The following is a 127,987-nucleotide window of genomic DNA, read 5'->3' as shown; positions in this document are numbered from 1 at the left end:
CTGATGGGAGTGGCATAATGCCCAGTGCCAACTGAAGCATTTCAAGCTCCAACGAGAAATAACCACGGAAACAGAACATAGGATTCAAGGATGTTCTCAAAGCAACAAACTCATTAATTTGTGGGAATCCTTGGCCCACAGCTGCTCAAAATGATGAAGGAGTGGACAAAGTGTCTTTGACAATCTAACGTCCTTCTGTTGGGAGCATGCAGAAAACTAGACAAAATAGTGAATCAAGCTTTGGGCGCATCAACCAACTCAGAACCCAGAGAACTCGATCATCCCCGACCACAAGGAATACTTAAGCGAGGCATTCATCTACAGATAGATGCTAAACACATGAAAAACACTAACTAACATATGTGATCTGGATTTGGAATAATATGTTAATTTCTGAACTGAAATCTCTCATTGCTGAACGCCACCTTCAATTTCTATGCAGGTGCATTTATCTGATAAGTTCATGTTTTGACATAAACCATAATTATATCAAAATATGGAAATAAACTATAATTATATCAATGTGAATAAAGGAGAATGATCTTTAGAATCTTTTATATTTTGTATAGCTGCAAATAAATAAACTATGAATTAGCCACACACGTGATAAGCAAGTTTTCTCTCTCCCTTCACTTCTGTTAGCAACAGCTCTGTGGCTGCCATGTGCAGAATATTTTTAAGATGTGATACTCTTCTTAGTGACTAATGTGGTAATAAAACAGCAGCTCCAAGCTCTTCACACAGCTCCAGTAAAGATACTATTTTAAAACACGAATCAGTGTGCCGTAGAACAGTTTCTCATTTAATTTGCCCAACTTCATGAATACGTGTGGTGCTCTGATGGGTGAAAGTACTACATCTGCAATGGCAGCAGGAGCACCCTATTCAATTTTCTTTTGACAATATAAAGAAAGCAGTTTAATGATCACTCGTAAATATGAATGTCATTGAAGGTCTTCTTGCATTTGAGGCAGCAGAAATTATGTAACGCCCTCCAGGCGCTGTAGCCATTGCAACGTGCTGTTGTCGAGGGCCGTGAGGTCTACCCCTCCACCAGGGGCACGGAGGACAGTACAGTCGAAAATGACATGCTGCGCTGTTTGCTGGTCTGCTCCACACACGCAGGCTACTGATGAACGCAACCCCCAACAATGCATGTTGGCGTTGAACCAGCCGACCCCTGTATGGAGCTGGTTCAGGGCGACCCACTCTTTGCGGGGCATGTCCGAGCCGGGTGGGGCTGTGGTGTTCGGTGCGACAGTGAATTGAGGAGGTTGCGATGTCTGTTCCCAACTGGTTCTCCATGCTCCTTGTATGTTGAAACCGGAGCCACAGAGGGTCGCTGCATGACGGGAGAAAGGGTGACGAGATGACAGGCGTTGAGGTCCCAGTTGCTGTGAATCCTGGGCGAGGTGGTGCAAAGGATGTTTGGCATCCGATGGGGCCTTGCACACCAGCCTATGAGTGAAGAACTCTCTGCGAAGCTTGGCGGGTGCGATACCTGCGAGCACCGGCAGGAGATCCGTCGGAGTAGGGCGTAGGCAGCCAGTGATGATCCGCATGGTGTCGTTGAGGGTGGCGTCTAGCTTGCTGGTATGAGCGCTGCGGCACCATGCTGGGGCGGCGTACTCAGCGGTGCTGTACACGAGTGCAAGAGCACTGGTTCGAAGAGTAGATGTCCTGGCGCCCCATGACGATCCGGCCAAGCAACGCAGGAGGTTGTTCCGTGCTGAGACTTTAGCACAGAGAGCTTCAAAGTCTTGCTTGTAGGTCAGCTGCCGATCTAGTTTGAAGGTATCATATCATATATCATATATATACAGCTGGAAACAGGCCTTTTCGGCCCTCCAAGTCCGTGCCGCCCAGCGATCCCCGTACATTAACACTATCCTACACCCACTAGGGACAATTTTTACATTTACCCAGCCAATTAACCTACATACCTGTACGTCTTTGGAGTGTGGGAGGAAACCGAAGATCTCGGAGAAAACCCACGCAGGTCACGGGGAGAACGTACAAACTCCTTACAGTGCAGCACCCGTAGTCAGGATCGAACCTAAGTCTCCGGCGCTGCATTCGCTGTAAAGCAGCAACTCTACCGCTGCGCTACCGTGCCGCGTGGTGAACAAACGATTACGGCACAGTGGCACAGCTGGCGGAATTCGTGTTTCACAGTGCCAGAGACCTGTGTTCGATCCTTGACCTCGGGTGCTGTCTGTGTGGAATTTGCACATTCTCCCTGACTGCATGGGTTTTCTCAGGGGTGTCAATTTTCCTCCCACATCCCAAATAAGTACAGGTCTTTAGGTCAATTGGCCCCTGTAAAAGAAAAACCAAGTGTGTTGGGAGTGGATGAGAAAATTGAATAACATAGAACTCGTGCAAATGGGTGATGGATAGTCAGAGTGGACTTGATGGGCCAAAGGTCTGTTTCCCTGTGGTATCTCTAAAACACATGCAGCATCTTGAGGAGTCATCCATCTCCTCCATTCACCGTCATTCTGCTTCGCCTAGTGTTCTCAATAACATCATTTCTCACAACTATTAAACTTTATGCAGCATCCAGCCTTCAATTGCTATGTGCTTCACCACTTCCCCATTTCGGCTGCCATTAGTGACAAACCCTAATCTTGGTTTGCAATCATGCAAGATGGTGGATCTGGGTCCTATTCACCCTTACCAACATGCACTAAATCCATCAAATAAATACACAAAGTTCATCTATAGGACAATTTTATTGCTTGATTTAGGACAAGGAAACCCATAATGCAAAGAGGGGGGAGCAACGTAGTTGTGCCCCCTTATCTCCAGCATGCGTTCTATTTTTGGTCAATTTAATATATGCAGAGGAGGAGATCCTGGAGATAAGGGGGCACAACTACATTGCTCTCTGCTAGAGATGCAAAGGCAGGAGCTTACATAATCTACTGCATACTTACACAATACAATCAGTATGTGGATTAGTGATACAAAAGCAATAATTACAAGACGTGAGAGAAGTATAAAACATATGCGAGCAAAGCTGGCAAGGAGCATTGCAGTCCTGGGAAGAACAAGGCACATTCTGAATCATAAAGCCCTGTACATTGTTTATTGTTCACTTGTATTGCCATATCTAAATTACTGTGTGGAGGTATGGGGTAACACTTACAAAAGCACCCGACATCCACTATGCATAGTGCAAAAAAGGGCCATAAGGATAGTTAATAATGTAGGATTTCGCGAACACACCAACTCTCTGTTTTTAAAGTCAAACTAGACCGAGTGGACCCGTTGGGCCCAAACCTCTCCTGCATTGGTCCAGCACCCTCTCCTCCCCCACACCCCCCCCTCCCCCTCCCCCCACCCACACCCCCCTCCCCCTCCCCACCCCCTCACCTACTCCCCCTCTCCATCCCCCCTCAACCTCCCTTATCCCCCGCTCCTCCCCTACCCCCCAGCCACTCATCCACTCCATCCCCCCTCTACCCCCCTTATCCCCCTCTCCTCTCATCTCCCCCCCCTCCCTCAACCACTCAACCACTCCATCCCCCCCACATGGCCAGAAGTGAGCTGTGGCTCGCTATGGGTCGCTGTCGTTTGCACCATCGCAAAGTCAAAATATCGTAGGTCGAAACATCGTAAATGGAAGCATTGTACGTCGAGGAGCATCTGTATTAGATGGACAGGCCCCAACTGCGCTCGCGCGGACTGACTTCGAAAACGCAGCTCGGCGGTGACGGCCATCTTGTGTGACCCTCTGCTGCTGCCCCTCACCACGGGAGGAAGGTCAGGTGCTGGGCACGCCGGGACAGGTGCCGGTCCTCCTTGCGGGAGGGGGGAGTGCATTTATTAAAGTTTATTCAGCAGCAATGGCAGCTGGATGGCTCAGCTGCCCCCCTCCCTCATTGGCTCCCACTCCCGTCATTCTGGCGGGTCCCACCCACAGCGGCCATCGTGCCCCCCCACCTCATTGGCTCACTCGGGCGGTCCCATTGTGACATCGAACGCTGAAGACGGCCAGGGTAAGTTGAAAAGTTCATTTTTAAACTGTAAAATGTCAATTTGAACGAAACGCAGGTTAACGACGGGAGATATACTATTCGGCTTTGTATTTTGCTTCAAATAAACGTCTAACAAACGGCCACGTCATGAAGATCTCTGTTGTTATTTGAGGCAAGAACCACCGCTCAAATGGTAAGCTTTGTGGCTTTATAAGAAAGCATAAAGCTGGCTGCTACACAAATAGCAACCGAGATCAGGATCAAACCCGCGTCTCTGGCGCTGTGAGGCAGCAGCTCTACCAGCTGTGACACTGTGTTCTAAACACCACAGTCAGGGAAACATCTTCCCAGCATCTATCCTGTCAAACATAGTAATCATTTTGTTTGATTAAATGAGATCTTCTAATCTCTGGAAATTTTCAGCTCAGTACACTAATCTCTCTTCATAGACAATCCTCAGGTTCCCTGCAAAATCAATATGAGGAACCTTCAATGCATGTTCTCTATGGCAAGTATATCTTCCCTTAAGTCGAGAAATCAGACGTTATCTCACATTGTCCCATGTGTTGTCTCACCCAGGCGCCATATACTGTAAAATCCAGTTGTTAATTGTTTGGAAATTCTGATAGTTTGGTATCAGGCTTGTTCATGAGTCAGGAGTTTGAGCTGGAGATCTGGGGTGTAAGCAGTGTGTATGCCCAAAGCTGGTGGTCCAGAGTGCAGAGCTAGGTCCGGATTATGCGCTGGAAGTGCGGCCAGAGACAGGATACAAAGTGCTTGTATGTCAAAGTCAAAACAAAGTAAAACATACAATCTGAAGCACACAAACTAGAATTCAGTGGATTATATTTTTTGCTCCCTTTGAACATAGGATGCACAGGAAAATTTATTATACAACAGTGAAATATGTACAAAAAATGAAATAAGAGTGTGTTGGGGTATTAACAGGAGGAACATCCTATTTTCCAAAAATGAGTCTGCAAAAGGGTACCTTCCTGAAATGGTGCCTGTCTGTTCCCTCCACAGATGCTGTTCTGACCTGCTGAGTTCCTCCAGCACTTTGTGCTTTGCCCAAAAAGTCTGCTAGTTTTGTATCACCAAAGTCCTGGGAAAGTCACATTGCGAGAGTTTTACAGTAACTCCAGTATGGCGCCTTCACCCTTGCACTCAAAGATTCCTGCAATAAAGGCTAACATACCATCTGCCTTCCTAATTGCTTGCTTTAACTGTAAATTAACTTCCAGTTATTCACTTACAATTACACCCAGGTTCCTGAACACCAGCAGCTTTCATAAATAAAACAGAAAATACAAGCAGGCCTGGTAACATCCGAAGAAAGAGAAACACGGTCAACGTATGATGAAGCATCTTTGACCTGAGAAATAGGCACTATATGTATTTTTGCAGATGTTACCAGTCCTGCTGAATGCTTCCAGCAATTTCTGGTTTTATTACATTTCGGGTTTCCAGCATCGACAATTAAAAAAAATGTAATTAACAACTTTCAATATCCTACCATTCCATGAATATTGTGCAAGGTCGTCCTCTCCAGGTTCTGCTCAGAGACCCAGATGTTGAATCCTGGCAGCCATTATTAAGAAGGAGAATGTTGGAGGTGCGTCAGCAATGCAAAATATATTGACAGACTTGGGATGCATGCACTTGCTGCAACTGCAGAGAGCAGGAAAGGTGTTTTATTTGGTCACTAATGGGTTGGTAGCAGAGACACTTGCACAAATGTCTCTCATGGAAAGACCAATCGCATCGCTGGAGCTTCATGCTTGGTTCTCAATTGAGTCCCAACTGGCCAAAAAACAAAGTAATGCAAACTTTGGGGCTGGGGTGATATTTGTCATTAATTCCATTCTCCAGTCATGCACTCCATTGATATCTTATTCCTGGAATGAAGAAGAATAATGGATAGTACAATGCTACAGTACTACATTAGTGCAAATAGCCAGTCAGAGAGCAAATGTAACTGTCCACTCATTCTGCCAGTTGTCTTGAATGTTCTCTCCATGTAAAGTATGTATATACATATGTATATTAGACATGCATGGATAAATAAGTATTCAAATAAGCACAACATAGAAAATCCACATTAGGTGGTACACTGACCTTAATTAAGTAATGGTGTGGAAAACCAGCACCCACATATGAAATTAATGATCCAATGCAAGGGGTAGAATGAGAATAAACTTATTTTGGAACACACACAAAATTCATTGCACGTTGAGGGTGCTGTGGGTTGAATTTGTATGTGAGATAGGGAACATATTGATATTCATTCATCTAAAATCCTATTTTCTGAGTAAATACATTTGTCAGCAGTAATGTGGAAAACAGGGCAAAGGCAAGAGAGCACAGAGGATTGGGTGGTGAATTATTTCTGCATCTGAGTAGAAGGCTGGTGCAGGTGAAGATTGGAGTTGAATCCAAGCAAATGTGAGGTCTTGCACTTTGATAGGTCGAATGTAAGGGAAACGTATATAGTTAATGGCAAAACCTTAATAGCATTAATGTACTGAGGGAACTTGAGGCCCAAGTCCGAGCTCCCTGAAAGTGGCAACATACGTTGATTAAGTGGTAAAGAAGGCAAATGCTTTGCCTGCCTTCATTGGTTGAGTCAATGAGTATCAGAGTCAGGAAGTCATGATGTAACTTTATAGGAATTTGATCAGGCTGCATTTGGAGCATTGCATGCAGTTCTGATTACCCCATTACAGGAATAATGTGAAAGCTTTCGAGAGAGTATAGAAAAGGTTTAGTAGAATGCTGCATTAAATAGAGGGTAGTAACCAGGCAGGTGAGATTAGTTTATCTTGGTTACATGTTCAACACAGATATTGTGGTGTACATTTCTATGTTTGATGTTTTATAAGACCATAGCATCAGAGGTTGATATACACATGTCAAAATACACGTAACGCTTGTCTGATGTAGACACAAGGACACAAGGAACTGCAGATGCTGGTTTACAAAAAAGGGCACAAAGTACTGGAGTAACAGCAGGTTAGGCAGCAGGTGGAGATGGATAAGCAACATTTTGGCTTGGAATCTTTCTTCAGACATTGTTATAGGGTGGGGAGGGGGAGGGGGGTAGCTGTAAGAGAGGTGGGGTTGGGACAAAGCTAAGCAAGTGACAGGTGGATCAGGTGAGATGTGTTTGATTTGCAGATGGCAGACAAGGGCCAGAGTCTTGCAGAAGAAAAAAGGCTGTGAAATATTGAGAGAAGAGCAAAATATGAGGAAGGGATGTGGGTGAAAGGGGGCAGGGGGAAGGGGAAAGGGGCAAAATAATGGGAGAAATGGTGCACATCCAGATGGCAAACTGGGAAGAGAGGGGGAAAGAGGGAGCGAATATTGTTGGTTAGTTACCTAAGTTGCCAGAGTGAGGTCACACACAAACTAGAGGAACACCACCCTATATTTCATTTGGGTAGCTTACAACCCAACGGTATGAACATCGAATTCTCCAATATTAGATAACTAACCAACAGCACCCATCCCCATTTTTTCCCTCCCTCTCTTACCGATGGCCCACCTGGATGTGCCACTTCTCTCCTTATCTCACAGCCTTTTGTCTTTTCACCTCTAGCATTTGTCCACCAACCTGCCAATCAAACATCCTCACCTGCATCATCCACCTATCACTCGCCTGGCTTTGACCCGCCCCCACCTCTCTTCCAGCTTTCTCCCCCCTAATATAATCAGTTTGAAGAAGGGTCCCGAACCAAGATGCTGGCTAGCCATGGCTTCCAGAGATGCTGCCCACTGAGTTGCTCTAACATTTTGCGTATATGCTTGTCTGATATCAATTGCACAAACACTGAAGCAGGGCTCAGCTAGAGACCTGCTTCAATGTTAGTTGAAGAGCCTGACATTACCCTCACTGCTGGGAAATCTCAGAATTCTATTTTGCTCTTTATATGTCTTCTATAATCTTTCTTGCACACCTTTACCAGCTGCTGATGTCCCTAGGTCCAGCCCCTGATCATCAACCCAACCTTCACCATTTTCTCTCTCTAAAGCACCATAATTAGCTGGACTCTTCTGAATACTCCTTTCCAGAAGTGATTCTGCTCTCTGAAACCTTCACCCACCTCCCAAATTCTCAATCTACTCTCCAACAACAGTCATCACTGCCGTCTGCCCCACTGGATTTCAGTGCACAGTAAATCGTCAGAACCTGGTAGTTATTCAGCAGCTCAAGGAAGAATTATCGTGCGACAAATTGAAGGCATGGGCTACAGTTTGAGGCATCCCTGGAATAGAGCAAATTTAAAATGCATTAAGTAGCAAATGGATGTTTATTTTTGCCATATGCCATTTGATTTGTAACAATAAAAAAAAGTCCCTTTTTGCATTTTATGAAGCTCTGCAATTCTTTCTGATATTTTATTCTCGTTTTTGCCATTACTGTCATATTTGAAATTGAGAGCCAACATTAATATCAAATATTGTTAAACACAATTAGAACTCGGGTCAATTACTTTATAAGCACAATATAGGGATGGTTAATGCTACTCATTGCTTCATCTTTATATTACTACATTTATATGAACAAATCATATTCACACATTCAAACATGAAAACACTTATACTGCCTAACTTCCATTTTCCTCTGACAATGATTATAGAGAACTCTCAAGCAAAATGAGTCAATGGACAAAAATAACATAAATAACATAAATAACTGTTATTACACATTGTTGATGTTAGTTTAGAGGAAGACAGTTTTGTCTTTATTTTTCTTCCTCTTATTTCATGTCATTAAAATGTCTGCAACTACTTATTTGGGTTGTCCCGAGATTTTATGAACAATCTGTAAAGCTACATTTATCTCATGATGCATTAGTTCATGCAACAGTTTAAGTGATGCCGATTGCCAATGAAGCAAAATGGCAAGATGAATTCCCAAAAAAGAAATGATCAAAATGAACTAATCTGGATAAGAGAGCAATAAATCAAAACGATCCTCCTTTTGACAAGGTGCATGATAAGAAAAATTACACAATATGAGAATTCATGAAGTACAGCATTACATATCAGCATGCCTAAAATATTGGTTGAAGGACTGAATACAGTTTAAGAATAAATGGTCGTTTTACTGGTATGTTGCCATAGAGATCAGCACCAGGCTCAGATATCACATTTTATATTATTGACTTTGGGGAAAGAACAGAGGCCTAGAAATTCAATCATGTGTTTCTGTTTATTTCAGAGTAATGTGATTGGATATTGATTTTACCTGAAGTGAAATAATATTACTCTGTTAATTTATTGGGCATCCTTGTACATGTAACATGATTCCTGTGCTCAGACCTTCCAGGTTTTGACCCACTTCTGGACTGTTTTGATCTTCCATTTCTCCTGGACCTTTTTGATGCTCTGAGGTTTGTCCGATCCTCTGTCCTCAACCCTCTCATTCCCTTTTGCTATGACCAGTCTCCTCCATTTGTTTTCCATAATGGCCTCCTCAACTGTCTTACTCTGTGACTCCTGGCAATTCAAGAGAATCTGGAGTGTTTAAATTGTCATATGTACCAACAATGTAGCAATTAAATTCTTACTTGCAGCAGCATAATAGGCCCTTAAACAAAATACACATAGATTATAATAAACAAACAATCAATAAATTAAAAACCCCAATATTAGTTCAAAAAACTCAAAATCCTTAGTGCAACCAAAGACAGTCCATAGTTCATAATTGAAGTTAGTGTTGTGTAGTTTTCAAGAGCTTGATGCTTGCTAGGAAGAAACTGTTCTTGAACCTGATGGCCATGATTTTCAGACTCCGATACCTTCTTCCCAAAGGTTAGAACAAGTTTGCAGATGACACGAAGCTGGGGGGCAGTGTTAGCTGTGAGGAGGATGCTAGGAGGCTGCAAGGTGACTTGGATAGGTTAGGTGAGTGGGCAAATGCATGGCAGATGCAGTATAATGTGGATAAATGTGAGGTTATCCACTTTGGTGGCAAGAACAGGAAAGCAGACTATTATCTGAATGGTGGCCGATTAGGAAAAAGGGAGATGCAACGAGACCTGGGTGTCGTGGTACACCAGTCATTGAAAGTAGGCATGCAGGTGCAGCAGGCAGTGAAGAAAGCGAATGGTATGTTGGCATTCATAGCGAGGGGATTTGAGTATAGGAGCAGGGAGGTTCTGCTGCAGTTGTACAGGGCATTGGTGAGACCACACCTGGAGTATTGCGTATAGTTTTGGTCTCCTAATCTGAGGAAAGACATTCTTGCCATAGAGGGAGTACAAAGAAGGTTCACCAGATTGATTCCTGGGATGGCAGGACTTTCATATGAAGAAAGACTGGATAGACTCGGCTTGTACTCGCTGGAATTTAGAAGATTGAGGGGGGATCTTATAGAAACTTACAACATTCTTAAGGGGTTGGACAGGCTAGATGCGGGAAGATAGTTCCCGATGTTGGGGAAGTCCAGAACCAGGGGTCACAGCTTAAGGATAAGGGGGAAGTCTTTTAGGACCGAGATGAGAAAGTTTTTTTTCACACAGAGTGGTGAATCTGTGGAATTCTCTGCCACAGAAGGTAGTTGAGGCCAGTTCATTGGCTATATTTAAGAGGGAGTTAGATGTGGCCCTTGTGGCTAAAGGGATCAGGGGGTATGGAGAGAAGGCAGGTACAGGATACTGAGTTGGATGATCAGCCATGATCATATTGAATGGCGGTGCAGGCTCGAAGGGCTGAATGGCCTCCTCCTGCACCTATTTTCTATGTTTCTATGTTTCTATGAGAGTGTGGCGAGGGTGGTATGGGTCTTTGACGATATTGGCAGCCATTTTGAGGCAGTGCCTCCAATAAATCCCTTTGATGGAGGGGAGTTTAGTGCCTGTAATGGCTGGCCAGTGTCTACTACTCTTGGTAATCTCCTTAATACCTGGGCATTCGAGTTGCAAAAACAAGCTGTGATGTAACCAGTCAATATACTCTCTACTGTACACTTGTAAAAGTTCAGGATAGTAGTCATCAACATACCAAATCTCCTCAATCTTCTAAGGAAGTAGAGGTGTTGATGGGCTTTCTTAATGATTCCACCAAAGTGCTGGGTCCAGGATACTTCTAAAGACATCCAATGAAGGCCACATTTCCCACCTTCAGTCCACTAACCGGATTTCTGATTCCTGGTGTCTCCATGAACATCCATCTCCTATTCCTAACGTGGACACAAAAGTGCTGGAGTAACTCAGTGGGTCAGTCAGCATCTATGGAGGGAAATGGATCCTTTCTACTCAAGAAAGGGTCTTGACCAAAAATGATGACTGTCCATTTCCCTCCACGGTTTCTGCTTGGCCTACCAAATTCCTCTAGCTGTTAGTTTTTTTACTCCATACTCCAGCCTTGGCAGAGTTTTGTGCCTCCACTCTGCCGATGATACAATGGGTAAGTGGTTGCAAATAAGTAAATGAGTGCAGTGATTGAACTAATAAATTCACTGAAGGATGTGAAAGTGGCATTTAAGATACTTTTGGATAGGCATGTGGATATGCAAGGAATGGAGGGATATGGATCATGTGCAAGCTGATAAGAGATGGTCTTGGCATTATGTTTGACACAGACATTGTGGGCCGAAGAGCCTGTTCCTGTGCTGTGATAATCTATTTGAATAATGTTCTATGAACGACTAGTAAATGTTGGTCTACAGGTAATTTTGATCTACTGGTAAATGTGTGCAAGTGGAATTGCCAATTGTTCCTTACGGAATGGGAAGTTGGCCATCATGAATAAAATCAGTAAGGGATGCCCTATTTTACAAAGGATTACCATCTAACCTGTAATGTCCTGGATCAGGAAAGACACAGTCCCCTGAATTTTCCAGTCAGTGGAGAGAATAGAAGGCAACCCACTGATGAAATACAAACATTTACATTTACCTTGCAGTGATTTCTGGTGTCCAGAGCAGGATTCCAACATAACAAGCCATCAGCACTGCTCACGACAACTTTAAGCACTGGTTAAGCCAGTCCCCCAATCTGTCCAGCTATCAAAGATTGACATTTACCTCCTGTGTGCTACAGAGAGAGATAAAGGCTAGGATGGGAAAATGGAGGGGTGGGGAGTGGAGGAGGGTAGTTGAAAATACTGAGGATGAGCGGATAGTTGAAAGGAGGGATGGAAAGGAGTGATGGAGCCAGTCAAGGAAGTACGGAGGGACAGGAGCAGATGGCAAGGAGGAGGGCAGGGAACCAAACAAAGGTTGGACATGGGTACATGTTAAATAATTCCAGGATTGTATATGTCCTGGGGTCACACAAAAAACACAGTAGACCAGGAATTGGTGGTCAGCAGTGAAAGTAACAAGGAAAGCACCACACACTGGTGTGACTTTAGAAGAGAAGGCCATGGATCCACAAACCTTTATTCATTGATCGGTGGTGGAGAGAGTCAACAACTTCAGGATTCTGGGCATGCACATCTCTGAAGATCAGTCTGGGCCCAGCACATTGATGCAATCATAAAGAAAACGCATCAACGCCTCTATTCCTTAGAAGATTAAGGAGATTCTGTATGTTGATGAATACTATTTTGAACTTCTACAAGTGTACTCTCTGGAACTTTCACAGTTATAAGGTAGAAAGCATATCGACTGACCCAAAGTGCCAGAGTAACTCAGCGAGGTCAGGCAGCATGTCTGAACAATATTGGTAAGTGATGTTGCAAGTCGGGACCTTTCTTCATACTCTGAAGAAGGGTCCCAACCCGAAATATGACCATTCCACATTCTCCAGAGATGCTGCCTGACCTACTGAGTTATTCCAGCACTTTGTATCTTTTTTTTGTAAACCTGCACCTGCAGTTCCTTGTGTGAGCATATTGACTAGTTGCATCATGACCTGGTTTGGCTACTCGAATGTCCAGGAACAAAGAAGATTACAAAATGTGGTAGACACTGCTCAGTCCATCAAAAGTACTGACCTCCCTAACATCGAAGGGATTGAAAGGAGGCACTGCCTCGAAAAGGCAACCAGCATCATCAAGGATCCTCATGACCCTGGCCATGTTCATTTCAATCCTGCCATCGGGAAGAAGATATCAGAGTCTGAAGACTGACCTTCACGTCTAGGAACAGCTTCCTCCCAACAACCATGAGGCTCTTGAACAGTACAAACACTAACTTCGAACAATAAACTGTCTTGGTTCCACTCGGGATTTGGGGCTTTTGTTTTGCACTAATATTAGGATGTTTTTAAATTATTGTACTTTATTTTGTTTATTACGTTATCTATGAGATCTGTGTTTACAGACCTGTTATGCTGCTGCAAGTAAGAATTTCATTGTTCTGTTTTCGGTACATATGACAATGAAACATTTTTGACTTTTGATTCTTGAAAACCCTCTGAGTTAAAAAAATTAAACATATGGGTATATCAATCAATTAGGAATGGCTTCCGTACAGGATTGTTGGGGGTATATGAATAAGGATGGCTCTCTGAGATTGTCCAAAGTTTTGACATGATCGTATTTTGTACTTTCCAACTAATTTCTGGGTGGAGCTTAAAATTTCTGCTCAATTTCTGTTCAGCTCTAACCACAGCATTATCACGCAATTAACCTAAAAATGGGCGTGTACTACATTGTGGTGTAATAGAAAAGCACAACCTAATGTGGTGCTTGCATCCTACATACACATACAGGTGCTCTCCGGCTTACAATGCTTCGGCTTGCAATATTTCGACTTTGCGATGGTGCAAACGGCAGCGACTCGTAGCGAGCCGCGGCCTGCTTCCGGCCACGTGATCACATATATTCAATGCATTTCGACTTACGATATTTTCGGTTTCCGATAGGGTTCTCGGAACGGAACCCCATCGTCAGCTGAGGGGCACCTGTACCGTCATACATTTGCGCAGTCATTAAAGATTTTGTCTGTTGACCGCCGGTCTTAAGTGATTTGACCTGAGCTGTGTATTTGCCTGTGACAAAGTATTTATCTTGCTAAAATCACTGCTGTTCCATGACTCTTCAACAGGACTTAAATTGATATTAACACCAAGAACAGATTCATCATCAGAAATCATCTCAGCATCTTCAGGATTGCGTCTTGCTATGATCATCTAGTCAAAATGGATATTTCTGACTCACTCAGTGGTTTGGTGAGTCTATTTGCCTTGAGTCATTGTCTTTTCCCTTAGTGCTCACCACACTAAGTTAGGAAACATGTTCAGGCTGGCCCAGCTTTGCAGAGGTTATTTGTATACATGCCTCAACAGTATGGACCTACTGACTATCTGAGTAATCTATATTAATGTGACTAGGAAATCCTACGGAATATTGACAAATCTATACCAGACAGATGCAGAACCTTGCAGTGTGAGATTTTCTGGGTACTTGGCTATTACTAATTAGTATCACCAAAATGCCATTGCCACAACAGGTTTTCGATATAATTTGCTGTTGCTGCCATTTTCTTGAATGCATGTGCCCACAGCACATTCTTAGCATTTTATTCTACATCAAGAATATTATTGGGGACCCATGAAACTGCACATGCCAGAATCTTAAGCAAAAACAAAATGCTAGAGAAACTCAGCGGGTCAAGCAACATCTGTGGATGAAAAGAGCAGATCTCCACAGATGCAGCCTGACCCGCTAAATTCCTCCTGCCCTTTATTTATCGCTCAGGGATAGTACTGGTCTTGAAAAACTTCATTATCCGCACCACATAAGATTTGAACAATTTGATTGCCTTGGTCTCCACCCTGACTTGCCTTTAAATCCTATTTGTGATAAACATGTCTTTAATTTGTCAAAATCTTTGTTTTGATAATGCTGGTATCCTTGGGGATGGAATGTTAGTGTTCATTAGCACACCCCATGCAGTATAAGGTCCAGCCATTATGTATTACATCTGGGGCCAAGAAGTCCTAATTCTGATAGGTCCAGTGCGGCGGGTTGGCGCAGCGGTAGAGCTGCCACTTGCAGCCCTGGTGCCACTTGCAGCCCCGGAGACCTGGATTTGATCCTGACTATGGGTGCTGTCTGTACGGAGTTTGTACGTTCTCCCTGTGACCTGCGTGGGTTTTCTCCGAATCTTCGGTTTCCTCCCATACTCCAAAAACGTACAGATTTGTAGGCTAATTGGCTTGCTATAAATGTAACTTGTCCCTAGTGTGTGTAGGATAGTGTTAATGTGTGGGATCGCTGGTCGGTGTGGACTCAGTGGGCTGCAGGGCCTGTTTCTGTGCTGTATCTCTAACCTAAAACAACTAAACAGTGTGTCCCACCATGTTGCTGACTCAATCAGCCTTCCTTGCTTTAATTTTTATTTTGAAATCAGCTGGTGCAGTTTTTAGAGTACCTTTCTGTGCTAAAGTGATGCTGCAGTCCATAGCTTTGCTCTATCTCTGAGTTTATCCATTGGTGCCAGTACAATCGTACTCACTGAGCCTTTATCCTGGAGACTCAGCATTAGGATCTTTAACCTCACAGCCACAGTCTTTTTTGTGATTGGTGACATCCTTGTTCTCAACAGTAAGGTATTTTGGGTGGATTTTGGACTATGCTGGGACTGCTCGCAAAAGAAAATAGCATTCACAAGACACTAAGAGGTTTTCAAGAAAGTATTTTCCAAAGAAAATTCAAGTTTTGGAAACTCTCTATCATTGGCAAGGTGCCCATGAATTACCAAGAGTCAATTGGTAATAACCCCAACTGCCCATGAATTACCAAGAGTCAATAAGAATATATACTGTATGTAATCTTTGATATGAACAATAACTGTGTCTTTAAATCTTTGTCAATCCTTTGTTGGTGGTGCCATGTGACTAATTTTTCACTGTGATGGGCAACAGTGATGTTTACAGAAAGCTCCAAAGGTTAGTCTACAAAGAACCCTTGAACAAAGTCCGGCTGCCAATCATGAATCATGAAACATGAATTGGTGTAAAGTAATACAGCAATTTGTCATGTTACCTAAAGTAAATATTTGATTGCCTGTTTATGAGTTAACAATGGCACCAATTGTTACCAGAGTACCGCCTTCTATTGCTCTTATTTTTGGTCTTGAATTGGCGGATTCTATAATGTAGACACATTACATTTTAGGTGTCTTGTACGCTGCTTTACTTTGGACTTTACTTTTAGACTTTAGAGACGCTGTGCAAAAACAGGCCCTTCGGCCCACCAAGTCCGCGCCGACCAGTGATCACCCCGTAGACTAACACTATTCTACACACTAGGCACAATTTACAATTTTATTGAAGCCAATTAACCTACAAACCAGTATGTCTTTGGAGTGTGGGAGGAAACCGGAGTACCTGGAGAAAACCCACATGGTCACAGGGAGAACGTACAAACTCCGTACAGAGAGCACCCATAGTCAGGATCGAACTCGAGTCTCTGGTGCTGTAAGGCAATAACTCTACCACTGTGTTACCATGCCGCCCTGTGCTGCTATCTTACATCATCCATATGCATTGCACTAAGCTGAAGGGAAAGTGACTTTCTAAGGAAAATAGTCTGAAAATTCTGTGAATCGTAAGAAAGGCTGTGACAGGATTATCTTGTCATCTGATGCTCAATACCCATGAACATCTGACCTTAAAACTACTTTAAGTTTAGGGATGATTCAGTAGCTACAAAGGTGATTACCGCAAGAATATCTACCCACTGGCTCCTTTTCAGCAACAGAAAGCAATATGTCAAATCTTGCAACTTGCAATGCAGAACTGCATTGTACAGATAGCTTTATACTGTCTAACCTAGGAATTTTATTATTGATAACAAAGAAATCAGTCAGAGTATTCAGTATAGAGGTTGGGAGGTCATGTTGCAGTTGTATAAGACGTTAGTGAGACCGCATTTAAAATATTGTGTTCAGTTCTGGGCACCATGTTATAGGAAAGATATTGTCAAGCTTGAAAGGATTCAGAAAAGATTGACAAGGATGTTGCCAGGTGAGCTATAGGGAGTGGTTGAGTAGGCTTGGTCTCTATTCCATGGAGTGCAGGCGGATGAGGGGAGATCTTATCACTTAGGCCCCATGGGTGATGCATCCTAGTTGGCTGCTTACTCCACACCTCGCTCGGCTAGAGCAGCGTCGCTTGTGGCTGAAGAGACCAATGCGGGAGTGACAGTCTTTGCCGCAAAGGTCACATTTGTGTGTGGTCTCTGATTTGTTGAAGATCTTATAGAGGTATACAAAACCATGAGAGGAATAGATCGGGTAGATGCACAGAGTCTTTTGCCCAGAGTACGGGAATCGAGGACCAGAGGTCACAGGTTCAAGGTAAAAGGGAAAAGATTTAATAGGAATCCGAGGGGTACCTTTTTCACATTAAGGGTGGTGGGTGTATGGAACAAGCTGCCGGAAGCGGTAGTTGAGGCAGGGACTCTCCCATCGTTTAAGAAACAGTTAGACAGGTACATGGATAGGACAGGTTTGGAGGGATACGGACCGAGCACAGACAAGTGGGACTAGCTGGGACATTGTTGGCAGTGTGAGCGAGTTGGGCTGAAGGGCCCTTCCACCCTGTTTCCACCCTGTATCACTCTATGAGTCTATGACTCTATAACCAACAATGCAGCGTAGATTTTTTAGAGGTTTGGAATGGTGCAGCAGAAAGGAGAGAACTAATTTTTTCTGTGTCAAGAAAAAAATCTCCCCGAGAACTTTGGCTAAACTAATTCTTTGGTATGGAAGCTTAATAAGATCATAAGGATTAGGAGTATAATTAGGCCAAATGGCCCATCAAGTTTACTCTGCCAGTCAATCATGGCTGATCTATCTTTCCCTCCTAAGCCCATTCTCCTGCCTTCCCTGTTCTAATTAAGAATCTGTACTAATCAAGAATCTTAACCAAATAGGCCTTGCTTTCCCTCTCTCTCCATCCCTTCCCCTTCCCAGTTCTCCCACCAGTCGTACTGTCTCCGACTACATTCTATCTCTGTCCCGCTCACTCCCCTAACATCAGTCTGAAGGTCTTGACCTGAAACATCACCCATTCCTTCTCTCCAGAGATGCTGCCTGTCCTGTTGAGTTACTCCAGCATTTTGTGTCTACCGATTTAAACCAGCATCTGCTGTTCTTTCCTACATCAAGAATCTATCTATCTCTGCCTTAAAAATATCCACTGACATGGCCTCCACAGCCTTGTGTTGCAAAGAATTCCATAGATTCACCACCCTCTGACTGGAGAAATTTCTCCTTCCTAAAAGAACATCCTTTAATTCTGAGGCTATGACCTCTAGTCCTGGACTCTCCCACTCGTGGAAACATCCTCTCCACATCCACTCTATCCAAGCCTAACAATGCAATAATGCAAAATGATGAACATTTGAGGACACTGGACCTGGGGTCATTGGAGTTTAGAAGGATGAGGGGGGACCTCATTGAAACCTATTGAACAGTGAAAGGCCTGGATAGAGTGAATGTGGAGAGATGTTTCCACTAGTGGGAGAGTCTAGGGCCAGAGGCAATAGCCTCAGAATTAAAGGGCATACCTTTAGAAAGGAGATGAGGAGGAATGTCTTTAGTCAGAGAGTGGTGAATCTGTGGAATTCATTGCCACAGACGGCAGTGGTGGCAGAGTCAATGGATATTTTTAAGGTGGATTTTGACAGATTCTTGATTAATAAGTGTGTCAAGATTTATGGGGTGAAGGCAGGAGAATGGGGTTGAAGGCAGGAAGGCTGGAGAATGGGGTTGAGATAGAACAGCCATAAGTGAATGGCAGAGTAGACTTGATGGGCCAAATGGCCTAAATCTGCTCCTAGAACTTATGAACTGTAATGTGGCGGCACGGTAGCGCAGCGGTAGAGTTGCTGCTTTACAGCGAATGCAGCGCCGGAGACTCAGGTTTGATCCTGACTACGGGTGCTGCACTGTAAGGAGTTTGTACGTTCTCCCCGTGACCTGCGTGGGTTTTCTCCGAGATCTTCGGTTTCCTCCCACACTCCAAAGACGTACAGGTATGTTGGTTAATTGGCTGGGTAAATGTAAAAATTGTCCCTAGTGGATGTAGGATAGTGTTAATGTGCGGGGATCGCTGGGCGGCGCGGACTTGGCGGGCCGAAAAAGGCCTGTTTCCGCGCTGTATATATATGATATGATGATGATGATTTAAACAAGTGGTTTACGTGGTAAAATAATCAAACTGCCAGATCTTGATCTTCAGCACTAGGACTGGGAATGGGGTTCATGGGAATGGGAAATTGTCCAGTCCCAATTTCAACCATAGAAAACAGTATCCTCCTCCTCTCCGACCCCAACCCCCAGGTTTGTTAAAGACAATTAGGGTTTTTGCCAATGTCTTCATTCTCGCATCAAATCTGACAAACAGAAATGCATTGCTCATGATTGCCACATTCTAACTCTCATGATTGTTAAAATACATACCAGTTAACTCAGCTATTGGAAAAATATGCTCAATATTTTAATGGCATTGTGGAATTTATGGTATCTACCATTTTATTTTCATTGCAATGACAATAATTTGCACATATATAACACTTGACTTGCTTTTGCTGTTCATCGACAACAGCCCAACAGTTAATACGATCAATCCCTCCAAACATGTTTCCAAGCTGGGCGGCGCAGTCGCACAGCGGTCGAGTTGCTGCCTTACAACTTCAGAGACCTGGGTTCGATCCTGACTATGGGTGATGTCTGTATAAAGTTTATACATTCTCCCTGTGACTGCATGGGTTTTTACCAGGTGCTCCGGTTTCCTCCCACACTCCAAAGATGTATAGGTTTGTAGGTTTTCGGCTTCAGTAAAAATTGTAAATTGTCCCTAGTGTGTAGGATAGTGCTAGTGTATGGGGTAATCGCTGTCGGTGCGGACCCGGTGAGCAGAAGGGCCTGTTTCGATGCTGTATCACTAAACTAAACTAAACTAAAGCTCAGGGAACTGGGTCTTTGAGCACCCCTTTGCAACTAGATCCTCGGCTTCCTCACCAACAGACCACAATCAGTACAAATTGATAACACTTCCTCCTCAATCACCATCAGCGCAGGGGCACCTCAAGGTTGTGAGTTCAGTCCCCTCCTCTACTCAATCTATATCCATGACAGTGTAGCCAGACGCAGCTCCACCTCTATCTTTAAATTTGCTGGTGACAACACTGTTGTTGGACGAATTACAGGTAACGATGAGTCACGGTATAGGAGGGAGATTGATTGGTTGATTGAATGGTTCCAGAACAACAACCTTGCTCCCAACATCAGTAACTGATTGCTGACTTTAGAAGAGGAAGGCCAAAGATCCACAATCATGTCTTCTTCGATGGATTGGTGTTGGAATCAGTAATTTCAAGTTCCTGGGCGTGCACATCTCTGAAGAACTGTCCTACACATTGATGCAATCATAAAAAAAGCTTGTCCATGTCTCTACTTCCTTAAAAGATTAAAGTAGCTGGTATGTTCACAATTGCGCTCCTGAACTTCTACAAGTGTACAGTAGAGAGCATATTGACTGATTACAGCCTGATTCAGCAACTCGAACACCGATAAATAAAGGATATTATAAAAAATGGTGGACACGGCCTCGTCCATCACAAGTACTGACCTCCCCACCATTGAAGGAATCTAAAGGAGGTGCTGCCTCAAAAAAGCTGCCAGCATCATCAAGGACCCACACCTCCATAGCCATGCTCTCATTTTACTCCTGCCATCAGGAAGAAGGTTTCGGAGTCTGAACACCATGACCTCCAGCTTCAGGAACAGCTTCTTCCAAACAACTATCCAGGTATTGAACACCCCAAACACTAACTAAACTTCAACCTACCAACAGTCTTGGTTGCTCCATGGACTTTGGGCTTTTGTTTTGTTTTTCATTAATGTAGATTTTAAAAATATATTGAACTTTTTTGTTTGTTTTGTTATGTTACCTCAACCGAAGTTATTGTTTGTTTATACTTTATTCTTAATTGTTAACTGTATGTTTGTGTTGTCATTTGCGAGCAGAGCACCAAGGCACATTCCTTGTATATGCACATACTTGGCTAATAAACTTATTCATATTCATATTCAAAAAGACACTCGGAGCTTGGCATTAGCGAGCCAATTGCTGAGGTGAAAGGCAGTGACAGTTGTCTTAGATGGGTTGGGACGAAGTCGCCAGAAGGTGAAGTACTCCTCCATCCCCTTCAAGTATTGGGTTAGCACTCTGCTGATATCCTCAAGGGCCGCTCCCTGGTAGGCAAGGGCAAGGTCATCTGCATATGCAAACTTCCTGGACAAGGTAGTTGGCATGTCACTCACATGGATGTTGAAGAGTTGGGGAGCTAGGACTGAGCCCTGGGGGAGGCCATCATTCAGGGTCCTGACAGAGCTGGTCTAGTCCCCAAGCGAGACCCTAAATCTACGGTTGCTGAGGATGGATGAGAGGGCATGCATGGTGGTTTGGCATTTCAAGATTCTGGAAGTTTTCAGCAACAGACTATGTCTCCACATGATTATGACCTACATGATTTCTGTGTTCTTGAGGAATCTTGCTCCAATGACATCTTCATTGCTACTGTGAGGATTGGGGATATCACTGTCACAAATGTATAATGTTAAGATGGAGTAATGGGACAACCTTCGGTCTGTATCATGGTATTTCGAAATTCACATCAAGTGCAAGTAAGCCAGAGTGTTAGCGGCCATTCATTCTTCTCTCTTCTGCTTTTATAGTATTAATGCAGTGGCTAATCTTTAAGATCAAATCTTTAATCCAACAACATGTAAAATGAGCAGAATAATTCTTAGTGACATTTCCATGCAATTGGCTAGATTTTTGTAAATCCCTAATGACTCAGTAATACCCCACTGAAGAGAAATCTGCCACACCTATCTGAATTGTTTACATATGACTTCAGGTCCACTTTACATTGCTTACTCTGAATGCCCTCAAGGCAAATAGGAATGGGTAATAAGGAATGGGCATACCAGTGTCACATCAAAGAACAAATACGTAAAAGAAATATCATTAGGTGGTGGGTGAAGATTGGAGGTTATATTCCATAATATTAGATTCTAGTCTGTAGCGAATGGGGTATACTGTGCTATACTTACCCTTCCCTAACCTCATCAATTACATAATAACTTTCTTACATCAAATCCTCTTTGCAGTACTGCAGTATATACTACAATATACTGCATTATATTGTTTTTCTTTTCAAATGTAATCTCTAAATTGCTGTCTGCATTCTGAAATGTCAAACAAAGGATAAACAAATCTCCCCCAATATGCGTAGCAATTTGCATAACTCAATCCTAATGTCACAACCATGGATCATGTACCAAAGGATTGGAGAATTTCAGATTGTGAGCTGCAGGGGTAGCTCCTTGGTAAAGCACTGAGAGAGCATGGATAAGAGAAGGGTAGAGCAAATACTGAAAGACTGCTGGTCAACTGCTGAGAACTGAGATTTGGACCTCGGAGAATCTTTTTCCTCTGCAACACTATTTAATGAAAGTTATTTGATTGTTTTCCAAACAGCCTGCTCATTTCAAGGATGACCTCCTCATCAAGCAGCAATCTAATATGTGATGCATAATGGCAATAGAGTCCTCTGTAATGAAATCTTCCCAGGCTCAGGTAATGCATGTAGAATTACTATCCATAGCAAATTGCTAATTAGAGTCATTTCAACCATTTGTACATCATACTTTATGAGAAAATAGGGAATATAGATGGCGAAGAGTGGTTGTGGGTCAAGTGCTTTCCCCAAATTTAAGACTAATATCTTTGTGCTGTTTTTGTATCTACTCTCTTCCTTTACATTGTCACTAATATTTATTAATTTAAATATAAAACATTACATACAGTAATGTATGTACTTACAGAACAGACTATTGTCCAAATTTCCCTCTTCTCTTTGTAGTTCTAAAAGCAGGGCCTGTCTGTAGCATCACTAATGGATGGTTTGTAAGATGTTTATTTACATTTGTGACAAGGCTCTTGTGCACTCTGTGCAAAAAGATCACACCGCTGCCAGGAAACCAGGTCAAGACAATGTTGTGTTGCACAGGTTCAGGCAGAAAGAAAGCAAGTTCCAAAACCTATGATTTCTAGATTGCACGCACATAATTTCAAAACTATATGTTGTTAGAAAAGTAAATTCATTACATAATAAAAAGACTATAATATTTCAGATTTGTGGAACTAAGCATTCTGGTGTAACAACTTTTTAATGTTTACATGTAAGCACTATTTGATATAAAGTTCCTTTGGCTGCAACATTTCTTTGAATTATAAGACCTTGGTTTCTGGCCACTGTGGAAGACACAAGGTGCTGGAGTAACTCAAAGGGCCAGGCAGCATCTCAGGAGAATATGGATAGGTGACATTTTGAGTTGGGGCCCTTCTTCAGATTCTACAAGGACTGAAGAAGGGTCCTCACTTGAAGTGTTACCTGTTATGTTCTCCTGAAATGCTGCCTGACCAGCTGAGTAACTGCAGCACATTGTAAACCAACATCTGCAGTTCTTTTTCTGGCCAGTGTACATGATTCTGAATAAAATAAATAAATGAGGAGGATTGACAATAAGCAGAAAAGATGGGCTCTAACTTACCTCGTACCTGCTGTACCAGGAAAACATTGTGCTTTAGAATATTAACTTCCAGCTTTATTTTTAAGGTGCAAACTTTTCAACTGTTTGATTTTTTTTTCCTTTTTCTCATGGTCCAGCTTCTTTCCACAATATCTCCAGTGGAAAGAAAAGATATTATTCAAACAAATCTTGTAATACAAACAATTTCTCTAATTATTATAGTACTCATATGAACATGAGGGTCATTACAATTAGCATTAATATGTTTTGTTGGTGCCATTTTGTATGCATACAGATCTCTTAAGATAATGTTTACACTTCATGAAAGCACATTTTGCATCAAGGACATTTTTATATCACATCATATGTATGGTATCATTTTTTTTGTCAGTTCCCCCAAAGTCTTGTTGAATCTTGTTAATCATAGAATGGGGCAGCAGGTGATTAAAATGTTGGCTATGTATATCTCACTGGATTTCAAAGCTATTTACTCATTTTGCCATATTAACTCATCTGTTAATAGTCATAAGATCATAAGTGATAGGAGCAGAATTAGACCATTCGGCCCATCAAGTCGACTCAGCCATTCAGTCATGGCTGATCTATCTCTCCCTCATAACCCCATTCTCATCCCTTCTCTCCATAACCTCTGACACCTCTCACAAGAATGATGCCCATCACAATCAGTGCTTTATTAATGTTTACAAGCAATCTTTAGAAAAGATCATTGGAGTCTCAACATCACTCAAATCAAAATTAAGTCGGTCAAATCAGTGATGAACAGTGGTTGGCCTGCTGAGGAAAAGTATCATGGCCAGAAGGTGCGGAAGGGAACAGATATGTTTAGTTTTCTAGTGAACCGTAAAGTTCTCATGATATTCCAGAGCCCATATAAAAAAAATCCAATGGATATCCCCTCATTGAGGCTCCCATTTCCTTAATTGCAAATACAACAACCTACATGCCATTTATTTTAGTGCCAGCATCGGTCCACCTTTGGATCTTTGGTGGTCATTTAGTAACAAGCAATATCCCATGTCTGCTTGCTAGCTCCTTGACATTTCCAAAATTCGAGCAAGACTCCATTCTGAAAAATAGTAATCAAGAGTCAAGAGTCAAGAGTGTTTTATTGTTATGTGTCCCAGATAGAACAATTAAATTCTTACTTGATGCGGCACAATAGAATATGTAAACATAGTACACTGTAAACAATAGGATAAACGAGAGAAAAAAAATCAGTGGATATATATACACATACCCACAAGTACACACACACACACACACACACACACACACACACACACACACACACACACACACACACACACACACACACACACACACACACACACACACACACACACACACACACACACACACACACACACACACACACACATATATATATATATATACACACATACTCAAAAAAGAAACAGTAGTATTGCAATAATAATAATAATAATAATAATAATAATAATTATAATAATTATAATAATAATAATAATAATAAGGTGTTCCTGAACCTGGACGTAAGACATTTCTGGCTCCAGCACCTTCTTCCCGATGGCAGGGGTGAAATGAATGTGTGGCCAAGATGGTGTCGGTTTCTGATGATGATGGCTGCTTTTTTGAGGCAGCAACTCCGATAAATCCCTTCGATGGTGGGGAGATCAGAGCCGATGATGGACTGGGCAGTGTTCACAACTTTTTGCAGTCTTTTCCGCTCCCTGGTGTTCAAGTTGCCGAACCAGGCTGTGATGCAACCAGTCAATGTGCTCTCTACTGTAACCTGTAGAAGTTCATGAGAATCCTCTCTGACATACCGAATCTCTGTAATCTTCTCAGGATGTGCTATATTTATAATTGCATCAGTGTGCTGGGTCCAGGAAAGATCTTTGGAAATATGCACGCCCAGGAATTTGAAGTTTTTGGCTCTCTCCACCATCATCCTATTGATATAAACAGGATTATGGGTCCTCATCTTTCCTCTTCTAAAGTCCACAATCGGTTCATTGGGTGTACTGATATTGAGAGCCACGTTGTTGTGCTGGCACCAATTGGTCAATCGATCGATCTCACTTCTATACACTGACTCATTACAATCTATAATTCGTCCAACAACGGTAGTGTCTTCGGTGAACTTGAAGATGGAGTTCGCACTGTGTCCGGCTACACAGTCATGAGTATAGAGTGAGTAGAGCAGGGGGCTGAGCACGCAGCCTTGAGGTGCTCCCGTACTGATAGTTAATGAGGAAGACATATTTCTGCCAATTTGAACAGACTGTGGTCTGTGGTTGAGGAAGTCGAGGATCCAATTTCAGAGGGATGCGCAGAGACCCAGTTCCGTGAGCTTGGTAACAAGCTTGAAGAGGATGATGCCTTTTGGCTGCATTTCTCACTCACCATCCTCATCTTTGGACACCCTGTGCGTAGGGGAGAGGGTAGGGCCAAAGATGTCCTGGTTGGGTTGCTCCTGGGCCTGGCCAAGCAGGCCATCCACGACTCACGGCGCCAGGCGGAGGAGGGCTCTGCTCGAGCCAGCTGCCTACCCCTTTTCCGTGGTTGCATCCGTGCCCGGGTGGTGTTGGAGAGGGACTACGCGCTGTCCACGGGCACCCTGGAGGATTTCCGGGACCGCTGGGCATCACGGGGGATTGGATGTATCCTGGATGGGGATTGTAATATAATTGTATAATAGTTTCATTTGGTATATTTGTTTGTATAGTATTCTGGTGGTGGGTTCTGTTTTGTCTCATTGTATTGTAAATATTGTTATTAAATAATTGAGTACAATTTTTGATAATAATTTTTTTTTAAAGAGGATGATGGTATTGAACGCCGGTCGTCAAGAAACAATGAGACTCATGCTATGCATTTTGTCATTCACACTGATGTAGCAGCTGGTTGCTTCTTTTCATTTCTCTCATGTTTCCTTTGTTGTCACTATGCACATGTGTGTGTGTTTGTTTTACCTTCTATTCAAGGCTGTCCATCAGGGACCAACCCTCATCAACCCAATAGCTGTCTAATACATCTGTGCCATACCAAGATAGTCCAATTTAAATTCTCACTTCTGACTTGTAACCTTTTTTGCTCTTTACATGGCTTCACAATTCTCATTCTCATCAGTATGTTTATATGTGGATAAACATACTAACCCTAACCCTAATTCAGCTGAGAAACATGAAAAGAATAAGTAGAGGGCAGGATGTGGTAAAAATGACACAATAAACATTTCAGTCCAGGGAGTGGTAGAAATAATGACTCAGATCTGTTTCTGAATGTTGTATTAGGAACAACTTCAGAAATCTAAAGGGCTTTGATGATGAAAATGGTTAGGATTTGCTTAACATCATGGACACAGATTTCCTAAACATGTAGTCATTGTTATAGTTATACAGCACTGAAACAGGCCCTTCAGCCCACCTGCCCATGCTAACCAAGATGACCCATCCACACTAGTTCCACCTGTCAGCATTGGCCCACATCTCTCTAAACCTTTCCTATCCTTGTACCTGTCCAAATGTTTTTTTAAATGTAGTCATAGTACCTACCTTAACTACCTCCTCAGGCAGCTCATTCCATATACCCACTATCCTCTGTGTCAAAAAAAGTTGCCCCTCAGGTTCCTATTAAATGTTTTCCCTCTCACCTTAATTCTAAATTCTCTGGTTCTTGATTCCCTTACTCTGGGTAAAATACTCTGTGCATTCATCCTATCCATGCACCTCATGATCTTATACACCTCTAGAAGATCACCCCTCGGCCTACTGCGCTCCGATGAATAAAGTCGTAGCCTGTCCAATTTCTCCCAGAAGCTCAGTCCCCCAAGTTCTGGCAACATCATGTAAATCTCCTCTGTATGCTTTCCAGCCTAATGACATCCTTTATATAGCATGGTGACCAAAACTGAACACAATACTCCAAATATGGCCTCGCCAACATTTTGTACAACTGTAACATAACATCCCAGCTTCTCTACTCAATATTCTGACTGATGAAGGCCAGCCTTCTTGACCACCCCATGATGCCACTTCCAAGGAATTATAAGAAGATAACTGCAGATGCTGGTACAAATCGAAGGTTTTTATTCACAAAATGCTGGAGTAACTCAGCAGGTCAGGCAGCATCTCGGGAGAGAAGGAATGGGTAATGTTTCGGGTCGAGACCCTTCCTCAGACTGATGTCAGGGGGGCGGGACAAAGGAAGGATATAGGTGGAGACAGGAAGATGGAGGGAGATCTGGGAAGGAGGAGGGGACGGGAGGGACAGAGGAACTATCTAAAGTTGGAGAAGTCGATGTTCATACCACTGGGCTGCAAACTGCCCAGGCGAAATATGAGGTGCTGTTCCTCCAATTTCCGGTGGGCCTCACTATGGCACTGGAGGAGGCCCATGACAGAAAGGTCAGACTGGGAATGGGAGGGGGAGTTGAAGTGCTCGGCCACCGGGAGATCAGTTTGATTAATGCGGACTGAGCGCAGGTGTTCAGCGAAGCGATCGCCGAGCCTGCGCTTGGTTTCGCCGATGTAAATAAGTTGACATCTCGAGCAGCGGATGCAATAGATGAGGTTGGAGGAGGTGCAGGTGAATCTTTGTCTCACCTGGAAAGACTGTTTGGGTCCTTGGATGGAGTTAAGGGGGGAGGTAAAGGGACAGGTGTTGCATCTCGTGCGGTTGCAGGGGAAAGTGCCCGGGGTTGGGGTGGTTTGGGTAGGAAGGGACGAGTGGACCAGGGAGTTACGGAGGGAACGGTCTCTGCGGAACGCAGAGAGGGGAGGGGATGGGAAGATATGACCAGTGGTGGGGTCCCGTTGTAGGTGACGGAAATGTTGGTGGATGATTCGTTGGATCCGCTAGCTGGTGGGGTGGAAGGTGAGAACGAGGGGGATTCTGTCCTTGTTGCGAGTGTGGGGAGTGGGAGCAAGAGCGGAGCTGCGGGATGTAGAAGAGACCCTAGTGAGAGCCTCATCTATAATGGAGGAGGGGAAGCCCCGTTTCCTGAAGAACTAGGACATCTCTGAAGCCCTAGTGTGAAACATCTCATCCCGGGCGCAGATGCGGCATAGACGGAGGAATTGGGAATAGGGGATAGACTTTTTGCAGGGGACCGGGTGGGAAGAAGTGTAGTCCAGATAGCTGTGCGAGTCAGTGGGTTTATAGTAAATGTCCATCACTAGTTTGTCTCCTGTGAAGGAATTATGTACCTGCACTGCTAGATCCTTCCGCTGTACAACACTCCCCTGGGCCCTGCCATTCACTGTGATGGTCCTGCCCTTATTTGACTTTCCAAAATCCAATACCTCCCACCTATGTGCATTAAACTATTCCTTAGTTGAATTGCCCAACTGATCAAGATCATACTGTAACTTTTAATAACCATCTTCGCTATCTGCGATGCCACCGACTTTATTGAGCAAAGGTTAGGTAAACAAATAATTAGGCAGCATCCCCGGAGAGAATATGACGGGTGGCATTTTGGGTCGAAACCCATCTTCAGATAGAAAGTAGAGGGGAGCCCTCCGCTCCACTTTTAGTCCGAAGAAGGGTTCTGACCCGAAACGTCACCCATCCTTTTTCTCCAGAGATGCTGCCTGACCCGCTGAGTTACTCCAGCACTTTGTGTCCATCTTTGGTATAAACCAGTTAATTTGGTTAATTTGAAGAACTGGAAAAGATAAACGGGGAAAAAGTGTAACTATTAATATGGAAGAGTTTTTCAAAAATATTTTAATATGTCTTGACATGCAAATGTGGTAATGTTAACCAAAATTGAGGGAATTAAAAATATTCTGCAGCTATGTGGTCAGGAAATGTATGAAAGGAGAAGAGATGGAGTCAATTAGAGACCAAAGAGGCCATTTACATGTGAAAGCAGAGGGTGTGTCTGAGGTGCTGATTAAATAGTTTACAACAATCATCACCAAGGAAGCAGGTGTTTTAGGGGTTGCAACAAACTAAGTTGTGGTTGTGATTTGAATGGAAATGACAGATGTACAAGATTGTCCAGATGCATTTAAGCCATTTGATCCAGATGGGCTTCATCATTGTTTGCTGAGGAAAGCGAGGGAATAAAGGATGTGGATACAAGGAAATCCAGATGCTGTTTTACAAAAAAAGACACAAAATGTTGGAGTAACTCAGCGGGAATGACTGAAGTCTTCTTGATGTGGCGATTGGTGTTAGTATTAGTTTATTATTGTCACATGAAATGAGATCCAGTGAAAAACTTTGTTCTGCGGTGTAAATCATGCTCTAAGTGAGTACATTAGGTAGTGCAGAGGAAAAAACAAAAAAATGCAAAATATAGTTTTACAGTTTAGAGAAAATGCAAATGAAAAAGGGTAAGAGCCACAACAAGGTAGATTGGGAGATTTGTACTTTAAAAGGGCATTGGTTGAGATGACATATAATAGGACTGCTATAAAGGTTTAAGAATAAAAGAGATTTCAGAGAATGGATTAGAAATTGGTTGAGTAATACGAATGTTGAAAAGTAGAGTTTTTTGAACAGGAGAGAAGTGTGCAATGGAGTTCCCCACTGGTTGGTGCTATGACAACTATTTTTATTAATATATTTAAATGATTTGAACTTGGGTGTACAGGGCCCAATTTCTGAATTTTGACACTAAACCTGGAAGTATAATGAACTGTCAGGGAGACAGCTAAGAAATTATAGGCAGCCTGGTGGATAGGTGGCAGATGAAATGTAAAATTGAGGTATGTTGTGTTATATATTAGTAGGAAGACTGAGCAAAGGGCACAATTCTAAAAGAGGTGCAAGAACAGAGCTCAGGAAATATGCGCGCATAGTACATTGATAGTGGTGGGGCAAGTTGAGGCAGTATTTAAAAAGATAGACTTAAAAAGAAAGACTTTTTAAGTAAGAGATGCTGCCTGTCCCGCTGAGTTACTCCAGCATTTTGTGTCTATCTTCAGTGTAAATAAGCATCTGCAGTTCCTTCCTACACAGTGCTTAAAAAGATGCAAGATTATGAATTTTGTAAATGAAAGAATAGAATGCAAAGCCAAAATTAATCACAACGATTGTCTGTAAATCACCGGTTTGGCTTCAAATGGGGTATTATGTCTAGTTCTGAATGTCACTTTTTAGGAACAATGCAAAGGTTTTAGAGAGATTCACCAAAATGATTCCAGGATGATGAGCATTAGTACGAAGGACTAATGAATTAGGACTGGAGAAGCTGAGATTGTTCTTTGGAGACTGTGAGAGGATCTTCTAATTAAAAGAGGTGAAGGATAGCGGCAAAGAAAATAAATAGAAACTGCACAGGGGTCAAACATGATGGACATAGAATAAAGGTGGTTGGCAAAAGAAAAGCAAGTGATGTGAGGAAAGTTGTTTTAACACACCGAATAGTTGGAGTTTGGAATGCAATATCAAGAATAATATTCTGAATCTAATTCAACTACAAAAGAAAACTGGATAAATATCTGAAAGAAAAGTATCAGGAAGACCTGGAAAGGATCGATTGCTCTTGCATTAAGCTAGTGTGGATTTGCTGGACTGAATGGCCTGGTTTCTTACTGGAACTATTCAATGAATTTCCATTTCAAACAACTAATGCGGCAAATTATTGGTAAGGATGTCAGAAATTGATTAGGCCAATCTCTATGTGATGAAATAGCAACCAAGAGGTGTGTCCTGGTATGGCTTCTCCTCTCCCTTTGACATTTTGTCCAGCTAAACCATGAAACCTATAAATGAACTTAATTCCAATGTGGCATTTGGGGGAGACTTTAAGACAAAAGGCAATTGATCTTAGACTAATGACAGCCATCTTCCATTCCTTACATCCATTGTGCATTCCTCGACTGGGCTTTTTGCTCAGTTTATTACAAACTTACAGTGATTGGATGCTGCTCTATCTTCTGCTTCATCGGCACGTCGGGATGTCCTAAATATTTAAAAGGATGAGAGGGGAACTTATAGAACCGTATAAAATTTTAAAAGGACTGGACAAGCTAGATGCAGGAAAAATGTTTCCAATGTTGGGGGAGTCCAGAACCAGGGGCCATGGTCTAAGAATAAAGGGGAGGCCATTTAAAACTGAGATGAGAAAAAACTTTTTCACTCGGAGAGTTGTGAATTTGTGGAATTCTCTGCCACAGAAGGCAGTGGAGGGCAATTCACTGGATGAATTTAAAAGAGAGTTAGATAGAGATCTAGGGGCTAGCGGAATCAAGGGAATCAAGGGATATGGGGAGAAGGCAGGCACAGGTTACTGATTGTGGATGATCAGCCATGATCACAATGAATGGCGGTGCTGGCTCAAAGGGCCAAATGGCCTCCTCCTGCATCTATTTTCTATGTTTCTATAACCCATCCTGAAACTTTTGAATGGGGCTTGTTACGGGCCAAATAAATGGACATAAGCACTGCCCACTTCAATGAAAAAATGATTTTTAGGCAACAATTCTGCAGGCTGCTCACAATCTACATACTGGTTGAAAACGTTAACCATTCCAGTCCTTACATAACACTGACATCAAGATTGGCATTGGGATTGGGAAAAGGCAATACATTTATATTTTCATAATTTTCGATATCTTGAAAATTGTTGGCAACTACTACTTGTAAGCAGTAGATGGCAGTAGTGGATTGCAAGATTGAAGAAATATTTCCATATGTCGGAACACAATAGAGTCAACAACAGTTTGCAATACTAAATTAGAGCATTACCATTTTCATCCTTTAAAATGGGGGATTTTAAAAGCTCAAATAGTGTGTTGCTTTTTAAAAAGCTTTGATCATAAATTTCCAGGTATGATTTTTTGGAATCCAGTGAATATTTGGTGTCAGTAAATGAATTGATCATAGTCACGGGAGCAAGAAATACAATGCAATGCACAGAGGACAACAGAATCACTACTTCAGCATCCACTTATTGTAGGGGAGGGCTACCTAAATACAAAGCAGATTCTTGGGAAAATGATTCACGACTAGCAACCCAACAAAAGCTGCACATAGAAATCATCTACTGACAGTCTGGAACAAAACAATCTGAGTTGTGTTCAACCCCCTCCTCCCTGTACCACAAGTAATGACCTATTTAGCTATTCAAGGACAAAGGGAAAGTGGGGGATGGAAACAGCATCGCCTCATGGTTGAGTAAAACTGAACACAAAACGTTAATGATGACCACCATTAAAAGAATAACTTCTACCAAAAGTCCTGTGGGAAGGGCTGGGGATAAATTGCCACTCGGAGAATAAATTGTCCTGATAAAACATCAACTAGTCTACTGCTTCTCCACTGCAAAAGGCACTTTAGACACATCATTAAATATTTTCAAGATGGAGGTAGATGAAATTCTTACAGACAAAGAGGTCACTTTAACCATAGGTGAAGTCTGGAAGACTGGAGGCTATTATAGTGTTGTGCTATTATTTAAGAGGGGCAGCCAGGGCAAGCCAGGGAACTACAGGCCAGTGAGCCTGACATCAGTGTGGGTAAGTTACTGGAGAGGATTCTGAGAGGCAGAAGCTACCAGGATTTGATAGACAAGGATTGATTAGGGATAGTTCAGTTTAGTTTAGTTTATTGTCACGTGTACCGAGGTACAATGAAAACCTTTTGTTATAGTCAGCAAGGTTTTGTGCATGAGAAATGGTATTTCACAAATCTGTAAGAGTTGACCAAGGGGATTGATGAGGGCATCTTGGATTTAAGCAAAGCCTTTGGTAAGGTCCCACATGGTAGGCTAATCTGGAAGTTAGATCACATGGTATCCAGGATGAGCGAACCAATTGGATACATGATTGGTTTGATGGTAGGAAACAGAGGGTGATGATGGAAGGTTGTTTTTTGAACTGGAAGCCTGTGATTTTGTGATGTGCCCCAGAGCCTAGTGTGGGTCATTTTTATAAATAATTTGGATGAAAATGTACATGGTTATAAAGTTTGCAGATTACACTACAATAGATGGTATGATAGACACTAAAGAAGGTTATCGAGAATTACAGCAGAATCTTGATCAGCTAGGTAAATCGCCTGAGGAATGGGAAATGGTGTTCAGATGTGTTGCATTTTGGAAAGACAAACCAGGGTGGGACTTTCACAATGAACAATAGACACTATGAGTGTTTTAGAACTGAGGGACATTGGATTACGTGCATAATTCTTTGAAAGTGGTGATACAGGCAGACACGCTGGTGAAAAAAGTGATTGGCACATTAGTCATGGCATTGTGTATAGGAGTTGAGATATTATGGTACAGGACGCTGGTGTGGTCACATTTAACTGAATCCTCTACTTCCCCATCAACAGACTACAGTCTGGTCGAATTGGCAAAAACACTTCTTCCTCAATAACAATCAGTACCGGTTTACCTCAAGGCTGTGTGCTCAGCCCCCTGCTCCACTCACTCTATTCTCATGACTGTGTAGCTGGACATCCATCTTCAAGTTCGTCGACGACACCACTGTTGTTGGACGATGGTGATGGTGATGGTGTACACAATCATGAGGGGCATAGATAAGGTGAATGCACACAGTCATTTTCTCAGGGAAGGGAAATCAAAAACAAGAGGGCATAGGTTTAAGGTGAGTGGAGAAAGATTTAAAAGGAACCTCAGGGGCAACCTTTTACAGAGAGGGTGATGGGTATATGGTACGAGCTGCCAGAGGAAGTGGTTGAGGCAGGTACAATAACAACATATAAAAGATATTTTAGTATATGGATAGATAAGGTTTAGCGGGACAAGGGCCAAATACAGGCAAATGGGATTAGTTCTGATTGGCATCTTGGCCAGCATGGATGAGTTGGGTTGAAGGGCCTGTTTCTGTGCTGTATAACTCAATGATTGTCAGAGATATGGGGATAAAACAGGAATACTCGGATGATCAGCCATAATCATATTCAATGAGCTCAAATGTTCAATAAATATTCCAATTTACTTTATTTCTACGCTCCTACATCTTGTGTACAAACCCTTCGCAGGACAGTTGTATATTGAAAGGCTTGCATTAATTACAGCATCTTTCATGACTATGCACGATCTCTGAGCACTTTACTGCTAAGGGCGGCATGGTGGCGCAGCGGTAGAGTTGCTGCCTTACAGCGAATGCAGCGCCGGAGACTCAGGTTCGATCCTGACTACGGATGCTGTACTGTATGGAGTTTGTACGTTCTCCCCGTGACCTGCGTGGGTTTCCTCCCACACTCCAAAGATGTACAGGTTTGTAGGTTAATTGGCTGGGCAAATGTAAAAATTGTCCCTAGTGGGTGTAGGATAGTGTTAATGGGCGGCGCGGACCCGGTGGGCCGAAGGGCCTGTTTCTGCGCTGTATCTCTAAATCTAAATCTAAAAAAAATCTAATAAAGTAATTTTTGAAGAGTATTCATTGTGATATTGCAAAAAACATAGATGCTAGCTTTGGATGTTGGCAACTCACAGGAATGGAAAGGTACATCGATAAAAATTATTATCCAACGATAAGGAGATGCCAGTCAATACACTGATATCACAAAGTAGGGACATGGGTATGCCATTTAAGGCCTATTCCACAATGCTTGGTGAGGTTTCTTTCTGATTTGTGACCAAACTCCACAGACTGTGCTTTTCGACATATCCTTTAAATTTTTGTTTAAAAAATGTTTGCCTACTTTTCATTTAAAGTTAACAAGAAACAGATTTCTTATAACCTTTTAAAAACTCATTTCATGTAGTTGCACACTAAGCATGGACAAGTCTGTCTTCTAATACCTGAATGTTTTGGCAAAAAGCATCAAGAATGTGCTTGATTAAGGGTTAACTGAGATAGTAACCGTGGATATGTAAATTTTATTTGGTCTTTGGGCCCATGCAAGTTTTTTGACGTATGCACTAATAGTTAATACTTTCTAATCCAGGCAACAAAACGGTGATCCCCATTAACAGCTTCTCTAAAATCTCTAAAATTCCTGTAATATGGTGACCAGAACTGCACACAATACTCCAAATGTGCTAAAACCAAAATTGTATACATCTACATGACTTCCTGACATTTGTACTCAATGCCCAAAACCAATGAAGGCAAGTATGCCTTCCACCTTCTTCACCACCATATGCCACTTTCAGAGAGCTATGAATTTGCACCACACGATCCCTCTATACATCAATGTTCCTCAGGCGCCTGTCATTTACTCTACACTTCCCCTTTAGATTTGACCTCTCCAAAAGTGAAATTCTGCACACTTCTCCGAATTAAACTCTGTTTGCCAATTCTCTGCCCATATCTCCTTTTAATCTTTATCCTAATGTATCCTTTAACAACTTTCTTCACTATCTACAACACAACCATTTTTTGTGTTGTCTTCAAAATTACTAGTCAGCCCATCTATATTTTCATCCAAATCATTTAAAAATATCACAAACAACAGAGGTCCTTCCCAGTACAGATTCTTGCAGAACACCACTGATCACAGACCTTCAGTTAGAGAAGAAACCGTCCACCACTATCTTCTGTCTGCTATGCCGAGCCAAATTTGAATCCAATCTATCAAGTCACCATGGTTTCCATGTGACTTATCCTCTGGATCCTCGGGACCTTGTCAAATGCTTTTCTAAAGATCATCTAAATAACATCCACTGCATCACTCTCATCGATCACCTTCATCACCTGCTCAATCATATTCATTAGACATGACCTGCCCCACACAAAGCCATATTGATTGTCCCAAATAAATCCATGTTTTCTCTAAAAGTGAATAGATTCTATTCCGAAGAATCCTCCCAAATTGCCTCTCTACTGCTGACGTAAGTCTTGCCAGCCTATAATTTGCTGAATTATGCCTATTGTTCTTCTTAAACAACATTGGCTACTCTCTAAACTACTGGGATCTCACCTGTGGATATAGAGGATATAAAGATCTATGTCAAGCCCCCAACCATCTCCTTTCTTGGCTCTCGAATAACCTGGCATGGATGGTATCAGGCCCCAGGGATTTATTCACCTCAATGTTCTTCAATACATCCAACACTTCCACCTCGTGATTTCAACATGCCCTAGAATATTACTATACCCACACTGATCTCATGATCCACCATTTCCTTCTCCTTGGTGATGTTTTTTTAATATATGTATGTTATTTGTATGTGGGAGTGAAGTTATATTCATTGCCTGTTGCCTTGAGGGAATTATGAGTCAACCACCCTAAGCATCAGCATCTATCTAGGCAACATTAATTTGCAGTGCAAGGTGACAGTGCAGGACTCTGACAGATATTTGTGATCCAGACTAATTCTTAGAGCTTTCAAGGTTCATCTTTGGTTTGTTTATTCTGTCTTATTTTATGTCTTAATATGATTTATGATCATGGTCTTTGATGTACTAATCAAGTACCATTGCTATTATGGAAGATTAATTTATATATTTTGGATATTTTGAGATTACATAAATTTATAGACATTTAAATGATAATGTACCTCGGGATATGAGAAAGACTATGGTATGCAGAAATTTAATATTCTTTTTTAAATTAATCTTCAATATATATGACATTTATATACTATTGCATCATTAACAGTGACTTGTTTGCAGAAATGTTATGAAACGGTAATATTTTATTATACAATTTTAGGTGCAATCTTAGTTTTAATAAAATTGGAGAATGTTGCACATAATCCTGGAATGTTCAGTTAAGACCAGTATAAAGGTTTCAATATTTGTTTAGCGTTACCTATTGATACTGTGCCATCACTAACACAAATAATTAGAGAAAGAGGTATACACCACACTGCAGTAATCGTTATCACAATAAAGATCATTTCTATATTGCTCTGGGTTTTATAACTTGCTATTGTTAATGAAGTTATAATGGAGATTTGGACAATTGATTTTGAAACATTAGTTTGAATCTCACAACAAATGCAGAATTAAAATTATCAAATGAACCTGGATTTTTTTTAAAAAGGGGGTATCTGCATTAATGACCATAAAAGTAAAGGATTGTCCCAAATACTATTCTGGTTCATTAATATAATTCAGGAAAGAATATCTAGGATAGCTACTGTCTTTACCCATTCTGGGTTATATTTTACTCCAGACTTAACTGCTCAATGGAATTATCTTGTGGGGGGGAGGGGGGAGGGGGTAGGGGGGAAGGGGAGGGGGAGGGGGTGGGGGAGAAGGGGAGGGGGGCGCGTGGGGGTGGGAGGAGAGAGGGAGTGGGGGCAGGGGAGTTGGGGTGGGGTAGGCGTTAGAGGGTGTGAGGGTGGTAGGGTAGGGGAGGGAGGGGGTGTGGGGGGCGTTGGGGTGAGAGGGGAGGGGGGGAGTGGGGGAGGGGAGGATGCAGGAGAGGCTTTGGGTCCACGGTTCGCTCTGGCAGAGATTTATTTAAAAAAAATTTTTAACAATTTATTTTAAAGAAAAAACGCGATTTTCCCATGTCACAATGAAAACCCTACGAGGAATGGGCCCAACGGGTCCACTTGGTCTAGTACTCAATAAATAGTGCCTCGGTCAGGAACATCCACATACTGTGGCAGCTCTGATACTCAGAATTCAGGAAGAATGATTTGCAGCAATCAATATCCTTTGGTAAAAATATTTTTAACAGCAATATTAGATTTTTTAAAACAGATTTTTAAATTGCATGTCACATTTCAATTGTTATTGCACTGCAAAAGTATATAATTGGCTGTGTCTTGTGTTAGTTTGGTTGGTCTTGAGATTACTTGTGTGGCATGGATGCAAATATTGCCTTATGGGAGTCATCTGGGCTCCAATGGCTGGAATGGCAACGAGGGTGTCAAAGATGGAGATTAAGAAATAATTAAGAAAATCAACAACCCCAGAACTGTCTTCTTTTTAGTGTGCTTTTCAATAATTTACTTCTGTTGTCTAATTGCATTGACTCCAGTTTCTTTTCCAGAACTGATTGGAGGTTATTTGTTTACTTATTCAACATTTTCATCTGGTATTTTGAAATGACTTTACTTATTTTAATATTATGTGCTTCTAAATGCATTTAAGAGAACCTATCAAACCTGGGGACAGCATGCGACAGCGCCCGCAATAAGCAACGATACCTGGCGATAAGCCAGCTGTTGCCGAGAAATTTCAAACCAGATGATTTCTCAGCGACGCGCCGAGATCCACTACGATTTTTGGAAGACTCCTCACGATCATGTCCGCGAGACCCTGGCGAACTGTTGGCGACAGCCTAGTCGCTGGCAGTCACCTTAAAATTGCCTAAGTGGGACAGGCCCTTTAAACTTTGGAATTGATTATATTAAATGTGACAACTCAATTTTTTGACTCAAATTGAATTTTTTAAATACCAGGGCAGATTTTTACTTTTGGCCTCAATTATTTCCCAAAATGTTGAAAAGATCTCATCCTTTCTCTCATATCTATTATAGAATATTGCAAATCTTCTTTTTATTACGTGTCTTTTACTTGAGGCAGGAAATGGATCACGGTTATTGCAGTATTATGAGGCAGAACAAAGTCCTACTCCCTTTGCTCTCTGGCTAAAATTTAACACAGGTTCCGCCCAGGGGGAGAGAGGTATAATGTGCAGTGTCTACATAGTTTTGCTGATTTACTCGTGTGAAATGACCACTTGCTTGAATAATGAGATTATCTACTAATTTAGCTTTACATCCCAAATAATGGATTATTATAGAGATGTAACGAATGGTCTATATGGCATATTATTTTATTCTTTTAGATTCTGTCCCATTGGAGCAGCTTCCTCCCTCCTCAATCCTGATGCCAATGTCCCACACATTCAAACACACTTCTCCCACACCATTTTGAACAGGGACTGCTCAAAGTATTTGAGCCTTTTTCAGCAGGAACTGGCTAGTCTTTATGTTGCTGAGTTCTTGTGTTATTTTCTCATGGCGCAAATTTGACATCAAAGCAATTATTGCAAACAGAAAGCGATTGTAAAGGGGTTGTTGTGCTTGCCTGTTAAAGGAGGCTTCCTTTTTGCATTTCAATTGTTGCAGGATCTTGCTGGGCCCACAATGTTAAACAAACAATGTTAAACAAATTACGTAGGATTGCTGAAGTGCTATCTCAAAGAAGTGACAGTGGATCCATGGACAGGGAAGGGTACTGTCATCTTTAATGAAGGGGCAGTCTGTACTTTCATGCCTATCATATGATCAGTGCCCTTGCTCTTATCTGTCTGGCAGTCAGCCTAAACTGCTCTGTCCTTGGCAATATGGTGGCATCTGCAGCCAGACCTTCTAAGCTGGCGAGAGCTGTTCGAGGTCATCCAAGACAATCTATTTTCTCCATCAGCAGACTTCAACCAGTCATGCTGGAACCACTGGTGCAGCATTCCTCTGATTTGGCATTGCAATGATGAGGGAGTAGCTAATCAGTGACCGAGTGAGGAGCTCAGAGAATCAGATTCTCCAAGAGAGCAGTGATGATGGGATGTAGTGGATGTGTTATTTAAATTGAGGGATGAAGTATGAGAGGAATCAGCTATTTATTCTGAATATGGATCTAGCCCAATTATTCTGGAAGACAAACAATATTATTGAGGTCCTGAAGGAGGACACAGATATGTGCTTATTTGGTGCACATATAAGCACCAAAAGTGCTTTGGTGCTCCGCTTGCAAGTGCCAACACAAACATACAGTAAACAATTAAGAATAAAGCATAAAACATTAAAACATTAAGAATACATCATTATGGTTTAAACGTGAGTGAAATAAACCAGAGCAAAACGAGACTACAGACCAGACTTTTGATTATTGAGTACAGCTATTACCCGCGGAAAAAAAGCTGTTTTTATGTCTGGCTGTGGCTGCTTTGGCAATCCGGAGTCGCCTTCCAGAGGGAAGTGCTTCAAAGAGTTTGTGGCCAGGGTGAGAGGGGTCAGAGATGATCTTACCCGCTCGCTTCCTGGCCCTTGCAGTGTACAGTTCGTCAATGGGGGGGGGGGAAGGTTGCAGCCAACAACCTTTTCAGCTGAGCGAATGATTCGTTGCAGCCTCTGGATGTCGTGCTTGGTGGCTGAGCCAAGCCAGACCAGAGAAGATGAGGATGGACTCTACGATGGCTGTATAGAATTGGACCATCATTGCCTGTGGCAGATTGTGTTTCCTCAGCTGCACCCATTTAAGGTCCTTGGAGATGATGGTTCCAAGGAACTTAAATGACTCCACAGATGTGACTGTGGTGTTGTTGATGGTGAGTGGAGGGAGGGGAGGGTGAGCTCTCCTAAAGTTTACAATCAGTTTACAAATGGAATATGATGTGCTGTTCTTCCAATTTTCATGTAGCTTCACTCTGGCAAAAGAGGAGGCTGAGGACAGAAAGGTCAGTATGGGAATGAGAAAAGGAGTTAAAATGGTTAGCAGTTAGTGAGATACAATGGACCTTGGTGGACTGAGTGCAAGTGTTCGGCAATACTTGCCAAGTCTTTGCTTGGTTTCCCCGATGTAAAAGAGGCCACATTGGGAACACCGGATGCAAGAGCAGAACTACGGGACACAGAGAGACGCAGGTGATGACTTCTCTGATGTTCTCGAATGGGAAGCCTCATCATGGGAGCAGATGCAATGGAGATAGAGAAATTGGGAATTGGGGTATAGCATCTTTACAAGAGGCAGGGTGGGAGGAGGTATAATCCAGATAATCATGGGAATTAATGGGTTTATAGTAAATGTCAGTTGATAGTCTGTCCCCTGTGATGGAGAAAGAGACCAAGAAAGGGGAGAGAGGTGCCAGAAATTCACACCTCATATTCAGCTTGGGCAGCTTACAACCCAACGGCATGAATTCTCCAATTTTAGATAACTACCATTTGACAAATTGAAAATAGAATCATGGTTATGTAGTTTAGTTTTAAAATATTGCTTTACAATGTATCTTAACAGCATCAAATAATTTGGTTAATGAGAAAGGCAAGAGAGGAGATTTCAGGTGCCTTGACAAAGATCTTTGCACCTTCTTGTGCCACAGGCAAGGTCCTGGAGGACAGGGGAATAGCTAATGCTGTCCCTCTGTTTCAGAAAAAAAGAATCCATGGATTATAGGCAAGTGTGCCTCGTGTCAGTGGTAGGGAAGCTATCAAAGAGAATTGTTCTGAATAGGATTTGCTCCCATTTGGAAGAAAATTGGTAAATTAGGGACAGTCAGCATGGCCTTATATCTGCAGGTCATGGCTTTTTAATTTGATGGAGTTTTTTGAGAAGGTGACGAAGGTGATCAGTGATAGTAGGGTGGTGAATGTTTTGTACATGGATCCTAGTAAGGCATTTGATAGCCCCCCATGGCACAAGTTGATATAGAAGATTAAAATCCATGGGATTAACAGTAACTTGGTGGTGTGGATTCATAATTGGCTCACTAGCAGAGGACAGAGGGTTGGGCAGAAGGACAAAATTCAGGCTGGAGGTCTGTGAAAATTTGAGTTCCACATGGATCTGTGCTGGGTCCTCTACTGCTTGTGATATATGTATATATATAATCACAAGCAGTAGAGGACCCAGCACAGATGTGGGTGCCGACTGTGAGAAAGACTGTCAAAAAATACAGCAAGATATAGATCAGCTACAGGAATTGGCGGCACAATAGCCGATGGAATTTAATCCAAGCATGTATGAGGTGGTGCACTTTGGAAGGTTGAATGTAAGAGGAAAGTATACAATTAATGGCAAGACCCCAAAACAGCATTGATGTACAGAGGGATCTTGGGGTTTAATTCCATAACTCCCTGAAAGTGGCAACACAAGAAGTGATAAAGAAGGCATATAGTATGCTTGCCTCCATTGGTCAAGGCATTGAGTATAAGTGTCAACAAGTCATGATACAGGTTTTGGAATATTGCTTGCAGTTCTGGTCACCCCATTACAGGAATGATATGGAGGCTTTGGAAAGGGTACAGAGGAGCTCTCCCAGATCGATGCCTGGATTTGGAAGGTGAGGTTGGACAGATTTGGATTGTTTTCAGATTTGGATTGTTTTCTCTGGAATGCCGGTGCTTGCGGCGAGATGTGATAAAAATATATAAAATTATGGGGGGCATGGATAGGGTAAACATTTATAATCTTTTCCCTTGGATCTCAAAATCAAATTCTGGACTATAACTTAAAGGTGAGAGGGACAACATTTAAAGGAGATATGTGGGCCATGTTTTTTACACTGGTAATGAGTGTCTGAAACCTACTGCTGGGGGTGGTGGTGCAGGTAGATACAATAGTGGCATTTAAGAGACTGTTTGATAGGTATATGGATATGCAGGGAATGAAGGGATGTCATTATATGCAGGCAGGTAAGAGTTGGAGCATCTTGTTCAGCACAGACATTGTGGGCCAAAGGGCCTGTTTCCAGTGCTGTACTAGTCTGGGTTCATGACATCTTCCCTTAGAATCAATGCTGAAATTGTATCATGCTTGTCTGATCTAGAAATAGAAATGCGGATTAATATCACAATATGGCGAGTCCGAAACTTGTTAGTTGTAGACGAAGTTTATTGCAGCCGCAATACACGAATACAGAGTTAAACAACAAGGTACAGGACAACCAATACAAACTTACTGTCTTCCTTGAAGACTTCGCCGAACTCACTAAATCGGGCGCCAAACGCGCACATGACATCGCTGGCCAATCAGCGATGTCGCTCCCTGGACCAATCCCCATGGTCGCGTTCCCACGTGACCTCGCTGGCCAATCCGAGGGTTCGACGACCTGGACCATTCTCTATGGTCGCTACATGACCCCCCCCCAGAACCCGAGGTGCGGAACCTAGCAGGGAGCCGGATTTCGCGACCATAACGAGTACGGAGAGGGACAGCCTGAACCACAGGAGCCGGGGGTTCCGGACTTGGCGGAACAGCCGGAACGGGAGGTCCTGGAGGAACTACCGGAACGGGGGGTCCTGGAGGAGCTGCCGGAACGGGGGGTCCTGGAGGAGCTGCCGGAACGGGGGGTCCTGGAGGAACTGTCGGAACGGGGGGTCCTGGACTGAGCGGAACTAACGGAGGTCGGCCTCTCCTAGGGGTTTGACCGACCAGGACTGGTTGATCCGGATCCAAATGGGCAGGTTTTAGCCGGGACACCGAGACGAGCTCACTCTTGCCGCCCATGTCTAAGGTGAAAGTAGCCGTTCCTTTACGTAAAACCCGGAACAGCCCTTGATAGACCCTCTGCAACGGGGCGCGATGGGCATCTTTACGCAGAAAAACAAACTCACAGTCCTTCAGGGAAGACGGTTCATGTACCATGGGACACCCATGACGTGAAGTCGGCACTGGAGCCAGGGAGCCCACCCGTTCCCGGAGAGATGCTAACGCTGATGGGACTGTAGGGAGCAGGGCTGAAGGGTCCGCAAACAGATCTCCGGGTACTCGAAGTGTCGAGCCATATACTAGCTCTGCGGACGACGCACCGAGATCTGGCTTAGGAGCAGTCCGGATGCCCAAAAGAACCCAAGGGAGTTGGTCTACCCAGTCCGGGCCTTCAAGCCTTGCACTGAGGGACGCCTTAAGTTGGCGGTGGAACCTTTCTACGAGTCCATTTGCCTGGGGGTGATATGCAGTTGTGGGTTGTAACTTGGACCCGTACAGTTCCGCCAGTGCGGCCCAGAGGGACGAAGTGAACTGTGGCCCTCTGTCAGTTGTAATAACTGCCGGGACCCCGAAACGAGCTACCCAATGAAGGGCCAAAGTCCTAGCACAAGACGCTGACGAGATATCAAACAATGGGAAAGCCTCTGGCCACCGGCTGAACCGATCCACCACCGTGAGGAGGTGGGTGTAGCCCCGGGAGGAAGGCAAAGGCCCGACCAAATCCACGTGGATGTGGAAAAAACGAAAAGCCGGGACCTCGAAATTCTGTACGGGGGGCTGGACGTGGCGCTGGACTTTAGCGGTCTGACAGGGCACGCAGGAACATGCCCACCCCGCTACCTGTTTCCGCAGGCCATGCCAGACAAACCTCGCTGCTACCAAGGCAGAGGTGGAGCGGATGGACGGGTGCGCCAGCCCATGAATGGCATCGAAAACCCGGCGCTGAAGGGAGGGCGGTACTACCGGCCTGGGACGAGGAAGAGAAACATCGCACCAGACTTTCGTGCCCTCCGACCCACAAGCTACCTGGGCCAACTTCAATCCCGAAGTGGTGGACTGGTAAGCCGAAACGGTATCCGCTAGGAGCTGTGCCTCCGCGAGCTCCTGGGGATCCACTTCGCAGTCCATCGCCGAAATAGGGGGAAAAGCAGGTCTAGACAGGGCGTCAGCAACGGCATTAAGCTTACCCGCGATATGACGGACATCTGTGGTAAATTCGGAGATAGCAGTCAGGTGCCGCTGCTGGCGGGCCGACCATGGGTCAGACAATTTCAAAAAAGCAAATGTTAATGGCTTGTGGTCCGTAAATGCCACGAATGGGCGGCCCTCGAGGAAATACCTGAAATGACGGACAGCTAAATAGAGAGCTAGAAGCTCTCGGTCAAATGCGCTATATTTCAGCTCGGCCGAATTTAGTTGCCGGCTGAAAAACGCTAAAGGCTGCCAACGGCCACCGACCTGCTGCTCCAGAACCCCACCCACCGCCACGTCAGAGGCGTCAACCGTCAGGGCCGTGGGGGCGGAGGGGCTCGGATGGACCAACATGGTGGCGTCTGCCAAGGCTGCCTTAGCTGCCGTAAAAGCCGACTCTGCGGTCGGGGACCACAACAACTCTACCGGATTCCCTGCAAGGCATTGGAAAAGCGGGCGCAGGACTCGCGCCGCTGCCGGAACGAATCTATGGTAGAAATTAACCATGCCTATGAACTCCTGCAGCCCTTTTACTGTGGTGGGCCTGGGAAAAGCCCGGATAGCTTCCACCTTCTCGGGCAAAGGGGCGGCGCCGGCAGGAGTAATTCTGTGCCCTAGAAAATCGAGGGCAGGCAGGCCGAATTGACATTTGGAGGGTTGGATAATGAGCCCGTGGTCTTGGAGCCGCTGGAACACGGTCCGCAAATGGGCCTGGTGTTCCTGCACTGAGGGGCTGGCTACCAGGATGTCGTCTAAATAAATAAACAAAAAGGGTAAACCCCGGCCCACGCGGTCCATCAGTCGCTGGAAAGCCTGTGCCGCGTTCTTTAAACCGAAAGGCATACGCAACCATTCAAACAACCCGAACGGAGTAATAGTTGCAGTTTTTTGTATGTCCTCCGGTCGCACCGGAATCTGATGGTATCCTCGCACCAAATCGATTTTGGAAAACACCACCGCTCCTTCCAGCCCGGATGAAAAGTCCTGTAGGTGCGGTATGGGGTAGCGATCAGCCGTGGTGACAGCATTGAGACGCCGATAATCGCCACATGGCCTCCACCCCCCAGATGCCTTGGAGACCATGTGTAACGGCGAGGCCCACGGGCTGTCAGACTGACGGACAATTCCCATTTCCTCCATCTTCCTGAACTCCGCTCTTGCCACCACCAGTTTGTCTGGCGGTAGTCTCCTGGCCCGAGCGAAAACGGGAGGGCCTTCGGTGCGGATGTGATGGACCACACCGTGCTTAGCCGAAGGTGCGTCAAAACGTTGGACGAGCAGCTCTGGGAACTCTGCCAGAATCGCAGCATACGAGTCGGGGGCCGCGACGACCGCCTGGACAGTAGGGCTGGGCGAGGAGGCGATTGTCGGAGCGACGTGCTCATCTTCGGCGGAGGGTCGGAGGTCGTTACCGCGGACATCAGGAACCAGTGAAAAAGCCCAGAGAAAATCTGCGCCCATGATCGCTTGTTTGACGTCGGCTATGATGAATGGCCATTCGTACGTGCGGAGGCCTAACACAAGGGACATCTTCCGTGTACCGAAAGTGCGAATTGGGCTGCCATTAACCGCGATGAGGGTGGGACCTGTCTTACCCGATCTGGTTTCGAGGTCGGTCGGCGGCACTATGCTGACGATGGCTCCCGTGTCTACCAAAAATTCTGTGTCCGTGAATCGATCATGGACATAGAGGCGCCGGTTCTGGCCAATCGTAACTGCCCCTATGTACGATCGGCCGAGGCATTTCCTGCGAAGGTACAAGGCAAACGACAGTTGCGGGATTCGTTACCCCATCGTAGGTGATAATAGCACCAGCCGCGCTTGTGCGGATCTTTTTGGCGGGCTTTCGGAGAATTGGCGGGAGACGTGGCGCCATCTTGCCGTCGCTGTGGCGTGGTCACCGATGTCGAGACTTTGTTGATCGAACCACTTGCCTTGTTTTTTGCCGCTATGAGCACGTCCGCTTTCGCTGCATATGCTTCGGGGTCCTTAAAAGAACAATCCGTAAGCAGCAGTCGGACATCCTCGGGAAGTTTCTCGCGGAATGCCTGTTCAAACATCGGGCAATCCGTATGCTCACCGGCTAGCATCATCATTTCGGCCATGAGGACGGAAGGCAGTTGGTCTCCAAGATCCGGTAGGTGCAGAAGTTTTGCCGCACCACCATGCTTATTCAACCCGAAGGTTCGCAGTAATACCTTCTTCATGGCCTCGTACTTGTCTTCCGCAGGTGAATTTACGATGAACCGCATCACGCGCTTGGTTGTGTCCGGCGATAGAGCGCTGACGAGGTAGAAGTACTTCGTGGATTCGTCCGACACCTTCTTTATATGGAATTGAGCCTCGGCGTGGATAAACCAAGCTTGCGGTGCGTACGTCCAAAATAACGGAAGATGAACGCCTGCCGCGCTTGACTCCGGTGTGCCCTGCTCGGTCATCGTCAACGAGGCGTCGGGTTCCTGCTCAGTCGGTGATCGTCCAGATCACGTCGGGGTCACCAATATGGCGAGTCCGAAACTTGTTAGTTGTAGACGAAGTTTATTGCAGCCGCAATACACGAATACAGAGTTAAACAACAAGGTACAGGACAACCAATACAAACTTACTGTCTTCCTTGAAGACTTCGCCGAACTCACTAAATCGGGCGCCAAACGCGCACATGACATCGCTGGCCAATCAGCGATGTCGCTCCCTGGACCAATCCCCATGGTCGCGTTCCCACGTGACCTCGCTGGCCAATCCGAGGGTTCGACGACCTGGACCATTCTCTATGGTCGCTACAACAACATGTTCCAGCCACTTTTAAAAGAGGTAATGATTTACTTTCGTTGCAGAGACTTGCATCTTAAATTGGAGGCTGGCACGGGCCAGAAGATACTAGTCAGAATTACATAAGCAACTTCTGTTGCAAGCTGAATTAATTTCTCCAGTAATTGCATCTTTGCTTTGGAGAATCACTGGTAGTCTTGTTGGCCATATCCCTCAAGCAGGAGAGAAAGGCTGTAGGTTACATAGACATGCCAAATACTTGCTCACAGATCGTAGCCCCAAGAGTCTGAAGGGAGATGTGGTCCCAGTCATAGGTCTCCAAAAAGCAATATGTTGGGAGTCTAAGTTTTGCATAGTCAATGGTGAGAAAGGGCAGCATGGTGGCGTAGCGGTAGAGTTGCTGCCTTAGAGCGAATGCAGCGCCGGAGACTCGGGTTCGATCCTAAATACGGGCGCCGTCTGTACGGAGTTTGTACGTTCTCCCCGTGAGCTGCGTGGGTTTTCTCCGAGATCTTTGGTTTCCTCCCACATTCCAAAGACGTACAGGTATGTAGGTTAATTGGCTGGGCAAATGTAAAAATTGTCCCTAGTGTGTGTAGGATAGTGTTAGTGTGCGGAGATCGCTGGGCGGCGCGGACCCGGTGGGCCGAAGGGCCTGTTTCTGCTCTGTATCTCTAAATCTAAACAAAAATCTGTAGCCTCCTGCAGGCAGGGCTATGACCACAAACCTGTTTTCAGAAGTGAGGATTCATATCTAAATCATTACATACATTATCTGATCCCCACCACACATTAGCGCTTGCAACTTGTTTTAGCATTGGAAACATCATCTCTTTGAATGGAAACCAGTTGGCAGATGGAATTTCCAATATTGTAAGATTCTTGAAGGCATGCAAAAGGCTCTGTAATATTCAGTGATGCGTTGCATTGTCTGCGTGAAGCTCATCATGAATCACAAGGGTTAACACTCACTGTTTACTTATCAGATCAGTGACAATGAGCTGGACTTTCTCATGGTCATTGCCATGTTTCTATGCAACTTACAAGTCCTTTATTCTCAACCTGTCGATGGCATCATATTTCAACCACCACATAATCTCACATGAACTACATGCAATGCTGTGGTCAAGTGGTAAAGACCAAAATGCTAGAGTAACTCAGCAGGTCAGGCAGCATTTCTGGAGAAAAGGAATAGGTGACGTTTCAGGTCGAGACTCTTCTTCAGACTGGGGTCAAGTACACTGCAAGAGCAAAAAAAAGGCAGCTGAACAACGTTTGCTGATGAATGAACTCTTTTTTGAAAACTAGGGCAATCATTAGTTATGGCCTGGGGAAATGATATAGAAGAGGAATTGAGGCCTGGAACAGGTCAACTGTGATTATACACTCCTATCTTCTTGGGTATTGTTGTATGAGTTAAATAAATTCAAGCATGTGCAAATGACTAGAATTAGAGGAGTATACATATATAAATTTACAGAAGATAGACACAAAAAGCTGGAGTAACTCAGCAGGGCAGGCAGCACAACTGGACAGAAGGAAAAGGGTGATGTTTTGGGTCGAGACCCTTCTGCAGACTGAAAGTCACAGTAAAGGGGAAATGAGAGATACAGAAGATGATGTAGCGAGGTAAAGAACAATGAATGAAAGATATGCAAAAAAGTGACGGCCATTATTAGCTGTTTGCAGGGTGAAAATGAGAAGCTGGTGCGACTTGGGTGGGTGAGGGATAGAGAGAGAGGGAATGCTGGGGTTACATGAAGTTAGAGAAATCAATATTCATATCACTGGGCTATAAGCTGCCCAAGCGAAATATGAGATGCTATTCCTCCAATTTGTGTTTAGCCTCACTTCTTCTTCTTCTTGCGTTTGAGGCAGCAGAAATTATGTAACGTCCTCCAGGCACTGTAGCCTCACTCTGACAATGGAAGAGACCTAGGACAGAAAGGTCAGCGTGGGAATGGGAAGGAGAATTCAAGTATTTAGCAACCGGGAGATCAGGTGGGTTTAGGTGGACTGAGCGAAGGTGTTCAGCGAAACGATGGCCCAGTCTACATTTGATCTCGCCGATGTATTTGAGTCCACATCTTGAACTATGGATATAGTAGATGAGGCTGGAGGAGGTGCAAGTGAACTTCTGCCTAACCTGAAAGGACTGTCGGGATCCCTGGACAGAGTCGAGGGAGGAGGTAATTTGCAGAGCCTATAATGAGGGAGAATAAAGAATAAAATAATTAACTTTGGAACGACTAAGGACATTAATAGAAGTAGTTGGACTGAGTTAAGCATGGTTATTTTGTGTAGTGAAAAAGCCTGTCCTAGATTTGGTACAGATACGAGGTTGAAGGTTCAACTTGCAATCAAATGTGACACCAAGGTTGTGAATAGTTGAGTGTAATTCCAGACAGTTCATCAGTTGTAGGAGCAGAATTTGCTCACTTGGCCTATCAAGTCAACTCCGACAGTTACCAATTGATGAGTCGGAAACAGAGTTTGTGTTGGTGAGCAAAATAAATGGGGAAAAAAAAATGTAGGTAAAAATGAAATATAACAGGAATTATTGAAAACATCCAGTGGGACAGGCAATATCTGTAGAGAAAAAACTGAGTTAATGTTTCAGGCCTATGATGATTCACCAATTCTGTTTTCAAATCAAAAGCAATGCCTTCATCTTTTCCAATCTCCCTACTTCATCTAAACCTGGTTGTTAAACAAAGGTTTAACAGGGGATGGATATCAAAAGAAATGTCGGTGAGATAAAGCTGGATGTCCTCAGTACACCATGTTTTTGGATGAAGTCCAAGTAATTTGGATTGGGAAAGGGAGGTTGAAAATGAAGTAGAGTTTGCAATGATGAAAGGGTTAAGTATTTACTTTTGGAGAGAGGTGTTGATGGCGGATTTCAATGAGAGAGGATCTCTACATGAGAAGGGAGGGCCATTAATAATACCAGGTGACGTGATGGCCAGACGTGAAATTGGGTAGTCAGCAGTTTATTGGGAATAGGTTGATGGAGAACAATACAGGTCTCATAGATAAGGTTAGTTACTGAAGAACAACGGGTGATAGGGGAGAGTGGAGAAAGCAGTAGGACTCACTGGTCATTAGATATTTGGCCTGTTGGCTTGTGTTCATAAAGGGGACAGACAGGCAATAGATCAGTTTGTCATAGATTGAATGATGAAGGCGTCCATGAGTTCCCCACGTGTGTCATAGGAGGTGAGGGTCATTGAGATTGACGAAAAAGTGCTGAAGGAAGCTATTTTTTTTGCCTCAATAACAATTTGATGGAAACATTATAATTTGTCTGATTCTCTGTGACTGCCAGAGGGGTTTGGCCGAAAGCACAGCTGATGTTCCTCGTTTTATGAGTTGCTAATGGCAGGATCCAATAATGGCCAACAATATACACGGCACAGTAGAATTGCGTCAGGGTACTCTGGTTTCCTCTGAAGTGCAGAGTGTATCTATTTCGACCTTTTGAGGTTTTGCTCATCAGAACTGCAGACCATAAGCACAATTGCACAAGTAACATGATACATATTCCGCAGTCTGCGGTTGGCAAGTGGGAGGAGTTGCTTGAATTTCAAGGTGTCTACCACACAGATGCTGGGAGCACCTTTTAGCTCTTGCTGTTGGAAGTGAGAATAAACTTGTAGAAATACTGTACAGGACTATATATTTCGGGTTGGTAATGCGGTTGTCAAACTTCCTGCCGTTAGTTTTTGCAACTATTCACTGAACGTCTTGCACGACGGAGGAAGTCTTCGGAAGGTAAGGCAGAGGTGAAGGCTTTAAGTATCGTTCTAACATTGTAGCGTTTTTCTCTAATCTCAAAAGGTTAACTAACAAACATATTGCGTTACTCAACTAACTGGAGTTGCTAACATTAAAAAAGTTTTAGTTCGGGGGGAAATTATACTTGAGAGAATGGTGCTAAATTTTGGTTGTATCGCTGCAAACATCTAAGTCTGAAGGTTATTGACATTGAGCTGCAAACGGAGTTTTTTTATGATTGCAATCTGGAGATGTCAATTAAATGGAGTCCATTCTAATGAGCTACAGCGATTCAACGCATTCAAAAAATCAGAACGCAGGCAGAAAATCGTGTATATTAATATCAGGACGAACGTTGTCCAGGCATGCTTCAAGCTTCAACCCTTCGGAAGAATTAACGCACCTGACAGGTTTTAGTGTTTGCATAGTGACTTCTACTTAGAGTTAATCATGTCAAATGTTAGGGTGGGAAGTTTTATGTGACGGCAATTCTCTGCGGTTGTAGTTTCAAAATATAAGCGCGCGTTTCACATTAAAGTGCACTCCAGTTAAACATTTCTAGACTTGTATCAATATAGATTGAATGGAAATTGGAAGCATTACATTTCACTTTTCCAAGGTGACAGATAATCTGTGGCACTGCTTGTTTTAACATCTCGTCTGATTGCAAATTCCGATAGCCGGTGAGTGGTTTATTTGTGTATATCTTTTTCTGTTGGAAATAAAACCTGTAAAAGCGAATAATGTTTCAGCTAGGAATCGTCGGCGAGGTGCAGCTTCCTGCCCGCGCGGGGATCGGTGCTTGTGAAGGAGGCGCGCGAGCTCGGGTCTCCTCGCAGCTGGAGCCACTCAGATCCGGGCAACGTTCCAAATGGCTGACAGCACTTTCATCGAGGAAGCTGACCCTGACAGGAGTAAGGATGGGCTGGACTGGGGATACGAACAAGGTGAGCTATTTGGAAACTTTTTTATAAAATGCTGCAAAGGAAGCAAGGCAGTTGACATACAAGAAATAGTGTGGCAATTGCATTGTAGATAAACATGGACATATTTGAGGGTTCGTTTCTTTGGCATAGGGTTTATTGGAAATTTTGCCTATTTGCCTCTAGATGTATTAGTTTATTTAACTTTACGTTTATTAAATGCATTCAATAAATCGCATTGAAGAAGATTGGGTTATCTCCTTAATTCTTAGCGCTGTCTAAAACTGTCAACGAGGCACAATGTGATAACAAGTATATTATTCAATTATGAGTTTTATGGCAAATTTCCCTTGAGTTCCACCTGGAAAATTTGCGTTCAATTGAATATTGGAATGAATTTATATTTGGGATGTTCTATGTATAAAAATAGTGTGTTCTATTTTAGGTGTAGAATGGGGATTGTTGTTCCCTGCAGCTAATGGAGAATATCAATCTCCAATAAATCTGAACTCCAGAGAGGCAAAGTATGACCCTTCGCTATTGGAAGCACGTTTATCACCAAATTATGTGGTTTGTCGGGATTCCGAAGTAATTAATGATGGTCATGCCGTTAAGATACTGCTGAAATCCAAATCGGGTATGTAAAGTGAATGCGCAGGTATTTTAAATTGTACGTTAGGTGATGAAGTGTTTACTTTTTGCATTAACCCATTTCTAATAGTTTATTCTGTGAGCAGTTATTTGTAGAGTCCAATGGCACCCATGTGGGTTGAGTAGATGTGCATAATCTGCAGAAGTGGCTTTCAGCAGAAGACTAGTTAGCTTTACATTGCTTTATTTACTACATTGCCACAAGTGAATTACTGTTTGTGGATCTTTTTTTCCAAATCCACAAAATAGGATTTTTGCTCAGAGATAAATATTGGCATGTTTCAGAGATGGTGATCAATGTAGATTTTGGAACTGGCTTATACCTAAATTGCTGTCAATGGACAAGATCTAAACTTTATCGTAAAGATGTCCTGTTGTAAGTGTCCTTGATGCAATACCTATAAGTCATTCAATTTTTTTGTTGCCAAATACCCGATTCCTGAACTCATTTGACAATACAATGAGTTTTCATAACTTTTAAACTTTTATAGCTTTTGCTATGTGTTGTGTGGCTTTCCAATATCTATTCAGCTCTGTAGAACTAAGTGTAAGAAGAAAAACAAGAACTCTATTGGGAAAATACCATTTATGTATTGCATTCCACATTCCTTTCAGAAAATTTGAAAGCGGTTGTCAAACATATTTGATTGCTGAAGCAAAATAATTATTCATAATACTGCCAGACTAGAGTTAATGATTAGTTGCCATATTACAGCAATCTGTGCCCAGCATGATCCCACCACCAATAGTGTGGTAATAACTGGATGTTGTGAATTATGGATGGGATAGTAGGAATAATTTCCTGGCTCCTCATATCATATCATATCATATATATACAGCCGGAAACAGGCCTTTTCGGCCCTCCAAGTCCGTGCCGCCCAGCGATTCCCGTACATTAACACTATCCTACACCCCACTAGGGCCAATTTTTACGAAATGGTGCCATGGAATAGTTTGCAACCAAACAGAGATGCTTGACAGTGTTGGTTTGTTGATAAACAGTACTTCTTATTATGAGCAAGGTTTTAATGGTATTTATTTTATCAGTGAGGTACTTTCGATCTTTGTGTTGATGCCTCATGGACTCAAAATCTTCTGACTCTGGTCAGCGTGTTGTCATTGGCCTGTCATTGATAAATAATTATGCATCATCACTATTACTTTTTTCAAAAAAATGAACGGAATGGGATTTAGACACAAAATGCTGGAGTAACTCAACGGGACAGACAGCATCTCTGGAGAGAAGGAATGGGTGGCGTTTCAGGTCACAGAAGAGAAAAGTGCAAGAGCTACAATGAGGTAGGTTGGGAGATCATGTCTGAAGAAGGGTCTCGACCCGAAACACCACCCATTCCTTCTCTCCAGAGATGCTGCCTGAGTTAGTCCAGCACTTTGTGTCTACCTTTGATTTAAACCAGCATCTGCAGTTCTTTCGTACACTTGGAATAGGATGATGTGCAGCTGTTGTTAAATTCCAGGCCAAAAATATGCTGAAAGATAAAGAATGAAAAATGAACCATGTACACATTCAGTGGAATCTACGTATATTAAAATGCATATAGATATCAGATACAAATTTTCAGGATATTTACATACACTGCTTTGCTTCAAACCAAAATCAAAAGTGAGTTTTCCTATTTTTTGCCATAACTGAAGATAACATGGAAAATCCTAAAGATTGGGTTCTTCAATTGATGTTGATGGTGAGAGGCTATATTTTCTATTCTATATGATTTCCCTTTTGTATTTATTAGTTAAGTTTCTGAACTTTCCGTTCATTATGTTCTTTAACTGTTGAGTACTTGACTTAAGAAACTATTCGTGCATCACACCTTTGTATTGGATTGTATTGGTTTATTATTGTCATGTGTACCACAATTTGGTGAAAACCTCCTGTTCAACCGTACTATCGATACAATTAAGTACAATAAGTAGCGCAAAGAGAAAAATAACCAGAGTTCACAGAAGAGAAAAGTGCAAGGGCTACAATGAGGTAGGTTGGGAGATCAGCTACATCCTTGGCTTATGAGAGGTCTCTTTGGTAGTCTAATAACAACAGGGGAGAAACTGTCCTGAACTGGGTGGTATGTGCTTTCAAGCTTTTTTAAACTTCTGCCTGAAGGGAGTGGGGAAATGAGAGAAAGATTGGTTTGCGAGTAGTCCTTGATTATGTTGGCTGCATTCCCAAGGAAGTATGAAGTATAGATGAAGTTGATGGATGGGAGGTTGGCTGTGGGCTGCATACACAATTCTTCATATTTTCTTGTGGTTTTGGCAAAGAAATTGCCAAACCAAGCTGAGGCATCCCGCTTGGATGTTTTCTGCATTGCATTTGTAGAAATTGGTATTTAATTGGAAGCATGCCACATATCCTTAGCCTTCTGGAGAAGTAGAGGGGTTGGTGTGTTTTCTTGGAAATGTCACCTATTTCTTCTCTCTAGAGATGCTGCTTGTCCTGCTGAGTTACTCTAGCATTTTGTGTCTGTCTATCTTCAATATGATTGAACCAGGACAAATTATTGATGATATTAGCACCTCAGAACAGGAAGCTCTTGACCATTTGCACATTGGTATTAATGATGCTGACAGTAATGTGTATGCTGTCCATTTCCTGAAATCGGTGACTAGCTCCTTTAACATGCTGATATTGAAGGACATACTGTTACATCAGGATACTCTTCCGACATCAGGAATGGAGATGTGTATGTATTTGTACCCTTTGAAGTTTGGGTTTCAACAAAATTACAGACCATAAGCACACTTGCACAAGTAAATGATGCATATTCCACAGTCTGAGCAGTTAGACTTGAAATTCTTACACATGCATTTTGGATGTGCTCTCCAAAGAGGAGTTTGGTGATGCTGGGGATATAGTTCAGAGAAACCAATGTATGCAGTTAGAATTGGATGGAGCACACATCTAAAGTAGATTATAAATTGGAAATTTAGGAGCAACCCTCTTTCTCAATTGTGAGAAGGAGGCTGGTCACCAGGTATATGGTGCTCTAGCTATTGCTGTCGATAAAACGGGTGTGCTTTGCATTCAACTCTTGTGTTTCAACAGTCACCTGATGTGAATTCAATTTCACCCTGTAGTCCAAAATAGATCATATTTGCAGCAATATGATGCATACATTTCCATGGAGAAGAAAAATGTACCCAACATAGCCCTCATGGTAATGAACCAAAATGCTACCTATCCATGTTCTCCAGCTTAGTTACTCCAGCACTTTGTACCCTCTTGGTAATATTCACATTTGTGCATTGCTACATCCAAGCTATATGTTGATCCTGGGTTTATAAACACCAAACCTTGGTCTACTGAGGTGCTCCTTGTCCTCTGTTGTGAAGAATGGACTGGCCATGATGCCATGAAACATTCCATTCATTTAGACCGTCCTACATGTTCTGAGACTTACAGTAATGTTCATGCAGGAGAACATTTGACCAGAAAAATTACACTGTAGTTTGCAAGAATGTTCTTGCAGCCCTGTGGGAAGAGAGATGGTGGGTCCTGTCAGATGATTCTCTGACCAGTGAAAGTAATTTAGCACCAGACTGTGAAATAAGCACCATTAGATCATTTAGCCAGTGGTGGGTAGCACTCTCCATTAGATCATTTGTGTCTATGCCAAGGCTTAATCTTGCTGGATGCTGTCCTCAGTGTTATTGCCTTGTGGACGAAACCATTATCTGCCTAGAAGATCATCAGTGGTGAAGGATGCAATTTGGTCTTCCTATAACTTGCTGGGCAACCAGTACGTGTAGCTGCTTATGACTAAATGCTGCCTACTGGCATATTCCAAGGTGTAGGACTGCATGCTGTAGGACCCTCTGAAGTTTGTTGCAGCCATCAAATGGGCTTTATCGAGTCTTCCTGCCACTGGACAATGAGGTGCTGGACCCTGTTTCAATAATTCTTAGTCTGTTGTTAAGCGAATGAAGAAATTGTGTGTAAATGGCATTGGTAATTATTATAAGTAAACAAATTGATATACTAAGTACTGCGAATGATGGAGGAATGTCCTGCATTGTATAATTGCGCATAGGTTTTGGTTACTACTTTAAACACGGTCTTGAATAGAATATGTGAGATTGATCCCAGGGATGATTGGATTAACATATGAGGGGCGTTGGAAGGCTCTGGGCTGATACTTGCTGGAGTTCAGAGGATGAGGGGGGGGGGATCTCATTGAAACCTACCAGGTAATGAAAGACCAAGATAGAGTGGACATCAAAAGGATGTTTCCCGAAATGGGGGAGACTAGAACCAGAGGGTACAGCCTCAGAATAAAAGGATGTACCTTTCAGAATGGAGGTGAGGAGGAATTTCTTTAGCCAGAGGGTGGTGAATCTCTGGAATTCATTGCTCAGGTAGCTTTGGAGCCCACGACATTGATTGATCGGTTCTTGATTAGTAAGGCCGTTATGGTGAGAAGGCAGGCAAATGGGGTTGAGTGGGAAGAAGATTAGCTACGATTGAATGGTGGACTGACTCGATGGGCTGAAAGACCTAATTCAGTTCCTATGTCTTGTGGTCTTATGCATGACTTAATGTAGCCCAATTTTTGTAAATAGTGTTGCTCATATTAAATGACAAATGCAGTATGTATGGCAATTTTCCGTATTGTATGCAAGTGCTAAATTATTTTTCTGATCCAAGGTTCTGACACCTGCACATACCATTGCATCTTCAACAGTTTCTTGGGTCTTGATTACACTGAAGGCTTTGAGGAATAATTGCCTTTGTCTATCCACTATAACATGTCCTGGCTGGTTCCCATGTAGAATGATACAGTTAATACCATTTTGTGAGGATAGTTCCTCATCAACCCTGATTCAATCTTGTTAAGTTGCCTAATCAGTTCATAAATGATAGGAGCAGAATTAGGCCATTTGGCCCATCAAATCTACTGCGTCATTCAATCATGGCTAATCAATCTCTCTCTCTCAATCCTATTATCTTGCCTTCTCCCCATAACCCCTGACACCCGTACTAATCAAAAATCTATCTATCTCCACCGTAAAAATATCCATTGACTTGGTCTCTGCAGCCTGCTGTGGCAATGAATTCCACAGATTCATTATCCTCTGACTAAAGAAATTCTTCCTCATCTCTTTCTAAAGGAACGTCCTTTTATTCTGAGACTATGACCTCTGATCCTAGACTCCCACTAGTGGAAACATCCACTCTATCAAAGCCTTTCACTATTTGGTAAGTTTCAATGAGGTCTCCCCTCATCCTTCTAAACTCCAGCGAGTAGCGGCCCAGAGCCATCAAATGCTCATCACGTGTTAACCCACTCATTCCTGGGATCGTTCTCGTAAACCTCTGAACCCTCACCACAGCCAGTGCATCCTTCCTCGGATCTGGGATCCATAATTGCTCACAATGCTCCAAATATGGTCTGACCAGCGTCTTAAAAAGCTTCAGCATTATATCCTTGTTTTTGTATTCTAGTCCTCTCTAAATAAATGCTGGCATAGCATTTGCCTTCCTTACTACCGACTTGCAAACTAGCATTTTGGGAATCCAGCACCAGTGCTCCCAAGTCCCTTTGCACCTCCGAATTCTGAATTCTCTCCCCATTTACAAAATAGTTTACGCATTTATTCCTACTACCAAAATGCAAGACTCCACACTTCGCTATTTTGCATTCCATCTGCCACTTCTCTGCCCACTATCAACTGCAAACCTGGCCACAAAATCTTCAATCCCCTCATCCAAATCATTGATGTACAACGTGAAGAGTAGCAGCCCCAGCACCAATCCCTGCGGAACTCTCCTAGTCACCAGCAGCCAACCAGAAAAAGCCCCCTATTATTGCCACTCTTTGCCTTCTGCCATCCAGCCAAACTGCTATCCATGTTAGTATCTTCCCTTTGATACCATGAGCTCTCATCTTTAGCAGCCTCATCTCATCAAAGGCTTTCTGAAAATCTAGGTGAACAACATCCACTGATTCCCTTTTATCTGTCCTATTTATTTCCTCAAATAATTTTGTCAGGCAAGATCTCCCCTTCAGAAAACCAAAGGTTGAAGAGTGATCAATGTAACTTGGAAGGCCAAAATGACAGTTACTTGTGCATAGCAAGGCCTTAAAACTACATTGAGATAACAGATCAGTTACACTTTATGCTATTGCTCATTAAGGGCTAACTATTAGCTGGGAATCTAATTCTCCCATTCTCTTTAAAAACAAAAGTAATGTTTTTTTTATATCCACTTTGGCAACACAGTGTAGGAAAAAAACTGTGGATGCTGGTATAAATTGAAAGTAGGCACAAAGTCCTGGAGTAACTTAGCGGGTCAGGCAGTATCTCGGGAGAGAAGGAATGGGTGATGTTTCGGATCGAGACCCTTCTTCTGACAGATGTCAGGGGAGGGGGCGGGACAAAGATCGAATGTAATCGGAGACAGGAAGACTACTGGGAGAATTGGGAAGGGGGAGGTGATAGAGAGAGGAAGCAGGGACTATCGGAAGTTAGAGAAGTCAATGTTCATATCGCTGGGGTGTAAACTACCCAAGTGAAATATGAGGTGCTGTTCCTCCAATTTGCGCTGGGCCTCACTCTGACAATGGAGGAGGCTTGGTCTAGCTGATGTAGAGAAGTTGACTCCTGGAACCAGTGAATGTAGTTGGAGGAGGTGCAGGTGAACCTCTGCCTCACCTGTAAAGACTGTTTGGGTCCTTGGATGGAGTCGAGGGGGGAGGTAAAGGGACAGGTGTTGAATCTCCTGCGGTTGCAGAGGAAAGTATCTGGGGAGGGGGTTTGGGTGGGAAGGGACGAGTTGATCAGGGAGTTTTGGAGGGAACGATCTCTGTGGAAAGCAGAAAGGGGTGGAGAAGGGAAGATGTGGCCAGTAGTGGGATCCCGTTGGAGGGGGTGAACATGCTGGAGGATTATATGTTGTATGTATAAGAAAATAACTGCAGATGCTGGTACAAATCGATTTATTCACAAAGTGCTGGAGTAACGGCTGATGGGGTGGAAGGTGAGGTCAAGGGGGACTCTGTCCTTGTTACAAATGAGGGGGAGCAAGAGCGGAGCTGCAGAATATTGAGGAGACAGGGTGGGAAGAAGTGTAGTCAAGATCTTTACAGGAAACAGGGAACTTCTTCCCACCCTGTTTCCTGTAAAGACTATTCCCTACTCCCAATTCTTCCGTCTACGCCACATCTGCGCCCAGGATGAGGTGTTCCATACCAGGGCATCGGAGATGTCCTCATTCTTTAGGAAACGGGGGTTCCCCTCTTCCATTATACATGAGGCTCTCACTAGGGTCTCCTCGATATTCCGCAGCTCTGCTCTTGCTCCCCCTCCCCCCATTCGTAACAAGGACAGAGTCCCCCTTGTCCTCACCTTCCACCCCATCAGCCGTCGCATACAACATATAATCCTCTAACATTTTTGCCACTTCCAATGGGATCCCACTACTGGCCATATCTTCCCATCTCCACCCCTTTCTGCTTTCCGCAGAGACCGTTCCCTCCGAAACTCCCTGGTCAACTCGTCCCTTCCCACCCAAACCACCCCCTCCCCAGGTAATTTCCCCTGCAACCGCAGGAGATGCAAAACCTGTCCCTTTACCTCCCCCCTCGACTCCATCCAAGGACCCAAACAATCTTTTCAGGTGAGGCAGAGGTTCACCTGTACCTCCTCTAACTTCATCTACTGTATCAGCTGTTCCACGTGTCGACTTTTCTACATCGGCAAGACCAATGCAGGCTCGGCGATAGATTCGCTGAACACCTCCGCTCAGTCCGTCTTAACCTACTTGATCTCCCGGTGGCTCAGCACTTCAACTCCCCCTCCAATTCCCAATCTGACCTTTCTGTCCTGGGCCTCCTCCATTGTCAGAGTGAGGCCCAGCGCAAATTGGAGGAACAGCATCTCGTATTTCGCTTGGGTAGTTTACATCCCAGCAGTATAAACACTGACTTCTTTAACTTCAGATAGTCCCTGCTTTCCCTCTCTATCCCCTCCCCCTTCCCAGTTCTCCTGTCTCCGACTACATTCTCTCTTTGTCCTGGCCCCTCCCCTGACATCAGTCTGAAGAAGGGTCTCGATCCGAAACGGCATCCATTCCTTCTCTCCCGAGATGCTGCCTGACCCGCTAAGTTACTCCAGCACTTTGTGTCTACCTTTGGCAACACAGTGTCTCGCTTTAGAAAGAAGATATTCTGACAATGTAGTGCCCCTGAAGGAGGATCATGTAATTTAGTTCCTGGAGAGCTTCTCCCATTGCTTGCAATTAGTTGATGATTAATTGTGGCAAAGGCAGATAAGAAATCATTTTGGTATGCTCAAGTGGAACAAAAATAATTCACCTAGTTTATGATCCAGATTGAGTTATCCCACAAGAATTCTTTTTTTATGGCATGTCAAAAGGAGGAACTACATCTATTCAAGTAGGACATGTCAACACAAGATAATTTGTTTTATAGAATTTTGTATACTTAATGAGGAAAGTAATGTATAATTTGCAGATTTTTAAATCTGTAATAAATTACATGGTCTACTTTTGTCATATTTGAATTTTAAAGCACTCAATTAAAACACTATTTTTAACTCTAATGCTGATGAATACAGGGAATTAACTTTTCTGTGTAATGATAGATCCAGAGCTTTGTTTCTAGGTCATTTTATGACCTAAAAAAAGCAATTTAGTCTCTGTTATTCCGAGTAGCATTTCATGTATTCAGTTCAAATTACTAAGCAAAAACCATATAAACATATTTTACTCATAAAAAGCTTGTATAAATAAAAAAACGCAATAAACTGTTATATCTGTGCCAAAGTAAATTATACAGAAATTGTTGTTGCCCAAAAATGACATGTTAAAATGGTGTTGCCTTGAGTCCGGCACCTGTTTTATGCAAGGCTCTTGATGAAGAAATTGGAACTGCACACAAAGTTCAAGGATAGGTCTTGCATACTCTGTGCATTCTTTAAGGCCTACTTAAGGCATTTCTTTCTGGTAGTTATACAATTCCATAAGTCGTGGAAGAAATTAGATGGGTCCTTGCACTGAGGACAGGGATTAACACAGGTTACGAGTGGAGTAGAGATTGATTTGAGGTGTAGGAAGAAATGGGGTGGCGGTGGCTGTTTAGATAGTAAGTGGGGAATAAAAACTGGAGTTAGGCTTGCTTGTTGAATGTACTTGAGGCTGGGACAGGAATTGACCAAAGCGAAATGGAATTCAGGAGAAGAGGAGGTTAGGAGATGCGAACAGTGAGGTGAAGGAAGAAGGTGGAGTTTGTGGATAGAATGAATTGGAAGAAAACCACCTAATAGAGAATTAGGAATTGGAAAACAGAGATGCTTCTATGGAAATGTGCTGTATAAGGTTGTGATCCCTCCTTTAATGCAACCTTCCAAAGAGGGCTTGCAGACCAACAGAGACCTTATAAACGTGTAAACATTTCAATAAATGACATCAAAATATGCCTTACTGTGGGTGTGTGATTTGCGCACACATTTGGAACAAATTCCTGGTGTAATGGTCACTCATTTAGCACCTGGAATTTGGATAGAGTTGCATTGTGTAACAAACAAATGGTGTGCCCCATAATAGAACTTGTAGGCCAATGTGTCCAGATGACTTAATTACTACTTTATTTTAATTTATAGTTATTTAAAAATCGCTTTTCAATTACAGTTTTGACTGGCGGTCCATTGCTTGAAAACCATGAATATGAATTACATGAAGTTCGATTTCACTGGGGTAAAGAGAACCAGCGTGGCTCTGAACATACTGTTAATTTTAAAGCATTTCCCATGGAGGTAGGTGCGAGACCAAAGCATATATTCTTGAATTGTTTGTGCCATAAAATCTGAGTTTACTACTTTGGATTTTTTTTTTCCCCAAACATACAAAACATTGCTTCTTTTTGAAAAGGAATGTGTTGCAGTACAAGTAATTCTGTTATAATGTCTGTTTCCATACTACAAATTGGATATAATACACTTGATGAATTAGAGAGCATAATTTGTTTTATATGTGCCAAATTGATTTTAATTCAATTTCGATTAGGAACTACAGAACCAGTTAAAAGTTACTCTAGGAATTGACAAGTAGAAAATAATGTTCTCTTGGGGGAGGGGAAGTCCAGAGGGAAGAATAAAATTCTGTAACCTCCCCACCTTAAACTGACACATTGTCTCTTAAGAACATATTCTGTCGGTTTCACTGTAGATGGTAATTTAAGTTGATAAGCAATTGCTTCTATTCTTCTATTGATACTTACGCAATTATACTCTATTAAAAAATGTAACATACAGCTTTGAGTATTTTTAGCTTGCAGTAACAAAAGGGTGCTGTCCTTGCCAAATGGTTCAAAAGGATACTCTGACTAACACCACCTTTCGTAGAATGTGATGCATTTTTCAGTTGGTGGTGAGGAATTGAATGGTGGATCCTATATACCTTTGCAATATGTTGTTACTTTTCTTGGCTGTTTTTCCCTTTCACTACTACCCTAAATCCAATAATTTTGTATATTTATAGTGTTTTTTGATTTGTTTATTCTTCTACACTCTTTTTGTGAGCTCTCACTTTCTTTTGATTAGATTGACCAGGCTGATGATGTTTAAAGAGGAAAGAAAACAGGAGGTTTCCAAAGAGGAATGGTGTTCTTGCCTTCAGTTTCATAATTTGAAAGCCTGAACATTTTGAACATATTTCCTTTTTGAATGGAAAAAACATTTTTATTTTGTCATTGACATTCATGATTTAGTTTGCTATCTGTTCTTCATATCGCTGCCTTTGATTTCTCACCTATTTATTATGGTAATAACTTTTCAGTAATGGCCATGTGTGGTCTTCGTTGAAAAGGTCACTCTCATTCCAATTTTAATACTATTAATTAGGTTTCCTTTTAAATACGGCTACCTGTGCATAAGATCACTTTTTAAATTGGGAATATTGCAATAAACCTTTTTAAATAAGGTTAATGAGTATCTCGGCTGGAATATCTCACTCTGAAAGCAAGGTCACTTTGATTTTGTTTTCTCATTAAAATAAATAATATATTCCTCTCCATTGGAAGGAGGAGGATGGTCGTACTATTTCAGGACTTCTGTAATCAGTGATTTGGATTTCAACACAGATTTTATTCCAAGCAAGCTAATGCCCGAAGTTGTGAAAAATCTTGAGTGATCTTTTTTTCATATTATTTGGCCTGTGCTCTATGGTGGTGGCATATTAGATGCTAACAAATGAAGGGAATGTGACATGAAAAGGAAGGCTTTTCTGAGCAAGTATTAAAAGAAGAAGAGGCTTATCCTCCTTTCACAAGAGAATCAAGTATTTGATTCCCATGTAAAAAAGAAATTGCCCCACCTCCTTTATTGCACTTTTGCAGCACAACACCTGTTTAGGACAACTCCGTAACTGCAGCATTAAAAAACGCTGCTGTGATTTTACAACACATTCATTTTGTGATTGTAGAATAATCGCTAAAGCAATTAATGATGCATTATCATAACTTTTGCAAAAAGCCAGCATGCTAGATTTTTAGAACAGAACTGAAGATTACAAATATCATCTTGAGAGCTGGAATTTATGGCATAGAGTACTGCAGCAAAGAAGTAATATTAAATTTGAGTCTATTGGACTATATGGTGCACTTTGTTCAAAATTCTTGTAGAAAGTATACGGTTGTGGAGAGTTAAAGGATAAATCCAATCACCTGAGCATGTGAATGTGTATTAGGATTATAAATTGAGACCTTTGACAATGGAAACCTTTTTATTCGAGCAGGGAATACTAAAATAAATTTAATGCATTTAAAGTAATGAATGGATTTGAAAGGATAAATCCAGAGGGCCTTACTTATTTCTTTGTGCTGGCAAGTGAGTTAATAAAGGTTATCAATTTAAATTTGTCACCCAAGAAAAAGAAAAATTTAGACTTGCGCAATACAGAAAATTGTTGTGAAATACTTTGCCAAGAGCTGTAGTTCAAGCAAAAATCATTCTAACTTTTAACACGAGTAGATAAATAATGTGTAGAGTAAGAGCTGATAAAAACTAAATTTGAAACAGGTTGACGATATGTTTTTTTACTTTATTATTACATGAAAGGCCAATTGACCCATCAGGATCTATGCCTGTTCCCACAGTGCCATTTCCCCGTTATTTTCCTGTAACCTTTTCTCTCACATGTTCATCCACTCGTACCTGATTATGGTGCCATACACTCGATAATTTACAGCATAGTAAGCATTTGACCTTCCACTATGTGGGATGTTTGAGGAAGCTCCAGGAATACCCAGAGGAAATATGTACAGTCACAGATATAACATGCAATCTCCACACAGACAACAACGTAAGTCAGGATTGAAACCAGGTTGTTTGAGCTGTGAGGCAAGAGAGATAACACTTGAACCATTGTGATGCCAAATACATTTAGCATTTAGGAGAGAATTCAAGAGATTCATTACCTCTGGAGGGATGGAATCTTTAACTGACCAACCTTTTACTTTGCAGCCATATTCCTTTGTTTGGGAATCTCCCACTCTTGGCATCTAACCTGTAAAGTGCCATGAGAATCTTGTATGTTTGAATACGGTCACCTCTTCCTAACTCCCAAATAATGCAGGCATCTTTATTGGCCACTAGTCTTTAGGCAAATAATCGAAGCTGGGGATAATTAATGGAAATGTGAGGAAAATATCATAAAATTAGTGTGAATGGCTGCCAATTTGGTGGACCAAGAGTCTGTTTCCTTGCTACTTGATACTATGAGTCTAAAATACTGAGGTACATTAGAGGTTTATCGAAACCAAGAATAAAAATATGGAAGGACTAGGCAAAGTAATTAATTATCTTTAGTACTAGTTAAAGTGATGGCAGTTAAAGAGTGGACCAATGAAATGTATATTTACTTGAATCTTAAAGACCATTAATAAGGAAAATCTTGCATTGTGACCTCTGGTATGCCAGATATTCACCATGAAAAGTCAAAATTTTCAGGAGATTCAAATGGATTCTGTACAAACAAATTTCCAAAGGTGGTGTTTATTCCAAAATGGTGAAATAAATCTCTGATGTATTTTGACATTGGAAAGATTGCAAATTTTAAGCCTACATTCAAAAGTCAGATTAAAAAAGAAACTGTAATACTCGGCTCTTTTATAGTTCATATAGCCAAGAAGAATATTTTTGTGGAGTAAATTTGAGAATTAATTGTACAACGACTGAGTTAGTGGTTGACAAATTGAATTGAGAAGGGGATGATCTGAACTCGCTTCAATTTTTTAAGTTGTGTAGGAAAATAACTGCAGATGCTGGTACAAATCGAAGGTATCACAAAATGCTGGAGTATATCAGCAGGTCAGGCAGCATCTCTGGAGAGAAGGAACAGGTGACTGAAGAAGTGTCTCGACCCGAAACGTCATCCGTTCCTTCTCTCCAGAGATGCTGCCTGACCCGTTGAGTTACTCCAGCATTTTGTGATACCTTCAATTTTTTAAGTAGTATTCAAAATAGATCATGATAAGACTCCTTGCTTATGATTCATAAAATTGATATGCTTTCATTAAGATGAACCAAAGCAACTCTTTTTATCAATGAGGGCAAGCTTGAATTTTTTCCAACTTAAAAGTTTAAGGTTATCTCGCACTCAAGCAATCAATGCTTGGACCACAAATGGAAGGAAGGCTTTTGATGCTGTGTTCTAGCAGCAAATGTGACACACAGGATGGTCAAGATTAACTTTGTTTTGTTCTGCACTGATTGTTTTATTTTGAGCCAAATTCAAGAATAAAAGACTATTCTTTGTTTCCTAAAAGCCAATAGAAAGTACCATTGAATACTCCATAACATTATGTTTGGGCTTTCCAGATTTAAATATATGGCGCTTTAAAAAAAAAAAAGTTTGTTTTACTGATGTATACAACATTTATGTTTTCAGCTCCATCTTATCCATTGGAATTCTACCTTGTTCAATAACATTGAAGAAGCTTTGGGGAAGAAAAATGGGATAGCAATCATTGCTTTATTTGTTCAGGTAAATACAATCTTCAAATTCTTCACAGGATGTGGTTGTTTCTCACAGGTTAAGATATTTGATGCCCATTTCTAATTGTTCCTGAGAAAGTGCCAGTTAACTATTTTATTGAACATTGTAGTTCTTTCGTTGACATAATGATCATTTAACATGACAAAATGGGACTAGCTGAAATAGATATCTTGGTCAACATTGTCGAGTTGAATCAAAGGGCCTGTTTCCGTGCTGCATGACTCTGACTCTGACTCCATCTGATAATCAGCTTCAACTAGAAAACATGGAAGTCTGAGGAGTAATTAAAAAAAAACACTTAACTACCGAGGCTTTTGTGTCATCCTAAATCTGTCTATAAAAGTTCCCTAAAGATTGTGTTCTAAATTTGTGAAGTTCCCAGAATAGTGTTCTCAGACCTCCCAACCCTTCCGAATTTGGCGGAAAGTATCCGCTTTCTTATTTCATTTCCGCCATTCCGATTTCATCTCACATTTTCCTGCAAAATACATGCCTCGCCGCTCGCCCTGCCTCTCGCCCCGCCCCGCCGCTCGCCTCATGCCGCTGGCCTCGCTTTGCCGCTGGCCCGGCTTCGCCTCGCCGCTGGCCCCGACTCGCCTTGCCACTGGCCTCGCCTCACCTCGCCTTACCTCGCCGCTGGCCTCGCCTCGCCGCTGGCCCCGACTCGCCTCGCCGCTGGCCCCGACTCGCCTCGCCGATGGCCTCGCCTCGCCTCGCCTCGCCTCACTTCGCCGCCAGTCTCGCCTCGCCGATGGCCTCGCCGATGGCCTCGCCTCACCTCACCTCGCCGCTGGTCTCGCCTCGCCGCTGGCCTTGCCTCGCCGCTGGCCTTGCCGCTGGCCTCGCCTTGCCATTCGCCTCACCGCTGGCCCCGCCGCTGAGCTCGCCTCTCCACTGGCCTCGCCTCGCGCAGCGAGGCCCGTTTATGTTGAGAGGGGATGGGGTACAAGGTAGGGGAGAGGGGAGTGTGGGTCGGGGGGGTGGAGGAAGGGAGTGGGGAGTGGGGAGTGGGGGTGGGGGGGGGAGGGGTTGGGGGAGGATGGGAGGGGGAGGGGTTTGGGGGAGGGGGAGTGGAGGTGGGGGAACAGGAGGGGAGGAGGATGGGGGGGAGTGGAGGTGGGGGGAAAGGTGGGGAGGGCAGGAGTGAGGGGGAAGGGGAGGCGGGATTGGGGGGAGGGCGGGAGTCGGGGGGAAGGGGGGAGGGGAGTAGGGGGGGAGTCGGCAGTGAGGGTAGAGTTGGAGTGTGGGGGTGGGGGGGTAGAGAGGGAGTGGGGGATGGGCGTGGTGGGGATGGGCGTGGTGGCGAGGGTAGTGGGGTGGGGAGTGGGGGGTGGAGGGACATGGACGGTTGTGATTTGCTGTTGAAGACCACTGGAGAAAGTATGTCTTCAATGAAATTAGGTTTGTGCAGTTTTAAATGGAACTCTTTCTTCATAACTTAGTCATACATTTTGTGTAAGGAAAAAGCAAAATAGGGAAAACAAAACAAAACAATTTTTTCTTTGTGTTGTAAAAATTATTTCTGTTCAATAACCTTTCTATAAATAGCAGAATATACTCATGATAGGCCTGACATTGTACATGTAATCCAAAAACTACAGACTGTTGGAAATAATAGTCGTTTTTCACACATGAATGTAGCGCAACGTGCATGCGCATTTGGTGTACATGCTTTATTTGCTGAAAATTCGCATATTATGAAGTTTGATGTAAAATTCTGAATTTTGGACATCAAAATTCTGAATTTGTAAAATCAAATGTTGGGAGGTCTCTGTTCTTGAGATTCCCTGTGCCTGTTTCAGGGAAGGGCAGTGCTCAAAGAAAGCTTGTCAGATTAGTGAAAAAGCATGATCACAGTTGGCAGATGTACATTCAAATGTGCAATGCAGAATTTCCATGATTACAGCTAGGTTCTCTTGGCAAGAGGATGTTAGGAGGTAAGGAATAACATAGTCTAGTTTTCAAATCCCCACACTTGGCAGAAGTCTGCAATGGTAGCAGATTCTTGTGCTCGCTTGATTTGCTCTAGTGTGCTGAAAGGAAAGTGGTTTGTATTCTCGGTTTGAATATGGAGCTTGAATGACTTCCCTTAATGCAGCAGTGAGCAGGTATGGAGGAGATCAGCGGCAACCGCCTGGAATTAACCCAAGAACAAGAAGCTGAGAATGACCGTGACCTTGACCTTCAAATGCAAAGCAGTCCTGGCACGAGACTATTTGAGGTTACAGGAGGTCTCGTTTCAATGAGGATTCTTTGAGGCCAAACCTGTTCAGACGTTGCTCCTCCGGGACGTTTAACTGTCATCAATGATCCACGCAAACCTTAGATGGATAAGGTCTTGGATGATGTGCCCTTGTCTGTCCCCTCCCTTAAGGACCTTGTGGCTCTTTGTGATGTCTTTGCCTCCATTGCCATCCAGCAACAGAAATGTTAATTGCAGGCAGATCACAAATGATTAGTAATGTAGAAGAATTATTGGTGAAGCAAGGAAGATTCTTAGTTTAATTTATTATCACCTGTACTGAGGTACAGTGAAACATTTTTTTTGTTGTGTGCTAACCAGTCAGTGGGAAGACTACACATGATTACAATGAAGCTGTTCACATTGTACACATACTGGATAAAGGGAATATTGTTCAGTGCAAGGTAAATTTCGATTAATGATAGTGTGAGGATCTCCATTGAGGCTCTTAAGGATCAGGGTATTGAGTAAGTAGTAAGGCTGAAAGATCCTGTAGAATATCATGCAAAGAATGTGGGTTGAGATCAGGGGAAATTATGTTAACTAACATTTTTTTTTGTAAGAACAGTAGTTGTGGAAAATTTCAATGTCCCTGAGTGATTCACCTGAATGAATGGGGCTCCAGCTCCTGACTGACTGCACTGGGAAACTGGAGATATAATGAAGTGGTCATGCCTAAGGTACAGGCAGAAAGCAAATGGGTGACCACTTGGAAATGGGAATAGGCAGAAAGTGCAGTAATCCCTAATGGCCTTTTCCCTCAATTGAGTACTGTTATATACTGTTTGTGGTGGGGAATGATAGTTCAGAGGAGAGCAGCAGCAGTCAGGTCTATGGCACTAGATCTGGCTCTGAGGCACAGTGGGTTAGAGAGGGTAATGTCAGACAGGCTTTAGTGAGAGAAGAGTTTATAGTTTGGGGGGGCGGGGGGAATAGACAAGAGATTCTAAGGCTGCAAACAGAATTCCAAGATGCTGTTTTGCCTCCCTGGTGCCAGTGTATATGATGTCTTGGAGCAACTGCAGCACATTATCAAGAGGGAGAGTGAGCAGCCAGAAGTAGTTGTGCACATTGGCACTCACAGCAAAGATGGGAAAAGGGATGACATCCATCAGAGTGAATATAGTGATCTCGGGATTACTCCTGGTGTCATGGGTGCAATGAAGGTAGGAATGGGAAGATCGGACAGGTGAATATGGGGCGGAGAAGTTGGTGCAGGGGGAAGTAATCCAGATTTTTGCACTATTGAGGTCTCTTCTGGGACATAGGTGACTTGTACAAGAGGGACAGGTTGTACCTGAACTGGAGAGGGCCAATATCCTGGCAGGAACATTTACTCGCGTTACTCGGGAGGGTTTAAACTACATTAGCAGGTAGACGGGATCCAATACAGTGGAGAAGCTTGACATGAATGCCATCAAGTTCAGTTGACAGGATCGGCAGAAGCATGGCAGGGAGTGAGCAATGATGATTGGATTAAATTGCATTTATTTGAATGCTGGAGGCCTGATGGATAAAGTGGATCAACTCAGATCATAGATGGGTACATGCAAGTGGGATGATATAGCCATTGTGGAAATCTGGCTCAGGGAGGGGTAGGACTGGCAGCTTCGTATTCCATGATACAGGTGTTGCAGGTGAGATAAAGGTGGGGTAAAAGAGGAGATGGGAGTTGTTTTATTGATTAAGAAGAACATTACGATACTGAGAGTTCAAGATTTGCACGTTCCTGTGGGACGAGAATCCAAAGAGATTTTATAATTGTATTATGGGGAAAAGGATAATTAGAGGAAGAATGGGGCATCTCCGGTTGATTTCTATGTGTGAAGCCACATGAGATGAGCAAGATCCTCGATGAATATTTCTCCTCTGTTTTTAACATGGAGTAACATATGATGAACAGTGAATTTGGGACAGTTAATGGAGATGTCTTGGATAGTCCAGATTGCAGTCAAGAAGATGCTGGGTATCCTAAGAAGGATGAAGGTAGATAAATCTCCTGAGTTTGATCAGATATACCCAAGGGCATTTTGGAAGCTGGAGGATAAATTGCAGTTACATGAATCATCGTTAGACATAGGCGAGGTGCCGGAAGACTGGCAGGTGAATAATGAAGTGTCTCTATTTAAAAAAATACGGCCAAGAAAAACCTGGCGACTGTAGACCATTGAGTCAAGCATCAGTGTTAGGAAAGTTACTGGAATGGAATCATGCGCATGACACTGATACTAATGTTATATGTAACGTGTTAGATACGTCAAAGCTGAGTAAAAACATATTTTTAGGATAAGGCTTTTGCTGTTAATTTGGAGAGTGCTCACGGCTAAGCTTTCTGATATAGAAAAGAATCATACCATCTACTATTTCATTACATTGTGACACATCTTGCTGTACCTGTTCTTCAAAGTTGAAGTGCAAATTTATCCTTAGTCACATGGCTAAATGAAAAGTCTACAGAGATTGCCATTTAGCTCAAAGGCATTTAGAATTCGGTCAGAATCCTAGTAAATCATGGTCATGTATATCTGTGGTGGCTTGGGTATCAAAAAATCCTAATGCAGAAGTCTGCATCTTCCTGCTACCTCCCTCATTTCCCCCTTAATTCCTCACCACGTTGTAGGAACAGATTTATACAATGAGTTTAGTTTAGTTTTGAGATATAATGCGAAAAAAGGCCCTTCGCCCCACCTATTCTGTGCCGACCAGCAATCCCCGTACACTAACACTAACACTACGGACAACTTACAATCATAGAATCATAGAGTCATAGAGCCATACAGTGTGGAAACAGGCCCTTTGGCCCAACAATGTCCCAGCAACACTAGTCCCACCTGCCTGCGCTTGGTCCATATCCCTCCAAACCTGTCCTATTCATGTACCTGTCTAACTGTTTCTTAACCGTTGGGATAGTTCCAACCTCAACTACCTCTTCTGGCAGCTTGTTCCATACACACCCTTTGTGAGAAAAAGTTACCCCTCCGATTCCTATTAAATCTTTTCCCATTCACCTTGAACCTATGTCCTCTGGTCCTCGGTTACCCTGCTCTGGGCATGAGATTCTGTGCATCTACCCGATCTATTCCTTTCATGATTTTATACACCTCTATAAGAACACCCCTCATCCCCTGCGCTCCAAGGAATAGAGTCCGAGCCTACACAACCTCTCCCTATAGCTCAGACCTTCTAGTCCTGGCAACATCCTCGTAAATCTTCTCTGAACCCTTTCAAGCATGACAATATATTTCCTATAACATGGTGCCCAGAACTGAACACAATAATCTAAATGCGGTCTCACCAATGTCTTATACAAAGGCAACATGACCTCCCAACTTCTATGTAGGAAAATAACTGCAGATGCTGGTACAAATCGAAGGTATCACAAAATGCTGGAGTAACTCAGCAGGTCAGGCAGCATCTAGGAGAGAAGGAATGGGTGACGTTTCGGGTCGAGACCCTTCTTCAGACTGATGTCGGGGGGGGCAGGACAAAGAAAGGATATAGGTGGAGACAGGAAGACAGTGGGAGAACTGGGAAGGGGGAGGGGAAGAGAGGAATAGAGGAACTATCTAAAGTTAGAGAAGTCAATGTTCATACCGCTGGGCTGTAAGCTGCCCAAGCGAAATATGAGGTGCTGTTCCTCCAATTTCCGGTGGGCCTCACTATGACACTGGAGGAGGCCCATGACAGAAAGGGCAGACTGGGAGTGGGAGGGGGAGTTAAAGTGCTCAGCCACCGGGATATCAGGTTGATTAAGGCTGACTGAGCGAAGGTGTTGAGCGAAACGATCGCCGAGCCTGCGTTTGGTCTCGCCGATGTAGAGAAATTGACAACTGGAACTTCTATACTTAATTCTCTGACTGATGAAGGCCAATGTGCCAAAAGCCTTTTTAACCACCTTATCTACCTGCGGAAGGTGGAATCAAGGAACTATGCACCTGCACTCCTAGATCACTCCTAGATCACTCCTAGATCACTCTGCTCTACAACATTCCCCAGAGGCCTACATTCACTGTGTAGGTCCTGCACTTGTTAGACGTACCAAAATGTAACACCTCACATTTCTCTGTATTAAATTCCATCAACAATTCCTCAGCCCACCTGGCCAATCGATCAAGATCCTGCTGCAATTTTTCACAATGCAAAACCACCCACTTTTGTATCATCAGCAAACTTGCTAATCTTGCCCTGTATGTTCTCATCTAAGTAATTGATGTAGATGACAAACAATAACGGGCCCAGCATCGAACCGTGACGCACACCACTAGTCACAGACCTCCAGTCCGAGAAGCAACCTTCCACTATCACCCTCTGCTTCCTTCCATGAAGCCAATTTGTTATCCATTCAGCTATCTCTCCTTGGATCCCATGCAATCTAACCTTCCAGAGCAGCCTACCATGCGGAACCTTGTCGAATGGCTTACTAAAATCCATGTACACAACATCTACAGCTCTGCCCTCATCGACATTTTTGGTTACGTCTTCAAAAAATTCAATCAGATTTGTGAGACATGACATCCCACGTACAAAACCATGTTGACTATCCACAATCAGCCCTTGCCTGTCCAAATGCCTGTATAACCTATCCCTCGGAATACTCTCTAGTAACTTTCCAACTACAGATGTTAAGCTACAAACCTGTATGTCTTTGGAGTGTGGGAGCCAACCAGAGGACCCACATAGTCACGGGGAGAACCTACAAATACCGTACAGACGGCACCTGTGGTCAGGATCGAACCCGGGTCTCTGGTGCTGTAAGGCAACACCTCTACTACCATGCCGTCCATCATACATACATTAGCTTAAGAAAAATGAAGAGCCTTTCAACTGTCTGTGGTCACTTGTGTATATAGAAACATAGAAAATAGGTGCAGGAGTTGGCTATTCGGCCCTTCGAGCCATGATCATGGCTAATCTTCCAAACTCAGTACCCCGTTCCTGCATTTTCCCCATATCCCTTGATTCCATTAGCCCTAAGAGCTAAATCTAACTCTCTCTTGAAAACATCCAGTGAATTAGCCTCTGTGGCGGAGAATTCCACAGATTCCCAACTCTCTGGGTGAAAAAGTTTGTCCTCATGTCAGCCCTAAATGGCCTACCCCTTATTCTTAAACCGTGACCCCTGGTTCTGGACTCCCCCAACATAGGGAACATTTTTCTTGCATCTAGCCTGTCTAATCCCTTAACAGTTTTATATGTTTCTATAAGATCCCCTGTCATCCTTCTAAATTCCAGTGAATACAAGCCCAGTTAACCCATTCTTTCATCATATGACAGTCCCGCCATCCCGGTAATTAACCTGGTGAACCTACTCCCTCAACAGCAAGAATGTCCTTCCTCAGATTAGGAGTAAATTTTTCTTCAGTCTCAAGGTATGATGTAGTCATTTTAATTTTCAAATAAAAATCTGCATGGCAGCTTAAAATGTATTTTATTTCTATTCAGTGACTTAGTGGCACTCGGTACTAATATATGATGACTTACTGTAAATAGAGTAAAGGATGAGATTCAGTGTCATGATGTGTAATATATAAATATTATTCATGCATGTAATACCTGAATGTAGGGCTGTCCACTTGATGTTGAATGTTTTTAATTCTCTCTTATTTTCACACTTTAATGGTTATTGTTCATAAATGAATATTTTTGTTTGACACAGATAGGAAAGGAGCACTTGGGCCTAAAGGCAGTCACAGAAATCCTTCAGGAAATTCAATACAAGGTAAGCTATAAATCATTTTTCTCGAGAAGGAACAAAAATATCCGATGGATGACTCGACATCCTTATAAGTAAGATAAAGGAAACTAGCAAAGGCAGCTCAGTTTTACATGCATATGATGGGGACAAGGTAAGCCGGATAAAATTGGGTAAACAAAAAAAAAACATAAAGCAAGTTAACACAATAAAAATGTAGCTTGTACTATTTGGGTCACGTAGCCTTCTGCTGCCTAGAGAAAAAGCACATCTCATTGGCACTGCTTTGACGACAGTAGCTTCACTTCCTCTAATGGACATAATTGCAAACTCGCTTGTTCAGTGATTTGTTCTTGCACGAATCACTAGGCATGATGAAGCAGTGACAGGGGCTCAGCCACATGGGGAACTGATAAGATTGTTGTTTCCCATGCAGCATTACAGTTGGACAATCTAATTTCCACTAAAATGACGGAAGACATGCCAGAAAGGAAATGAATCTGTTGCACATACATACTATGATGCTTTCCTTTTCCCATGGATATCCTCAGTGCTTTGCAATGAAATATACATTTATGAGGTCTAATCACCTTTCTAATGGAAAAGATGTGGCATTCAATTTGTGCACAGTTATCTCCAAAAACTGAGAAATGGGTGTGCATCCATGTGGGGCATGGGGTAAGGAGGGGAGAGTGGATGTTTATTGGTTAGTTATCTAAAATTGGAGAATTTAATTTAATGTACAGCCATCTGCCAAATATATACTCCCTCATCTGTATCCACCTATCACTTGCCAGACTTTTCCCTGCCCCAAAAACTCTTCAAGCATTCTCTTCCCCACTGCCCCCATTAAAATCAGTCTGAAGAAGGGTCCGACCCAAAACATTGATCATCTATTTCTGCATAGATGCTACCTGACCCGCTGAGTTACGCCAGAACGTTGTTTATCTTTGTGATGGAGCTTAACTGGTTATCAAATGTTATTTTTCTTTTTTGTGACCAAGATACTAAAAATCAAGCTAGTTTCTTCCCTGCAAGTTCACCACTGGGAGATCACACATACGCTTTCTGTTGAGCACAAAATCTACCCATTAATGCCCATCACATCTAGGCAATTAAAAGTTTATTTTTTATTTGCCTTTGTTCTGTTTTTTTAAATGTAAGGTGGATGTACCTCAGTAACTGAGATTTTATTAAGGCTGTAAAGAGGGCGAATGGGCTTTGTTGAATTGGGTGTTCCTATCTGTATCAGGAGTGTAAGTGAAATGCATATCAAGCAAATAGGTGAACATCTTGTTAATGAGGGACTGGCCAGTTACTGTTCTTGGCAACAATGTTATTCAGAATATCTCCTTGGTCTTAGCTGTAGGTGGTCTTCACTTAGATGCCAGTATCATGCATGTGGTTTTTAATGATGTTCCCAAGCTCTGGAAAGTTGAACTATAAGATATCCTAATGTTAGCCAGGCACGTTAGCATAGCTTCAAAAAGAATTTGTCCCTTCATTATTTTTCTTCCTCAGTGTGTGTGCTTTACTGCATCTCATACTGACCAGTTCTGTCCTGGACTTTCTTCATTGCTAGAGTGAGGATATACGCAAGCTGGAGGAACAGCACCATGTATTCCGCTTGGGTAGCTTACAACCCAACGGTATGAACATTGAATTCTCCAATTTTACGTAACCTCTAATTCTCCCCAGACCTTGATACTTTCCTCCCTCTGGCTTCACAATCCACAACTCTTCACCTTCTGTTCTTATCTCTGGCCTTTGTTCCAACCATCTACTTATCAATAAACCTCCTTAACTATGTTGATCCATTGCCTGCCACATTTTATCCTGCCTCTCCCCTTTTCCAGGTTTCTTCCCCCCCCCCTCCCCATCCACACACAATCAGACTGAAGAAGGGTCTCAACCCGAAACGTCACCTATCCAGAGATGCTGCCTGACCTGCTTAGTTAGTCTTGCACTTTGTGTCCTTTTGTGCATTAACCAGCAATCAGCAGTTTTTTTTGTTTCTACGTGAGGAATAAGTGATCTCTATCCCAGATGAAACTAACATCTTTCGGAGAGGAAGAGGTGAAAATTGTTTTTTGGAGAGGGGGGAGGGGAGTGCATTCATTATGAGAATTATTCGGTCATATTAAAACAAATTTTATGGATTAATTTTTTAAACGCTGTTCAGTGAGGGAATGTGTATGAAATTATATGGATTTGCTTCCAAATGTTAGTTGTGAATTGGAAACTATTGTTTAAATGTTTGTGTTAGCTTGAAACAAGGTTAAAATTGATACAAAACCATCAGCGAGGAAATCATTATTTTTCACTGAGAGTTTTTGGTTAACTTAAATGGAATTGAATTTCAAAAGTGGATAGGTATATTGAACCCTTGCCTCATCACGCCTTCAGCACTAGCAACTGTGGATGAATTTCTGGAAATATATCTTCATTTGACTACTGTGTGAATTTTTTTCATGCGAGTGTATAATTTTTATTTGTGGCCATAAATAATTTTTTATTATTATTTAGGGAAAATTGAAAACCATGCCATGCTTTAATCCTAATACATTACTTCCTGGTAAGTTTATCTTTATAATATTTAAAATATAATTAAAAGTAATAAAGAATCAGGTGGAACAATTTGTGCAAAGAATGTCTTCAATTTCTCTCGTTTTGTCAATCCTTTAGATCCACTCCTTCGGGATTACTGGGTGTATGAAGGCTCTCTGACTATCCCTCCGTGCAGTGAAAACGTAGCTTGGATACTATTCCGATACCCTTTAACCATCTCTCAGCTGCAGGTATTCAATGAAGCACAAAATCTGCCTTTCTGGAGCATTATCTTTTAAGTAAAGGTTACAGTCTTGGAAGTCTACCACCTGCACAGATTCAAAGCAAAGGTCAAAGATGAGTGTAGTTGACTCAAATCACATTTTTTCTAAGCTGGTCAACTGCAGTTATGTGACCATTTAGATCAATCAAAAAATAAATGCCACATTGTGTGTTTTCTACTTTAGCTAGTGAATGTCATTGTTTGAAGTTGTGTAATGAGACATTGTCTATATCCTAAATTTTAGCCACAAATTAGAAATATGGCTCTTTAAATTTTACCCATCTATGGTTGAATTAAACAATCAAATTATCTTGACACATGCATGCAGCTCATCCTAATCATTTTAGGATTAGAGAGAATTTGTATGAATTAACACCTTTACAACTTAAATGTTTTTCTGATGCTGTATGGACAATGAAACATTGTGTAGTTACTTTAAGGATATAGGAATTAAGTGAAACAACTCTTGTGCAAAACAAGGCCCTATAACATCTGTGACACAGTGACCCGCTAACATGTTACTGATGTTAGTTTGCAACGCCATTGATATTGAGCAATGGGATATTTCTAGCTCGCCTGACTATTGCAGATTTAAAAAAAAACTAAACTCATAGAGCTAAATAGCAAGGAAGTGGCCCTGCAGCCCAGTGACCATGCCAACCAAGTTGCCTGGCCAAGCTAGTGCCATTTGCCTGTGACTAGCCCATATCCCTCTAAACTTTTTCTGTCCATGTACCTGTCCAAGTGTCTTTTTTTAATGTTGTAATTGTACCCACCTCTACCACTTCCTCTGGCAGCTCGTTCCATATGGACACCACCCTCTGTTTTAAACAAAGTTGTCCCGTGTTAAATCATTCCCCTCTCAGTATAAACCTATGCCTTCTTATTTTAGATTTCCCTATCTTTAGGAAAAGGCTGTGATTATTCACCTTGTCTAAGTCCCTCATGATTTTTAAGATCATCCCTAAACCTTTTAAGATCACCTCTTAGCCTCCTACACTTCAAGGATAAAGTTCCTGGCTTATCCAGCCTTTCTTTATAACTCACTCCTTCTCTTCCGGTAATATCCTTGAATGTTTTTGCAGCCTTTCTAGTTTATATCCTTCCTATAGCAGGGCAACCAGAACTGCAGAAGTACTCTAAATGTTAACTTTTACCAGCATCTTGTATCACGAGGTACCAATACTGTACTCAATGCCCTGATTGAGGAAGGTAAGCATGCTAAATGATATCTTCAATAACCTATCCACTTGTGTTGTCCTTTCATGGATCAATGTACGTGCACCACTTTCTGTTCTGCAACAATCCCTGTGACGCTACCATTTACCATGCTAATCTGCCCTGGTTTGTCTTACCAAAATGTAACACCTTGCATTGATCTGAATTAAACCACATGAGTCATACTTCAACCCATTGACCTACTTGATCAAGATCTGCATAAATAACCTTCTTCACTGTTCAATGTATCACCAATTTTGGGTGTCATCTTGAAACTTACAATCCATGCCACCCACATTCTCAAATAACTAATTAATATAAATGAAAAGCAGTGTCCTGGTACTCCCAATGGCACACCACTCGTTACTGAAAAAGAACCCTCTACTTTCACCACCCTGTGTCCTACCTTTAATTCTGTATCCAAGTGGCTAGCTCACCCTGAATCATTTGGAAGATCTAACCTTCCAAACTAGCTGACCATGAAGTTACTTGTCAAAGACCTTGCTAAAGTTCATATGGACAACGTCAACCACACCACCCACATCAATCTTCTTGTCAGCACTTCAAAAAAACTAAGATTGGTGAGACATAATTCCCACGCATAAAGCCATGCTGACTATCTTTAATCAGTCCTTGCCTTTACAAATGCATATGGATCCTGATTGTCAAAATCCACTCCGATAATTTGCTTACCACTGATGCAAGGTTTCCATTTTGATGGCTTTCATTAAAAACCTTGACAATAATGAACTCTGAAATCCAACAGAATAAAAAAAACAAATAGTGAATAGTTCCATCCAACCTTGTCAATGTCAATGAATTTGACATTGAGCCCATAATATTTCATTGGTGAAGGTTCTTATCATAGAAAAATTTAAAATGAATTTTACTCATCCTTTCATACAATTTCTGTTTAGCAGATCAGTGTTTCAACTCCATACCAACAAAAACAAAATGTATTCAGGTCAATTTTAGCTCAAAGCATAATTTATTTTCATGAGAAATGCATTGATTAGTTACTCTGCTGGCAAGAGGTCTTTAACACATTGAGGTAGATTGCTCTGGCCTGTGGCTCAGAAGTGTGTAATGAGCTAGATGCAGGCACGTCTGACTCCTTGCTCCACTCCATGAGTCGCTGTGTTGCAGGCTGGGTAGATTTCTTATCTGGTTCCTCTCCTTACACCAGTTCTAGTTGGTGAATTCAATCATTCATTCATTAAAGGTAAGTTTTGTGCTTTTTCTTAATCATTGTATTTAAAAATAAATAAGTTGCTTAATGTTTGCATATAGTATTTTAATTTTAATCAGTTACTCAGAATTAGAGGACATTCTTTTAGGAAGTTGATGGTGAGAAATTTCTTTAGTCAGGGTGGTGAATCTGTGGAATTCTTTGCCACAGAAGGCTGTGGAGGCCAAGTCTGTGGATATTTTCAAGGCGGAGATAGATTCTTGATTAGTACAGGTGTCAAAGGTTATGGGGAGAAGGCAGGAGAATGGGGTTAGGAGGGAGAGATAGATCAGCCATGATTGAGTGGTGTAGACTTGATGGGCCGAATGGCCTAATTCTACTCCTATCACTAATGACATGACTTAAATCAATTTCAACTGTTTTAAATGTCTTTGATAACTGACATCAGAAACCAGGCCATTGACAGCACAAGCTGTCAGAGCGATAGTGGGAACAGGATCTTGAAATGCTTTGTGTAGGAAGGAACTACAGATGCTGGTTTTAACCGAAGATAGACACAAAATGTTAGAGTAACTCCACGGGACAGGCAGCATCTCTGGGGAGAAGGAATGGGCGACATTTTGGGTCGAGACCCTTCTTCAGACTGGTCAGGGGAGAGGGAAACAATCTCTCGTTTGGGTATGGGGAGAACGGGGTACTGATTGAGAATGATCAGCCATGATCACATTGAATGGTGGTGCTGGCTCGAAGGGCCGAATGGCCTACTCCTGTACCTATTGTCTATTGTCTATTGTCTATTGACTATTCTAAAGAAGGGTCTTGACCCTAAGTGCCACTCATTCCTTCTCTGCAGAGATGCTGCCTGTCCCGCTGAGTTACTCCAGCATTTTGTGTCTATCTTAATGCTTTGCTTGCAGGACAGATGCAGAATTGAGGCCTTGGTCATTGGCTATAGTCATAACATTATTGTGCATTTGGAAGGATAGCATTGGGTTGGTCAATGTGAGTGGGGGTTACCTCAAACTATCCATCCTTTATCAAGCAAGCAAACCTTTCCTTTTTTGGAAAGGTATTATGGCAGTAACCCAGATATATTACCTATCGTGCTATTCCCATTCTAAGCACTTTTTTTAAAAACAATAGTTTAGATAAAGCAAAAATAAATGCAGGTAATAAATTCCATATTTTTATGAAAATTGAAAATGTGGATCTTGTATTGTGATCTGAAAATTGCTTGGTGCTCTGGCTGCTGATCCAGTGTAATTTAATATAGACAACTGTTATCTTAATGTATTGTCAGTAAAACATTGTGCAGTAAGATACTGCCTCCAAACGACACGGGAATGAACCATTGGATGCCAATAAGGAATTCTTGAAAATTTTTAACGGTGAACAAAAATGTTTAAAGCATTTGCTATAATTTAGACATTCTAAATTCCCAGAATGTTATAATGGAACACTTCTTACTGTCGGGCAATGTGACTTTCATTGTTATTTGAAAAAAAAGGCTAATTTTATTATTGTACACTCATACATTTTTTTTAAATGACCTATCTGATTGATAATCCTGTCTCTTTATTTTTAAAGAAGGAATTCATGGGGCAGAGTAACACAGTGGCTGCATAATAGGACTTGTATGCAGAGGCCTGAACTGATGTTGCCAGCAACCAAGTTCAAATCCCACCATTTACATTCAGTTAATAACTAACCTGGAAAGTAAAGATAATAGTGAAACTACAGGATTATCTTAACAACCCAACTGGTTCAATAATGCCCTTCACAGAAGGAAGTGTGTTCTCGCTGCAGTCGGCCCTACACATGTTAGCCGATGCATACAATTTAGTTGCCTGTTAATTGCCCTTTGAAATGAATTAACAAGGCAATCACATCAGTGGTACTAAGGTATTCACAACAAATGTTTCCTGACCTTGTCTGCCACCTTCCATCCCAACATTATTGCAGCCATGGAATTGCAGCCTTCACTATTTGCATAAAACACCTCTTGCTTCATGCTGGACAAGAGGAACTGCAAATGCTGGTTTACCAAAAGAGTTGCAAAGTGCTGGAGCAACTCATCGGGTCAGGTAGCACTGGAGAACATGGATAATCAATGTTTTCAGTCATAAGTGATAGGAGGAGAATTAGGCCATTCGGCCCATCAAGTCTACACTGCCATTCAATCATGCCTGATCTCTCTCCCTCCTAACCCCATTCTCCTGCCTTCTCCCCATAACCACTGACACCTGTACTAATCAAGAATCCATCTATCTCTGCCTTAAAAAATCCACTGACTTGGCCTGCACAGCCTTCTGTGGGAAAGAAGTCCACAGATTCACCACCCACTGATTAAAGAAATGTCTCCTCATTTCCTTCCGAAAAGAACGTCCTTTAATTCTGAGGCTATGACCTCCAGTCCTAGACTCTCCACATCCACTCGATATGGAAGCATCCTCTCCACATCCACTCTATCCAAGCCTTTCACTATTCTGTATGTTTCAATGAGGTCCCCCCTCATTCTTCTAAACTCCAGCGAGTACAGGCTCAGTGCTGACAAACTACCATCATATGTTAACCTACTCATTCTTGGGATCATTCTTGTAAACCACCTCTGGACCCTCTCCAGAGCCAGCACATCCTTCCTCAGATATGGTGCCCAAAATTGCTCACAATATTCCAAATATGGCTTTACCAGTGCCTTAAAGAGCCTCACCATTACATCGCTGCTTTTGTACACAAGCCTTCTTGAAATAAATACTAGCATTGAGTTTGCTTTCTTTAATACTGATTCGACTTGCAGATTAACTGTTTGGGAATCCTGTACCAGCACTCCCTAGTCCCTTTGCACCTCCGATTTCTGGATTCTCTCCCCATTTAGAAAATAGCCTATATCTTTATTCCTACTGCCAAAATGCATGACTCCACACTTTTCTACACTATATTCCATCTGCCACTTCTCTGCCCACTCTCCCAACCAGTCTAAGTCCATCTGCAGAGTCCCTGCTTTCTCTACACTACTTACCCCTCCACCTATTTTCGTGTCATCCACAAACTTGGCCATAACACCTTCAATCCCCTCGTCCAAATCATTAATATACTGTACATCGTGGAGTAACCGCCCCTTGCAGAACTCCACTAGTCACTGGCAGCCCATCAGAAAAAGCCCCCTTTATAGCCACTCTATGTGTTCTGCCATCCAGCTAACCTGCTATCCATGCTGGTATCTGCCCTTTGATACTGTGGGCTGTCATCTTCCTTAGCAGCCTAACTTGTGTCACCTTATCAAAGGCTTTCTGAAAATCTAAGTAAACAAAATCTACTGATCTATGGTCAGGACCCTTCTTCAAACTGACTGGAGTGGGAGGGAGAAGGTTTGAAGAGAGGTGGGGGTGGGTGATAGGTGGAAGCAGGTGAGGGATGTGGGGGGGCTGATTAACATATGGTTAATGGTGCAAGCCTTTTTTCTCCTACTGTGTTAGCCACTTTAGATGATGAGCATCAAAATCCAATATCAGAACCAGCAGATGGCATTACTCATGATTATAAGGTCTGAGGACCAATGTCTCTTGGGATCTTCAGTGGTTTAAAAGTATGTGGGCTAATTGCACAAGAGTTCTGTTCCTATTTCCAGTTCTGAACAATTTCTTGTCTGATATTATAGGTAGATAATTATTAATTGAACAGTTGCTTTTTACTAGACATATTGTGCAAAGGGCTTACTTTAATTTTTTTGCCAACTTAAGGAATTTTCCAGAATTCCTTTTTGCTATAATTTGTTGGAATTTTACCTGCCATCAATTAATTTGTATTATACTTTGTTCATGTGATTCTATAATTTAAAAAAAAAATGAAATGCTGAAAATATTCAGGCAGCATCTGAAGGGAGAGAATCAGAAGTAGCATTTCAGGCCAGTGCACTCTTGTCAGACCTCGATACAAATTTACGAATCACTAGAAGTTGCGCATTGGAAAGTGAAGCCATAAATGTGCTGCAAGGGTAGATAATGACCAAGTTAACACTGGTTAAATTTTCACAACCTGAACAACTTGAAGTTGCTATCCAAAGGCACAAGATATGCAAGTTGTGGCCACAGTAATCATTGGCACACAAGATCAGAATATCAGATGTAAAGATATTAATAGCATAACATATTTATTATATGTTTTTTTAGTTTCTTTGCTTCCAATTTCATTCTTTCCAGATAGAAGAGTTTAGAAGGGTACGTTCTCACACAAAGGGAGCAGAACTACATGAAGGATGTGATGGGATTTTAGGAGACAACTTTAGACCAACTCAGCCACTCAGTGACCGAATCATCAGAGCTGCATTCCAATAAAGAATCAGCAATAATATACATAACTGGCTTCAGGTAACCCTCAAACATTTCTGCTTCAAACATGTTATTAATGTTACTCAAAAGAATTTGCTGGAGTCTAGTTGCTACAGGTTTATTTAAGTTTTTGTAGACCTTTAGCTCTGCTGGACAAGTTTGCCACATACAGATATGATTGCCCTTAAATTAGAGATTAGTACACTTCTACTTTTATAATCTATGGTTCTTTTCTGAAACATTGTGAATAAATCGACATTAAAGAAAATCTCAACATCTCTAAACATTGGAGCAAAATTCCTCACAGATTTTCACAGTAAATGTGTTTCCATTTCTTTAAGTTACATGAACATTTTATACAGAACAGGTAAATAGTATACTGTGCTCAATTTTTTCCTTGACTAATGCAGTCCAATGCGATGTTATCCAATTTTAGATGGGTTATTATTATCACTTTTTTTGTATCAAACAAATTGAAGAAAAACTCCAATTATTCCAGTTTTCCATTGGGCATGTTTGTTTTTTAGATTTTTAAAAAAACAGTCTGTTAGTTAATAACATAATTTGATCGACATTCAACTGTAATCATTTTGAGTTTATAATGAAAAGTCCAAGATGTGAAGTACAAGTGACTTAAGGATTTTCAAACTGTGTTTATACAGTTACACATTGAGTTTGTGTGTTTTGTCTTGAAATTGATCTTTGCATTGCAGCCATTCCATTTGAACCAACTTCATGTGCTTGAAATGCTGTATAATGCTGAGGAAATTTAAACTATCTTTAGTTTTATCATTGGGGTTTGAGATGGGCTGGTAGGTCATAAGGTCATGTGATAGGTGTAGAATTAGGCCATTCGGCCCATCATGTCTACTCCACCATTCAGTCATGGCTGATCTATCTCCTTCCTAACCTTATTCTCCTGCCTTCTCCCCATAACCTCTGACTCCTGTATTAATCAAGAATTTATATATATCTGCCTTAAAAAGAGAAAATTAGAAAATAGGTGCAGGAGTAGGCCATTTGGCCCTTCGAGCTGGCACCGCCATTCAATATAATCATGGCTGATCATCCAAAATCAATACCCCAATACCCCAATAGCGACAACTTTAGTCTTCCCTATAAAGCCACAAAGCTTACCGTTTGACGAAGGAAATGGAGCGATATTTCTTTCACGCAGATAACAACAGAAAGATCTTCACGACGTCTCAGTATTGTTAATCATTTATTGTAGCAATAACACAAAGATCATCAATCTGTTTATTAATCTGGTAAGATCTTATTATCTTACTCTCGTTCCTTCGCGACCTGTTACTGCTAAGACCCTATATCTCAGCAGGCTTCCATCGTATGGCTACTAACCCTGTGTTCAGTAGACTCTGCGTTGTCACACTGAAGCATTACGTCAGTGCTGGGCAAATTATACACATAATCTGACCCCGCCCATGGCAACCTCCCAGTCCATATATGTAAACTGGGATAAATTTATCCCAGGACAATCCCCTGGTGTACAAAAATATTACAGCAGGTTACAAAGTAATATGATAATATGCTAAAATAACTAATAAACATAAAATGGTTTCTATACACCAGCCCCTAATTGTTCTAAGTGTATAACGCAACAATTACTAATAAACATTAAAAGGAGCCATAAAAAATGCATTACATAATCAAAAGGCATGCACTATATATTGACATCTAATCTACTATAGTGATTCTTCAATCTTCATGGTCAACAGTCTTTGCTGTACTCGGGTATCAGCTTCCAGGAGCAGACATATCCTCGTTATCGGTCTTTCCAAGAAGTTGCTCATAGTCCGAAGTTGAACACAGAACCTTGTGCACCTGGTACAGTCTCCCATATTCTGCTCATTAGACAGAATCTTCTTCAATCTTCTCTTCCAGCATATGAAGCGGTCTGCTGTCGGTCCTCTTGATGCTTCACCTGCAGGAGTTTCCTTTGTACTAACATATCTCCATTGTGATACATCAGTAGCATCCCTTACGAAGGAGATTCTGTTTGCTACAAATATTTGAAAGTGTTTGGTTTCGTTGTTAATGTACGAGCACCGTTGTGCTATCGGCCCAGAAAATGGATTTGTCCAGTTGAAGCTGTAATTCTTTTCGCAGCATTGTGTCAATTCTGGATTTTCCCATTATGAAGTTGTGATTGTATTGCTTGACCAGAGGCTCCTCTTGGCTTGCAATACTTATTCGATTGGCAGCAGGGCAGCTATTTCCATCCCTGCTGTCGTGATCTCTTCTCAGTTCACCATCCAGGGTAGTTCCATTTGTAACAAAGATTTCTGGATAGTCATCTTCAGTTTTGCTATGATGAATTAATTTAGTTTTCCACCATCGACAAAATACAGTTTTCAGTCGTAGTTTTCTTATAAAACTTCCGAAAACCAGCTTTTCTATAAAGCCTGATGCTGTACCGGCTTTTGAAGCTTTCCTCTCTCCGAAGTCAGATTTACGCAGAAGATTACTCTTATCTTCTCTCACCGCGGATAGCTCTTGATCTATTCACTCTGGCTGAGGAAGGTTTATGCAAGAAATCACTTTAGGTCAAAGATAAGATCTTACACTTGTAGCGGCAACTTTAGTCTTCCCTATAAAGCCCCAAAGCTTACCGTTTGACGAAGGAAAGGGAGCGATATTTCTTCCACGCAGATAACAACAGAAAGATCTTCACGACGTCTGAGTATCATTAATCGTTTATTGAAGCAATAATACAAAGATTGGCATATCCACTGTCATCCATCTGTTTGTTAATCTGGTAAGATATTATCTTACCCTCGTTCCTTCGCGACCTGTTACTGCTAAGGCCCTATATCTCAGCAGGCTTCTATCGTATGGCTACTAAACCCTGTGTTCAGTAGACTCCTCGTTGTCACACTGAAGCATTATGTCAGTGCTGGGCAAATTATACTCATAATCTGACCCCGCCCATGGCACCTCCCAGTCCATATACGTAAACTCCAACATTCATCTCAGGACAATCCCCTGGTGTACAAAAGTATTACAGCAGGATACAAAGTAACATGATAATATGCTAAAATAACTAATAAACACAAAATGTTATAAAAAACACAAATACAACCCCATTCCTGCTTTCTCCCCATATCCCTTGAAATATCCACAGACTTGGCCTCCACAACCTTCTGTGGCAAAGAATTCCACAGATTCACCACCCTCTGACTAAAGAAATGTCTCCTCCTCCTTCCTAAAAGAATGTCCTTTAATTATGAGGCTGTGACCTCTAGCCCTAGACTCTGCGACTAGTGGAAACATCCTCTCCACATCCACTCTATCCAAGCCTTTCACTATTCTGTAGGTTTTAATGTGGTCCCCCCTCATTCTTCTAAGCTCTAGCGAGTACAGGCCCAGTGCCGTCAAATGCTCATCATAGGTTAACCCACTCATTCCTGGGATCATTCTTGTAAACCTCCTCTGGACCCTCTTCAGAGCCAGCACATCCTTCCTCAGGTATGGTGCCCAAAATCGCTCACAATATTCCAAATGTGGCCTTACCAGCGCCATTTCGAGCCTCAGCATTACATCCCTGCTTTTGTATACAAGCCCTCTTGAAATAAATACTAGCATAAAGTTTGCTTTCTTTTCTGCCGATTCGACTTGCAGATTAACTTTTTGGGCATCCTGAACCAGCACTCCCAAGTCCCTTTGCACCTCCCCATTTAGAAAATAGTCTAGGCCTTTATTCCTACTGTCAAAATGCATGACTCCACACTTTGCTACACTATATTCCACCTGCTGATGGAATGAACATTAGCAGGATGAATTTCCAAGTCTAGTTGATGTGTGATTGGCGAAAATATGGTGAAAGTATTCTTGTACATTTAGCAGTTTGTGATTGTATATTTGAAGATACTCTAATGCATTTCTTTGTGTCCTGTACTTGTAATGCTTTTTAAACATTCTAAATCTTATCTATTTTTTAATGTTCTGCAAGGAGCAGTAAAATATAAAGCTGAATAGTGCATTCGTTTTAAATTAGTTTTATTGCTCTTGGCAAGCTGATTGAAGCATTAATGAGTGAACATTGTAACATTTACAAATAGGAACACAAATCTAGGGATGGAAATACTCTTGGCTGACTTTTTCAATGGGTGGATTAAATGGATTTCTTTCATGTTGGCTTGTTCTGATTTGAGTTGATTTGCTTCATGTGGGAATGAACTGGCTTCTGCAGAGATGCCTGCCTTATTGAGGTTGGTGGGTGGAATGGGGTTACAATTTTGTATTTGACTGCATCAAATCACAATCCATTGAATCCAGCTTCTGGCCCTGTCAACCCATTTAAAAATAGCCTCTGGGTTCCTGTAAAAACCCTGATGTAGGTCACCAGGATTTAGGTTTGCATATTGGCCTCTTGCCTGAAATAAGAAGGAACCTCAGTTATTCATCTTAATAATAATAATGTATTCCTTTATTCGTCCCACACTGGGGATTAAAAAAAAATGTTTAAAAATTTTTATTTAAATTTTAACAAAACAAATACATGTATGAACTCATAGTACGCGATGGTACCTACATTATAAATTCGATTATACATTTAAATTCGATTATACCTGTATTGTTCTGTATTATCTCCCCACCCACAACCCCCCTCCCCCCACCCCCCCCAGTTAGAAAAAGAGGAAAAAGGAGAAGAAAAAGATAAAGAAATAAAAAAATTTAAAAAGGAAAGAAAGAAAGAAAGAAGAAAGAAGGGAACCTGGAGACAAGAAGGAAACACTTCCGGCTAATTTCTTATTAAATTCTTTTTAGGGGTATCAAAACAATCCTGAAATTAAATATTTCCAATTCTTAATCCTAGTTTTAAAGTGAATGGGTTCCAAAGTTTCAAAAAGAAATCATATTTATCTCTCAGATTATAAGTAGCTTTTTCTAATGGGATACAACTACGCATTTCTGCATACCATCTTGCAATTCTTATTTCATTGTGATCTTTCCAAGTGACCGCCACACATTTTTTTGCTATTGCTATTGCTATTTTGAGAAATCTTTCCTGATATTTATCTAAAATTAATCTTGGTAATATTCCTTTAGTATCTCCCAATAAAAACAACCTTGAATCCAATGGTATGCTCTTATTCATCAATTGTTCCAAAAAGTTGTTTAGGTCTTTCCAAAAAGGAGTTACCTTAGGACATGCCCATGCCACACTGGGGAAATTTACACCACTCTAGCACAGCAAGCTCGCCTCGATTCTTGTGATTCTACCCAAGTTTCTTTTTATTTCCATGTTGTGTGGGCTTAGGAGCTATTTTATGTAACATCCCTAAAATATCTTGGATCCTTTTTTGTCCTTTCTCCTTCAGTCTATTTTCTTTCATGGCTGTAGCCTCTGATCTTGGCAGTATTTTAGACTGACCAAAAACTGTAAAGCTGTGAGTCCAGAGCTCTACGCCTATATCCTCAATTTGCTGCTCCTTATGTTTTTGTATTATCAATAAAAAATAATTGCTTAAATCTGTTTTCCAACTCCTGAATTCCTTTGACTTTAGGAGTATAAAAATATACTGTAATACTGTTGTTGTAACTTGGCATTTTTATATGCTGCCAATGAACACTGCATCTTTGCTTATTTGTAGTTTGAAAGTTCCTGGACATTATGCATCTGCACTGTATGACTTGGGTGCAAAACAGACCTTCTGTTCGAAGCTTTGTCATGGAAAAATATTATCAGGCAGGTAGAGAAAAAGATTCAAAAATCTGTTCAAAGCCTCCCTGGGGAAAAGAAAATGCACTGACCTTTGGAAATCCTTGGCCCTTCGACTTTGAACTCTCAAAATGATCAAGGAACATTTGCGGTGTTCTGAACATAAGAATTTGTGCATTTTTTATTTTTGCAGCTACTAAACCCTAACCCTTGCGATTGTTTAAAAAAACAAACTTCTGCAACTGATTATGTCAAATTTAAATTGCAAGGAGATGTCGTCATCAATCAGGTTTCTAACCTTAGGCACTAGGCTGTGGGACCGATGCCTGAGTTTTGACAACAGCTTGTTATTGTTTTGTATGATTTATGCCTTCATCCTTAAGGAGTTGTTACTCCTCTTCTTTTGGATTTTCAGGTCATTATTATCAAACCATTCTTGGCGTTTTGTAGTAGAGAAGCCAAGTGTCTGTAAATAGGCCTTCGTTAAGGTGATCTTCAAGATGATGATAATCTTGTAGGATGGAAATACACTCTTCAGTCCAACTTGTTCATGCTGGCCAAGATGTCTGAATGAGTCCCACTTGCTTGCTTTTGGCTGATATCCCTCTAAATCATTTCTATCCATGTACCTGTCCAAATGTCTTTGAAACATTGTAATTGTACCCGCCTCTCCTACTTTCTCTAGCAGCTTGTTTCATATACTCGTCAACCTCTGTTGGGAAAAAATGCCCCTCCGGTTTCTGATAAATCTTTTGCCTCTCACCTTAAACCTATGCATTGTTTTAGACACTCCCACCCTGAGAAAAAGACTTATCTACACCACTTTATACTTTTATGGGACTCTCAAAGATCACCCCTCAATCTTCTATGCTACAGAGAAAACTGTCTCAGCCTGTCCAGTCTTTCGTCAAAACCAGAGCACTCCAGACCTGGTAACATCCCCTTGTGAAACTTTTCTGCAACCGTTTTCTGCTTATCTGAAGCTGCTTTTGTAGGGATTTGTCTGATCGTCTGAAAAGAGCTATCTTTACCGGGTTCTTGACAATTGCCTTTTTTAGCAGCAATTTTTCAGTTGCTAACATTATTTTGGGGCCAGTCTGAAGGAAATAATAGTAGCTGAGAAGGTAGTTTGGCAGGGGGATGTTGGCATTTGTCAAGGTGCAGGTGATCCTTGTGATTGCCTGCCTGGATGAGTCTTTTTGCTGTAATGTCTTGCATTTGTCTCTTTGATAAGTGCATGCCAACACCACTTCCAAAGGTTTGCATATTTGCTGATATTAGTATCCAGGAGGATTAGTTTGTCTCCCTGTGGGATGCTTGCTAGGTTTTCTTCAGTTCTAAATAGAAATCTTCCTTGCTTTATTAACGGCTCCCAACATTGGAGTTTTTGGACTGATGACTGTAGGATACTGATTCAATTTGAGTGAGCCGATGATTCATGAAATGTTAGATTATCCCAGAGGGGGAGATGCAAAACTAACTATTGTGCATCGCAAATGAAATCTGTACTATTCTTTTGGTTTGCTGTTCGAGATATACTCACTGTCTTGTTCTTTTGGAATAACCAAATACCGCCCATCATATCGCACACAGAATGATGTTCAGAGATCACTGCTGAGCTTGTCCACAATAGTCCAGATGTTCCAGATTCTAAACATGATATTGAGGAGTAAAAATTGCCTGTGCAGAATTTCCTTTGTTGTGGGATGGCTATTAAGCGGGCTTAACAGAGTGAAATATTGATCCAATGGCAAGCGGTCAGATCAACTAAAAACCAGGTTCTGCAACATCTTGTACACTGCTACTGCTTGAGCCCCTTTCATTCAGCCCCAATCCTTCCCACCCTGAATTCTGCTCGCCTTACCACTTGCATCTTTCCTGTTCTTCCCATTGCTTTTCTTTTGAGACATTTTTTTTCCTTTTGATTTCTCTTTTAATTGTCTGTTCCACCTACATCGGGTTCAAAAGTTCAAGTTGGTGAGCAGCATAAAACATATAGTAATTAAAAAATATATATTGCCGAATGGAATTAGAAAAATGTAATTTGTGACCAAATAATTTTATCAGAAAAGAAGTGAAATAAAAATTTAAGCATAACTTGCATTAAAAAAACTGCCAAAGTAATTGGTCTAAGGCAGGGGGTTCCCAACCTTTTTCATCCCGTTTACCCCTTTGCAACTTTTCAAAAGTAAATTTACCCCCATCCTGTTTTGTTCAGTAATTTGAGTTTACACTTCTACCATGATAAAGCAACCGACAAAGGGGAAATTTTAAAATACTGTTTTAAAAATTATTATTTTAAGTTCAAATAACAATAATAATAGCACATAACAATGTTATCTCACTTATTTATGAACAACTACTGATGAACAGATACCGGTATACCAGAACCAAACACAGTTAGTCAATATGTACAAATCCAGAATCAACAAATTTATCCCCTGGGTAGGTGAAATTTACCTCCTGGGGGTAAATTTACCCCAGGTTGAGAACCCTTGACCTAAAAAAAATGCAGTCAGAGCTTGGAGGTTAGAGCTCCATCTAGTGTTGGAACAATTGAAAAGCAAGCACAACAGCACAATTTCTTAAGCAGTTCCTTCGGATTACGGATGATTTGCTTCCACTCCAGTTTTTGCGGGTTGTGAGATGACCTTTTTAGTTGGACGTGGCTCGGTGCACCTCATAATGCAGTACTATAAAGTTCTTGGCAGCAGATCCAGCTCCAAAATTAATGTAAAAGTGTGAACTTGACAATTGCCCAATTATTTCGCACTTGAGAAAAAAAATTAGATCCAACACATTCAGGATAAAAGGGGGTGTGATGATCAATAATTGTTAGCTCTACTCTCTTGCGGCCATAAACATTTAACTTTTTTGTTACTGCTTCATTTCTTTCCCGGGGTTTATTTGGCTTTCCGCAACCAATTTTAAATTTGTTTCCTCGTTGTGCTTCATCTGATCTTTGTCAAGAAGCCCCAATCTTTCCTTGTCCCAGTGATGCATGCCTGCCACCCTGTTTGAAGAAATAACTTGTTATCATGTTATGTCCTGCTGTGTCGCTATGTTGGGGAAGCAATACTGGCTTTCGTTGGGTCCCAGTGATGTTATTTATGTCTAGATAGCCTATTTGCTGAAATAACCTTTTTCCTCATGCTGCTCGATTCCAACAGTTCTGGCAGATCTGCTGAACGTGTAGACAATAGCCATATGGATGTAATCGTGATATGCCGCTTGTTCTTGCTCCTGTGTGGTATACTAGGGTCTGTCTTGCTAGGATCCTTCTCCATCGCTGTACTCAGCAACAGGATCACTGCTTCTAGATGACTGGTGTATGGAAAATAGAGGGGAAACAAATCATGTTCTAAAGTAAAACTATTTTGGAGGCTGGTGATTAACCGTGCAAAAGTCAGGAGTCATGGAATTAAGTTTGAAAGGCAATTGTAATGCTTTAAATTTTGATGAAAGGGTGTTTGATTTATTTTTCTTTAAATTTGTACCTCCTGCTCATAGCACCCCCACATTTATCTGATAAATGTAATGTGACCAATGTAATGATCAACATATATAAACATATATTTTAAGTAGCTTAACGGAACGTATGCTTTGAAGTCGATGTACAAACAACCCTGTTTTTTTTGCATTTTAACTTTGTACATTGGAGTTTATGGTCACATCTGTATTTGATTTCTGTTGACAGCTATGGAGTTAATAGTTTTTTAAAAATTAACAGAATTGATCAGTAAAGGTGTCATGGGTTATGGGGAGAAGGCAGGAGAATGGGGTTGAAAGGGAAAGATAGATCAGCCATGATTGAATAGCGGAGTAGACTTGATGGGCCAAATGGCTTAATTCTGCTCCTGGAACTTACAGTATGAACTGGTGAACAAAAGTTTTTGGAACATTGACAACAAAGCTTGTTAGAACTATTTGCTTGCACCATGCTCAAATTTTGAAGTAAAATAAAACATTTGATGCAAAAGCTTGGCATTGAATCTTTTGTGGTTAATTGTTCGCAAGTGGGTGAGGCACAGTTTGCCATAAGAATGCATTGCCCCAAAATCCACACTTTGGAACCTTTCCTGAGTTCACAGTATGCTGCAGGAAATGAAGTTTCGTGGCAGCACCACTAAAACAAAGGAAAGTGAAGGTTCCATGCAAGACATTAATCTACACATTAAATTTATATTAGTGTGCTGACAATACTGTAATAGTGTCCTTAGAAGCTCTCGTTTCAAATAATAATTGGTCACTGGAGAAAATAACTTGCTATCATTCCAGGAAATCTTGCATTCATTTATATTGCTTCATCTTTTACGGGCAAAGTCAAGTACGACCATCTAAAATACGCAACGGTGCAAAGAATTGATGATCACGATTTTAGTGGAAAAATGTAATGTTTATTTTTAATAGGTTAATAGTTGCACTAATGTCACGGGAAATTGCTGTTGGGTTAATTCGTCTTTGATTATGATAGCCAAGACTTTACAAAGTTTGCTACAACATAATGATCACAGAAAATGAAGAATATCAATTTGGTACCATGTTAATATGGATGGTTCGGTTTAAATTTACAACATCAAAATAAAATTGAAGACAGGGTGGTAATCCTGAAATGGGGGCCACATGCAAGCCACAGCCACTTTTTTTTATTGAAGAACAAATGTAAGTCATCTAAATAACCTTCATGACATTTGATTTCCAAAGTGTAAGATGAAGCAAGAACTCACCAAAACACTTCAATTTAGAAATACATCTTGTATTCCTGACTGAAGTGATAAGCAAGAATCGAGAGTGTTTAATTGTCATATGTACTGGCAACAGACAATAAAATCCATGTTTGTTGCTTGGCCCATTGGCACAAATATACAATCAATAAAACAATAAATTAATAATAATCAGTAATACGAGGTAATCATAATTGTACAAAACCAAAGCCTGTAGTGCAACCAAAGGTAAAGACCAGAGATCATAGTTGTCCAGGTAACGGATAATCTGCAGAGTTAAGAGCCTGGCAGTTGTTGGGAAGATGTTCTTGAACCTGATATTCATGGTTTTTGGCTCTTGTACCACCTTCCTGATTGTACTGGCGAGATGAGAGCATGGCTAGTATGGTGTGGGTCTTCAAAGACATTGGCTGCCTTTTTGGGGCAGCCTGTAGAGGGGAGGTCGGTACTCGTGATGAACCGCACAATGTCTACCTCTCTGCAGGTTTCTTCATTCTTGCGTGTTTGTTACTAAACCAGACCGTGATGCAACCAGTCAGTTTACTTTCTACCGTACACCTGAAGACGTTTGAGAGAGTATTCAGTGATGTACTAATCTTGTAAGGAAATAGAGGTGTTAAGCTTTTTTTATTGCTGGGCCCAGGAACGATCTTCAGAGAATGCATGGCCAGAATCTTGAGGTTGTTAACTCTCTCCACCACCATTCCATCCTGGCCATGAAGATGGGTTTATGGATCACTGGCTCTCCTTTCCTGAAGTCCACAATCAGTACCTTGATCTTGCCAAGATTGAGAGCAAGAATGCCATGGAATCAGATTATCAATCTCCCTGCAGTACTCTGACTCATTGTTACCCTTTCTTCATCCAACAATGGCCATATCATCAGCAAATTTTAATATGGCGTTATATACAATTCTTAATGTAAGTGCTTCAATTTCAATTCTGGCTACAGAATCATGAGATTAAAGAGAGCAGAGTAGGATACTGAACGCACAACCTTGAGGTCCTCCTGTGTTGATGGTTATTAAACAAGAAGTGTTGAGGCCCGTTCATGCTGATTGTGATTCCTCTGATAGAGAAGTCGAAGATCCAATTACATAGGGATGAGCTGATACCCAGTTTTGAGTTTGACAAGTTTTGAGGAAATAATGGTGTTGATTGCCGAGCTCTAGTTGGTGAACAACAGCCTGACGTATGTGTTCTTATGTCCTAATGAACCAATGGAGAATCAGCGACATCACATCCCCTGTTGATCAATTGTGGCAGTAGCCCAATTGTAGTGGGAATACAAATATTTCATAAAGTATTGTTGGGATAAGTAGCTATGATTTTGCTTTGTTAATTTAATTAATATAATAACATTTGGGCAACACGGTGGCGCAATGGTAGAGTTGATGTCTTACAGCGCCAGAGATCCAGGTTCGATCCTGACCACAAGTGCTTGCCTGTATGGAGTTTGTACTTTCTCCCGGTGGGTTTTTACCAGGATCTCCAGTTTCCTCCCACATTCCAAAGACATACTGGTTTGTAGGTTAATTGGCTTGGTATAATTGTAATATTGTCCCTAGTGTATAGGATAGTGTTAGTGTGTGGGGATCACTGGTCGGCTTGGACTCTTTGGGCCGAAGGACCTGTTTCCACACTGTATTTCTAAACAAAATGAAACTAATTCTTAATGTAAGTGCTTCATTTCAATTATCTAAAGACACATCATCTAGATATCAGCACCTCTTTGAGGCACCAATATCTGCTGATTCATTCATCAGAGATGACATAGACAGAGAAGGTGGAATAGTAGCTTCCTGTATTGAAACAAAGCTTCAAGCAACGGGTTCAAAACAGATGAAATATTAACTTGATAAGGCATGACTTGCTATGTTTTGACCTACTCTTCAGAGGCAGCTCATTTATTTAGTTCAAAGCATTTTTTTCTTGCAGTTGTAATTGCATACTCTGCATGCTAGGAAATGTTTTGTCCATCTGATGAATTTAAATAAATTAATCCAGCAAATTTCCATTTTCTTTAACACAAGATGTTAAGAGGCACTTTCCATTCTAAGTGGCACACCATATTACTATCATATTGCGATCATATTATTAGATATATGTGACTATCATATTGCTATTATATAGTCTGCTAATGTCCTGGTTGTTTTTCTTCTGGGGTGTGAGCACAAAAGTAGGACGACAGCATTTTTAAGGTGAAAGCTCACCCTGATATTTATAAGGCAATGAATGGACAGATAAGGTAATATCAGTAGCACCATTGCCCACATTTTGAACAGAATTATATAATCATCCAATTGATTTCAATTTTGGTGGCTGCACATCTTGCACAGACCAGAAAGGTGCTGCAATAATGTTCTGATTTGCCATGCAGGGTCCAGTCTGGTCTCAAGTGGCTTGGAAAATAGGATTAGTAATTTCTCATGAGCAACTTGAACATTGGTTGGATGTTTAAAGGAGAAGAAAATACTCCAGTGATTTGTTTCCACATTGAAAGAAGACCTAATTTTTCATATTATCCAGATTACTTGCAAGATTTGATTTCACTTTCTCACCTTGCCAATGCAGAGTCATGTTATTGTTGGGGGGAGTGGGGGAAGCAAATAAGATTTTAAATCTGTATATCTGTACAAATGACTTTGTGTGGAAGCATTTTGTATGTGCTTTTAACCATCAATGGCATGTATGCACAGAAATATTTTAATTGTTTGCAAGATATTTTGCTTGATAAATTGTCTCAAACTTTGTCTCATAAAAGCAGTCCTTGCTTAAAAGCAGAATTGTGCCAAGTAACCTTAGCACCAACTGGTTTCTGTACACAAGGACATCAGATTTGTCTAAATGTACAGTTGAGTGTAGCGTCCTTTTCCTGTGATTTTATGAGGAAACGGTATCCGTGTTATAATTTGCAAATTGTAATTAAGAAAGAAAATTGACCCTTGCATTCCCTTCTCCTTGCTTGGCACATTGGCCTTTTTTGCCCCCAAATCCCAGAAAAAAATATTCCCAATTTAATTTTCATATACTTGGTGTAGGAGCCATTTGTGTTTGTACGAGCTGTCTTAGCATAATATATTATTTTGTATCTTGCTGTATTATTTTTGGATACTTGGGGGCTGACGTGAAATGAATACATATATGGGCATAATGGACATATATGGGCATAACGTACTGGGAGGAGCCAGAATTAGGTGTATATTTGGGAATGCAGAGATAGGAGGGGTCAGACACGGAGAAGCTATGGTGAGATACAGTTCTTACCAGATCTATGGCGGGAGAAATGCAAATCTGCTTGTATCACTGCTTCAATAAATGACTAATTAAACTGAAACAGTGAAGATCTTTCTGTTGTCGATTTGCATCAAGATCGATCACTCCAGCCTCCGTGAAATGGTGGTAAGCGGAGAGGACTTTATTGTAAGGACAGAAGTTGCTACTACATAATGTATGAACTTCCTCAGGCAGAGTGAATAAAGTAAGAACTATCCTCTGAGTGAAGATAAAAGTAGGACCTGTCTCTAAAGAGCCGTTTAAAGTAATAATTGGCTCTATTAATGGTACTGGAGCTTGTGAAGCGACTGGACGGAACAAGGATTGTTTTATTTCAAAAACCTTGAACTGAATTCCACAGACTGGACAGAGTCATTACCTGCGCTAATCTGACTAATGGAGATTGAAAACTTCGTAAACCTTCGCACAGGAATTGTAAGTACAGCATTAAGCCTTATTGGAAAGCTGTATTTCAGAAGTTGTATTGAAATGCTGCTGCTGAAAACTTTGGAATGCTGAGAACAAAGAAGTGACCTCGAGCATCGCAAGATATCAGTTTGTTTTAAATTCTAGTGAAGATACGAATTTACGTCAACACGTCTTAAAGGGACAGTGACGTACAAGTATGTCTGTGGTTAGATCTGATGTTCAGCCGCAACATCAGAATGGATTCTGTAAAGGAAAATGTTTTTTCTTCATTTCGTTGACCTTCAAAGTTCTCATGTCTTGAAATGGGTTGCCATCCTAAAAAGCCAGCATGAGATTGAAGAAGAATAAGAAACATTGAAACAGTTGTTACTGCTTGAAGATAAACTTGAAAAGCAAGATCAGTGGACGCACTGAACAGTGGATGCTTTCAATGAGTTTATACAAGATACTAATGCGTGGTTATTCAAGGTTGGTCATCAAACTATACACGCCATTGCTGAGAGCGCTTCAAATGTCTCAAACTCTAAATTGAGCCTCAATCCCGTTCTTCATCATGTGCATCTTCAACGCTCTCTACTCGGATAAAAGCTAACGCAGATCTGGCCGTTCTAAAAGAACAGGTTGCCTTCATGAAAGACAGGCATGAGATAGAAGGACAAGAAGATGAAATGGAGGAAGAACAGAAGAGAAGACAATTGGAAATGGAGTAAGAATGGAAGAGAAAGAAGGAACAGCTGAGAAGACGGAAGGAACAATTGGAACTAGATGCTGAAATGGCAGCAACCAAGACAAGACAAGACTCAATGTACTTGATGCTGTGAAATCAAGAAACAGCTCGATAGTATCTGATGGGAATATCCAGGAAGCTAAGCCAGTTGCAACTGCCAAAGGCCCTACCTTTGCTAAGGCAAGAGAAAAGCCCCAAACAGCCAGAAACAGTTTTGCAATGACTGCAAAACTTGCAGAAGCACAGGTGCAAGAAAACCATCCTAAAATACTTCACATCAAACAAAAGGACAAAGAAAAGAAACCAGAACATACAGAACAGAAAGAAAAGCCAATTGCGAGTGATGCTGTTCTCCCATCTCAAATGTGTGGGCATATTGGGGCCGTTGATGAAACATGCATCTCCTCCATTGTACCAGTACAAGCAAAGAGCAAGGGGAGTACAGTGTTGCAAACATACGCATTTTTGGATCAAGGAAGTTCATCTACCTTCAGTACAGAAAGCTTGATGAGAAAGATAAACATTCCCAGACAAGAAGACCTGAAACAATGGCCTTACTTGAATGATATCAAGATTCCTGAAATAAACTCTGGCATTGACCTACACATCGGGACAAATGCTTCAAACGTATTGGAACCTTGGGAGCTGGTCAACAGCTAAGAGGATGGACCATACGCTATGAAAACCCTAATGGGAAGGGCCATCTATGGTTCCCTGAGAAGAGACCACGACAGCAGGGATGGAAATGGCTGCCCTGCTACAGCTGTCAATCGAATATTCATTGCAAACCTAGAGGAGCTTCTGGTCAAGCAATACAATCACGACTTCAGTGAAAGAACCAGCAAGGAAACTGAATAAATGTCCAGAGAAGAGGTAAAGTTCTTGGACGTTATTAATCACTTAGCAAGGATGACAGATGGACACTATTGTTTAGACTTACCTTTCAAGCAAGAAAACGCCAGCGTGCCAAATAACCGTTGCATTGCAGAGCAGCGCATCCAGAGCTTGAAACGCAGGTTTGGCAAGAATGAGAAGTTTTATGATGAATATACATCCTTCCTCACAGAAATAATTGACAATGGTTATGCTGAAAGGGTACCAGTGGACCTGCTGAATCGAAGTGATGGAGAACTCTGGTACATTCCTCACCACGGGGTGTATAATTCATAGAAAGGAGCTTTAAGGGTGGTCTTTGACTGTAGTGCAGTCTTCAAAGGAACATCACTTAACTGCCAACTGCTGCAGGATCCAAACCTAATCAACTAATTCATTGGAATTCTCATCAGATTAAGACAAGAACCGGTTGCTTTGATGGCTGATATCAAAGCAATTTTTCATCAGGTCAAGGTATCAGAAAAGCATATTGACTATCTACGATTTCTGTGGTGGCCCGATGGTGATGTGCGGCAAGATCTTGTTGAATACCGGATGAAGGTACATCTTTTTGGAGCCATGTCGTCACCAAGTTTGTGTAAACTTTGCATTAAGAAAAACTGCTGAGGATAACAAAGCTCGCTCTCCTAAAGAGGTGACAAACACGGTAAAGAACACCTTCTACGTGGATGATTGTTTAAAATCCATGCCTTTGGAACAGGAAGCAGTTCAGATGGTAAAAGACCTGACTACCATCTGCCAAATGGGAGGATTCATGCTGTCAAAATGGATCAGCAACAGCCGTGCTGTATTGGCATCCATTCCTCAAGAAAACAGAACTAAAGAGATCAAGGAGTTGGTCTTGGGCAAGGATAATCTGCCAATGGAGAGAGCACTGGGATTGCGCTGGTGCGTTGAAACTGATGTGTTCAAGTTCAGAATTGCTGTACAGGAATGACCGTACACTAGATGTGGCATTTTGTCTTTAGTCGGCTCTATGTACGATCCTTTAGGATTTCTAGCACCATTTACTCTGCCAGCCAAGCTGATTATGCAGGAGCTCTGCAAGGAGAAACTTGGATGGGATGAAAACATACCCAAAATCTTCTCTCAGCGATGGACAGGATGGCTAGCAGATCTCAACAAGATTGTGGAGTTTAAAGTGGACCAGTGCATGAAGCCTACAAGCTTTGGTCAAATCAGATATGCACAGCTGCACCACTTTTCAGACGCCAGCGAAATGGCTACAGTACTGTTTCATATCCAAGACTGGAAAACGATAGCAAAGAAGTGCACATTACATTCATAATGGGAAAGTCCAGAGTGGCACTTTTAAAACAAATGACGATTCTCAGAATGGAGCTTACAGCTGCAGTCCTAGCTGTCAGAGTTGACACAATGCTGTGAAAAGAATTACAACTTCAACTGGACAGATCCATCTTCTGGACCGATAGCACAACGGTGCTTAAGTACATCAACAACGAGAACAAATGATTTCAAACATTTGTAGCAAACAGAATCTCTTTTGTAAGGGATGCTACTGATGTATGACAATGGAGGAAAATCCTGCAGATGACCGCAGACCGCAGACTAACAGCAGACCGCTTCTTAAGCTGGAAGAGAAGATTGAAGAAGATCTGTGCTAATGGGCAGAATATTGGAAACCATACCAGATGCACAAGGTCTTGTGTGCACAGTTCGCCTTCAGACTAAGAGCAACTTGGAAAGATCGATAATGAAGATATGAATGCTCCTAGAAGCTGATACCTGAGTACAGCATAGACTTGTGGCTTTAAAGATCGAAGAATCTTAAAGTAGATTAGATGCCACCATATAGAGCATGCTTTATTTTGATTTTGTGTGAAGTTTTTTACGGCTCCTTTTAATGTTTATTAGTAATTGTTTCGTTATATACGTGGAACAATTGGGGGCCAGTGTGTAGAAGCCATTTGTGTTTGTAATATCTGTCTTAGCATATTATATTATTTTGTATCTTTCTGTATTATTTTTGGACACTTGGGGGTTGTCGTGAGATGAATACATATATGGGCATAACGTACCGCGAGGAGCCAGAATTAGGAGTATATTTGGGAATGCAGAGATAGGAGGGGTCAGATGTGGAGAAGCTATGACGTGATACAGATCTTACCAGATCTATGATGGGAGAAATACAAATCTGTTTGTATCACTACTTCAATAAGCGACTAATTAAACTGAACTACCTTCATACAGTGAATAAATACCTTCGATTTGTACCAGCATCTGCAGTTATTTTCTTATACTAATTAAACTGAAACGTCGTGAAGATCTCTCTGTTATCGATTTGCGTCAAGATCGATCACTCCAGCCTCCGTGAAATGGTGGTAAGCAGAGAGGACTTTATTGTAAGGACTGAAGTTGCCACTACACTTGGGATGTTTCAAAGTTGTTTGAAGCTGATGAACTACTTCTCAACTGAATAGATTGCAACACTGGGAACCCAACATATCATAACCACATCGAAGTACAAGGTGAATGTGTGGAGAAACAGATGTTTTGGGAAGATCAACAGAGCTGTTTTTGAAAAGGTGCAGAATCAGAGGCAAGGGTTATGGTATTTGATTTTTTTTCTTCTTCGTGTTCTTGTGTCCTAATTTAATCAAAACTCGCATTATATATTTGAGCCAATTCAAGAGTTTGATAGATTTGCCCCGAAAAAGCCATCGCCTTTGTCCAAATTTGCATGTCCAACATCAATGCAATATTTCTTTGTATTTTAAACTTCAGATTTTTGTTAGATTGAGTTGATCTGGTATAGGCAAGATAAATAACAGCGTAAACTATTTTAGGCCCTTAATTGTTCTTGTGTCCTGAAGGCCAGAAAGTAATTTTGGATTTTTTGTGTTCAGAATAAAATAGTATGGCTACCTCACTATTTGCATTGCATGCAAACCTGATGGGAACATGTGATGCACAAACACTGAACTCTTAAAGAGATATGTATGTAGTGCACTGTTTCAAACCCAGTTGAATAGCACATGGATAAAAAATATTGAATAATTTGTAAGACAATAATTCTACAGTGGCAGACTCTGCTGATATATTGGAACTGTTTTCTTGTTATTCCATCTGTCTGATCAGTTAAATGAACAGGGTGAACTCTCCACTGAGGAATTTCTCAAGCATGAATGTGCCATTCTCTTTTAACAGGGTGAAGACAATGAGCCCACAGTATCCCACTATATGAGAAATGGATCTTTCTGAAGCTGCTGCTCCTTCAAAATACAAAGCATGTTTTGTGTTGCCTTCTATAATTAATGCAGTCTTGAAAAGCAGCTGTGGCAGTTGGTTTGTTCTCATAGTCCTGTTAAATATTCCGAAATAAAGAGCTGATGCGCCAGAACAAGAGCTCATTTTAGGTGCCCCAAGCTTCATATAATTGTTTTTGTAGTCTGTTTATGCATTTGGCTTTTGTAAATCGTTGTTCGTAAATGTGCAAAATTTCTATCATGTATTTAATATCATTTAATAGTGATGTGCTTTTCTGAAATTCCTTATGAGCTTGACATATGGGTACTTGCTAGCTCTTTGCTGCTTGGGAAAGTAAGACCTCACAATTTAGTAGTGCCAAAAGATAAGTTTGCTCCTAGACAATGCCAATGTGATTTAAGGGTTATCTGCATGACTGAATATAATTGCGTAGAATGCAAGAAAAAAGAACTTGCCAATCCTTTAAAATGACCAATGATTTCAATAGCCATTTGATTTTACTCTGGTTAGTACTAAACATGCTATTTTCACATTTTCCAACAACCTGTACTTTAAAGTTAATGCAAATTCTACACGGAGGGGAGAGAGATATTCTGTAGGGAATTTTCTCCAATCAAAACACTTTTTTTGTAATGAATGTGATTTTGATTCTGTTATGAGATACTAATATAATTTTGAACAAAATGGTTTGAAAAGTCTGCATATTGAAACACTCCTGAATAATTCCTTAATTCATGATTTTTTTAATTAATCCGTTTGTGTGCGTGGTGAAGGAGTTTGTTTCTTGAAGGTGAACTTGAAGGTGTTTGTTTCGAACTATATGTTCAAAACTCTGGAGGGGGTAACATTTTGTTTAAAAATGCAGTATTCTGTAATTTATAATTTAAATGCTTGGGCTCAACTGAATAAACTTTAAGAACACAATATATTCATTGCTCCCTGTACAATCATTTTAAGGCAATTTCATTGAATGCATTGGGAGATATGACAAATGCAAAAAAACAAATTTGAAGTAAAGGACAACAAAATTAAAGCCAAATTGCAAATTTGTCATTGCAATTATTCAAGCACAACTCCAAAATTTAATGTAAAAGCTGTTGTTCCTATTAAAGTTCTTTGTAATGTGAATCAAATCTACATATTTTTTCATATTTATTCTCTTTTATTCCATTGGGATGTGCAAGATATAAATTAGCATGTGTATGTGGTGAATTGCTTTAAAACTATACCAAATTAATTGAATGTCCTGTCCAATTTATCTATGTCAGTTGAACTGGGTGGAAAGTCTTTAATTACTTCCACATAATGAACTGGAAACTCTTGTTTAGCTAGTTTTTAATATTTTGTATATACAGTATTAGAAAAGATTCTATTCTAGTTTCGTGAGAGAGCTTCAAGTTTTGTTTCCGGTCAAAGTATTTTAACTAGCAGTGATATAAGCTGAATTTTTCTGCCAGCTTTTAAATGGTGGAGAAGAGCATGATGCAGTGGAATGAAACAATAATAATATGTCTTTAGCTGATCACATCAACATTAGTTAGTGTTAAATTTATAATGGGTTGGTTGGGGGGTCAGATATACACATTCATGAGCTAATCTGACAGAATTTTATTAATCGGTTGGATTGCAATGCTTATGGCTGCTGGTCTTCAGAAAGCTCAAGGCTTGTTGCCATGCATGAGTCAACGTGTTCCTGACTTCGGCACCTTAATAATTGGAGATATTTAAAAACAGTCAAAATATATACAAGTAATGAGAATTGAAATACAAAAATCTACTTTAAATTATCTCTGTGTAGAAATTAATTAAGAACATTAAGATTAAGTCAATTTAGTGCAACGTAGAAGACTGGAAGGAATGGGATGCTGCCACATCTGACATTCTGCTCTGCTGCTGGACTCTGATGAAGATCCCAAAGGTGTTGAGCTGAAAGATCAGATATATTTTGTATCTGGTTCACAACATTATAGCTTCTGGTGCTACCTATTTATTGAATGGGATTGTCAACCTGGATTGACAATGGTGTTTATTTTGATCTTAATGCTATTTTAATCTTAAAGTAATATATTACATTTTCATTTTCATATTTAATGTTTATTTCTGTGGTTTTTAAATCTTATAGAGGCAGGTCGGTGGCACAGCTGATAGAGCCACTGCCTCGCAGAGCCAGAGACCCTGGTTCAATCCTGACCTTGGGTGCTATCTGTGCGTAGTTCGCACATTGTCTCTGTGAACGCGTGGGTTTCCACCAGATGCTCCGGTTTCCTCCCACATCCCAAAGATGTGGTTTTGTAGTTTATATGCCTTGTATGGTTGTAGGCCTTCAAGTTAAGATGGGACAAGCAATTTGATGCACTCATCAGAGAGATTAAGGAATAGAATGGAGGATTATGTCTGAATGCTTTGAATGTATTTGTATGTCTATTGGGGGGGGGGGGGGGGTTGTTGCAATTGGCATATTGTTCATAGACTCTTAATGAGCATTCAGTGTTTATCTGTATCACATGTCTGTCAATTCAAATTCGAGGCATCAGTGTTTGAAGCCTTGAAAATCGTTTCTTTCTTTCCACATTAGTAACTGTGTTTGGGGTAGCATAAATAATGTGAAATCTAATTCTCTGATCAATGTACAGCAGTAACATTCTCAGGAATATATGAACAATTTTGAATCTGGTCACCTTTCTTTGAGTTCAGGAAATTTAAACCAAAATACACTGATAAATCCTTTTGGAATATCTCATGAATAGTGCATGATTTCCAAAACTGCTATGTCAAACTGTTTAATCAGACAGGGTTTGTATGTACTTGTTTTAATTTGCAATGGAAATCAATAGTGCTTAAGACTTTTTGCATTTGTATTAATTTTCATTGCTGATTATTATCATGTTCTTTGCTGGCTGGATGACTCGTTTCTTTTTGAACGTGTAAAACTGTCAGAAGTAGCTGGGATATCAAGATTTATGCAGGATTCAGTATTATTTACAACAATACAATATTTAATTCCCAGGTGCAGTTTCTGGACAATAGCCAATATAAGTTCGTATGATGCAGCAAATAATATTCATGCAACATCAATACCAGCTGCTCATGGTTATTAAGTATAGGCATAGACCTCTCCATGATGTTCTCTCGAGTTGTTCTTGGTTCTTCGATTTCTTCTCAGAATCATAGGTTTTGGTTCTGGATATTCTTCAATGAGTGACTCCTCTTTTGACCTATTTAAAATCTTGCCTTTAACTATCAAGTTCTTGTCAGAATTGGTGCTATAGGAAAATAAAATGCTTGAAGCCACTTATGACAGAAGATTTATTTAATATCACTTCCATAAACCATCTGGCTATTATGCAAGATACACAGTGGATACATAGAAAATAGATGCAGGAGTCGGCCATTCGGCCCTTCGAGCCAACACTGCCATTCAATATGATCGTGGCTGATCATCCAAAATCAGTACCCTGTTCCTGCTTTTCCCCATATCCCCATTATGACGAGCTCCCAAACTAATTTCAACAGCTATCTCAGTCTTGTTCTTTCTGTTATAACATGGTGGTCCTTATTCCTGCCCTCACTCCTGCTCTCACACATAAGCTCATCATTCCTAGGTTGAGATCTTGGAAATTCCTTTGCGCATTGCCAGAACATTTACTGTTCAAGGGCATCTGCTCTGTTGGAAGTTTTATGATCCTTAAGAGCAATGGAAGATGAATAACAATAAATATTTTCTAGGAATCGCCTACATCTTAAGAGAGAAACAAGGAACTATAAATGTTAGGTTACAAAAAAGGCGCGAAGTGCTGGAGTAACTCAGCAGCTCTGGAGAACATGAGAGTAATAGATTTGTGTCCAGGTTTCTGCTCTCCCCCACACCCTCCCTTGCTTGCTTTCTTTCTGCCTTCACAATTAACGCTTCTATCCTTATCTCACTTTTGTCTTTTCATCTCTGGCCTTTGTCCAACCATCTGCCTGTCACCAGCCCCCCCCCCCCCCCCCCCCGCGCTCACCTGTAACGACCTATTACTTACCTAGCGTTGTTCCCCCCCCTCCCTCACTTCCAGCTTTCTTTCCCCCCACCCCATCACAATCCATCTGAAGAAAGATCCTGACCTGAAATGTTACTATCCATATTCTCCAGAGATGCTGCCTGACTGTGTGCTGTGCTGTGTCACTCCAGCACTTTGTGTCTTTTTTTCCTCTTGCATCTTAATGTTTTTTCAAACAAAAGTCTGGTTAAATGTATTCTGCAGCCTATTGTTCAACTATTGCCCTTGTACTTTGTTTATCTCGGAAATTGCATTGAAATTAATTGATCTGATTCACCTTGGACACCATGTTCCAGGAAAGATGTTGTCAAGATTGAAAGGGTTATCTAAAACAGTTTGCACATAATCTGGGCACCTGTGGAATTTCTGCTTATTCATAGAAAATGAATGATGGTTCTGCAAGGATTTGTCAGCCAATAAAAGGCACATAAACTGAAATAGGGCATTACTAAGCTAAATGGGTTATGTCATGTTGGTAATTGCATGGTGACCATACTAATTTGAGAGATTTGAACTCATGTCCAGATCAAAAGTCTAGACCTATGACTGCTAGCCCAACATCTTTGCAGCTGTCCCTTTTATTGTTTCATTTTGTTATAATGAAAACTTAAGCCAAATGTTTATTTGCCTGTTTAGGTGAATTTAGAGATGATTTAATAGGAAAATAACTGCAGATGCTGGTACAAATCGAAGATATCACAAAATGCTGGAGTAACTCAGCAGGTCAGGCAGCATCTTGAAGAGAAGGAATGGGTGACGTTTCAGGTCGAGACCCTTCTTCAGACAGGTCTCGACCTGAAACGTCACCCAATCCTTCTCTCCAAGATGCTGCCTGACCTGCTGAGTTACTTCAGCATTTTGTGATATTTAGGGATGATTTAAAGTACATTGACCAATATGTATTTCTTTGGTTTTGCTGATCTAGCAGTGCATCTTATTTCTATCTGAGATCTTGATGCATTCCACTATATGATTGACCTCCCCTGTTTATCACACCCTCATACTATGAAGCACCCAAAACACTAAAGCTGGCATCAAATTCCTTTTTCTGAGAAGGATCTATTAATCCATCTGTAAAACCTGTAAAATAGTTCAATCCAATTTTTGATCAGAACCTAAAGCGAAGGAGCCAGAATGGGGTTGTGTCTCTGTCTGATGGCTCTGCCAAGATTAGGATATTGTACTGAAATTTACAGAAATGTTCACATTTCTGTCACAGCAGGATTCTGCACTACCTTGCCATACCAACACACTACATCTTCATTTCCTGGCGAATGACAGCTGTTAGGCTTGGCATTTGGCCAAGGGAGTTACCTAAAACATTGTAATTATGGGGTTAGTCAATAGCCCACTTGTGGTTCAGCTTCTAAACTGCTCTAGCTGAGCAGTTGGTTAAACATCCAGAAGTGCTTTTCTAATTTTGTTGCTTAAATTAAACATGGATGTAGTTGTATGTACTGTGGCTTTTTAAACTATTGAAAATCATTGACTTAATAGTAAAATAGCCACTTTTCCTTAAATTTAAAGATTCAAATTCAGTGCGATTATGTTCAAATGTGAATGATATCATTGTTTTTTTAAAGGGGTCTACAGGCCTAGAAGAGGGAAATAAGTTAAACTCTTGACAGGATAATACGAAAGATTAGTTTTGGTTTGAAGTGACAACTATAGATTATGCAGAAGTTGAGTATTTACTTGCAATTCAACTTGAGCAGGTATTTATTTAACTTATGATAAATCTGTAAAATGAGCCATGATGTTTTTTCTAATATTATTAGCTATGTCTAAATTTAACAGCCTGTACAAAGGTCGCAGAGGAATATTTTTACACTTTGACCTGTTACTTTGTTTATGCTAAGACTTTGCAATGGAGTTGACTGTGGTTGTGGAAATCTTCACCTTGCTGCCTACTCAGAACATTAAAAAGCAACATTGGGAAGCATAAAGTTGTGTTGCTACTATGTTCAGTCTAAGGAGTAAAATATGGTGTTAATTCCAGTTGGCTGGCTGCACTTCACACAATGTGTACCTGTTTCAAGCAGGTGTATGTGGTACAACTCAAGTCTCAGAGAAATATTTAAAAAAGCCGACTCAGCAATAATTATTTTTTTTGTTTTGTTGCAACCTCATGCAGCAACACTTGGCCTAATTTAAAGATTTTTTTATTTTTGTTGTTTCAAATATGTAATAATGCCCTTTTTGTTTCTTTGGTTGAATGCAATACAACGTTTTCATCTCAGCTTGTTGGCCTATTATGCGAACACACTTTTCCTGAGATTTAGTCTGAGCATTTCATTAAATACCTAAAATTCACTCAGCATCTGACGGTAAGATAGTTGGGGAAAACTTTGTAAATACTTAGTATAGAAATGAAACTAAATAAGTTATGCATACAACCTCCTTGATCTGCAGACACTTGTTTTTAGCATTAAATTCTTACTTAATCAGTTGTCGGTACTGGCAAATTAAACTAGAATAATTAGTTTTAGCTGTGAAGTGACCGATTAGAGTAAGAACTGTGAGAAATCACTTTCTGAAAAAAATGCTAAATAGTAGTAATTAAGTGAGATGTATGTCACACATCATTATGAAATCATTCTAAAATTAGCCTGGAGTCTTAAATCTCATTTATACAGCAAATTAAATCAGTATATGGATCAATTGAATTTGAATTAATTAACTCTATTCCATTTCTCTCTACATTTATAAACCTCAAAGTCAAGCTAGTTGGATGGAAGCCATGAAATTTCTGCTCTGCCAAACATATGTAATAAAAACTACATTTCTTCATAATGAGTATTAATAAAAAATGTACAGGGAACTAATGGAGATTTCTGAGACAGCATTTTAAGAGATGTGTAAGTTGAATGATGGATATGAAAGACAAGGACATTCTATAAATATCACATGTATTTAATTGAGATCACTGACGAATAGATTGCGTATATTAACTGTTGCTTCCATTATGGAATACCATTTTTTTAAAAATCCTCTTGAGCCATGAGAATATATAATACTGTTGCTAATACATTTTAAATGGCAGATTTCAATTTATAATCCAGTATAGGTCAACTTGTCTCCAACCAAATGAAGTGAAGGGCACTCGAGCAAGAAAACATTTTCAGCCAGCATTTTGCCCTCGTGTTCATTTTCAGCCTTTCTCCATTCTGTAAACACAGATTTGTGTGGGTGTACAAAAGTGCCAGAAGCTGCAGAGAAGGGAGGATGGGGAAATGTTCGCAATTGTGTTTTAATGTTTTATTTAGGTTAATTTTCTTTTTAAAGAGGTATTTACAAGTGCTGAAAAATTAACTGCATGGTGTGACAGCACCACCAACTGGCGATTTAAAATTAGTTCGAGGCAACTCTGTAATTTTCTTGGTTTCCTTCTATCTGTATTGTACATGTATTTAATTCTCAAATGTCACTGGTAGAAAATTTAATAACAAAAATCAGAGCCTTGGATATCCATTACAAGAAAAGGACTGTCAACCAAAATGAGATTCCTAATCACTTGGAATGATGATTAATTTCCTAAAAGTTCAGACAATTTTCATGATTTAAGTAAGAATTAACACTGCTATGAAATTAATTTCTAGTAGGGTATGCCAAAAGACGGATGTAAACTATTAAAATACCAAATATGAAAATCAAATTTAAATGAGAGATTGAAACTTGGGAAATAATTTGCTTTCAGCCTCAACAGAGGCAAGAGAATGATGACAATCATGTCGCTGTATAGCATGGAAACAGGCCCTTTGGCCCAACTTGTCTATTCAGATCAAGGTATTCTGGGCAAGTCCTATTTTGCCAGCATTTGGCCCATATTCCTCTGTCCACATATCTGTTCAAATGCATGTTTATAAGTTGTAATTGTATCCATTTGTATAGCTTTCTCTGGCAGCTCTTCCGCTCTTGGCGGCACGGTAGCGCAGCGGGCGGCACGGTAGCGCAGCGGTAGAGTTGCTGCTTTACAGCGAATGCAGCGCCGGAGACTCAGGTTCGATCCTGACTACGGGTACTGCACTGTAAGGAGTTTGTACGTTCTCCCCGTGACCTGCGTGGGTTTTCTCCGAGATCTTCGGTTTCCTCCCACACTCCAAAGACGTACAGGTATGTAGGTTAATTGGCTGGGTAAATGTAAAAATTGTCCCTAGTGGGTGTAGGATAGTGTTAATGTACGGGGATCACTGGGCGGCACGGACTTGGTGGGCCGAAAAGGCCTGTTTCCGGCTGTATATATATGATATGATATGATATGATATAAGGACCACCTTCTGAGTCAAAAGATTGCTCCTGAGGTCCTCTTAAGTCTCTCTCCTCACACCTTATGCCTGTGTTCTTTAATTATAGAATCCTCTACACTAGGAAAAAGACTATGCACACCCTTCATGATTCTGTATACTTCTATGAGGTCCCAAGCCTCAGCCTCCTGAGGTCCAAAATAAGTCAGTCTATCCAGCCTCTCTGTATAACTAAAGCTTCCAAGTCCTGGTAACATCCTTGTGAATACAGCGCCTTCCATAATGTTTGGGACAAAGGCCCATCATTTATTTATTTGCCTCTGTACTCCACAATTTGAGATTTGTAATATAAAAAAATCACATGTGGTTAAAGTGCACATTGTCAGATTTTAATAAAGGCCATTTATACACATTTTGGTTTCACCATGTAGAAATTACAGCAGTAATTGTAGAGTCATATTGAATACTTTATTTATACTAGAATCACAGACACAATTTATTTTGTTAACTGCGTGGTTTTGGCTTTACATAGTCTAAGGTATAGATCTTCTATTTAGTTCCATTTATAATTATGTATACCTGACGTTAGCGATTAAATCTGCAGAATTCAATTAATCGTACTCAAATGAAGACTTAATCTCAAAAAGCTTTTAATTGGATGAGGAATGTAACTGACTAACGATTAGAATAATTGACAATGGGTGGTATTAGTCAGGTGACCTCACTGATATGATACATATTTACTCAGAACAATGTAAAACTCAAATCTGTCAAATACTAGCCACGATGGTTAATAAAAATGAGTAGAAGCAAATGTTGGTTTCTTTACCATCTGGCAAATATATGGTCTACCAGGGCGGGGCGGGGGGGGGGGGGGGGGGGGATGCAAGGGCTACATGAAATTAGAGAAGTCAACATTCATACCGCTGGGTTGTAAACTGAACAAGCAAAATATTTCTCCAATTTGCATCTGGCCTCACTCTGACAGTGGGGAAGGCCCAGGACAGAAAGGTCAGTATGGGAATGGGAAGGGGAGTTAAAATGTTTGGCAACCAGGAGATTGCATGGGCCAAGAGTCCAGGTGTTCAGCGAAGCCCGTGTTTGGTCTCGCTGATAGATAGGAGTCACCCCGAGAATAACGGATACAGTAGAAGTCGTTGGAGGAGGTGCAGGTGAACCTCTGTCTCACCTAAAAGGTCTATCGGGACCCTGGATGGAGTTGAAGGAGGAGGTATAAGGACAGGTGTAGCATCTGCAGTTGCAGGGGTAAGTTCCTGGGGTTCACATTGCACACCCTCCCTCGCCCTCCCCCACCCTTGTTGTCCTACTAGTTCCACTGTTCGCATCCTTGTATCACTTTGTTATTACCTCTTCCCCAGCCAACAATGGGCCATTGAGGGCTCCACTCTTCTTGGTTACCCTTTGCCAGCCCTGCTTTGTTCTGGCCTTTTATTACCTCCACATACCTCCTCTCTACTTTCAGTCTGAAGAAGTGTCCCAAACTGAAACGTTACCCACCTAGAGATGCTACCAGCACCGCTGAGTTACTCCGGCACTAAGCACCAAGCTATGCTTAGCGCTGGATTTGCATGCAGCTCATGGAGGGGACGCACTAGATAGGTCTTCCATTACCCTGAAGTCATTGGCCACCTGCATTGTTCAACCTCCTTTGCTGTTGCACAGGCCTGGATGCTGTCTTCCATTGGGAGGACATTGGCATCATGTTCCTCTAGTTAGATTGGTTATGACTAAATAACAAACAAATGAGGGCAGCACAGTGGCACAGCTGGCATAGCTGCTGCGTCACAGCTCCAGTTACCCGAGTTTGATCCTGACCTCAAGTGCTATCAAGATGAAGTTTGAACGTTCTTCCTGTGACTGTGTGGGTTTCCTCTGGGTGTTCCGCTTTCCTCCCACATCCCAAAGGCGTGCAAAGGTTAATTGGCCTCTGTAAATTGCCCCTAGTATGTTGGGTGTGGATGAGAAAGTGGAATAATATAGAACTAGTATGAATGGGTAATCGATTATCAGCATGGACTCATGGGCTGAAGAGCCTGTTTCCATGCTGCAACTCATAACGTAACAGGTCTAAAGAAAGAATGAACACAAAGCACAATTCCAGAAAAAAAACTATTCTTGAATGCGCATTCAAGAAGATTTTTTAATAATATGTCATAACAATGTTTGATGTTGCCATAGCCTCTAAAAAAGGCTCCATAGCTTATAAAGTATATTGCCAAAACAAATGCCTTAAAACGTTTCAAACCTTTGTTGTACTGTATCTTGCAGTGCTGTGTTTAGCTCTGTACCTCATAAAAGCAGTTGGCCTTGGGGGGGGATATGATGCAAATTCACCAGAATGATGGCAGAAAGAATGGGTTAAATTATGAGTTGCACAAGTCATATATTCCCTTGAAAATAGATGATTGCAGAAAATAAGAAATATTTTGTAATATTTATGTAATGAAGCTATTAGATCTGGAGCAGCAAGGCATGATTATAAAATTTTAGATCAAAACATTTTTCAAGTGAAGCCAGGAATGGTAGAAAAAAATGATGATCTCTTCCAAAAGGGAGAATTTGAGCCTTTGAGAATGGGTTTGATAAATTATTATCAGGTAATTCGGGATATAAATCAGTGCTGTTGAGGTAGAGATTGTAATAGCGCCACCTTTGGTTGGAGGATTGTAAATGATTGAATAAACCACAGTACAGCTGTGCAGTCATGTTCTGGTCAGCAGTGAGTTAACTTGTTATTCTGTGTCTGAACTCAAGATATCACAAATTGGCGGCGAGAGTGGGATCGTCGATTCCCCAGCTTTACTTGTTTGTGTAGATAAGGAATTCTACAGAGGCACGGAGAAGGTTGTATAACTTTTGGTGTCAAGGAAAGCTGGAAATCGGGTCACAAAGTTGAATTCTGTGAGACTGTTTAAAAACAAAAATCTAAAATGGCGGTGCCCAGTGGATATATTGGAAGATTCAGTGAATTCCAGCAAGGCCGGGAAACGTTCAGTGCGTACATTGAATGTTTAGAGTTGTTTTTTGTTGCAAATAACATCACTGAAGTAGAAGCTTCTGATGCAGAATCAAGACGGTTGAATGAAGCAACTCAAATTAGGAAAAGAACAATTTTTCTCACTGAAATGGGTCCCGATGTTTATGATACAGTAAAGAATTTATTAGCTCCAGCCAAACCAAAGGACACGCCTTTGAAGGATATTCTGAAGAAGTTAACAGAACATTATGACCCTAAGCCCTTAGAAATAGCTGAAAGCTATCGTTTTGGAATGAGATGCCAACTTCCAGAGGAGGATATTAGTAATTTTATCATGACACTCAAGAGGTTATCAATTCGTTGTAATTTTGGAAATTTCCAAGACCGGGCGCTAAGAGACCGTTTCGTGTGTGGACTGAGAAGTGAGCGGATCCGAAGTAAGCTGATGACGGTGTATGACCTGACTTTTGAAACAGCTTGTAAAACTGCTTTGTCAATGGATATGGCAGAAAGGGTTCTAGTGAAGTCAGGACAACTTCTACACAACCAGCGGAAGAGTTGAACAAGCTGCAGTCCAGCAAACTAAAGACGGATAAGTCGACAAAGACATCAGAGAATCGTTATCCATGGAAGGGTAGCAAGACGACGGCAAAGTCATGCTATCGCTGTTTGGGCTCACATCTAGCACAGTCTTGTCCGTTCTTCAAGGCAGAGTGTTACTCGTGTCACAAGATGGGACACCTAGCGAAGGCTTGTCGAAAGGCTAAGCAGAAAAAAGGTTCAACAACAAGTAAGCTGCATTCTGTGGATCAACTGCAGGTAGAGGAAGAGCCTCTCGAGATATACACCATCTGCAGCAATGAGCTAGTAAACCGGAAGACAAAGAATGTGTTTGTGCAAATCCAGTTGAATGGAGCTCATGTTAGCATGGAAGTCGACACAGGAGCATCGTTGAGCGTGATTCCAGAATTTGTGTATCGGGAGAAGCTGAGTCAAATTCCTTTGGAAGCGAAGCGAATTGGGCTACGTGGTTACTCTGGAGAGAAGATTCCAGTGTTAGGATGCGTACATTTACTAGTTAGGTATAAGGAGCAACAGATGGAGTTGCCCCTCGTAGTTGTAAAGGGAGATAAACCTCCGTTGCTAGGTCGGAATTGGCTGCAGATCTTGAAGCTCAACTGGAACGAGATATTCCTCATTTGTGAAGAATTCAAGTGTCCGGAGAACGTAATCAAGCAACATCCGAAGGTGTTTAGCGACCAGGGAGAGCCAATCAAGGGGTACAAGGCGAAAGTACGTGTGAAGCAGGATGCAACACCAGTGCATTGCAAACCACGGGTTGTGCCGTATGCTCTTAAGGACAAGGTTGAGAAAGAACTGAAAAGACGAAGCAGAGAACATTATCAGTAAGGTAGAAAGTAGTGAATGGGCAACACCCATTGTAGTTGGACCTAAACTTGATGGTGGTGTTAGACTTTGTGGGGATTATAAGGTGACCGTAACTAGGTACTTGAAGATAACATACCAGATACCCTACCAACGGCAGATGATTTGTTTAGCACCCTCACAGGCAGCCAAGTCTTCACAAAAATGGACTTGACAAATGCCTACATGCAGTTAGGTGTAGTTGACAAATCTAAATCCAAGCTAACTATTAACATGCATTTGGGATTGTTTCAGTTCAATAGGATTCCATTTGGTATATCATCAGCCCCTGGGATTTTTCAAAGGGTAATGACACAAATTCTAGAGGGAACGGAAGGTGTGGTGTGTTACTTGGATGACATCCTCATCTCAGCCCCTGACAGGCAGACACATGATGAAAGGTTGGAAGTGGTACTCAAATGACTTGAAACACACAGTGTAAGAGTGAAGGCACAGAAATGTGAGTTCTTTCAGAACTCGGTAGAGTACTTGGGTCATAAGATAGACAAGGATGGTCTACACCCCACCAAGGGTAAAGTTGATGCGATCAAGAATGCGCCCACTCCCAGAAACATATCTGAGATCCTATCCTTTTTAGGATTAGTGCATTATTATGGGAAGTTTGTGCCAAATCTGTCCACCTGTTTACATCCCTTGAATGAGCTTATGAGAAAAGATGTACCATGGAAGTGGACACGTAAATGTGATCAAGCTTTCAAGTCATGTAAAGCTCAGTTGGCAGAGAGTTCAATGCTTGTTCATTACGATGTCAATAAGCCAATGAAGTTAGCATGTGATGCTTCACCATACGGTGTTGGTGCTGTGATCTCTCATGTGTTAGAAAATGGAGAGGAAAGGCCAATAGCATTTGCATCTAGAACACTCAATGCCAGTGAGAGAAATTATGCGCAAATAGAGCGAGAGGCTCTTGCATTGATTTTTGCCGTTAGGAGGTTTCACAAATACTTGTAACGTAGAAGGTTTGTAATCGAGACAGATCACCAGCCGTTGACAGTGATCCTAAATTCAAAAGCACACATACCAACTCTGGCAGCAGCCAGAATGCAAAGATGGGTTTTGATATTGTCTGCATACCAGTATGATATTCAGTATCGTAAGGCAGCAGAGCACAGCAATGCTGATGCCATGTCTAGATTACCTTTGGAATCGGAGGTTACCCCCAAACAGAAAGGACGTTTTACTTCTCTCATGTAGATGATTTACCTATCACATCAGGGGACATTCGGAAGGCTACTCGCACTGCCCGATTTTTGACAAGAGTGCAGGAATATATTACAAATGGATGGCCAAACAAATTGCCGAATTCAGAGGCAGAACTGAAACCATTCTTTGTACATAGGAACGAACTCTCAGTAGACCAAGTTTGTGTCATGTGGGTAGCGAGAGCTGTAATACCTGAAAAATATGGAGTAAAATTGCTAGAAGATCTTCATGTTCAGCATTTGGGAATATGTCTAACAAAGAGTCTAGTTAGAAGCTATCTATGGTGGCCTGGTCTAGATAAGGACATAGAACAAACGATGAAAGAGTGTAGCACATGTCAAGCAGTTGGAAAGAATCCCCACAGTACTGCTACAGCTATGGAAATGGCTGGTTAGAGTGTGGCAAAGATTACACATTGACTTTGCAGAGTTAGATGGACAACAATTGTTCATTGTGATTGATAGTCGCTCCAAGTGGTTTGAGGTGTTTTCGACGAAAAAAACGATAGACATTTTGCGAGGGTTGTTTGCGTCCTATGGATTTCCAGAGGAAATTGTGTCTGAAAACGGATCACAATTCTATTCACAAGAGTTTGCACAATTCATGAAAGGGAATGCTGTAAAACACACTAGAGAAGCTCCATACCATCCCGCTTCCAATGGAGCAGCAGAATGCACACTGCAAATTGTGAAGCGGACATTAGTCAAACAACTGCTGGATCCAAATCCAAAGAAAAGACAGTTGTCTTTGTTTCACAAACTGGCTAACTTTCTGATTACATATCGATACACACCTCACACCACTATTGGTCAAACACCAGCTGAACTGTTCTTGAAAAGAAAACCCAGAACAAGGTTTTCACTGTTGAAACCAAACTTGGCTCAAACAGTAGAAGAGAAACAGGAGAAACAAAAAGCATATCATGATGGAAGTAGGGTAAAGGAAAGGAGTGTTGAGTTGAATCAGGTAAAGGTGAAAAACCATCATCACAAGTGGGTGAAGTGGTTACCTGGAAGAGTAGTGAGAAAGTGCGGACCACGGACATACTTTGGTCAAGATGTTTGGAAGTGGAAAGGTGAGAAAAGTACACATTGACCATGTCATGCCTATGCAAGCACAGACAGGGTTGAAATCAGACCAATTAGACGAGTCAGATAATTGGGTTACCACTCAAGTACAGGTACCAGATGAACCAAAAATGGTACAAGAAGGTACACAAGTTAGTGAGAGTTTGAATCAGCCTGAAAATGGAGGTTCAAGTGGGGTTAACAGTCAAACAAAATTGACTGATGGACTGGAATCTATGAATGTAAGTCAAAAGGAAAGCTTGATTAAAAATGTCCAAGTGGTTCTAAACAGTCAGAAACTTTTGGTCAGGGAAGATATCCAGAAAGAAGGGGAAACATGCTCACAAACTCCTGGGTACCTCTAGCCCATGAAAGATCTAGAGAAGAAGGAGCGGGGTGTTTTGTACATTTGGAGCACTCCAAATCTCTACGAAAATAGCAAAGAGTGCACCACCCATTTGCCCATTGTATCAGGCACCTCTTGCCCCATTTGTGGAAATATGCAGTTGACAGTAGCCTCATTAGCATTCTTAGGAACCTCAAAACCAGAGTGTAAGCAAGTCACTATTGAGCCTGAGAGACTGATAAAGAAGAAAATAGGCAAACATTACATTCAGTTTGAGCGCAGCAAGTTCCCATTTAGAAAAATACATGATCAGTCAGTTGATTTCATTGGTTGAGCTATAAATATCAGCTCCAGGAGAAATGAATCACTACCAAATCACCTTTAAGTCACGTTGAACAGATAGATGTGGATTAGCTAAACTCATACGTCTATTCCACCACAGTCTAGAAATCTGACGAATGTAGAAGCGCCAGACGAAAGACTTTAAAAAAATGTAGTTGCAATAACTTATATTTCCTACAGAGGGCAAAATAAGCACATATAAAAACAGAAATAGTGAAATTCTTCTTTATACAGTACTGAAGAAAATATTTTTTGTTGACTTTCACGTTGTCTCAATATAATGTGGTTCTAAACTTCACGGAAGGAAGGTTTATGATCAAATTTCACCTAGTTTGCTCTTTGAATATTCATGGTTTCCCTGAGGATGTTTTAAATGCAATGAAAACAATTTAATAAATGTGGAACGAAAACCAGAGTCAACATTTCAGGTCAATGACCTTTTGAAGGTCGTTGCCTGAAACTTCAACTCAGCTTCTCTTCTAACAGATTCTACTTGGCCTGCTAAGTGTTTCCAGCTTTTTGTAAAAAGCAAAGAAAATACAGAGCAAATAAACAAAGTGCTGGAGGAGCTCAGAGGGTCAGGCAGCATCTATGGAGGGAAATTAACAGATTACAATTTTGGTTAGGGCCCTTCAGACTGATGGAGCTGAGGGAATGATGCGTACAAAGAAAGCTGAAGGTTAAAGGTGGGTAAAACCTAGTAGACACAGCTGAGGAAGGGTGATTGGCAGATGAGTAGAGATAGAGACAGAGGTTAGTGAATGGAGCCAAAAGGGTGCCAGATAAGGAAGGAAGAGGAAGAGTGAAATGTAAAGTCAGAGGAAGGGATATGGGTGGAAGGGGAAAGGGGTGAGGGGAAAGAGGGACAATAAAAGGGAAATGGGGGATATGGGGATGGGAGAGTTGGAAGATGAGTGGAAGATGGAGGGGAAATGAGCAAGGTGATGGGGTAGTTGGGAAATGGTGTGCGCATGGTTTGGGGGAATGAGAAGGGAGTTTGGGAGGTTTATTTGAAAGTGAAAAGTTCATTTCTCCAATGCATAATACTAATCAATTACAAAAAACTGCAAATTATGGATATCTGAAATAAAAACAAAATGTGAGAAGTATTCAGCCTATCAGGCAGCTTCTGTGAAGAGAGAAACAGTTTCAGACCAATGGCATTCTAACAGAGATACAAGTAATTAGAAACAAGTGGTGCAAGGAGCAGTGTTGGTGGCTGAGAGGGGCCAGTGAAAACAAATTTCTCTAGAGTAGGTGTAAATAGAGGCAGATGAATGAGTGAGAAAAAATACACTATTACAAATAATTCAAATTTTTTATGAAACAAAGCAATTAAAAAAAACTAGCTCTCTTCCGAATCTTCTCATTTGAAGTCCAATGGACAGATATTTTTTTAATGTATTTGTTTTTTGGGGATCAGGTTTCCAGTGGCAAGACCAATATTTATTACAACTGAATTGCCCAAAGCAGATGGTGGTGAGTCGTCCTTTTGAAGCATTGCAGTTTTTCTGGTGAAGTTACTTCAACAAAGTTGTTGAATAAGCAATTGCCAGGTTAAGCTCCACTGATGATGAAGCAATGGCAATGTATTTCCAAGTCGGGTTGATGTGCAACTTGGGGGATCCATAGGTGGAGGTGGAGACACAAGGACTGCGGATACTGGAATTTTGTGCAGACACAAAGTGTTCCTCACCACAAATGATGCCTGACCCACTGAGTTACTCCAGCATTTTGTGTTCTACCATAGGTGGAGGTATGCATGTGTGCTTACTATCGTTATCCTTTCTGGTGGTAGAAGTTATACCTCCTATACATCAGGAGGTGCAGATCCAGAGCAAGCAAGATCATGAGGGACCCCTGCCACCCCAGTAACGGACTGTTCCAGATGCTACGATCAGGCAAACGCCTCCGCTGTCACGCTGTGAAAACGGAGAGGATGAGACGGAGCTTCTTCCCACAGGCCATCAGGACTGTCAACATTTATAACCCCAGAGACTAAATTTTTGTCGACACTTTTTGTGCTATGTTTAGTAACTTATTAACTTTATTTATATGCTGTAACTGTAATTCTTTTTGTGCACAACCCGCAGGCATTGCCACTTTCATTTCACTGCACATCGAGTATGTGTATGTGACAAATAAATTTGACTTGACTTGACTTGACTTGACTTGACTTGTAGGTTTGAGAGGTGTAGGTTAAAGAAAATTTGTTGATGGTACATAACACATTTGCAGTGGTTGATGAAGTAGTAATTAAAGTGACCTACTTTGTCATAGAAATATCTAGAGCAAATGGTTATATTCTCTTTTGTTGCAGATGGTCATTGCATGTCACTTGTGTGAAACAAATGTTATTTGACACTTATCAGTTAAGGCCTGAATGTTGTCTAGGTTGAGCTGCATGCAGGCACAGGCTGCTTAATTTTGTGAGATAGAATTGAACATTTGCAGAGAGAACTTGCAGTCAGTGAGGAATGCTGTCGGAAGATACAGCAGGAAATAGATCAGCTGCGGAAATGGACGGAGAAATGTCAGATGGAGTTTAACGCGAGCAAGTGTGAGGTGATGCAGTTTGGGTGGTTGGATATACAGTAGGAGTATACAGTTAATAGCAAAACCTTTAACAACATTGATGTTCAGAGGGATCTTGGAGACCAAGTTCATGGCTCACTGAAGGTGGCAGCATTAGTAGAGAAGGTGGCAGCATTAGTTAAGACGGTGTAAGGTATGCTTGCCTTCAATGTTAGGGACATTGAGTATAAGAATCAGGAAGAATAGAAGAATCAGAAGTGGTTTACCATAATGCTGCCTGGATTAGGGGGTTTCAGTGACAGGGAGAGGTTGGGTAGACTTGGATTGTTTTCTCTGGAACTTCAGAGGTTGAGGAGAGACTTGATAGCAGTATATAAAATGATGATAGGCATAGATAGGGTGGACTGTCAGAACCTTTTTCCCAGGGTGGAAATGTCCAACACTAGAGAGCATAGCTTTTAGGTGGGAGAGGGAAAGTTTAATGGAGATGTGCAGGGCAAGTTTATTACACAGAGTGGAGATCACGGACAGAAAGGTCAGATTGGGAATGTGAGGCGGAGTTGAAGTGCTGAGCCACCAGGGGGGGAGTCAGGCTGACTAGACATCCTTACAAAATGGTGATATGCTGGTAGACAAAGAGTTGTGCAGGCATCATGAAGATGGTAGAGCAATGTACATACTTCCTGTAGATCAGTGAAGCTCCTGTGGAACAGAAGCTCAATGTTCTCACCAGTCTATAGAAACTCAGGCTATATGAGATCTGTGATGTGACCAACACACTGGCCAGCCTTTTGAAAGAGAGGAGACTGGTCAATAGCATGAATAATATTAGTTTGCTGTTGGTGCAAGGATTTTAATACTGAAGCCATAAACCTACCACTGGTCAAAGGGACCTCTGCATTGTCCACCCCCTCACTTGTATCCCCCTATCACTTGCCAGGCTTTGTCCTTCCACCATTTCTTCTAGTTTTCTCTCTCCCTACTATAATCAGTCTGAAGAAGAATCTTGATCTGAAACGTCACCTATCCATGTCCTCCAGAGTTGCTGCCTGACCCACTGAGTTACCTCAGCACTTCGTGGGGTTTTTTCCGTAAACCAGCATCCATAGTTCTTTGTGTCTCCTTAAAAATGGCCATGTGGATGAGCCAGTTATAGAACATTAATAATTTGCACCAAATGGCATATTAGCTGGAAGTAAGCTTTTCTGTACTCTCCCACGTAATATGACACCTCTTAGGCCCACCATCCAACAATCAAGCATTGGCAGTGCATGTGGAAAATCATGTGTTGAATAACTGAGTCTCTGCATTTAGATTTGATTTTCTTTAAACCTGAGTCTACCTGAATTATTGCCGACTTTGCTTTAAGATGGGCAAGCTCAGTGTAGATGCTCAACTGAATGTTTAAAGTTGTAGAAGTTGTGAATATTATCTGTAAATCAGGGGAGAAACTTAAGTGTAGTTGTTCTGTTGGTCTTTATCGAACAAGCAGATTACATGCACATTTAGCAAGACATGACTATGAAGGTGCTATTATTTGTAGATTCCTATCATGATGTCAAACAACTTCCCACTCAGTAAGAATTTCAGAAAACCAGTCATTATATTTATCCACCAAGCCAAATGCAATTCTATTGCAAAATAATTTAGTAATCTAAATACAGTGTTCAGAAATAATGCAAAATGACGCAACCACCAAATTAAGCACAATGCAAGCATTTAAATTTTAGTTTCAATGTTTACAGAATATATAATGGAAGAATTAGTGATGCTTGTGTTGTGCACATTCCTGAGAGCACAATTAAAGTTAAAGATTGAGAATCCAATAATGATATGATATGAATGCAACCACTTCTTATTCCCAGACAGGTCTCTAGCTATTCTTATTGATTTAGAAGCCCAAGAAGAAAAATTTGAGCTCAGTAATTCATACCTGCCTCATTACAGCCACACATTATGGTTCTGTAACTTGCCAATATCTCACCCAACTTCTTCAAGTATTTCTGCTTGGTCTCTGTGGCAATGTATTTTATTCGCTGCCTGACCCATTGAGTTCCTCCAGCAGTTTGTTATTTGCTCAGGATCTCTAGTTCCCAGCATCTTTCTTTCAGGCAGCAGATACAGTCTCAGATGCCTTGCAGCAATTATCCACAGGGAGAACATGCAAACTCTGCACAGTCAGCACTCGAGTTCAAGTTGGAACCTGGGTGTCAGGCACTGTGAGGCACCAGCACTGCCGGCTGTACCACCCAGTTAACTTGGGTGTCAGGCACTGTGAGGCACCAGCACTGCCGGCTGCACCACCCAGTTAACTTAGATTCTACAAACCCTACAAAGAGATGTTGTTCCAAAGCTAAAGATTTCTGCCCAGTGTGACATCACATGCCCTCCCTCAGACCCGCTCTGAGCCCTATCACCACAAGCAAAGCCTGGCTGCTGGGAGACACCAGCACTCTGGGCCAGGCTGAAGCTTCAGCAACAAAAGCCGCAGCTAAGCCCAATTAGTGGCAATTGGCTAAAATCACCTGCGCCTCATCAGCTCGTCAGCCTCACTCATCCTTTGGCCTGTGGAGGAAGGAAGAATAGAAAACAGAACGAAGGAAGGGAAGGTGAAGGAAGGGATTCACCTACTCTGGGCAAGAGACTCTGTGCATCTACTCGATCTATTCCTCTCATGATTTTATACAACAATTAGATCACCCCTCATCATCCTGCGCTGAATAGAGTCCCTTCCTACTCAACCTCTTCCTATAGCTCACACCCTCTCGCCCAGGCAACATCCTTGTAAATCTTCTCTGTACCATTTCCAGCTTGACAACATCTTTCCAAAAACATGGTGCCACGAACTGAACACGATACACTAAATGCGGCCTTTTTAAATTTGTAATATTTCCTCTGGCTTTGTATTTCATGGCTTTTCTTCCCTTATCTTATCTTGCACTTTTTGTCTTTTCATCTCTGGCCTTTGTCCAACAATTTGACAATCAAAAACACCCCTCAGCAGTATCGACATATTGCTTTCCAGAAAAATACACAAAGTCCTGGAGTAAGTCAGCGGGTCAGGCAGCTTCTCTGGATGACATGGAAAGGTGATGTTTTGGTTGGGACCCTTCTTCAGACTGTTGGGGAAATGGAAGGGAAACTGGAAGAGAGGTACGTAGCGCAGCGGTAGAGTTGCTGCTTTACAGCGAATGCAGCGCCGGAGACTCAGGTTCAATCCTGACTACGGGTGCTGCACTGTAAGGAGTTTGTACGTTCTCCCCGTGACCTGCGTGGGTTTTCTCCGAGATCTTCGGTTTCCTCCCACACTCCAAAGACGTACAGGTATGTAGGTTAATTGACTGGGTAAATGTGAAAATTGTCCCTAGTGGGTGTAGGATAGTGTTAATGTACGGGGATCACTGGGCGGCACGGACTTGGAGGGCCGAAAAGGCCTGTTTCCGGCTGTATATATATGATATGATATGATATGAGTAGGGGCTGAACAAAGCCTGGCAGGTAATAGGTGGATACAGGTGAAGAGGTTTTTTGATAGGCAGATGGTCAGGATCCTTGATCTAATTCTGTGGACAAAGAAGAAGGTCCTGCCATTTCTACTCACTTGAGAATGCCAGACACGATCATTTCTGAATTTAATCCCAAATAAAGCTATCTAAAGCTATAAATAAAACAGTCCTGAACATCGTTTCTACAATGACAGCCATCCTGTCTCCTCAAGTACTCCATATCAGGCAATTTCAATCAAATGTTTTCATCTACCTATCTATACATGAAATGTTCCTACAGCAACTGACCAAAAATGATCTTGAAGTTGCAGCTTTCACCATTGTCTCTATCTTGTCCAAGTGCTGACCAGTGCTTTTTCCAGTTTGTCATTGTTTGTGTCTCTTGATGTTCTCAAATTATGTTGGGTTAAAGTATTTCTTCAAAGATTTTAGAATGATTATGGCCGAGGAGCCAGCTAATGACATTTATGTCTCAGGAACTACTGCAGCAACAATATCACCTCCTTTGTTTCGGGTATAGCCATATTTCTTCAGTGCCGGGTACAAATTATGAAATTTAGTTTGTTACTTTGTTCGTAGGTCTCCCAGTTCAGCACAGTAGCAGCAAGATCACGTTGTGCTGGGAGTGGCCAACAATGGGTGGCCTCAGAACAGTGTCTCCAAGCTCAAAGGAATGATGCCTGGGGAATAATAACACTGCAGCCTGATACTGAAGTCATGTTGACGTTGGCAATGTATATAATCTATCTGAAAATACACATTGTTTGTTCTAACTATAGGCAGCATGGAAATAGTGAGGATCATGGATAGCGGTGGAGAGTTGCAAAAACACATGTGACTTGTTTATGCAGTCTGCTGGCAATGACATGTGTGCAAATATTAAGCACATACAGTGTACAATTACAGACACCATATGAGTTTCTGAGTCTCTTTAACCTTATTAAGTGGACATGTTGGCGTTATATCCATCCCACGATTTGAGAAAATTGTCCTCTCTTAACTTAATTTAGTCGAATCTCGGGTATTGTAATTTGAAAGTTCCTCAGAGAAGATAGTATGAGATACTTTTATGTAGGAATAAAGACTCTAATATATATTGTAAAATATTTCTGAATTTCTGCATCTGCAAGTGAACCTGTTGGGCCGAAACCTCTCCTGCATTGGTGCAGCACCCTCTCCACCCCCCTTCCCTCTTCCCCCTCCCTCCTCCCCTTCCCCCTCAACCCCCTTCATCCCCCTCAACCCCCTTATCCTCCCTCCTCTCCCTCCCCCCTCCCTCCACCCCCTCCCCCCTCCTTTCCTCCATAGGAGATAGATTTAAACTTTAAAATGTGAATAACTTTAAAAATATAACACCGATTTCAATTAAATTTCTTCCATTAACACCAAAGGGATGGCGGTGAGTAAGGTGGGCCTAAAACTGTCGCGCTATTGTGTACCGTTTTGGCTGTAGTTCAGGAACAAACAAACAAACAAACAAGAGTTTTAGTATATAAATATATGTGTGCGAAAGCTGTTTTGAGCAAAACTGCAGTCGGAGGTAGGGTTCCGACCCAAAGTGGTGTCCACTCATTTTACTCTACAGATGCTGCCTGACTCGCTGTGTTCCTCAAGCACTTTGTGTTTTGCTCAAGATTCCTGCATCTACAGTCTCTTGTGCCGGCATAGAGATCCTGTTATTGATATAGTTCATCGTCAACTGCCTAGTTAAATATCACCTATAATATCACATCGGCAAATAGTCTTGTTCATTTTGAGATCGAGTTTGAGTTTATTGTCACATGTACCGAGGTAGAGTAATAAAGCTTTTGCTGCATGCTAACCAGTGAGTGGAAAGACAACACATGATTACAATTGAGCCATTCGCAGTGTACAGATACATGATAAAGGGAGTAATGTGAATAATGTTTAGTCTTCTTCTTGCCTATGGCGTGCACAGCCTAAAGTTGTAGGTCAAGGGTAGACATCCAGGCCAGTGCAGCATCAGTTGCTGGGTGGATGGCCTTGATGCCACCAGGGAAAAAGCCTCAGTGAGCAGTCATTCATGATGTGTGGGATGGTCTGGTCTGGATATTCACAATCGCAAGCAGGGCTGTCTGTCATCTCCCACTTGTGCTGGTGATGGGCTGTTCTTGCATGGAGGGTGCGGATCCTGTTCAGTTAGCCATTGCTTGCGATGGAGATCAAATCCTGGTGGTTTCACTGTGGGGTCTGTGATGACCTCTCCGTTGTTGGTGTTGGCATCTTTCCAGGCTCTGCGCCACTCAGTCTTGGGGTCAAAATCTTCCAGGGATTTGGCTGAAGACCAGAAGGGTTTGCGGTACTTCAGGCACATGTTGGGCAGATTGTTCAAGTCAGCATGGATGGGAAGGTCAGGGTTAGCCTCGATGGTGAACCAATCTTTAAACATCCTCTCCCTTCTGTGTATGCTGGGAGGGGCGATGTGAGAGAGGACAGGGAGCCACTGCGAAGGTGTTGACTAAAGCGTCCCTGTGGTGACCCGCATTGCAGAGTTAAGGACAGTGTCAACTCGTTTGGTGTGGCAGCTATTAGCCCAAGCTGTTGAGCAAAACTCGGCTATTGGGTAGACTAGGGCTACTGCTTAGTGCAAGATAAAGTCCAGCAAAGTCTGATCTAAGATAGTCCAAGGGTCTCCAATGAGGTAGATAGTAGCTCAGGACTGCTCTTTAGTTATTGGTAGGATGGTTCAGTTGCCTGATAATAGCAGGGAAGAAACTGTCCCTGAATATGGAGGTGCGTATTTTCATTGGTTTAGCCTAGATATTTTGGGTTATTTTGCCTTCACCAGAATTCCTTTTCATTCTAACTTACTTATCTAGACTTGGTTCTCCAATGCGAATGAGATCGGCTCAGGCTAACAGCAGATTGATTGTGCATCTGGCTTAATATGAATGAGGA

The 127,987-nt window shown here is 41.7% G+C and overlaps 1 protein-coding gene across 2 annotated transcripts; it reads left to right on the top strand.

The window, feature by feature from the left end:
* The first annotated feature begins 14,004 nt into the window (after nucleotides 1–14,004).
* On the top strand, nucleotides 14,005–104,407 carry ca8 (carbonic anhydrase VIII). Of its 2 annotated transcripts, none has more exons than XM_078398567.1 (10): nucleotides 14,005–14,107; nucleotides 52,028–52,222; nucleotides 52,644–52,835; nucleotides 62,517–62,641; nucleotides 66,774–66,869; nucleotides 74,780–74,842; nucleotides 77,342–77,390; nucleotides 77,501–77,613; nucleotides 84,252–84,419; nucleotides 103,282–104,407. In XM_078398567.1, the coding sequence occupies exons 2-9, from the start codon at nucleotides 52,147–52,149 to the stop codon at nucleotides 84,384–84,386; spliced, it is 849 nt and encodes a 282-aa protein (XP_078254693.1). In that variant the 5' UTR covers nucleotides 14,005–14,107; nucleotides 52,028–52,146; the 3' UTR covers nucleotides 84,387–84,419; nucleotides 103,282–104,407. The 2 variants fall into 2 exon arrangements, with proteins under 2 accessions (XP_078254693.1, XP_078254694.1); XM_078398568.1 differs by lacking the exon at nucleotides 14,005–14,107 and adding an exon at nucleotides 36,696–36,769.
* The last annotated feature ends 23,580 nt before the right edge of the window (nucleotides 104,408–127,987 follow it).

This window comes from Rhinoraja longicauda, chromosome 4 (genome assembly GCF_053455715.1).
Source record: "Rhinoraja longicauda isolate Sanriku21f chromosome 4, sRhiLon1.1, whole genome shotgun sequence".
In the NCBI taxonomy this organism is placed as follows: domain Eukaryota; kingdom Metazoa; phylum Chordata; class Chondrichthyes; order Rajiformes; family Arhynchobatidae; genus Rhinoraja; species Rhinoraja longicauda.
This window is presented reverse-complemented; position numbering and strand designations above follow the sequence as displayed.

Coding starts and splice junctions, on each gene's coding strand:
- ca8 (XM_078398567.1), top strand. CDS start 52,147: ATGGCTGACAGCACTTTCATCGAGGAAGCTGACCCTGACAGGAGTAAG. Junction 52,836..62,516: donor ACTGCTGAAATCCAAATCGG/GTATGTAAAGTG, acceptor TTTCAATTACAG/TTTTGACTGGCGGTCCATTG. Junction 66,870..74,779: donor TCATTGCTTTATTTGTTCAG/GTAAATACAATC, acceptor TGTTTGACACAG/ATAGGAAAGGAGCACTTGGG.